We start from the raw sequence: 144,179 nt of genomic DNA on the forward strand, positions 1-144,179 counted from the left end.
TACACAAATTTAGATAACTGTTCACTGTGAGACAGATCGAGTAGCAGTTTGACTGTAACCTTAAATTGTCCCCTGATGTGCACAGAGCCTGTTAGGTAGTGTTGTGAGTTATTGACATTTTATATGTAGGCTTTTGGTAAATAAAGCCTTTTGTTGGACATGTTACAGCTATTTCAAGTAGAGGATGCTGTGAAAGCAGCTGGCTCTCTAGGGAACATCATGTCTTAACTAGGGACCAGCATGAGGATGGGAAGAAGTGTGAATCTGGGCTTGTTTGGCCAGAGTTGCAGTAGGTGTTGGAGCTACTGGATAGCCAATGCTCTGATGATGTATACAGGACAGTAGACCCAGTATTTTCTGAGAAGCAAGTCTGAGCTGGGTCTTGAGAAGAAAAAAATTGCTTGAGAAACTAAAGAGGGAACATATGAATGAACTAGAAATAGGTTCATTGTAAGTAACGGACTGGAGACAATCAGTTTTGGAGTGGAGTTGTAGTTTCACAGACAGCTGATTTGCTGTTGCCATTTTTGAAGACGGGGTTTCCCCTGGTCCCCTGCCCTCAACCTGCCATCCCTTTCCATCTTCTCATCTATGTGGGCTTGTGACCTCTCTTGGTCTGGATCTGGAGCTCATCACGCCCTTCTGTGGGTCAAATTAACTCAGCAAAACAATGGAAAACCAAGCCTGGGTATGCTTTCTGCTTTTTATGTGACTTGAATTGGCTCACAGGAGGATCTGATGTCTCTGTAGACAGCATAAGGTAAGCAGTGGGAGCCAGTGGCTGATGCGGGAAGGCAGAGCAAGAAGAGGTGGGGAGTATTCCCTTTGTGATAGTAGTGAGCTGTTAAACCTACTTGCCCCATCTCAAGAGCAATCCTGTGAGCATTGATTTGCCTTAAAAAATCACCTACACCATTGTGAGCAGTCACTGTCTCTCTGAGGATGGTGTTCTTGTAAAACAGTGGGCATAGTGGGAGTTGCCCAATGGGAAATTTCTGAATCAAAAAACCTGTTAATAACTGAGTTTGAGGCATGAGAAACCAGAGGTTGTGGGGGCTTGCTTGAAGCCAGCGTGGTCTTCATGTAGATGCAGGCTGAAGAAAGGAGCTTCTGTGTAATTTTACTGGGTAGCTGGATTTCATATTTATTATAAGTCTTAATGCTTAACGTATTTAGCACGCATAATTTTTTTCTGAGGGTCAACCACTTTATTAGTTCCTTCCAAACTTTTGCTGGCATGCACATCATGGCAAGTCATCACTGTTTCCAACTCAGCACTTCTCCCATTTCCTGGTGATACACCATATGATACTGCAACATCTTCCTATCACATGCAGTATAACTGCACCTTGTCCCTTCTCTGTACGCTAAAATGGCATGCTTGTGTTGAGTTGATTCTTCTTTTTCAGAAGTCCATATATGATGCGCATCACCATGTTGTCTGAGCAGCTATATTGATGAGGTGCTAAATTATCAAAAGATTTGCTAAATGTTTTAAGCATTTCTGTAGATATTATTCATAAACTGCCAAAAAGAAAACGTTCTGCATTCTATATTTAGGAGGGATTTATTTCTTTCAGATATAAACAAGTCACACACATGCACTTATTTTGTCTTTAAATATCAAGGTATTTTTCTAAAAAAGAACAGCAGGAGTTTTGTTTTTTAAAAGAGAATTAGGTTGATCAAAATGTTTACTTCTGTCTCTTTGCTTTTTGTAGATTCTTTTTTGTTAAGAAATAGCAAATTAGGTAGATTCTGAAATCAGTACAAAACTGCAGTTTTGATATGAGGAGATCAAATGGCTTCAGAGCTCGCTGTTTTCTTCTTCATAGCAGTGATAGCATTAAATTGTTAAATTGTTATTTGAGAGTGAAGTTCCATTGAATAGTGTTGTGTTACAATAAAAATAAGATAAAATAGTAAATGGTCTTCATTTTTAGATCTCATTTAAAATTGTTTTTTTACTTTAAAATCAGATCTGCAAATTGTAGAACCTTGATAACACCTTTTGTTTTTAAATAAGGCCATTTTTAGCATAAGGAAGGGATCTTTAAAAAGCCATTGACTTATTTAATTATAGATATTTAATAATAATATCACTAAAATAGTATTACTGATATATAGATTGATTCTACCTTTGTGGTCTGTTCTTGGAAAGGAGTCGAGGATATTCCTCAGTGTGCAGGACTTGCCCTGACAAGGGGAGCAAAACCGCCTTCGTGATGTCTGATTTTGATTTAGGGCATTTATTGGGGGGGGGGGAAGGTAAAAACCAGAACAATCAATGGATATAGGTAAATATTTTCTTCTAGTATTTCCAAGTTTGGCAAAGTGTTGTGCAGCACCTGTCTTTTTCCTGCATTGTGGAAACTGCTTGACTACCCTGCAGAGTTTAGTGTCGCTGAATGATGCAGAGGGAGATGCCAAGGCTGGTTCTTCCCGTGAGGAGGCATGAGGATGTGATTTGTATTTCTAAGGTTTGCTTGGGGCTAAATGATGTTTCGTGCACCTCTGTGGGAAAAACAGTGTTTGTCTAGATAACGGCATCATCGCTGCTGTGAAGTCAAAATTTTCTTTGGGAGTCACCTGTTGCGGTTAGTCCATTTATTCAGAGGGAGTAGGATAAAGGTACATGTAGGTAGACACCAGCCATATATTTAAAATGATGTTTTGTTTTGTAGAGTTTGAGTATAATTGAAAATTTATGTATTATTTCAGACTATTACTTCCTTGACTTTGTCATCTCTGTTTTCATCTTGCTCTCAGTCCTTAACAGTACACATGCAGGTCATTAATTGTGTTCCTCTGTGAGTTCGGAGGATAGCAGAGAAACACATTCAAAAACAATTTTGTTGGTGCTAGTAAGAGCACTTCCATGTACTGATGTGCAATGAAATATAAAGGAATATTGCTTGAATGCTCAAAAATGTGGAGATTTTTCCTTCACAGGTGTTCACTGTCCCAGTCACAGAAGAGCGGATGTTAGGATCTGCTCACCTGCAAATACCGTGCTTACCATGCAAAGGAGGGAGAATTCTTGAAACACAAAGAAAACCTGTGTTGTCAGGCATTATAAAGTATATTGGGATACTGTGTAATGTTTCAGTGAGCTAAAAATCTGCTTGGGTAACTGTTGTTTACTATCAAGGATGGGGTGTTGCTTTTTAAACTTTCAATAGAAACCAGAATTTCTGGGGGGCTGTTGGAAAGGAGAATATCCTCACTTTGAAGCTTCTTCCTGGTAGGTGCCACGCTGTTGTAAATTTAACTGACCCTAGGAGTATTGGTCTTTGAGAGCATATAAGAATAGGATTTATGGTTCTGAGTTAATAAAATATGCTGATGCCACTGTAAGCCCTATTTAGATAGACAGCAGTAATCTCTGTTGAGCAGTATGAAACCGTCTGTCTCTAAGTAGCGGAAACCTAATAGTTCACAGCAAGGTTGTACCACATCCAGAGATGAGAAAAATGTGTCTGAAGTCAGAGGAGTTTTAGCTGCATGGTTTTATTTTCTTGTGTAATTGCGTTCTTTCTCCTGTGCTAATGTCATACATCATGTCAAGTAAACAAGACACCCAAAGTGCACAAAGGGAAAGGTGCTTTATAAAGTTCATACCATACCTTATTTTTGCTAGCTTCAGCACAAGGAGCAAGATTCTTCTGAATCTACAAGGTGAATCTGAAGTATGTGGAATTGGTGTCAAAGGTGGAGTATGCTGTATGTTCATAAAAAAACCCCATTCAGTTCAATAATGAGATACATTAAGAAGGCTAAGTTAACGTATCGCCACATTGTGCGTTTTGTGCGGTATATAAATGCTGTTTCCAAGTTTTTATCTTTCATGGAAGGAGTTGATAGAATTATATGTTTGGAAAGATAACTTTGAATTTGTAATTTTTCAATTGTGTTTGAAATATTTGACATTTAAATACGTGGTTGTATTTACATATGTTGCATTTTCATTACAGCTAATCCTCTTGAAACTTGGTTGGCAAATGCCTTAAGCAGTTCTGTAAAATTGGGACAGATACAGTATTCTGCAACCTTGGAATCTAATTGCAAATAAAGAACATTTTATAATTGTATTTTTCAAGTTTTTAAGATTCCCGCTTTTAAAATTCAAGAGAATTGCTGTGTGTAAACAATAAGGAAATAGACTTTAGTAGGAGATTAATATCTGAAAAGTCACTAGTTGGCACCTTATTTTAGTATAAAATATTATATAAATTTTATATGTTGCAAGCATAAAGATTACCTACGCATGCTACTTAATATATTAAGTAAACAAGTCTGTGTGAAGAAACTATTCTGTGTGCATTGTGAGGCATATGTCTTTTTACAAAAGGCAACAGTTTTCAATAAGTCTAAATGGTTGATTTATAATTTGAAAGGAGAGTAGAATAAGAAATAATTTCTTTGACAAGTATTATGTTTTTATAGTACACAAATGCATGGTGCCCATATGTGCTGGGGTTTTGCTTTTTTGTTTTGGGGCTTTTTAAAGCAAATATTCTCATAATTTTCTCACCACTGTTTCCTAGCTTTTGATTTATTCCAACGGTGAAAATTATAGCTAAGCATAACTAAACGTGTTTTGTTCTGTGAGTCGAAGAGCTAACTTAACAAATGCACTTAACTTCACAGAATTTAACATTAATAGTCAGTGAATTTAAACAGTCCAAAATACAAGAAAAAAAAAGATCTGTGTAACTGTTAATCTGTGCTTTCTGACACATTCAGTGTAAAACTTGACCACAATCTGGAGTTGAATTTTTTTGTTAGCTCAGATCGCATTATGTTTAGAAGAACATTCAACAATTCCTTCTCTCTTAAAAAAAAATTTGTTCTTACAGTCTCCTCTCTCTGGTGATTCATCATAACAGTGGCTGGGTTTGTCTATTCAAACATCAGGTACTGCACTGGTACTCCTTAACCAGGACAGTACTCTTGCTGGCTTCCCATACAGGGAGAGCCACAGGCTCTGCTGTGAGCTCTGTGTTAGGTAGCAATTACATCCTATTTAGATGTTTAAAGTTAGGTAGGATGAATCTGATTTTAGTATTGCCAAACAGTGAGTAAAGATGGTCCAAACCTAATTTCTTTCACTGGGTGTTTCCAGTTTACTGTTTGGCTCTGGGTCTGCTCCTTGTTAATCCCTTGTGTCTTTGCTTTTGCATCTTCTTTTGATGTAAATAGTTCCCTTGAAGTACCTGCTTTCCCTGGCAAGAGTGTAAATGGTCCTCCAAGTCACTCACATGATAGCTTTTCAATACGTGTATTCTTGCACACCTTTCACGCCTTTTTTTTTGTCAAGTTGCTGCTTAGTGGCAGCGATTCACGTGGAAGTGTCCGATGACTGCGTTGAGTTGGCTCTATTTTCCTTACAAAACTTGTCTCCCTTTTGAAAAGCACAGAATACAGTGGGAGTTCATGCCTGTAAGTTAATTTACCAGATTTTTCCGTACACATGTTTCGCATGCATTGGCAGATTGTTTCAGCCGCATTGAGGTCCCAAGTCTCCCACTCTTCATGGTTTCCTGAAGGAGGGAGGATTCCCTTGACAGTCATGGTAGTGTTTTAAAATTGGGCTTGGTGAACGTGCTTGTTCCTGCTTTGTAAGCCAAACCCCAAGACACAGTATCTGATCCCAAAATATGTAGTTCGTTTAAGTACTGCTAAGATAAAGAGCAGTAGGTCATGGAGGGGTAAATGAGCTCTCAGCTCCCACAGCGACCGTGTTGGGGAGAGATGGGCTGGGCTTCAGGGAGGTGATGGGAGCCCACCCTCGCCCCTAGGTGCCAACAAAGCTTATTTCCACCTTTTTCCCATCTCTGCCACTCTTGGACATCACCTCGGCAGTGTTACACAGGGAGCCGGCTTCCAGCTTTCTACCTGGCAGCAGAGGGCTGGTTTCCTGCCCCAGCCTCTGGCCATCCCCATGGCGGCCGGGTGGGACGGGCATCCCCGCCATGCCGAGGCGGCCCTGCCCGCTCGAGACATGACACCTGCGGGAGCAGAGGGCAGCAGATAAAGAGCAGGCCATTAAACGGCTTAGTAAAAGAAGACACAGAGTTAATGCCGTATGCTGCTCATCTTCGATTTTCATAAACTCATACATAGGATCCAGTGAATCGGGAAGTAGGATGAAGGTTATCGCAATTTTGACGCAAACACTTAAATGGCTAATCTGTTTCTAAATGGTTATGTTTTTAATCTCAAGCCTCTTTACATGGCTGAGCTGCCTTTTTTTTTTCTTAACTTGACTTTGTTTTATAGGGGAAATATTGCTGATCAGATTGCTTAAGCTCTGAGCTGTCATGTAAATACGTTCTGTCAAGTATAGAATACACATTTTAAAATTTGTCTAAATATTTATGCTCTTGAGGGAATCACTGTAGCTTTCAACAGACAGTTACAACCTAGCAAGTAAATAAATTGTAGTTCTTTTTTTTCAAGTCTGCATTGTTTTTTTTCACAAAATTATAACTGAAGGATCACTTGAATCTCACAAAATTCTGCAAGATAGTTTTATTATTCACTTGAGAAAAAAGTACTTCCTGTCTTTCAGCAGTGCCTGCAAATATATACGTATATATATATATAAATAAAATTATTCTCTTTGTTCTAAAAGCTAAAGAACAAAACATGAAGTGAATGAATTTACATATCCTGCCACATCTAAAATTATTATTCGAAGTGTTGCGAAGCACATTTTCTGTTAAGTTTGCTTCCAATATGTACTGCATGAATTATTTTTTTCTTATTTTAGTAATTATCTTGCCTGGATTTCAGTGATAAAATCTGTGGTGTTCTGAATATTTTTTTTCTAATTTTAAAAAGTTCAGTGAAATTCAGTGGAATAAAGAACAGTAGTTTTCATTCATTTTCAGGTAGTGAGCTGTATTTTTCCAGACTTGCATGAGGAGGAAAATTATTAATTCTAAAGTTCAGAATGTAGTTAGTTTGTAATCAATAAGAGTTATAATAGCTGTGATTGGTACCAGACATAAGATTGCTGCAGTGTTAAACACCTCAGAAACTGTTCACTGATAAAAAAAGACCTCCCGGTTTAAACCAGTGGAAGTATGTTTTGGATGCTGACCTATGTAAGACATAAAAAATTGTATTATCCCTTCTTTTTACTTTGTACAATACTAAAGTATATCCAGAGAAAGTAAATCTGTGATTTTAACATCTTTTGACAAGCACATTAGACTGTAGAAAGAGCATCCAAGTTGGGGCTCGGGGCATATGGTGCTACCTTCTGCTAGCATAGCTCCAGAACAAGTCACTGTGTTCACCAAGGGGTCATGTTCAGAGTCTCAGGTTCCTTCCTCTGGTCTGGGGGAAAAACACAGTTCCTCTTCATATGGAAAAATCAGAAAATAAACTGCAAACCTCACTTCCGTGCGATACCTTCATTGTGCAGAGAACACAGAGATGCTCTGAAAGGTTTTGCTATCAATCAGGTTTTTTGCCAGGGCGGTCAAGAAGGGCTTCAGAGAAATTAAGCTAAACAAAAATTGTGTTGGTTAATAATCCACAAGCTAAACAATGCTGTGGCACTGTAAATCCTCAAATTAGTCTGGGTAAATAGTTATTTTTTAATTCTGAAAAGAGGTATAATGCTATTTTAAAAGAATAGATGTTTATATCATGAGGTGAAATTGTTGAAGCATTTCAAACTTATGTACGTTCAAAGTATTATTTAAATGCTTGTTTTGCGAATAAGTAGCAACTCCCACAGACTTACTTTTCACATCTTCCTAGATTGTCTTATTTTATTTAGATTTAAAGACTGGTATTTGTAATAGATAATCCAAGTGTTGTGTATCTTGGGAATTCAGCATATGGATGGGGATACGGAAGGCATTAGTTATACGAGATTTGTTGACCAGCTTTTAATTCAGATTGTCATTTTTAACACACGGCGGTGCAGATGGTAAAGTTTTGCCTGTCCATCAGAGCCCCAGTACCTTAGGGACAGCTGTTGCTGATAAATCTTTTTTACGTGCTTTAGGTCAAGAGTAGTGAAACCTGTTACAGCACCTGCTTCTACATATGCAAATCTGTTGTTTTGTCATTTCATTAAACAAGGAAAGGTAGTGGTCTCTTGTGGCCATAAGTAAGCCTGGAACATAGCCCGTACGAAATGAAATCTAGCAAAAAGACAACTGTGGTTTCTGCAGTATAGCCATGGGACGCTGCTTCTGTTTGGGGGCTTTGTTTCTGGAAGACTGCCTGTAATTTGGAAGGAGAGTAGAAAGACAAGTATATGTTTGGAGGCGAGAAGAAAAGGGAAGGTGTTTGCTGTCATTGACTGTAGGGTAGTTGTGAAGTTTGACATGCCCAGAAGCTAGCGGGTGCCATGTGGGGCTCCCCTACACTGCATACCTCCGTTTTCATCATCTGGTAAGCCTGCAGCATGATTTCCGGGCACTGGAGCATACAACATGTCTACTTCGGTTTGGAGCTGATTGATCCACGGTACGGAACATGCTTGTGGGATCTTCCCTTGCTATAGAAGAACATAAATGATTGAAATGCTTTCTTAAGAAAGAAAAGTATCATTTGTTTATGTACTTCGGTGCCTAGCAAAAAAAATTCCTGTCAAATGGCAGCATGCTGTGAGAGCTGACAGTTTACCACACAAGGTCACGCGTGGGTTGTGGAAACTTTTAAGCTGTTTATATTTGTTTAATCTGTCAGATATAGAAAGAGTTTAAATTAAGAGGAGGAGACTTCTTCATTTATTGCACTTTGCAAGTAGGGCTGTGGCATGTAATAGAAATGGCACTTAAGGATTGTTTTTTTTTAAGCAAACTGACAGAAGATTTTATCCTGCACTGCCATGGATTGCTGTGGGGGAGAAAGGGAAATAGTAAAATTGATGAACAAATGTTGCATGCTGTCATTTTAGATTATGTTGTTTTGCCATGAAGTTGTTGCTAATTTTTTTAAAGATACCGTAAAATTCTGCTGTTGCGGAAAGTATCGTAGTAGTGCTGTCGACTGTGTTAATTATTTCATTCCAAGTCTAGTTTGTCAACAGTATCTTAATCAAGCCACCAGCAAAAATGCTTTTTGAACATTTTGTGGAGAAAAAAAATACCATCCTGACCGTTCGACCTTGTCAGCTGAGTTTTCCCCTTCTGACATTAGGCATTATTTTTGCAAAGGTTGGAAGTTTAACTCTTCAAGGAACCAGATATCATTTTTATTGGGATATTAATTCTGGTAGGTGCTAATCTCATCAAGATTTGCAGACATTTTCCTTCATAGGCCATTCTGATTTGTAGCTTTTTCTTTTCACAGCAGTATTAAATACCAAACCTTCTCTGATATGGAAGTTCATTAGAGATATGTCTTTGATGGCAGCCCTTTCAGGGCTTCAGTTTCAAATACCTTGATGTAAAGCTTAAGAAGCCATTGTGTTGTAAGCCCTCCTTGATGTGTCTTATTTAGATCTGCATAGTAAATCAAGGAAAGTAAATAACAAGGCAGCAGATGGAAGCATGGAGATAAGGCCAGTGAACAATTGTATTTGTATTTTGTTATGATGTTGACAGGAGCTAAAATTCACTAATCTAGTTCAACTGATCTGCATTTCAAAGAAATCTCATTTAGCAGCAACTTGAAGGTTTGGAGGATAAAGTTCTTTTATTGCAGCTTTTATTGCATTCTTTGCTAATTTATCTGGTCAAGATTTAGCCTTGCTTACTTAAAGCAGCAAGCATGTTACAAGGAGTCTTAAATACTACGAAAGCATTAATGTCTAGACTATGAACTGAAGGTAATTACATATCCAGCAGTGAATAGGCTACGTTTAGGAAATACTGTTGTCCAAATGGAATTGCAAGAGAAATGCAGATAAGGTATTTTACCCTGTTTTCTCTAAGAGGTTTTTTTAATTTTATTTTTTTTATAGTGGGGAAAATGAATATTTTTTTAAAAAATTAAATATAAACCCCAAAATTTCGTGAACTGTGAATTCAGTTGTACCGTACTTTGCTGTTCTGTTTAGAAACTGATCGCTCATATTAAGGTTTCATTTAATGATTACCCTCTTGTATCTATTAAACAAAACTGTTAAAAGGTGGACTATAGTTTACTAGAATGGTGGACCACAATTATGCTTATGTGCGCTTTAAATGATGTGGGCAATGTATATTTAAGTTAGGTACTTTGTATTAGCTGAAGTACAGCCATGTCATCTGGAAACAATGTGATAAATATATTGTACGTATCAAATATGATTAAAATGAAAAGTGATATAAAGTAGAATTCCTGGTCTCCTGTTGGAATTTTTAAAAAAGTTACTTGATCTTCAGGCCAAACCCCATCCTTTTACTTTGATGTAGTTTTCACTTTATAATATAAATATAATATTAATACTAACAATGGGCTATTTAGAGAATCAGTCACAAGTGTGTGCTTACCTATGTACGGATAGAACAATAACACAGCAAAGCATGCCAGACTGGTGTACATCCACTCTAATAATGGGGCCCTGTTCTCTAAAACGTGTAAATCAAAACCAGCAGCTGCTGCATTTTAATACTATAGTCCTTGCTGCCCTTCTGCAGCCTGTCCTTGTCGTAAAGCCCACACCTGTGCCCTGAGGACTGCGCTTCCATCTCGTCCATCTGCAGGGCTGTGTCCAGTTCAAGAGGGACAGGGAACTACTGGAGGGAGTCTGGCAGAGGGCTATGAAGATGGTGAGGGGACTGGAGCATCTCTCTTAGGAGGAAAGGCTGAGAGACCTGGGGCTCTTTAGCCTGGAGAAAAGAAGACTAAGAGGGGACCTTATCAATGCTTATAAATATCTAAAGGGTGGGTGTCAAGGGGATGGGACCAGGCCCTTTTCAGTGGTGCCCAGTGACAGGACAAGGGACAATGGGCACAAACTGGAGCACAGGAAGTTCCGTCTGAACATGAGGAAAAAATTCCTTACTCTGTGGGTGGCCGAGCACTGGAACAGGCTGCCCAGAGAGGTTGTGGAGTCTCCTTCTTTGGAGAGATTCAAAACCCGCCTGGATGCGATCCTATGTGACCTGCTGTAGGTGAACCTGCTTTAGCAGGGGGGTGGGACTAGATGATTGCCAGAGGTCCCTTCCAGCCTCTACCAGTCTGTGATTCCTTGGTCTCATTTGTAGTGTGGGTCTTTGCACTTCTTTGTAGTGCATCTTTGTAGGCTAGAGAGGGGCAGAGCGGGAGGCAGCTGGGGATGATTGCACTTGGTAGGCTGCAGCGATACGTGATAGCTTTTGACCGCTGGAGTCTGTAGGCCAATCAGACCATGGGGTGGGAAATGCTTTAGTAGGAGTAGTACTGGCTTAAGCACCTTTTGGTTCCTTCTCCTCTCTGCTATACCTCTGAAGATGCTCATACAGTGGTTTGCAGGTCTGCAAGGTGGAACCAGCTTTTATTTTGCCAGGTTACTTTTAATCTAGACTAGTTCCCCAGCATGGCTGACCGTGTAGCTCCATGCACAGTTGCCTTGGCATAGCTCAGTGGCCAGTGCTGTGAAGGGGGAGGTGGTGCTGCAGCTGCCTCTGCCAGTGGAAGAAGTCTTCATGAATGTACACCCCAAGACACACAGGGTGAGCCTTCTCAGCAGTGCAAGCCAAGCCTCATCGTGACTGTGTAGCCCCAGCTTTATCCAGGCCACATCTCCCTGCTCCTCTCTTGCCCTGACAGGGATGTCCCTGTTTTGGTCAAAAGTTGATCACTTGTTTTGCAGGACTGTCTTCAAATGATTGAACTCCTTGATATGTCACACCTTGCAATTGCACAAATGTCCAAGTCAGCACAAGGAAGGAGTGTGAGCCTACAGCTGCAGCTGAAGAGGAAGGTGAGGGAAGTTAGGGCTGCTTCAGCCCCAGTTTAGAGTGGCTTGAGTCATTGTGCAGCTGCATCCGCTCTGGAAATCTTGCCTTTACCCCCCAGACCACGGTATGCTCTGCATGTGTGAAGTGAAGTAGACAGTACAAAGAGCAGTTATTCAAAAAGGTGACTTGCACTGCTTTGTGAAATAAATATATGCCAGCCGGTATAATGATGACAATAAAATAAATCAAACTCTTGTAGAAGACTCCACAGTGTATCTGAACGTTTAATTACATCCCGGTCTGCCAAAGTTCAGAAGGGAAATTTTGGATTTGAAGATGTCCCAAGGATGTCATACCACTTACAGCACCTGGGGCAAACGGGTCCACAAGAGGAAGTTGCTTCAGGCACAGTCGTGTTCGCATTTTAGACCAGGTATTCCTTCTTTTGTATAACAGTTTAAATCATCCCCTCAAATAAACATACACTCCTACTGTCTGGCCTGCCATGGTCTCCAGAGTTTTATCAATTGTAGTTTGTTTTTCAAACCTAATGCCCTTGTACCTTTGGCATCAGCATCACTGACCGTCGCTCCATCCCATCTAAGCCCTCCCTGTGTCCCAGCGTTGCCTAAGGTGACAAGGAGGCATGCCGGCTGTCACTGAATGCTCGCCTCTTGTGGTCCTGTCCCTGCTGGCTCCATGCATGTGTTGTGTTCCTCACAGGGCTGCGAGAGGGGAGAGAGTTTTCAGCAAAAGGGAGAGTGGGAGATAAAGAGGAAAACGAGAAACAGAGAGAAAAAAATGCTGAATGAAGTTTTACTGTTTCTCACATCTCTCCCATCTGTAGAAACCTTTTGCACCGCCCCCAGTCTAGAAGTGTCACAGCACTGTAACAGTGCTGTATGTTAATGAGTGGTCTTCTCTCAGGTGATAGAGATCAAAACCATTTAGAAATGAGGTGGATTAAAAAACAAAACTTGAATTCCTGCTATTATCATGTCAGTGCCTGTCGACTGCAGAGCCCTGACTTACTGAATTGTATGATGCTGCGTGTGTGGAATCACCAAACTGCTCAGCATTTATCTCCTCAGATCCCGCTGTGTGTCCCTGTGTTGAATGGCAGCCTAACATTGGAAAGAGAAGGACAGATAGAGCTGGAAGGAATATCAGAGAAGGGAGGTGGTGCTCTTCCCACTGGGGTTTGCTGGAGAAAAATATACCCGGACACATTTGCCACAAGGACTACTATGCAAGTTTACCACTATCTGTTTAACCTGCCCAAGCTTGGATGTTGTTTTAACAGCAGTGTACCAACTATTCCATCTTATTGTCTCAAATCCGGCATTATAACTTTGTTGACGAGATTACCCAATTGAACTAGTTAGCTTGTGTCTTCTATCTTCTTTCTTGTATATAGCATTTACTTGGGGCTGGTAGACAGCTAGCCATGCAAGGAATTATTTAGACACAGGTCTTACCTTTGTTTTCATGCCAGTCCATCCTCTTACAATTCAGTTTAAGGTGGTATTTCTGATCAATATATTTTAAATAAATGTTGAGTAAATCTGCAAGAGAAACGAGGAATAATTCTCTAACTCTTAATGTCAGTCTAAATCCAGAAGATTTGAAGAGTTTGGTATACAACGGATGCAAGGACTAGATTTCAAAATATTACAAATTTCAGTGGGTGTTTTCAGGTCCTGCAAGAGGTTTGTATCAAAGTATAGGGAAGATTATTGGTTATCTTAATGGCACCGATGCATGGGCTTTAGTAGTAGAAAGACCATTTTGCCTGTAGGTAGGTAGTTTCTTCTGCCTTTCTCTTTTTATTACATAAGAGAAGGGAAGTTGTGCCAACTCTGATCATCATTTTCTGAAGTACTGTTTTTTTGATTATAGAATAATAAACTTCCCTACATTGCAGACAAACCAAACAGCTTTGTTCAGCTTAACAGTGCAACATTTAGGGAAGTTTGTAGTGTAACACCTTTACTTCTTTAATTGTTTACATCATGATTGATCTCTTGTTTAGTCATTACGTTGTTTCCAGATTAGGACAATTATACAGGAGATCAGCTGGAAGGGACTTTTGCACAGATATATTTGGTCTTTTGTTCCTGTATTTTAATACATCTTTCTTAACAGAGGTTTCAGTGTTTACTAGCAAAGCAGTGATTGTTTTTGTGAGTTTGTGTTTTTGTGAGATAAGATTTCTAGGTAAAGGCTTTTAGATAAACACGGTACTAAAGACACGTGATTATAATACTGCATTAGGCTGGCTATACAATTACATATGAGAGTAAATATCATTCAATCTTAAACCAAAACTCCAATCCAGTCCTTGATTGTTTATATGCTATGATTTCAGGCCAAATCCTGCACTAGTCTTTTACTTCGTTTCACCCAATAGGCTATAGATATTGAAAGTAAAATTAATAAGATTATTATTTTCAAAAAATGGGATTTTATAGTATATTTAGTCAAGGACCTGAGCAGCAGATTTTTTGTAAATAAGATACATAATCCTGAAACAATTGAGAAACTTGCTTGTGTAGTCCTCAAATACTTTTTCTCTAATGTATTTTTCTGTAATGTGCTCTGAAAATATGTGGCAGTCATGAGATAAAGTATTTTATCAATGCTTATAAGGGATGGCTTTGTAATGCAGCTGTGGCTTTATGAATTGCCAAAAAGGTCCTATAACACTAATGCTAATAAGATCACATTACCACATATAGCTTTTACTTTGTGTCTTACATAACTTACAGAAATGGTGTGAGCTTGCACACAAGCGTAGCTTTTCATGCCCTGAATTTATATATGTGTGCTCTGGAACATGTTTGTGTTTTTAATCTTATAGGTTACTTGTATCACTGTGCTGTTTCAGAAATCAAAAACATACCTAAGAATTTCTTCATGTAAAAATTTCTTTGTATATCTTTGATATAAGAGGCTTTCCACCAGGGGTATAATTGAGGTAGGGAATATATGGAAAAAAATTTAAAGCAGGTGTGAATGCTCCTTTAAGCTTTAGATGAGATTATGTAACAAGTGGTTGAAAAGAAGATGTTCTTAGTTTACACAATTTTTTGGGTAGCTGTTGATTCCCAGCACTTGCAACTGAGGTAATTGCATATCAATGTTTCCCCCTTTACCTGCACTTGTGTGAGAGAGCGAAGATTATATTCACGGGAAGATTTTGTAAACTTTTTAGTTGTAGCTTGAAGCCACATATGGAAAGAGTGAGAATCACAGCTTTTCTTTGGCAACCAGTAGGTAGCCGTCTTCTAATACCTGTTCTCGTGGTTTTCTTTCTCAACATTGAAGTAGTGGCAATGATAATTCTGAATGGTTGTTATTACAACTATCAAATTGTTTTTAAAGGGTTTATCCTGCAATAGTATTTTACCTTCTCTAGCATACCTGGAGTCCACTTCTCTACATTTTGCAATTTTGCGAGAAGCTTGTCTTTGCTCATATATCAATTCTAAGACGTTCGGTTCTTGTTTGCTACAGCTTGCTCTTATTTATAGTTAGTGTCACAGTGACTTGCAGTATATCAAACAGAACTTGGATTCCTTTTGAGCTAGATAGGTTATATTTCTACCCTTAAGATTTTACATTCTAAACAGAGAAGCTGGAGAAATGGTAGAAGGGAGAGGTGGCCTAAAATGTTGCTATGGGCCAGTAGTACATGGCTCTTTGATCATTAGCATGCTGTACAGTGAATTTTCTTTCATCCTCAGTGTGGCCGTTTGAGCTGCAGAAGCAAGCAGAACAGCAAACATCGTAGCAGCTTCTACTTTTGCAGATTGTAGAAGTGATGAGGGGGAATAGATAGAACAGTAAACGTACTTTGATCTGATATATCAAGCTGACCAGAAAAAGTATCAGTAATTCAAATTCCTCACTGTAGGGTCTAAAAAGAATGTTAATAAATAGGTCTGTGTGTAGATGTAGTAGAAACTTTCTGGTTTTTTGGGTGAAGTGTTAGGGTATTAATTCGTGCATCTTGCGAAAGGGACTTTGGTTGCATACTGATGTCTGAACAAAGTTATTTTTGTCCCGCTATGTTTTTTTGTGCTAGTACAGGCTGCTTCTTCATATAATGTGCCAATGCATAAGTCTCCATATAGGGATACTCAGTTCACAGACAAAAAGATCTATATCTAGCAAGACAGCAGAAAGGACTGGTTGTATTCCTTTGGTACACCTGGTAGGTATGGATAGAATTAATTAACATAGTTTTTCCTCAACAGTGACATGCCAGTCCATGACAGCAAAAAGTGTTTGTTCCTGATGACAGTCATTCACTTTCTGCTGGTTCAGAAGGCTTCCCTGAAGGAATTTTAATTGATCTGCACTTACCCAAAATAAATCAGAAACACTGCTGTATCCTAGAGATTAAAGCAAAGGAGAAGATACTGGAATACAGAGTATATGATTTTTAAGCTTTGCTTTGAGATGAAACTTGGGACACGGAGATGCTGACCTGCATTTATATAAGTGTTGAACTGAGTGGGAACACGGATGAAGTTACAGACTCAAACACATGAGACCAGTGAACAACTTGAGAAGCAGAACCTTGCTTTGTAGCCCTCTGCCCTGGCTGCTTTGGGACTGTGGACTGGGGAGAGGAAGGCTACTGCTGCTTTACAGTAAGACCTTTCTACCTCATTTGATTTTTTTTTTTTCTGGTGGTGATGCTATTTTGGAAAAGTCAAATTTATTAAGCATGTAGTAAAATACAGAAAACCATGGGAATTCGCTTTGCAGTTCAAAAGGATCTAGCCTATACTTCAAATGCAAGTAAGACTAGACTCCCTGTGTACCTAATGCAGTAACTCTCATTCTTGTGTAGTGGATATATCAGTGCGACATGGATTATAAGAATTTGTTGAATTAGCGCTAGCATAAATGAATATACAAGGAGATAGGACTGGTCATCTTGGTTCAGACCAATAGTTCACTTAGGCCATCCTCTGTCTCCAGTGAAGGCTGTCTTCCAAGGGTACCTCCACTCTCACTTTTGGCTTATGAAAACTCCTTGCATCAACAGCATCCTTGGGAAGTCCACATTCTGTTACCCATTTTGTGGAGAAAAAACTTCCGCTTTTTCTTTTGAACTTGAGTGTTACTAGGCAATTCCTGAGTTCAAGGAATAGGGAAGAGATAATGTCTGTGCAACCTCTCCATCTTCTTCAGGCTTTTGTGGTCTTCTAGCATGCCCTCCCTTATGTTGTCTCTTTTCCAGTGTGGATAGTTACGGCATGCTGAATTGTTCCTCATATGGAAACCATTCTAAGCCTTTGATCATGTATGTTTTCTTCTCTGAACCTTTGCAGTTAGTTCTGTTGTGTTGTGTTCTGTGGACACCAAAGCGGAGCATGCTTTACAATATGGGGACTAATACAGTGGCAAATGATGGGTTATTCTTTGTTATTTATTCCTTTACCAATAATTTTTAACATTGAATTTATGGTTTTGACTGTGATAGAGTTGTGAGTTTTAAGTTTTCGTGGAGCTAGCAGTCGTAAATCCCAGGTCTTACTTTCTAAGCTGTAAGATGAGGTGCAATAGAGGGCTGTTTTGTTTAACCAAAGATTCAGATTAGAATATTAATCAAAAATGCGTATCCAAGATGGTTTCCAGTGAACCTGTGTTCAGCAAATGTGATTGCCTGCTTGAATCCTGCCAGAAGTATTCAAAATTTCTTGGTGGTGCAAAATAAATAATCAATAATAGGAAATTATGTTTAATCTTGTTGTTATGAATCTCAGGAGTGGAGTAGGTGATTACTTTAGAAGTAGTGACTACTTCACATGTTTTATACAAAGAAAGATAGATTAAAAATATGTGCGATTTCTTCCAAGGTATGCAGCACATGTGTGTAAGAATGGCCTTGAAGTGTATTTTAAAGAAGTGATTGTGATACCTTGCTATGAAACACAATATGAATGCTTGCACTTACTGTGTTCCTTTCCCTTTTTACCCTTAGATAATTTCAAGTCAAAGTTAAGGACCTCTTGACCTTATCTGCCATAGAGGTGACAGACACTTCTAGAAGGAGGACCAGTTTGAGCGAAAAGGAAAAGATTGTCCCTTCAGACAGCACAGCAAGGTGACTAAGTGACTCCAAAGAAATGTAAGTGATGTATAATGGAGCTGTGGCTGTGGCTGTTTCTGCTGTGGATTTATATGCTCTGTGGGAGGAAGTACCACGTCACTGAAACGTATTGCTTATAGATGTAAAATATGGTTTAGGAAGAAATTTGTGGAGCGTACAGAAAATACGTGCTCCTCCTATGTTTGTGTGATGGTAAGCTGTACTAAATTTTTTTTTTTCTAGATGGAAATGGTTAATGGAAATGAAGTGCTATAAGAGTCATAAACCTGTTTTTCTACCATTTTCTACTCATCTAGATCTGAGTTAATTTAGATACGTAGAAATTGAGCAGCTAAGTCTCAGTTAGTCATCCTAGGTTCTGCTTACCCTCAGGAGACAAGCAGGCATCTCCAGAGACTGATCCAGCTCATCCTAAATGTAATGCCTAGGGAATTCAGTATTACTCCTTGAGTAGCTTGTGTGTTTCCATTGACTGCTTAGCTTTAGCCTAAGTGTTGAATGAACAGTGTAACCTGGAACATCTGTGTAAGAAGCAGTGCCAGCCTCTTTTCCCCTCTCCATATTGTCATTCTCCCTCAGCATGTGTAGCTGTTCATAATTTTGGAGAATGGATCTGGCTGAAAACAACCAATTATTTGTACTGTTTTGTTTTCAGCTAGGTTGATCCCAGCCTTCTCCCATATGGCTGTCCAAGGGCCATGGCTGGTACAAAGGGTGATTGGGGTGGGAATTAGCAGCCGAAAGTGTGGGCGAGTGCACGATAGCTTCTTTTGGCAGCTGTGCTAGTTTCTGCAGCTTAAATTCCTTGGTGAGCTATAGTTTCGGACCTTGTAGATGTTTTTAATGCTCTGCCATTTATAAGAGTGGAAAAACTTGAGTGAGGCACCCTTACTTATTATCTAATGGGGAACTACTGTTTTGTTGTGCATTTCACACTGTGGTAGTGCAGAGTCTTTTGTATCCTTAAATTAAAATTCATATCTCCAAACCCAGGAAATGGTCACAAGTGGCTAGCCAGTAAGCAGGTGCCTTATAGTAATTTATAGTGTAGGCATGATACTGTATAATTCATATATACATACATAATTTCTGAATCTTAAAAATGCTAGCCTGATTTCATGTAGCACCAAGCATGATGTGTGGGTCGGGTGATATCGTATGATTAGCAGTTGGACTAATTTAGGCACAAGATCCTTGCCTCTCCTGAACAGTAAAATACTGAATAACATTTCATTCTCACATTAAATATCTGATGGGAGGGAGTAAAGAAGACAGAACCAGACTTTTCTCATTGGCTCTTAGTGACAGGATGAGAGGCAACAGGTACAAATTGAATACAGAAAATTCCGTGTGAACTTCCTTACCTTGAGGATGGTCAAACACCGGAGCAGATTGCCCAGAAAGGCTGTAGAATCTGCATCCGTGGAGATACTCAAAACCCAGGGGGACACGCTGACAAGCAGCCTGCTCCATCTGACCCTGCTTCGACAGATGATCTCCCAAGGTTCCTTCCAACCTCAGCTATTCTGTGATTCTGGGAATATTTATAGGTAAGCAAAATCATACAAGATTCTGCTATTTTAAATTTTTTTTTTCTTATTTTAAGGTATGTAGCTATTTAGTTTAGGCTTTTACTTAAGTTTTGGCTAAAGAAGAGAGATGGCAGAAGTTGCAAACTTTCTAAAATGTGTTAAATTATATTTAAAGACTTGTGAATATAGCTATGAAAATCACATCGAGGTCTGTGAAAATATTTTTTAGCTATGAATTAGCACCATAATTCGCGTGATGTAGACAGTCACATGATGGGGATTTTAGATACTTAAAATTAGTATCTTTTTCACTTGAACCATGGAAAGGAAGATACATTTTTAGTATCATTTTGTGTTTGAAAAGAAAAAGCCAAAGCCTTGGAGGAGAGATCCATTAATCCACAACAGAAATAACTTTCTTCCTGAAGTCTTGTCAGAGGTCAATGAGACACATGAAGCAGCCTAATGATTTCATTATAAGCTGTTTTCAGGTACTTGCAAGTGACCATTCTGGGACAGTGCATAATTCAAGTGGATGCCAATGTAAACATGTAAAAACTGGGCAAATGTACAGTGAATCTTCACAATATAGTCTTCTACAAATGTGTGATTCAAGGGCTTCCTTGTGTTTTAAAAAAACTCATGAAAAAGGAGCTCTCCTCAAATGCCAGTTTTCTTGAATTTCAGCTTTGATTAGTTTGGCAGACATTTTCTGTCCACAGTTTTGCTATAGGCTGAATGTCTTTGCAAAAGCTTCTGTGAGATGGGTGTATCATTTCTGAAAATGGAAAAAAAAAATGTTGTAAAAAAAGGTCTAGGAACTGTCTGCTTTGCTGTTGAGCAAGGACTTGAAATTTGAAAGTGAAGCTTTAATGGGTTATAAGATGTGCCTTTTGCCATGCTTCTGAACGTCTATCCTTATTGCACTGAATTATAAGCTTTTGAAAATTGCTGCTTACTCATAATCAGAAGAGGCATATTACTTTGTCAGCATATTCTGAAAATATTCTCTGTGTATTCTTAAGCTCCTAGGAATGATTGAGTCTGTCCTGGCTTGGAGATCAAACACTGTGTGACATTTAAAATGTACAGATCCCCTGTTATTTTCACAAAAGGGTCTTGTTTTTTTAATTTTTCTGGGACAGTGTATTTTGATTTTTATGCTTGTTGAGAATTCTGTTTTTCTGCATCTCACGCTTACTTTTTGTTTGTACTCTTTGAGAAGGATGTAAAGAGTGGGATTAATTTCCCCTGATGTTAGCTGTCTGAAACATAGGCATTGTAAATATGAGCTGGTCACTATAGAATCACAGAATCATACGATAGTTTGGGTTGGAAGGGAACTTTAAAGCTCATCTAGTCCAACCCCCCTGCAGTGAGCAGGGACATCTTCAGCTCAGGTTGCTCAGAGCCCCGTCCATCCTGACCTTGAATGTTTCCAGGGATGGCGCTTCTACCACCTCTCTGGGCAGCCTGTTCCACCCTCGTTTTAAAAAATTTCTTCCTTATATCTGGCCTAAATCTACCCTCTTTTAGTTTAAAACCATTACTTAATTGTCCTGTCGCAAAAGCCATGCTAAAATGATTGCCCCCATCTTTCTTGTAGGCCGCCTTTAATTATTGAAAGGCTGCCATAAGGTCTCCCTGGAGCCTTCTCTTCTCCAGGCTGAACAACCCCAACTCTCTCAGCCTGTCCTCATAGGGGAGGTGCTTCAGCCCCCTGATAATCTTTGTGGCCCTCCTCTGGACCTGCTTGAGGAGGTCCATGTCTTTCCTGTGCTGGGGGCTGCAGAACTGGGTGCAGCACTGCAGGTGGGGTCTCACCAGAGTGGAGTAGAGGGGGAAGATCATCTCCCTCGACCTGCTGGCCACACTTCTATTGTTGCAGCCCAGGATACAGGTGGCCTTCTGAGCTATGAGCGCACGTTGCCAGCTCATGTCCAGCTTTTTTTCCACTAGTACCTCCCAAGTCCTTCTCGGCAGGGCTGCTCTCAATCCCTTCATCCCCCAGCCTGTATTGATACTGAGTATTGCTCCGACCCAGGTGCGGGACCTTGCATGAGGTTCACACAGGCCCACCTCTCAAGCTTGTCCAGGTCCCTCTGGATGGCATCCCGTCCCTCAGCTGTGTCAGCTGCACCACTCAGCTTGGTGTTGTCGGCAAACTTGCTGAGGATGCACTCGATCCCACCATCTATGTCATTGATGAAGATACTAAACAGCACTGGTCCCAGTATGGACCCCTGAGGGACTTCTTTAGTCAGTGAAGAGAGATGGAGGCTTGCAGGGGAGGATTCCCGTAGCCTCTTTATGCCTATCTTAAGATGAGATGATTCATCCTTTGGAGATGCCTGTTTCTTGTCACTGACAAGAAGAGAAGTATAAAGTGACCTGTATAAATTTAGACGTCTAACTTTTCTATTAAATGTTAAGGCAGATAAATTCCATCTCATGTGACATAATGTGAGACTTAAGAGGCAGGAATGTTACCATTGACATTGACAAAAACATCCTGCTTTCACAGGAGTAAACAAAAATTATTTTAAAAATTACTTCTTTGTGGCTATGTTGATATATACAAGCTTATTAAAAGGACATTTTCCATATTGCTTAGACATTGTATGTAACCATTTAAAATGCTCTTCAAATGCCATTTTAATATTAGCTAGAAATATCAATAGATTTTGATTTTTTTCTTCTTATGTATTGTCGCTAGGTTGAGAAATGCAGTTGTTTTAATTCTATGTCATTACATACTTTCTAGTAAAATAAGAAAAGGTATGTATCATGAGATTCTGGCATTGTTACTTTAGTATAGCTAGCAATAAAAGACTGAAAAAAATCTGGTGCTAATATAACAGACGAAAATGTGCTTTTTCCTAATTTTTAAAAGCAAGTAATGAGGTGACCTTCCAGTTTGAAGAAGATTGCTCTACTATCAACTAATATTGATAATGAGTTCTATTAAATGAGATTGTGATGAAATGCCATTTTCCATTTGTATTTAAGTATTGTAGGTACCTTTAGAAATCTAAACTGCTGTCTACATTTGAGTAATGGCAACTGCATCACCTAACATTGGATGATAACATAGCACCTTGCTCAGTTCCAGTGTTTATGGATAAGGGTTGTATGTGAGGAGCACTTTCTTGCCATGGAATAGTTGAACAGGTCTAAAAGGCATTAGAAGAAATGTACATTGTTTCTATTTTTTTTTTAAGTTAAAATATAGGCATATGACAAAGAAATTATAGTGTAACTTATTAGATGTCTTTTTGTGGCTAATTATCATGTATTTGAATTATTACTTTGGATGGCTAGGCTTGCCTAGACTTGCTTCATACGTGTTCTTAACATCACTGTGATGAAACTGTGGACAAGAGTAGAATATGCTTCAAAGATGTTCTCAGTATTATACTTGTCCTGTTTTAGGAGAAACGCACATGATTACTTGTAGTAAGCAGTATTTCTGTGCTTCCACTTACGGCTTCCACTTCCACAGTCAGCTGACTGATTAACCTCACTGGGGTGTATCAAATTTTTCTTTCTATTTTAATTTTGTTTTGAGTATTATGTTTTGTAGCTGGGATGCATCTTTCATTTTGTTTCTGTCTTTTCATTGTTACTTAAAATGTGGTACATTTAGTTCAGTATTGCATAGTAGTAGAATGCATGTTTAACAGCGTAAAACTACAGGGAATACCTGACTCCTGGAATCTACATTCAACCGGAGGAAGGGGTTTCTTTTTTTTTAAAAGAGTACTTACAAATTGGCCTAAAGGAAGTGCTTAGAGAAGGAAAGCTATCTTATATTAATAATTTTTAGGATTTTTCTCTTTGTCCCTCTCTATATACAATATTTGCACAAAATAGCATTCACCAGTGTTTGTATCTCAGTATCAGTAAGCCATGTAAACTGGCTGTAAACATGAACAAAATATTTCCATTAGAAATACTGTCATATCAGTAATTGCTGGCCAAGATTCTCACTGGTAAATACGCAGAACTTCACTGAAGCTGACAAGCTGGCTCTTCATGTAGCTGATACATGTTTTATAGGCTTATTTTTTTTCATGATTGTCTGGCTTTATTTGAGTTGGATTTGTAATATTCGTATCCTTCTGCTACTTTAAGAATGTTTAGTTTTGAATGGGATTTTGTGCCTTATCACAAAAATCCACCAAAAAGATCCTAGTTCTGAGAAAATGAAAAGGGCAGTTCAGCCAAGGTGCCACTAAACAGAGGATGTTTGAGTAGTGAAGGACTGTGCGTATTTGTGCTGAACTATAGATTTTATGATTGACGTTTTCTCCTGACCCTGTTAGAGGGTTCAAACTGAGTAGATCCAACAGGCTGAGAATGTCTGGGTCCCGTGAATGAATATGAGTATAGAAAGCTGAGGAGTATCTGTTAAATAAACTCATTAATGACTGCATCAAAATTAACAGAGCAGATATTGTCCACAGCACAGGCATCTAAATCAGCAGGGTTATTTTAATAACAGAAAATTCCACATGGGGTCAATCCCATTCCACATAGGTAGTGAATCAAGTTCCCATTGCGCTGTTGATCTGACTCAAAATTTAAAGACAACCTTAAGTTTCAAATGCGAAAGATGTTTTGATTGTTGCAGGCATTTTTACAAGGTATAAATATGTATTGATAGTTTTTCTAAAACTACCTGTGTGCATCTTGTCTTAAGTTGCAAAGCAGACAAGAGAGGAAGGAAAATCTTTTACCAGCATGTCTTCATTTCTTTAGCCTATATAAGCTCTCTTGTCTCCAGTGGGTTTTGGACGGTTAGATGCTTGAATTACTTGGCTGAGAGCATTGATTAATTGGACCTTATGCCCATTCCGACTGTCAATTTTTTCGTTTTCTACTTTGTGAGAGATGGAGTTGTATGAGTTTAATTTGAGGTATCTTTCTTGTGGTATAAGGGAGTAAAAAATGGGTGATAGACTAAATAAGGGTGCGAGCTAAGCAGGTGCTGATTTTATAGACTCTGGTATTCTCCTGCATGCAGTTACAGTTCCCTAGCATTGAGCCTTTCAGGAATTGGAGATGGTATAAAACATGCATTTGTAATGGAACACAGTATTCTTCGTATAAGATCAGTAAATGTTTTTATAGGATTACTGTCTGTTGGTAAACAGCTGCGGTGTTATGCTTCAGAGGTAGGAGCATTTGAATGGTAATGAAGGGATTCTTGTATACAGTTAACAAAGCATGGTGAGACCCTTTGGGGCATAAGCCATGACATATATAATAATAGTAATAATACACTGCATTTCATCTGAGGATTTCAAAGAATGTTATAGAAACATTAATGAATTAAGTATCACCCTGACCCCCTGTGGAGTACTGCTAAGACTACTTAAATCATTAAATGGGCTGAATGCAGAAATACGGTATCATTTTTAATGTGTGTTGGTTACCATGCCTTTGCTGCACACAGGTCATTGAGGAGGCTTCAGTCATATATATCCTGATCAGTATTTTCGACGCAGAGGTGTTAATGCACAGAGAAATGGATTGACTTGGTACAGGCAAACAGTAACTCCAGCATAAGCATCCCAACCCCAAAATCATCTGAAATTGTCTGGCTGCTTGCAGTGATAGTTGGCTTTGGCAGCTGGGTCTCTTTGTATTCTGCCATTGAGTTACATCTGCCATTCCCCTGAGCCATGTGGGGATCGTGCCCAGACCTTGACTGTGCTCTGTGATGAAGGTGATGTTTTTGACTGCTTCACATTGAAAAGAGTTAATTTCAGATCCCTGAAACAAATACTGTCGTCACTTGCTATTGTACAATTTGAAGCGCTGTGTAATATTACAGCAGATAACACTGTGCAAACACAGTGCAGTTGGAACCTGGCCATTTAGAGTAACAATTTCATGAGTTCTGGTATGCTGATACATGTATATGTCAGAAAACCAGTGTATTTATATGTGTTAAAATCTTCGGTATGAGATACATTAAACACAAACAGCTTTTCAAGGGCAAGACAGTAGTTGCACAAACACTATAGTTGCAAAGTATAAGAGCAGAAACCATCTGTTCTGTAGCATATTTTGATGAAAACATCCATGATGGAAACCAAAACTAATTAAACAGTTATTCCACAATGCAATTTAGGGCTTTTTGAATAATCGTCTTAATTCGTTTGGAGAGACAACTGTAAAAGACATTTTGGTGTTTTGCCCCATCAGCACTGCTGCCTGTTTAAGGCCTTCTTTTCTACACCATTGCTAAGGACCATTCACTTACCTCTTGGCCCTTTTGTTGAATGAAATATCAATAGTATCCTAAATGTATTCTTTAATGTTTTTGCTATTCTAGACCTCATATTTTGCTGTAATGAAATATAAAATGGCTTCTCTCCTTCATCTGTGGCAACAAATGAAAACATGTAGGTTCTCAACTGACACAATTTTGGCTAAAATCGTATTTTTAAATAGAAACCAAGTACGGGTTATGCTAATAGAACCTCATTTGTAATTTAAACTGCAGCTGTTAACATTCAATAATGGAGCCATACATCAAGGAGTTTTCTGCAAAAACAGAAAAATACTAATTCTTCATCCTCAGATCTGCAAATCCAGACTGATGGGATTTCAGCCCTTCATCTTTTAGTGACAGGCAGCAGCATCAGTGGAATAAAACTAAAATGTGATCCCCTTTCTCTCCACCTCCTTTCCCTAATTTTACTCTGACAGAGAAAGAATCACAGTTTTAGCTGGTATCTTTGCTCAGGGGAAAAAATGGTCTGTCACAAGGTCTTTCAGGGAGAAAGAGCTCTTCAGTGGAGCAGTTAAATGGTATTTTGATTCTCAAGGTGCATCTTATACCTGTATTTTTGTGAGATATGATAAATGATTTCTGAGACAGTTACTAAGAGCAGAATCAAGGTCATCAGCCTTCCCCAAGAGGTCATTATCTCTTAGTTCTTGTTTCTGATGAAAATGTTGAACATGGGGGAGATGGGCTCCAGATGAACTATCTGAAACTGTACAGTCTCACATGAGCAATCCCTAGCCATATGTTAGTAAAAGATGTACTTGTACTTTTTCAACTGCAAAAATCAGTGACTCTGATCAAACTTTTCTGGATGAATTTTAATTGATTTTGCAATAATTTAGTGCATGTATGTTGAAGTTTACCATTTTAAATCCCCTAACATGCATACATTACTGTAAAGTCCTCTAAAATTCGTGATGAAATAGAGGCCTTTGGGTATTTTGAAGTTGAGACCTTCTGTGTCTTTGGAGAAATTTGGTTTGAAGCCCTACAGCTAAATTCCAAAGCTCTTCATTGTCTGCAAATGAGTTGCTCCTATGCTGGAGTTGGCTTATGAAGCAGAGTCCCTGCATGTGGCTGGAAATACTCAGTTGTCTGAAGAGATAAAAGATACAAATCTGCCACAGAAAAAAAAAAAGGTATCTTTACAAACTGCCATACAAACCAAAATTAACATGGTCTTATGCCTAGAATAGAAAATGGTTATCATGTTAGTAGTAATAGGCTTTGGTAGCATCTCTGTTAGTATTTCAAGTTCAGATCAGGACTGCACTTCAGAAGTATCAGGATAACCAGCTTCACAGAATCACAGAATGTTAGGGGTTAGAAGGGACCGTGAAAGATCATCTAGTCCAACCCCCCTGCCAGAGCAGAACCACCTAGGGTAGATCACACAGGATCACATCCAGGCGGGTTTTGAATGTCTCCAGAGAAGGAGACTCCACAACCTCTCTGGGCAGCCTGTTCCCTTTGAGTGTTCCTGATGATGAAGCGAAACACTAGCAAGTACTCCAAAAATGGACCAAATGTATGCAGTAGTACAAAATAAGTGTCTTGAAGCACATGTTACATGGGTGTGAAGTGCTTGGCTCTAGCTGTTCTGCTGTACAAGACCAATCTTGTAGGGCTCCGCTGTTTCCTAATATAGGAGTTTTCTTGGTTAAATAAGACCACAGGGATCGTTGCATAAGAAATCTGTAAAAAACCCCCTTTCTTATCTGTAAGTAATGTAATATTTCCAATTTTTGCTTAGATAGTGGATTAGAGTCTGTAACTATAGAGGTCTCTTCTGAAATTAAAATGTTTTCAAATATTACCGTGTACTTATATGTCCAGAGGGCCACATATATTATTCTGTATGTTTAAAACTGTACTGAAGCAGGAGTTGTTTTTTTCTAGTCTTATTTCCATTAAAGCTGTCATTTAAAGGGTGGTGGTGTGAATTTTTGGTCTTACCTTCTCTATTCACATTTCTAAGGGACTTTAAACGGGTATCTTAAAGAGGAGAACTGTATGACCTGTAGGGGGCTATCCTTTTCAACTGCCTTTTTTATGGTTATATGATAAATAAAGCGTTATCGAAGTTGCATTGTTAGGAAAAAAATGGAAGCTAATACTGAAAGCCAAAAATTGAGTATCTTTTCATAGTAATCTATCATCTTCTGGATTGTAATAAATTGTGGGGTGTGTATGTATGTGTATATATATATATACACACACATGCGCACACACACACACGCACAAGTATATGTGTATTATGCTGAATTTAATATGGCACATAGTAAAGAGTACTGCTCGTAACAGCGACATTGATGAGGTAGTTCATTGGACAGGACATCGATTGTAGTATGTACTGCTGTCCTCATTGCTTGTAAGATGAAGCATTTAGTCTGCTTTTCTAAATAGAGTCTCACTGCTTTGTGCTCAGGTTTCTAATCTTGTGTGCAGTTCTGGTGTGTTTCTATCCTAGTCAGTGTTTGTAAATGAGATTGCTATATGCTGGTATCTGTAGTTCTTCATTGGACACTTAACCATGATTCATGAGCTCTGAGTTCTCAAAGTCTTTGCTTTTGGTCCATCAGCCAATATTCTGTTTCCATGACACTATGCATAGCACTGAGTTAATGACTTACCAGTTCCTGTGCTGTTCAAACTGAGTTAGTAGGTAGTTACTCTGGTAGTATACTGTGAAACAGTAAGATTATATTTCTGAAACACCAAAGGTAAAAATCCAAATACTATGTTTAGAGCTTACTCAAAAGCCAATATTTTTGTCCACTGTAGCTTGTTTTATAATTTAAAATTTGACACATTTTTGCATTATTTTTTAAATAGTCACACTGACTCAAATAGCTGAACATTTTGTACCTTTTTGTGCTCAAGGTGAATCTGAGTATCATGGATGTAAGAAAGTAGGCAGTTTGTCAATATGTATAAAAAAGACCAAAGACAAGGAGAAAAAGAAGAGTTGGAACACAATTTGAGACTAGTTGAACGGCAGAAAGGCATTAGTTATGAAATGGCCATTAACTGTCAGTAGTATTAGACCAGCCACTGTGCGATGGTAGTCAACTATTTGAACATCAACTGATTTCATTGGTAAGACGGTAAAGGTACAAAGAAGATGGAAAAATTAATAAAATGGACTTTATAGTGTTTTGCACAATGTTGTATTTGCTCACCAGGCTCACAATAAACACAGACTCTTCAAACATTGAGATTTTTGAGATGTTGAGACATCAACATAATGGTAAATTTTTTAATACTGAGCTGTATGTTTCAAGTGGTTTATTCGTTGATGCACTTTTATTGACATGGTTTATGGTTCATGTAAAAATAATTTTTAAAAAATTGCATATATTCAGTGGCTTTACTTATCACTCAGAAGTCTTGCAAATGTGGATTTTTAAGTATGCTCTGAAGATAGACAGCTTTGCCTTTATTTACTTCCTGAGGGTGAGCAACATGACTCTGACCTCCCATTTACTACCTGTCATATGAATTTCAAAATTAAAAAAACCTGAAGTATTTGTAATTTTTCTCAGTTGCTTGAGACCATATATGGCAGTAATGTTTCACTTACTTAATGCTCCACTCATTCTTGGAATCAAGAATGGAATATCCTTTAGAGTGAGACATGAACAATTCCCTTCCTAGGCTATAGGAAACATTGAAAGCCCAAACCAGCAAATTCAGGAAGGGGAAGGTCCTTTGCTTCTCAAACTTGTGTGTGTAAGATTCTTTTACTCTGAAAGGCTTTTCTGTTCACTCCAGACCTATCTGAAAGGTTATGGAGGAAGGAAATAGTGACTTAAGTTCACCACCCAGTTGATAAAAAGATAAATCAGGTTAGAAAATGGACAGAGGCGGGGGCAACACCATCCTGAAGAGTTAAGGTCCTGAAGCAGTGTGTGGTTTTGTGCGTGTTAGCTGAGTACTTCTTAAATGTGGCTTGTATACTGGCTCTATTCTTAATACTTACTGCTGCACCAGAGATCATGTCTGCTGCTTTTGTTGCAGGTGTCAGTTGTGTAATTTCTTGATTGCTACCGTAAGTGATGGTGAAATATTATGAACTTGTCATGATTCATTGTCAGATATTGCTTAAAGGAATGAACAAAGTGCTGTGAAGGCTTCAGTGTCTGTCTTGTGTTTCTGTTACTTCTCTTTCTGTGAAGCTGAATGCTGGCCAGGTTTAGGACCAAGGAAATCCTTTCCATTACTTGTGTTGACTTTCCCAGTGTGGCAGGGTGCTCCACGTCTTTTCCATGCATATGTCTTCCATCAGATGAAAGTATTGTGTCAAGGGAAGCATATGAATAGTACTTAAATAGCTACTTGATTTGTGGACAAAACCAGGCAGAATTGTGCCTGAAGAAACAAAAATATTCCTTAAAATTAGACCTTGAACGTTGGTTTAAAGGTTGTGTCCTTTGGAAGGATTTGAAGCAGTTTAGGTGCTTATGTTGCTCTAGGGACTTTGAGTACTGCGAGGTTTTAAGGAAGGCTAAGTATTCCAGGAAGTTTAAGAGCTTATGGCATCGTAAATATTTAAGATGATTTAAAAGGTTATGTCCTCTTTAGTATTTGAGTTGGATTAAGTGCTTATATTGCCTTAAGGACTTTTTCCTTTTTTTGCCCTAAAAGGAACCTAAGAAATTAAATGCAAAAAACCCTGTAGATGCAACATTTGGGCTGCCTTTGAGAAATGCAAAATTCTAGGTTTCAGTAGCAGCATTGACTTGATCACACTACATATGCATCAAAGATGGACAGAAGAACGGAGGGTGTCTAGGAAACATCTGGATATGAAATCCAGAAGCACTAGTTTTTAATACCTTGACAGCCAATGCCTTGGGAAATGTTTTTTTTTCTTCTGCTTGTTCTGTATGATCTGGTAAAGAAGATCAAATAGATGATCAGGATAGAATCAGATCGTGGAAATGCGAGGAAACAATTTCATCTCGGAAGGTAAAGAGCATCTTTCATTCAATATGCACAAAAATAGGAAGCCATTTAGTTTCGTTTTATAGTTTTGCTAATATTTTACCTCAATGATAAGGAATAACAAATATTATATATCTAGGTCTCCGTAGCTTGTGTTTTCAAAATGTAATCAATTCATGTATTTATTCTTGTCTTCTGAGATGTCTTGCCTAAATTCTTCACTAAAATGTATTCGCATAACATATTTTTGAAGTTTCTGTGCTTCCATAATTGTAGGCATATTTCTAAAAGTATATTTTATATTTGTTACTTTATTAACCAAACACCTACATCTCTCAGTACATACAAAGCAAATTGCCGCCATTCATCCAATGTATTCTATGTTGCCTCAAATAAATAGGCATCAGTCCAAACTCACATTTTCCTCATGGGCCTCTAGTACAGCATTGCTGTAGCTCGGTTAATATAGCACAGTTATGGTAGCTGTATCTGCTTTTGCAGGCTGCTGTTGCACAGCACTCGCAACAGCCATCTGGGCCGTGTCCAGTGGTCCCATGGGGAAGACATTAAATTATCTCTGGATCATAGAATCATTCAGGTTGGAAAAGACCTTTGAGATCATCAAGTTGAACCATCAACCCTACTCTACCAAGTACACTCCTAAATCGTATCACCAAGCACCACATCTAAATGACCTTTAAACATATTAGAGGATGGTGACTCAACCACCTCCCTGGGCAGCCTATCCCAATGACTATTGTCAGACGATCCTCTGGGATGGTCCTATGACATGGATACTGCATTCTGGCAGGGAGAATGTCAGCAGAGCATCCCTGCTTTTCTGTGGTGACACACCTGCCAAAATGTTGGCTGTGCAACATGAGGTGCATGAGTTGACATGCCCCTTGGTAGCAGCTCCTTACTGATCATGCTGCCTAGACAAAAAATCAGCTTGCCAGTTGAGGCAGAAGAGTGGCATCTGCAGGAACAGGAGTTGAGGGTGAGGGTAATCTGAAGCCTTTGTGGCTGGGCAGGCAATGTACAGCCTGCATTCAGCTACACAGGTAGGATGAGTGAGGTGTTTTCCACGTGTCCACATGCCCCCCGAAAATTCACTGGTAATATCCCAGCAAGCTGGAATCTGCTGTCAGTTATGCCTTTAGTATCCTAATACTGATGGAAGTTCTGACTCGCTCTGTTCCAGCAGTTACGACCAAGAATCACCAACAGTTGGTAGTACAATGTGTTCAAAGGGTGGGGTGGTCAGAACTGAGTATCTGACATCTTCCAGGCTATGTCTGTGGCCCTCTGTTATGTATCACTTAATGCACAGTTGAGAAAAATCTGCTGGAGAAAGACAGTTAAGACCAAAATAAGATATAATTTGAAACATAGGTGTAAGTGCAGTGCTCTGATTGAGCTGTTGTTGCTATGTGTTGATGCCATACAATTGAATGATTATGTGTTCTAAACTGGGTTTGGTGTAAGCATGAGTTCAGCTGCTTCAGAACTGACCTGTGGTTCTTAATAACTCTTTAAAATTATTAAAATACATTTTTATGTGTGTACATCTTTAATTAAATGACATTTCCTGTTACTTTTGGTGAACCCCATAGAGGAAGGACAAATGTTTTCCTGTCTTTCTTTCAAACTTAGCATCATCTGAGAGTTTTAAAAGTACAGTTTCTATATGGATGATCATTTCACCATCTCAAGTTATGAGAGAAAATGCCCAGTTCACCAGACGATGCACCCCTGTTGAACCCCATTCATAATATCCTTCTTTCATTACTAGTCTCTACATCAAATTTTTGAACACATTTTCTATTTGCCTTAAGATAGTTTAATTAATTTAGTCTTTGTTTCCTTAGCTCTTTTCGTGAGTCATCCACTTCTTTTTATATGTCATCCACTGCTTCTTTCTCATTCACAAACTATTTCTCTGTTGAAGGAGAAATTTAATTGGATTGCCAGATTTTGCTCATGACAAGACTATATTGGCAGGTATTTATTTTCTTGTTGTAAAAATGAAAAAAAAAAAAATCTTGTTGGTCTTGTTTTTCTCAAGACTATTCCAGGAACTGAAACTAATTGGACAAGTCTGTCATTCCTTACCTCCTCTTTTTTTCACCTTTTTAAGACAGGCACTGTTTTTTTCCCTTCTCATTGTTCTGGAACTTCATCCATTCTCTAATAAAAGTTCTGAAAATTCACTAATGATATTGGGAGAATTTCAGTTAATTCTCCTAGAGCCCCTTGCACTGCAGTTGAATGGCCAAAGGCCATTGAGGCAATGCAGCTGTTTATAGGAATAAGGGTAGAAACCTTAGTCACTGGATTGATTTGAGTTAAAAATAAATTTCAAAAATAAAGATTATTTTAATGTCTTATATTTTCACTGGTTTGGTTTAAGTATCTATAAATGACAGGTTAGCAAAGTTTCAGTGCAGTCAGGCATTGGTTTGGCATTCTTCAGCCGGCTTCTCAGCCCGAACCAACATCATGTGCTTACCTATCCTAAGTATGAGCTTGATTAGACTGAGCTGAGCTGACGGCATCTAATTTACTGAAGTGTCTCTTCATATGTTTTCTTTGTTCTACTCTTAATTTTTTATCCTCTTTGTCACTGGTTTTAGCTATCAAATTGTACTTGTCTTTTATATAAAAGGCTAAGCACAGTATATTTGTCTTTGTATCTTCTGCAAGTAGCCTGATCAACTCTTTCTTGAATTTTCATATTACTATTAAGGAATGTTAAAAATGCTTTCTTGCTACTAATTCAATCTCTTTGGAAGTTATATTTCACCTTCTGTTTTTACCCTTCTGACTTTGTCCCTGTATTTTCATGGTTTCCTCTCTTGCCTACTTGCATTCGTGGATCTGTACTCTCCTTAAGTTGCAGGACCTTGATGAGTTTGTGATTTAGCCTTTTTCAGCATTTACTTAGTTTGCTCTGATGCCTTAAATGTTATTCCTTTATGGAACTGCCAACTCTCTTGAACTCTTTCTTGTTCCCTTCGAGTTACCTTTCACAGGATCTTGGCCACCGGTGCGTTTATCCAAGTCCTCTACTGTAATCGCTGTTGGCTTTGTTCTCCTATTTTCTCTTCTCCTTCCCTTCCTTAGAAATGGGAATTCTCTGTGTTACAATTTCTTTAAACCAAGCTGCCCTCAGTTTTCACGTTTCCAGTGAGTTGAAGGTTGATGGTTGAAGTAGAATCTAAAACGGTTTTTGCTTTAAGTGTTTTCCTTGGTTTCTTTACTGAAAAATGGTTGCCAATGCATTTCTGGATAGCCTGTGTCCTGCTGTCTCCTTTCTAAAAAGATGACCAGATAGTTAAGTTTACTTATTATTGCCAAGTTCTGCTGATACTTGCTTGCACAGTGTCACAAAAAAATCTCACTTGCGTAATCTTTTTTTCTGAGGAGAGAAAACACAGTATGCTATGCAACAGGGAAGGAACTGTGCTGGATGTACAGGCAACCAAATGTCAGCAAAGATGTGAATTTATCTTTTTATACTGCATTGATAAACAGACTGAATTTCAGCTTATGGTTCTTGTGGCCACATCTAAAACGAAAAAACCTTTTGGAAAATTAGAGGTGGTGCCACAAACAATTATGAAACGGATTTAAGAGCTTGAAAATTGCCTTGCAGTGAAATATTTAAGGAGATCAGTCTGTTTACCTTATCAAAAAGATGTTTGAGAAGTGACTTAATTACAGCATACCTTCACAGAGAGAAAATATCTGGTGCTGTAAAGAGCTCTTTAATCTAGTACAGAAAAAGCATGACATGAAACAATTGTTTTAGCTAAAACAGAATTCATTCTTTAATCAACTCTAAGTGTTTGGGCTCAATAATAAGGTAACTGCCTGAAATTTTATATTCTGTGATATTATAGGAAGTCAGACTTGATGATCTAGTGGTCCTTTCTGACCTTAAATTCTCTTTAGTCCATGAATCTTCTCAACTTTGGCCATTCTTCTGCAAAACACATGGCCCTCTTCTTGACAACCTTGACAGCCCGCAGAAGAGAAATACATTTGGACTGGGAGGAACTTACAGGATAAGATAAAAAATGAGCAGAGGACGGGAGATTTCCTTTTGAACTAACTATGGCTCATTATGGGGGATCTGTTTTCTAAAGGCATTTTCTACATTTGTAACTGGTTTCCACGTTCATATTCTAGTTGGAGGGCCCCTTCCAGAAACTGTTAGTCTTGGTGGTTCATTTATTCTTTGATTTTATAGTTAACTTCCTTCTGGCTGAGATATGTTGCTCATTTGGCCAGCTTCTAGTGGGCTTTGTTGACTTTTTTTCTTTAAGAAAAATTCAGAAATATGATACAAGGCTTGATATCTGGAATGCAGAGACCATTAGTGAATTCTTGTATCATAGCTCTTAGTGAAAGTTGGGAGTTCTCTCTTTCTGGTTATTGTCTTTCACAGTATTAAAATTTTAACTTACTTCAATCAGAACTATGTCCACTGGCCTTTACCCGTACCAAAGCTATGGGCTAACCACTGGGTTATTTTTATTTACTGACAGGAATCCTGGAATTTGATTAAAGAAGATATTCTGGTTAGGAGGTTAGAGACACTTGTGGCACAAATGTTCTAATTGAAAAACCATCATAAGCCCTTTTTGCCCGCCCCTCAAGGATTAACATTTGGTTTTTGAAATGTGCTTTAGGCTAAAGTTTGGCATTAAAACCCTCTACTCAAGAGCAGAATTTTTTTGGTCAGATTTCTTTTAATCAGTCATGTTTTAGGAAGTGCAAAAGATAGTGTTACACTAATGCTTCCACATGGATCCACAGGTTTGAAATGTTTGTTTGAAGAGAGGAATGGCTTATTTCTATAAGTTTGAGGAAACCTTCATGAGGAACAGGTTACCTTCCCATGTTTTCTTTCACATACCTTTCTTACACTTCCCACTTAAACAATATATGGAAGAATTGTTAGGTGTAAACAGTTTCTACCTTTGTGGCATCTGGGTATCTAGAGTGGCCTCAGCAGTGCTATGTTTAAGAAATTTAGAAACAAATTACATCTTGAAAATGAGGCATCACTTCTGTTATGCAAATCACTATTAAAGTTCTTTTCTTTACAACAGTTGAATTTATCATGCCTTTTTTGTTTTCAACAAACCTTTCTACTGCTTTTGCTCTTGTAAAACCTGGCCTTTGCTGGCCTGATAGGTGAAAGAGTAGTAAGACTAAGAGGTGTTCTACTTCATTTATTTGAAAAAAACTTTAGAATATCAAAGGTAAATTAATGATTTTTAGATTATTTTTTTTACTGATGTTAGAAACTGATGGAAAAATACAGTATGCTTTTATTTATTTTGTGGTGTTTGTAAGCATCTGCTTTGATGCCAGACTTTTTTTTATTTTTCAGCTTATTTTCTAACTTTTTAAAAGGAACAACTGTGTCTCTTTTGCAGCATCAACTGCCTAGCTCTTGTGCCTCCCAGAGTGTAGTCTTCTTAAAAAGCAGCAAACGTGAAGTACACTCATACGTGGAATGATTTTAAAAAATCGTGAACATATTTATTATCTTGCTCTTTACTGTCCTGCTAAGAAGATCAACAAGAAGAAACAGTGCCACTGCACCCTTTAATTCAATATTCATTGCAGTTTCTCCATTACAAATTTTGCTTGCATTGGCTTGATTTACCATGAACTTGGAGACCACATCCTTCTTAATGTCATTATGTTCATCACTGGCAGTTCTGTGGTCTGCTCTTTGGTGTTTGTATAAGCCATGTTAACACTGAAGCTTGACCAAGATTCACTTACCACAAAGACAGTTTAAAAAAAAAATTATATATTCTATTTTAAAAATAGCAGACACGACCATGCTTGACGCAAACAAGTGAATATCATCCAGGGGACTGCAAAGTATTCAGTGGGGTGTTGCCTGTCCTGAAGCAGAACACTTTGTCTCTCTTCTAATTCTGTAATGAAAGTAAAGTGTCACAGTTTCGGGCACCCCTTTTATAGTACCTGTAGAAACTCAGTGATAGCATATTACACAGCGCACCGCTGACCAACTTCCTTGGTGAATCCGTGGCTTACAGCATGTTCATCTCGCACTGCTGGAAGTTGCTGCTGAAGAGCTGTGTCTTGCTGCAGTTGAAAGTGAGTGTGTCCTGTCACCTACAGGGGTTCAGTGAGGCTGGGGCTGCTGCCTGGCAGTGGCCTGTGCCTTGGTCACATTTTGCTTGTGTGCAAGACAGTCCTATTGTCCTTCTGAATGCAGATGTTTGCCTAATATATGACAATATGGTGCTATTAAAAAAAAAAAAGTAGCAGTACATGATGCTGTGTGCTGCTTTACTTTCAGCAGTGGCACTAAATACGTATGAATAGCATAAGAATTTGATCTTCCTTGGTGCCGTTGCAGCATATCCTTTTTATTTTTTTCTTAATGCATGAATTAAATGGCTTTGCTCCCCAGCTGTCTCATGAGAACATCTCTTTGGGGCTCTGGCTTTTAATTTCCTTTGCTTTGCATAGCTCTTTAGCAGCTTGGAGGTGCTGTGCCTAGCTTACTCTGGTCCAGATTCTGTTGGGGTTTTTGTGCCAGAGGACATGATTCAGAATGTCCTTTTGCCTGTGAAGCTTAAGTGTGGCTAAAGCAGAGATGTGGTACAAGCAAGGTGATGCAGGTATTTAGCCTCCTTCTGTACTTGAAAAAAATGTCATTGCTTCTACTGACTGGATTCGCTATAGATACAGCAACCAACTGGAAATGCTAGACTCAGGGGTTTATTCTAATTCTTGGCCCTCACTGAATCCGAAGGAGCTGTAAGCATATTAAATGCCTTCATCTGGTCCACCCTGTCCACGTGAACAAGCTAAAGAGTCAGGTTCCTTTTCCTTTGATCTCCTTCTGGATCTTGTATTTCATTTGTTCTTCTTTTTTTGTCACGCAGTGGTTCATCTTCAATTGATATCAGTTAAGGATTACATTTGGAGGGTACATGCATCTGCATATCACAGCTTGGGTCTTCAGAGACTTTCATGGGCTATGACTGAATCTGCTCAGGCTGAGGGGGAGAGTCCAGAAGGCAGAGCTTGGTCTCCTTGGATCAGGCTGTGTGCAGGTCCCTTCTTCAGCTTTGAAACAGGATATTGTGGCTGACTGAACGTGTGGGTGTGGGCAAGGGATCCTGGACGAGACCTAGGAGCTTAGGTCTGCTTTGGGAATTAGTTGGCATGTAGACAGTGCTCCACCTCATGTTTGAATTGTAATGAAGTTTACACTGGAACTAAATAGCTTGCTCTCTGCAATCCAAACAAAAATGACTGTTTTGAATTTGGGCGTCTTCATGGTTGGGTAACGTTTATTTCAGATATGGAAACTTTTATTTAAGGGCAGTTGGTTTCACCTCAATGTCGTCTTTAGCTTAAAAATCTCAGATATAGCTGAAGTCAGTAATAAAAGTCGTATTACTGAGTATGTCTGTGTTCAGTGAGTAAAGTTCAAATGCTTTCAGTTCAGCAAGTTGAATACATCTGTGTTCAAAACCAAGGCGGTTCTTATTAGAACTACAGATGCATACAAGATCATCTAGACTGCTGTGCTTGTGTTTTGTAATATATCTACCAAGTTACCTTTTAGTGTGTGGATGTTTGTAGGAATGCTAGATACAGCAGTGTAGGATAAGAAAAAAGTGGGAAGTGAACTATGAATTTTCAAGCTTCTGTTGTTCTCTCATAGCTGTTTGGTTCTTCTGATATAAGTGGTGGGTTGGTTTTTTTTCTTAAAAGGAAGGCTAAAGGATAAAAAACCATTCTTGGGAGGACTCCTTCCACTTACTCCTTTGATTTTTTTCTATAGACATATAATTGTCAGAGCACCAAAAAAAAAGTGACAGTCTGAGATTTGACTGGTGTTCATTTGTATCAGTTGTTTACAAAAGGTGATAAATGCAGTGTCTAACTTCCGTGGGGAAATACTCCTGTAAATTTTATTTTTCTGCAGCTGTTCTCAGAGCTGTGAAAAAAATGATGCAACACTTCCATAACATTAAATTTGAGAAATAATTACACTTGGCAGTTTTTGTTTGCAGCAATGCACGAAAGGCTGAAGGCTTTTGTACAGTTCAAAGAGCACATTCCACAGATCTAGCAGTTGTCGGTTGCCTGCAGGGATCATTTGAATTTTCAAGGAAAAAAAAGCATCAGAGTAATGCCCAGAACATTTGGTTGTATACTCTCAGCTCTCTCTTTTTAAATTTCACCTGTGTGAAAAGTTACTCAGAAATAAGCCATATACAAATGTGGCACACCTTAGTGTCAATTAAAAGATTTTATGTCAAATTTCATTGCTTCTGTTTCTTTCTTATTGATGCTTAATAACGTGGAGATTAATAAGAAAAGTAAGATAACAAAAAATGAGGAATGACATTGTTCAAACATGTGGGAATGGTGAAAGTAGATAACAGCAAAGGGAAATCCCTTTACACGTTGGGATCCTGTAGTTATTTGTCAGCTTATTGCATTAGCCAAATTGTACAAGATACTCTGTGTTGCTTCGCTGTAGGAGAGCCCCGGTCAAAAAGGTAAACCCACTCATCTGGTGTGCCAAGCCTGGAAAACTTGCCAGCTCCTATATCACACTTGCAGCTTCGGCACTCCATGAATGTGTTGACTGTCACTGTGTGTCTGTCTAAAGCTTCTGCTTATCTAACAGGAGGCGATGTGAATATTTTTACGCTATGTACCCTAATAGGATTTTTGGTGAAATATTCCATGGTATTTCTTGGAGAGAAAATCTTTTTTTCTATTGCTAGGTGATTATCTTTATTTGTTCTGACTGTGTGTTTTTGCACAGCTTCAAAACTCCAGAGACTTTCCGTTTCCAGTCATGTACAGACACAGAAAGTTTGAAGCTAAGAAGCCTTGCTCTGGAGCACAGATAGTTTTTTCCCATCATTTGTGCTAGCTGCTTGGTTTGTATTGCTGAAAACTCTCTCATCTCCCTCCTTACAAAGTGCAGTGACTTGAGCTGAACCCATGCCACAGCCTGATGGGAGTGGTGTTGGAGTGGACCTCCTCAGGCTTGGCATCCTCCTGCCACTGTGCCTCACCTGAAACTACATAGCTCTTCAAGGTCACTTAATCAGTGCCACTTCAATAATTTTTTAATGGTTAAAAAATCCCCTAAAATACTCATTTTAGCTTTAAGAAATTAGGGCATATCTTCTGTTTACTGCCATCACTTGCACAGTGTCGTGTCATGATAGCCGTGATAGGCAATTCTTCCTGGAATGTGTTCATATCATCTGTTATTAAGAAGTGGTATAAAATACGTGTAGAAAAGGAAGAAGAGAATGAAGAAATAAAAACAGTTGAGGTTGTAAATGAGTTAAGTAACTGTAAATTAGATTATTGAGTAAAATTAAAACACTTGTTATGACATTTCTGTCCCCTCGCTTTGGATGGAAGTATTACAGTTGTTGATTTAGTTATTTTCCTATATGATTAATATTAACATTTCCTTATGTAATAATAGATCTTACTGAAAATCAGTGAGGGAAGTTTGGGGTAAAATTACTATGCTGAAAATTTTCCATTCTTTACTACAACATTACAGAAACATTTTTTGGATTGTGTGAGAATGTGCACTTTTTCTTGATAAAGATGGTTTTGTTTTAACGCCACTTATAGCTCTTAGTTTAACTAATGAAGAATAATCTTGTAATGAAGTTGAAAGAACAGAAGGGCAGAAGGGACTGGATCATCTTAACATCACTGTAATCTGCAGATTGTTGGATTCATAAACAGAGGTGACCACTGCAATTTTGAGGTAGACGCTCAAACTGCTACACTGTGGGATGTAGCCTCCACCTGCCTCATGAGATGTGGTTGGATACAAAAGGTCCAGCTCCTAGAATAACAACTGCCCAGAGTAGAAGCCCTGATTCCAGCCAGCTGAGATCTTAAGAGCACTGTAGGGCACTGTTGCCGCATGGAAATATCTATATGAATCCCGATAGTCTGTCCTCAGCTCTGCAGAAGCAAAAATACCTGGTTTTGTGAAATCAAAAGTGGGCCAAAATCACTAGACTAAGAATGACTTCATAACATTCTTCTAAATGAGAGGTACTTTAAACAGTCAAAAGCAGTCTTTGTATTTACAAAAGAAAAGTGAAGCAATTAGTCATGTCTAAATAGGGAAGTGGTTTGTATTTCATTACTAAGAAAACCCGTAGTCTTTGCTAATATAATTCTTTTAATTAATACTTCCTTCTTCAAAAGTATGCTCACATGAGTATCTCTCAGTATCAAGAAACAAAACCAATAAAATAAGAATGATTTCAAAAAGAAAGTAGTTTATCAATATTCCATCTTCTGAACTCAAACTCATCCCTTTCTTTTTGGGAAAAGACAAATGGGAAGTCCTTAACCAAGTGCATTTTGAAGTGAGGAAGCTCAGTCAGGTAGAACATTTCATAAAACCAGCATCTGAGTAGGGCTTCTTGCGTGAATGTTAGGAGCAGGATTTTGTCTTGTATAGCTGTTTGAGGTCATATAATGTAAATGTTACTGGAACTTGGGATAGGACGGTAGGGCAATGAGGGAGCCCTTATGCAAGCACTAACTGCTTTTTCTTATGCAAATACCAGTTCCTTTTACCGGCCTGTCTAATGCCGTGCTTTTCTCCTGGGACAAACAAATAGATAAATAATAGTAATCGTTAATGTATGTCATCTCTTCAAATAGTTTTGTTAACTGCCCTGTGTTTTCCATAGCCATTTCTATGTTGTTGTCCTCAGCTCCTCACTGCTTGCTTGTTCTTCTTGCCTCCTCTTCATTTCTTATTTGCTGTACCTGAGAAACACACTGTTCTAAGTTCTCTTCTCTTTGATCCTTCTCCTACTTTTGTCTCACCCCCAGCTGGAAACTGGAGCAGCATTACTCTGCTCTCTCTTTCCCTGGGATGGAGTTTCTCATTTCTCCGGCTTGCTTCTGGCAATTTGCATTAGCTTCTGTAGGATGCAAGCTTTCAATTTAGAAAATAAATGTGTTTTGCTTTCTGTACCTTAGGTACAGAAAACGTTACAAATATGGAATGTGAAGAAGAAGTATTGCTATCTGCCTGGGCTTGCTAAAGATAGTCGCATTGCCCCTAACACGGATTTTATGCAATACCTCTGAACCCTGCAGCTGTCCCACTACGCATATGTACTTGCTTTCTAGTCTCATGTTTCCACTTTCTCACATCATCCCTCAACTTCTCATTCCTCCCCAGTCCATTGTGTGCACAGATTATGTTCACAGAAACTGTCCTGGGCTGTACCTGCTGCTGCAGTTACCCTCTCATTTCTCCTCTTCCCTTTACCTCTGAACCCATAATTTCTTGAGTACAGCTTCTCTGAGTTTTCTTCTCACAAAGCTATTGCAGATCTTTTGCTGCATTCCTTTCTCTCAGCTGCAGTTAGGATGCTTTAAAAATAAAGTTCTGGACCACATATTTCTATTCATATGCATCTTAGGCACCTTCTCTAAAATTTGCCCTGTTTTGTTTTGTGAAATTTTACGCGTTCCAGAGCATTTTCCAGCTTTTTAATGTGTTTTGTGTCTCTGTGATGGATCTTCCATGACTTTTAATTAATGTAAAAAGTTTTGATTTAAGGGTTTCTGCAATGTCCTTCAGTCAATGCTGTCTATTTAAATTGTACATTGTTAGAAGAAAAACTGAAAAATGTGAGAAACAAACTTCTCTGTGACCTGTTTGTTCCCGAAAGGGACAGTCTGTTGGCATTTGCGTTATTGCAACATTTTGTACACTAGTAAAAGATAATTTTGGATTCCCATATATGTATAAAATACATACATCGAGAAAACTGCAGAAATTTAAAACCAGAATGATGCATAGCCATAATTGGAAAGATATTTGCTAAGATATAACATGCTCATACCAGTCCCCTAGCTAAATGTATATGAAAAATTAATTTCCAATCCTGTGTAAGTTTTAACTGTGCACAGTCCTAATATGTGTAATCCAGTGAATGTTTTAGTATGTGTGTCAATGCTTTTTTTAGTTTATTTGCTGTATTAGTTGACAAAAGCATGCTGAAATTAGTTGCTAGAAAACTTTTAGCTTATTGCTCTGATTCAGGGCAATCCACCCTAAGTATATTCTATAAAGTTAGACTGATCTTAAAATCAGAGTCACTTCTTCAGAAAGAATCCTATTGGGAATATGCTTCACATATTGTTTTACTGTAAGCACATCTCTTCCTTTGTTTTATTCTGGGGACTAAGCAAAGGAACATGTGAGATTAGCTATGTGAAGAATGAAGAATTAGTTTTTGTACAGCTGACGAAGTCATTCATGTGCCGTATTTGGATTAATCTCCCCACTCACCTGAAATAAAAAACACTTGTTCGTTAGGCTTGCAAAAAAACCTCCCAGCATGTTGCAACACAGAGTTGCTGTACAATCAACTGTATGTGTGCAAACAGTGTTCCACACAGGACTACTGATTGCGCTGCATCGGACATCTCTGTTTCCGATGGGTTCATGTGATTCAATTTCATGTTTTACAGCACTGCCTTCTATCAGGGCTGAAGTTTTAAGATCAAAGTTACTGTTTATGGAAAAGTTACCAATCAAATGGAAAGATGTGCTGTTATCTGTCTAGATGTCCTGCTTTGCAAATCTTTTGTGTAAGGAGAAGGTAGATGGGGATGTAAGTTCGGGAACAAAAATCATTCCGAGGAATCTCTGGTGGCACGGATGGTAATAGGTGTGGTCTTCAGCTTGAAGATTTTTGTTGTGGTTGGAGGTGGTTTGTTCTTTTTTTTCTTTAATTGATAATGCAGCTTAGTTTCTTCATCATTATTTTCATAACAGTGGACAAAACTGACCAAAGCAATGTGTACAACTTAAAAATAAATATTTAAGTAATGAGGTAGAGAAATGAGCAAAACAGGTGAAAATACTGCATTGAATAAACAATTTCAAGCCTTATTTTAGTGGTAGATTTGTTTAAAGCGTGGTTAATTCTTACAAATTAAAAAGCTTGAAAAAATATGATTGAGGAAATCCAGTGTGCCTTCTGTAAATGATTTCTGTGCTCCTCCAGTCTTTCAGAATATATGACATTTCAGTAAAACAAGGACAACTGGTTCATTTTACATCCTTCAGATTTGAAAAGAAAATTTTATAATTAGGGGAAGAGGTTATGTTACCTGCCTGGTTTACCGAGTGCTATGGAATGCATAAACAAAAAGTTGAATTAATGATCAGTTTTCAGCACAGTAGGCAATTAACAATGGGTGGTGCAAAATGGCAACACATGCTGAGAGGGAACTTGGACTACTTCTCATTACACATTCGAAATTTTTCCACCAAGTACTGACACATAGGTGTTATTTTGTTCTGTTCGCATAGAATGTTTTTTCAATATATAGTGTCATGTCCAAAAAGAAAAACTAAAGTGCCATTGTGAGTGGTCTGAAGACCCACAAGCATTAGCATGCATTTAAATAAAGTGATGTTATGTCTTCAGTTTGAGTAATCTGTGTAGTCTGGTTACTTCATCTCAGAAAAATATTGCAGGAACAGAAAAGGTCCAGAAAAGGCCACTGAAAATGGCTGCAGGCATGAAAATGATTTCATGTGAATAGAGATTAAAAAGATTAGTACTGAGAGTAGAGAAAAAAGAGGTGACGTGTTAAGAGTGGTATATAAAATACTAAACAGTATAGAGAGGTAAAATTTGAAGATCTGTTTACTTTTTCTAATAAAACCAGGGAGCAGGGAGATAGTTGATGAGATTTAAAAAAAAAAAAAAAAGAGAGAGAGAGATGGAAAAAAATCGGTACCTTTAAATGCAGCCTATGTGTGTGACAAAACTTACCGACTTTGGGATGCTGCTGGCTTGGAGAGAAAGTTGGGGTACATGGAGTAAATATTGAAATGAATAGCTAACAATCTCCTAAATTACAAAATATAAATAAAAAGCCCTCCACAATGTATATAATGTTCAAAAGAGAATGCCACCCTTGAACTGTCTTTGCCCTTCCTGTCTTCCGAGTTACATTTCTTTCAGCTTTTCTCTATCCTGTCTGTCTTTGCTGAGGTAAAAAGTCTTATTGCCACTATAGCAAGAGCACATTTATTAGAAGTTTTTAAAGGGATGCTAACGATAGTAGTAAATTAATTATAAGTTTTACAAAGTCTAGTTGATCTGTTGGTTGCTATAGTTTTTCTTTAACCATTTGCCGTACAGTAATTCTGACTGTAAAATAAGCAGCTGTAAGCTTTATTAACCCTTTAGAAACTCTTAATCATAATGATCTTTATAATGAAGTTGAAACCCTGTATAAATTGACAGATGTATTCCTTGAATTTTAATACTGTTATGAATAAAAGTAAAGGGATTTGATATTTTAGATAGGGACACATTCTGTTCTCAGCTTTGCACATACTGCATATAAATAGCTGCATAGGAAGTAATTGGCATTGTATTGCTTTGTATTTTATCTTCAAATCATTAAAATGACTAAACCAGGACAATTCATGAAAGAAGTTGTATATAATAGAAACAGGTTTTTAAAATTTCACTGGATCATGTGTATTTTTTTCCTGTATTTCATGGAGAAAAAGAAAGTTTTCTAACTTTCTATCTGCTTTTTAATTAATTTCTAACTTTTTGGTTACATTTTTTGATTCATTATATTCAAGTATTTTTCCGCTAGTAGTTGCTATTCCTTTCTCATAACTGAATGTCTTTTCTTTATACTGGCTTCTTAAATCCTTTTGCATTGCCTTTTGCCATTCTTTCTTTAATCTTTTTCCTTCTGTTTAATTTTTAAATCCTTTGCCCTTTATCTTTTTTCAGTCTTTTTAGCTGCTCTCCTCTCCTTTGATTCTCTCTTAAACATTACTGCTTCTTAACATTGTGTTCTTTCATTGATTTTTTTTCTTTTTGTTTTTGTCCTTTTAAATTTTTAAAAAAGTTTTTCTTTATTATGCCATCACACAAGGAAAAATTGATACAAATGTTACCAGTGGAATTAGAAACAAATAAACACAGGAAGGATTCAGGTATGTTCAAGGGAAAGATGAAACGTTTCTCTGTTTACTGAAAAGAAAAACCCTGTTTACTTTTTAGCGGGCATTGAAACATTTACCTGAGTCTTTTTTCCCTGATACTACATCCTGTGTTTCAAACCAAAAGCAATTATGATTTCAGTATTTCATGGTACTATGCAGCTAGATTTGTTTTTTTCTTTCTCCATCCTGAGAGATACCTTTCATGTGTAGAAGTCTCCACAAGCTCTGTCTTGTGCTTTACAATTCTTCTTTGAATCTGAAATTTTTTTTGAATGCATTATTTAGAAAACAGCAGATCTCTATGTAGTCTTTTATGGACTTTTTTTAATTGATTACTTTGGAGAAAAAAGATTAAATAATGAAGTACAAGCATTCACTTAAATTAATTTAAAAGACTAATGTAGACATAGTTCAGAGTAGCCAGTAAATAGGTAATTATTTACTCTGTAGTTAGAAGTTACTGAATAAATTCTGCATTTTTAAAAAGGACACTTTTCATTTGATGTAAATAATAATGGTCTTCACCAGGTCTGATACAAACTTTTTTTTTTTTTCTATTAAATGTTTAATTTATAATTTACTCTGAATTACCTGTGATGTGAATGGAAAATGAAGCCTGTATCTAGGAATGTTATGAGAATCTAGGAAAATTAAGTAATATATATTATTCTGCAGTTTAAATATGGTTTTGTAACATTGTCCTTTGCAGGTTTTTGTATAGATTAGTGTATTGGGATGGTAGTCTCAGAATTATGTAAGCTTCTAAATAAAATTTTTGGGTTGCTGTGAGACCTGAACAAAAGTCCACAACAAAGAAGGTGTAACTACTATCTCCGTATTTCCCAGTGCACTAAATTTGTACACCTAAGAGCAGGACTCACTGGGCCACTCTGCAAATCTGCGAGGAGCTGGGCCATTAGAAGGAATTTAAATATTGGTGAAAAAGGTATTTGGATTTCACCAGAAGCTTGTAAAAGCCACCGAGAACAAGAAACCAGATCTGTGTCATAGAAACTTCTATGCATGTGCATTTGGAGGTTTTCTCTATAATAAAATATTGCCAATTGGAAAAGAAAGTATTCAAAAAAGAAAATAGGGAGTTTCAAGTACAAAACAGTCAAAACTGAAACATTTTTGGAAATGTTAAATTTTCAGTACTCTTGTACTGAAAGTGTGGCTGAGAAGCCCATGGGAGAGTTGTCTGCCTGGGACTGGCGTCAGTGTCTACGTCTTTTCCCTAAGTATTGAGCTGTATGTAGGCTGTCTTCATCTGACAGGGGAGCATGTTGCTGGCATGTCTGAAGTACTGCTGAACTAACAGGGCTATTGGTTTGGCGTGGTGCAGTGTCTGTATGGTGGCATGTGAGTATGGTGTTCTGCTTCCAGCTTCCACAGGGGAGAACCGCACTGAGCGTCCCTCTGGCAGTGGTGCGTGTCTCCTTGGACACAGGGTTTTCGTCCAGCCTAAACAACATTTGACTCAAATCCAGTAGCAGAAGTGGTGATCCGAGGATGACTGGTTTTAATATGAAAATATTTCTATACCTGAGATTTTGTCATCCTAGCTGATTTTAAAACATTACATGAAATAATGAAGAAGGAAGCAGAGATGCTAAAGGTCTGCCCATGAAAGTTCCTGAAACTCTTCAGTTATTTTTGGAATTTTTTTTCTGTCCAGGTTGTGACTGCTACAATCATTTTTCTGTAGTGAGAACACTACAGAATTTACAAAGATGTTGTGGCAGACGCTGCAGTTGTTGCGGCTTCTTCAGTGGAAAATAATGAAAATTTATTTTACTTGGTGGAGAGGAATGTAGCGTTTGTTGCTGACTTGTAAACCAGAACTTTTTCTCTGGAGAATGGTCAACCAATCTAAAATAACTTGACAGAGAGTTTAAAACTTCACATAACAGGTTACTAGGCAACAAAGCATGCTTCTGTTTTGCTTTAAACCTGTTTTTAAGGAAACAGAAAGCAATCGTGGCTGTAAGCAAAGGATTTTTATGAGCAAAATTTCAATTGTGAATGACTTAAAAACCAGTCAGAATTGCCTGGTGATACTTACTAACTGGCAGATTGAGACATTCTGTATTGCCAACGTTTGGACACTTGAAAAAGTGTATGTATAGGCAGTAGAGAAGAATTTGTCATTCAGCAGCAGTAGGTGTTTCAGCAAGCAGAGGTGTGCCTTCTTTGCTGTGCTACGTTACTGTGGGTCGTGCCTCATTTGTTTGGAGTGTTGGTTCCACCAGAGCCAGTAGTCAGTGGTGCTTATTTTATGTTCTTAGCGTGATGGACAGAAGCAAATCATTCTAAAAGCTTCATGGCACAAAAGAGACCAACGAAAAAACTGTTTTATAATGCTCTCTGAGCTGTGCATCAGATTTTTTCCCAGAGATGATTTTCCTTTGCAGTATTTCTGTCCTATATGAAGAAAACCCATCCTAGATGTTAAGAGAATGGGTTTCCTAGCAGATGAGAATGGAGATTGACTGGTCACATATAAACGCAACATTGGCCGTTCCATGCCAATGGAGAGAGGCAGAAATGTTCCCTTTCTGCTCTGGAGTTGGTTATGGAGGGAGAGGAGCAGGGAGGATGGAAAGAGCATCTGTGCTATGCAAAGGGAAAGGAGCATGCTCTGCCCTGTGTTGAGAAAAGTCCCTGCCCGTACATTTTCCTTTAGTATTACCTGCATTTGAGTACAAAGTACACTGCTCGCTCAGCCAAAATGTGTCAGCCTGTAGTCAGCATATGAAACTGGACACTACATTTGATAATGTAAAATGTTTAGGAAGGACGATCTTTTATATAAGTTTGCACTTTTAATGTGTCAGGCATTTATGATGGAAGATCTTAGGTTTTGGGGACTTTTTTGTGTGTTCCATAGAGGCATAGAACTTGTTCTTTGTTTCACATCCCACGTATAAATGACACTGCAGAAAGTGCTAGTTGGTTTGCTACTGCAAATTTTTCCTTGTGCATTTTCATGTTCTTCCTTTATTCAAGTGTATTTGCTACTACTGATTATTTGATGAGAAGAAGAAAATATTTCCTGTCTCTAACCAGGTGAACAGATACATCTTTTTCTGAAGTGAGTTGTTTCTCATTTGAGTGATAGGCTATTTGGATTTAATGAGTTTATTCTTATTTCCAGACCTGGAGGTTGATGGGAAATCTTTTCACAGGTTTCAAATACAACAGGTTTTTTTTCTTTTTTTCCTCCAATCAGCACTGTAGCACTGACTCTTGGAGAATTTAATTTCCCTTTCTGAAGCTATTTTAAATTGAAAGAAGACTGAAAAAATTTAGGTTTATTGATGATTTGAGTTCTTTCAATGGAGTCTTATATATGGAAATGCAAATGTACATGTTTGTGAGCACGTAGCTTGCAATTGCTGATCCCTGAACTGTTTTCAGACTGTGCTATGTGATATTCTGAGAACAGTGAAGAAGGAAGAATAATATTATGTGATAGAGAAGAAAAAATGCAGAGTTTTGGTACATGCTTGTCTTTGGGGCACAGGCCACACTTTTCTTGGATCCTTTGCAGCTTTATTTTGTTCTACAGGAAAAAGTTTACTCCACAGAATTCTGCATGAAAACTAGTTTTTAAAATGTGTTTCTCTGATCAGATGATATAATATAAATTGGTTCAAATGATCATACGCTACTTTTAAAGATGGAAATTGAGATCTAGTTTGGCTGGGCATTGACGGCATAAGTTCAGGTCTCACAGACCACCATGACAGAACCAAGTGACAGGGTGGATATTTTACTTTGGTAGTGCTCCCTAGTGATAATTTATTAATGTCCTTTTACTCCATCTGATTTTTTTCTCTCGCTGTTTAATATGGTAAACATATGTAATTCACTTCTCCACATGAATAGAATTTTATCTTGTAGCATAAAATCCTGTCATTGCTTTTTCAAAAGCACTTAGAAAATATTAAGTAATCATGAGGGTTATTGCTAATTGCATTGGCTTTAATTTGTCACTTTAAATGTTCTAATTATTTCTTCATGAGGTTATCAGCAAACTCTTAAATAGGACCTCACTGCAAATTAGGCCCTTGGGCCAGGTTATTTATTTTGACCTAAACTTCAATTGAATATTATGATTAAAAATAACTGAAGAATAAATACATTTTAATAATGGTCTTTAAAAGTGGAAAAGTTAAAATCTAAGCAAAATTTGAGCAACAACCACATCTTGTTATACTAATGAAAGCCCTGTCACATTTTCTTGAAGCTGTGGATGCTACAGCTATACACATACAGTAATTTGAATATTGAAAATAGCCCTTCCCTACATTTTGAAAAGTTTATGCTAAGTCAAATGAAACTAACTGACCTTACTTGAAGTTAGTACTGAAATACTGATACAAGTTTGTCTGAAGTTCAGTTTGTTCAGTAAAAACATTGTAGAGGGAGGAGAATTGAAAACAGTTACAAAATATTTATGTTCTTAGTGTGGCTTGGCAGGTCTTTCTTTCTTTGGCATACCAGGGTGAACTTGGGTTACCCAGCATCCCACTTGTTATTTATACCAAAAATGATCTTTATAAAATATATCAGTCTGCATCAGACACTGCTCAGCTGAGAACTTCCAGTTTTTAATACTTTCAACATGCAGTAAATATGACTAAAACCATGTGTTAGAACCAATTGAAAATGGATTTAGTAGTGATCAGTGGCTTCACTGAACATATGAACAAGACATAAGATAGCATCCAACCAGTGCTACCTCACTGCAGTCTTCAAGCAAATGAGTAAAACAGGGATGCATCCAGGAAAATGCGAAAAAAAATGGAATATTCCTGACTGAGTGTACTGGGTCTTAGTTGTAGCCCAGGAAAATTTTCCAGATTCTACTTGCATAATTTGTTGTGGTCACAGAAGTACTCACTTAGCCAGTCAAAGAGGTTGATTATCCTGCTGTATTCAGTGTTGGTGTGGCCTCACTTTGAGTACTATGTGCAGTCCTGGACCCCACAATTTAAGAAGGATGTGAAGGTACTCCAGTTTGTCTAGAGAAGGGCAATATGCTGGTGAAAGGGCTGGAAAGAATGTCCTGTGAGGAGCAGCTGAGGGCTTTGGGCTTGTCTAGTTTGGAGAAAAGGTGGCTGAGGGGTGACCTCATTGCTCTCTACAGCTTCCTGAGGAGGGGAAGGGGAGAAGGAGGTGCTGGTCTCTTCTCCCTGGTATCCAGAGATAGGACGTGTGGGAATGGTTCAGAGCTGCACCAGAGGAGGTTTAGACTAGACATGCGTAAGCATTTAATTACTGAGAGGGTGGTCAAACACTGGAACAGGCTTCTTAGAGAGATGGTCGATGGCCCAAGCCTGTCAGTGTGTTAAAGAGGCACTTGGATAATATCCTTAATAAAATTCTTTAGCTTTTGGTCAGACCTGAATTGGTCAGGCAGTTGGACTAGATGATCGTTGTAGGTCCCTGCCAACTGAAATCTTCTCTTCTCTTCTCTTCTCTTCTCTTCTCTTCTCTTCTCTTCTCTTCTCTTCTCTTCTCTTCTCTTCTCTTCTCTTCTCTTCTCTTCTCTTCTCTTCTCTTCTCTTCTCACTTCTATTATTTCTATTCTGTATCTAATATAAAATTATTTTACAGACTGGACAAGCATTTTGTGTGACATTTGACATGGAATAGCTACCACCTATCAATTTAAGTTTCTTGCCTGCTAATGTATTTCACATTCTAACTTACTACTGGGAAAGAATAACCCTTTCATAGGAACACTTTGTGTGTATGTCAACATTTGTTGTTCAGGATTGATTTATCATATCTTCACTGACCACAAGCTGTGGTGGATGGTCTGTTTCCCGTTTATATGAACAAGGGGCAGAGTCTTATCCATTCCTGGAGAAGGAGAAAGTTGTTTTTGGAAGACATGTAGCGTAGCATGTCCTGGAATGTCTTTAGGCAGGATGTCTTTAGGCAAGGGTGGGTCCCTGGCACAGGCACTACATCTGTGGCACTGGAGACCAATAAGGGGATAGCCATGCTGCGTGACCCCTGTGAAGCTGCTGTTGGGTGAGAGCATGGGGTCTGAGCGCTGCAGGCATATCTACCCATGGTGCCCATGTCTTGGAATCACTGGGATGGTTCTGAGGAGGTCTACGAAGTACTGAAGGTCAGCCTGGGTTTACAGATGAGTTTTATGAAAAAGGGTTATATACCACCCGGAAGGAAAAGCAGCTGTAGTCATGTGAGTCCATTCTTCCCCAACACCCTGTGTAAAATATGATGTTTGTGTGCTTGACTTCAGTCTGATTTTATACAGGATCTGTGATTTGGCAGTTATTTCCTTTACAGTCTCAGGGGAGGGAGTGGTGTATTAGGTTGATCTGCTGAAAACTGAAAAAAGGGACCTTTACCAAGACTTCATTTACACTGTCAGGTTTCTGATGTGACAGGATAGTTTCTGATGTCTGTGTTCTGATTTTGCTGAGCGAAGCAATATTGAGGTTTAAAGTAAGCTGTTAAAAACTTGGATAACCAAAAAGCTGTAATTGGTGCCTTCTGAATTCTGTTCAGCACTAGCGTCACTTCAATGGGCTTTTTTCCTCCCACAGTAGTTACAGTGCCCACTTCCAACAGTCCTGACTCTCCTTGGTTTGCCAGCAGAAGGGCCATATCCATGTAGGTGCCTTGTAGTCTGCATACACTGCTACAAATACTGTGCCCTGCTCAAATTCATCTGCGAGCCATGAGTCTTGCTCGTGGAAATGAGGTCCTTGACTCTGGGGCATTTACCCACCTTTCCTGAAATGTGTAAGTTCTTGTAAAGGGGAGACAGTTTGACATATAGGTTTTGCTAAGAAAGATACTTTCTGAATTGTTTCTGTGTGCCATTTATAAGCTATATAAATATACACAGATGTTTCTCAAATTTGTAGACACAGATAAAAGCCTGTGGTTCTTACGACATTATTTTTTTAAAAAACTTAGGTTCTAAGTTGAGCAAGTAGGTTTTGTGTAATTTCTCAAGCATGCTGGCTAAGAAGGCGTAAAATAAATCCCATCTGATGCTGGAGCGTCAGGGCCAAAACCATCCTCTGATCCTATAGTCCGCTGCATGGGCCAGATTTGAAGGCTTGCTGCAGGAGGATTGACTTCAAATAAGAATTATGCTGTCTTTTGCCACAGCTCTGATTTATTTACTTGCTTGCTTAAATATATGTACTGTTAATCTGCAATCCTTTTTGTCACACCCACTTGTGTTGTAGCACCTGCCCATTCTTCATTTGTAGAAATTTTAACTTTAAAATAGCTTCTGTCTCACTTAAGGTTAGTTTTATTAGAATAGATCCATTTTGCTAAGTAATTGGCTCAGTGACTCCTTTTGATTTGACTTTTCAGCACAACCAACTGTATATTGTTTGTGCCAGTGCTGGGTTTCTGATGGATGGATGGTTCACATTTTGTTTGCTCTTTGCACCATCTCTCTGGCAACGCATGTGGCAGGGACTGAGAAGTGCTGCCTTGTCTGACTGTCTTACCAACATCTGTTTTTGTCATTCTACCTTACTTGTCTGTCCCACATGTTTTTCCTCTGTAGCTTTGTACTTGCTTTCAAGTCATTAATAAAAATACTGAAAGGCAAGCCTAAAGTCAGATTCTGTACAAGATCCTAATTTGATCTTCTTTGTCCTTGTTGAGGAATATTATTTGAGTTCTGTTGTAACCAGAGGATTTTAAAGCAAATTTGAGAGGGAACTTGATAAACAGTTTTAAGAATTTGTAAATTCCTGATGCAGAATGTTCTGTTTTCCCTGAAAACTCCTCCTAAAAGCTTTTCACTTTCAGATTTGCTCAAAGCTATAGAGAGCCCACCTATAAGAGAAGTTATGGTTATTCCAACAGTTGCTTCTCTTGAGATCTTAGCTTGAAACTATTTGCTAATCAGCTCATCCTTTATGCAGTTCTCAAGAACAACTGAAAGCGGAAAGTGTCAGATTCTTAAAGTTTCATCAGTGTGTCCACATAACAGTAATCTGCTGTTAATTCACTTGGTTGTTACCTCTTTTAGCAGGGAAGCCAAGGTGCGAACTGGCTTAGCCAGCCATAAATGAGACAAATTGCCAGTGTAGTTAACGGAGCTTCTATTGCTTCAGCCCTGCTGCACATACTTCATGGATAAGTAATAGATTATTTAATTTACTAGTGTTCTTACTCTGAGAACTTTCACATAGACCAAGCTCATTCCAACGGTATAAACAACAGATTATTTCCGTTGCACATGGACACTGTGTCTTACCTGGGTCTCTGAGAATTACATTGCACTCTGACTGTGGGTCATTAGCATAGCACCTGTGGTGTAACTCCTGAGGAATTTTTGTTTGGTAATCTTCATGTTTTGAAGAGATAGGTGACTTAGGTTGCTAAATAGCATTTTTTAAAGATGACAGACCCCTATAGCTTCTTCAAGTACAGGGTAAAATCAGTCATAGGTTAAAATATTGCAGGTTATTTAAGTTTTGCAAGTTTTCTCTGCAAATCTTTAACAGTTTTTAAGGGCAGGTAGAAGGAGTAAATAGCATTTTATTATGCTTGTTCCAAGTAATAAATTCAGAATATTTGTACATTTAGGGACAAGGCAGTATATTCTGAAGACTGTTTAAATTAGTTTTCCCTGTGTTGTGTCTTTGGGATCCCACAGTTGAGCTGGAACATTAATCTTAGTAATTTCTCTTTGTTCTGTGTCTTCTGTCTCAACTGGTTCACTGCACTGAAACATTTTATAGTAATTCCACAGATAAGTTGTGTACTGTTTGAAGGTGGATTCAGTTTTGATGCTTAAGGTTTATGCGAGTGTCGCATCTACCATGTGCAGCACCAAGTAATGCTAGCAGCTAGATGCAAACATCCTTTATCTCCTCTGTTTCTGGTATCAATCTTACCCAAATTGTTCGCTGTGCAGTCGCATGGCTGCAAGAGAAAGACTTAAGAGGATTGTGATTTATTGTATGATTTCTATATTTCTTAAATTTTGTTTTAGTAAGGAGTGACCTAATGTAAAGATCATGAGAAGTTGGAGGAGGTATTTATATGTAGTAAGAACCTCTTCAGTAGATTCCTTTACCCAGTTCCGTCCATTGATAGTTGTCTGGGAGGGTTATTTCTTGATATCAGTTGTGGAACCACAAAAGTGTTTCTGGTATTTTGGATTTGTTTTTTATAAAGTCAAGTAGTAGTGGATGGCAGACTAGCTTCTTCCTTATTTCTTTTTTGTATGTATATGTAAATGTGTGTATATGTGTAAATGATAGCAAGCTTGGTGGGGGACAGCAACAATAGAAGACGGCATTATAACTTGAAATGATGATAGAAATTGGAAATACATTCTCAAAAGAAAATTTTGTGCTTAGCATTAGTCAAGACTAATGCACTGAAGGAATACAGAGTGGGGAATAATTATCTAGATAGCAGTTCCTTAGAAAAAGATTTTAGGATTGCAGGTGATCCCAAGCAAAGATGAGTCACTGATGTGATACTGTTGTAAAAAGTGCAAACATTGGATAATGAAAACTGAAGTATGTTATAGAAGATGTATGAAACTATATTTCAGCACTGTCCAGGTTTCATCTGGATTAATATATTCAGTGCTGGGCACTTCAGAAAACATGTGGATGAACTAAAGAGTCTGTAGAAGAGCAATGGCAGTTACTGTAAGTAGAAAATTTTGATAGCTTAGAAAAGAGTGAGAGAGGCAAGATAAATCTTCAAATGCATTAGAAATTTGCTGCAAGGTTGTTCACCTTACTTCAGGTGTCTAGAACAAGAAATAATGGATTTAAATTAGAGCAACATAGGTTAAGGCTAGACATTAGGATTACTTTGGAGTGGGAGGATAGCAAAACATTGAATAAATGCTCTGGTGAGACTGTGGGCTCTTCATAACCATAAGCCTTTAAGAACTCCCTGGCACGGGTGGCTGATCGCCTTCTGGAATAGTTCAAGCGAACTAGGTGACTTCCTACAGTCCCTTTCAGCCTTATGGCTCTTTGTCAATAATCGTGAACTGGTCTTACCCACCTGAGTGGAGGTCCACTGGTCAGCCTCTTCTGTGCATGGTATGTCTTAAGCCTTTTAATGCTGTCAGCCTTGTAATGGGACAGTTCCTCCAAAGAAGTTACAAAATGGTACAAAACCTATGTCAGAGTTGAGTAATCTGCTGTGAATCCTTACGTACTGAGCACTTTAATAAACCAATTGCTATCTAGGGTGATAACTGCTGGGGTAATCTCCGTATTTCAGTATATGATGAATCAGTTGCTTTGTGTGAGGACATCTCATTCATTAGCCATGAGATGGGGCTAATACTAATTTCCCTGAGTTGGTCTAGAAAGGTCTTAAACATCAGGGAGCCCAGCTCCACACTGCAGCTAACAGAAAATCCAGCTTCCCATCACTTGATCCAGAAGGCAGAATGAGGTAAGAAAGCAGCGTTAGGAAACTATCACATCTTAAGGAGTCAACATCAGCAATTTTACATCTTAAGGAGTCAACATCAGCAATTTTACATCTTAAGGAGTCAACATCAGCAATTTTACCTGTGCTATCCTCTGATTATGGCATTGAATCTAGTGTCAATAATTCTGTTGACTAGCAAGTGGGGCAACTCCAAACTCCAACATGCATCATCATGCTCTATGCAAATTCCATCATAAAACAGAAAATAAGAATTGAAGGAGCAGAAATAATCTTTGATTCTTACAGTCATCTACTGATATTGGTGCTCAGTGCAGCATTTGAGTCTAGAGGAGTATCGCCACGACCATCGGTATTAAGACTACTCTTCTACCAGTCATAGTTCAGCTCCTTGTTTACAATGGAGTTGTATTTGGATGATGTCTGATGTTTCTTTATCTATATGTGCATACTGCTTTACTGTGTCATGAGAAAACTGCTAGTAATCTCAATGGCTTTACTTGTGTTCAGTTCTTAGTGCAGTTCTAGCCTCTGAACATGTCATGTTGTTAGTTCCATTATTTAATTGTATTTTAATACTGTCATGATCACTTTGTGTCTGCATTTAGCCCGTATCCAAGGCTAAACTATCACAGTTGCTCCATCACCTAGTGACCCCTTACCAGCTAGGAAGGCAAATCAGGAAAAAGAGAGCAGACCCACGGGTTGAAGTGAAAACAGATTTTATGAAACAACACTAATACCAACAAAGGTATGCAGAGTTATACTCAGCCAAACAAACATGCAGCAGTCACAATCAACAAGAGAGCAGTCCTCAGAGAAGCCAAAGGAGGAGTAGAAAATGAAGAAATTCCAGCAGGAACCTCACAGGAGCTCCCCTTCCTCAGCAAACCTCCTCCCTTTATAACGACCATGACATTGTGGTATGGTCTACACCTGTAGCTAACTCGGGTCAGCTGCCCTGGCTGAATCGAAACTGCTAACGGCCTGCCTAGCATGGCTGGGCTAGGATTCTGTCCCAGCCAAACCAGGAAACTTGGAGATAATCCTCTGTTGTCTTACCTATGACTTCTTCGATGCCTTTTACAGTGTATCTGCTTTCTCTCTTGCATACTTCATCCTGGAATTTGCCGAGACTCTGTCCTTGGAATTTTGTTGGTTGTTTTTTTTCATTTTGTGGTCTGTTTCCGGGTGAGGCAGCCACTTGTGTTGCTTTTACTGTTATGGCTATACAGATGACTTGTAAATCTGTCCTTCCACCAATGTTATTGCTTCTTCCATCTAATGCTGTGTCTCAGGCTGCATCTCTAACATGATGTCTTTTAATTATCTTATCATTTCAAAACAGAACTCTATCCACTACTCTTCTATCACAAATGACAGGAACATTATCTTTCTTGTCACTCAGATTCAGTGACTCAGGGTTATTTTTTACTCTTTCTTTCCTCATGCTTCATACATCCTGACCAGAACCTGCTTTTGCACCTTCTTCTTTTTAATACTGTTCAGATCCATTTTTTTCCTTCCATCCTCCTGTTGAATTTCTTATTCAGACCTTCTTGGCTCTGTCTTAGCTTTTGCAATTTCATTCGTTCTTTCTTTTTTGGCTGGTTTGCAAATTAGATGTTGCCTCCCTTAAAGCAAAATGTAGCCAGTGAATTCCTTCTTTTAGTCTACTTGTATTTTCATATCCCTTCCTATTTTATATTCTTCTCGAGGCCTCTTGCCTCAAATTTAAGCTACTTGCAAAGCTTTAAATGTGTGCTTTCCAAATGTGGTGAGCAGTCCAGTAATAGATTGTGAGGGGGTGGAAAATGTCGATGGAACCAAATGAAGTATCAGTGCTACATTGTTTTTCTTTGAGAAAGTTTGTTTGTTAGGTCCAAAAACTCAGGAAATTGATCTTTGAACTTTGTCATTTGTGGGTTGGATTTTTTTTTTTTTTTTAATGTCAAGTTTTATGTCATGACTGTTCATTCTGCTTTGCCAGTACTTCCAGACTTGTCCACGTATTTGGAGACAGTTTCTCTCACAGTTATATTTCGTTGTCTACAGCTTTGCAGCCATGAGGGAACCTCATGAGCTCATCAAAAAAGCTACTGCTGCATTTGCTTGTGCATCTTTCCCATAAGCCCACTTCTGCCTTCTTGCATGCATCAATCAAAAGTTTCCGTACACAGAATTTGCTTCTATTGTCTTTTTTACTTTTCTGTAGCAGTTCTGTAGGGGTGTGTCATTAGATTATAGGCTTATTTAGGCACAAACTATATTTTAAAGCATCCTGCAGTAGTGAGACTGAAGTACCCAAAACTGAAATAAATTAATTTTGCAAGGTAGCAGTCATCTTTTCTGCATTCTGAGTCTTCTTTCTTCCATTCTAGCTTCCATTAAGGCATGAATTTTTCTGTTGAAAGGCAAAATATACAGCCTGCCTGTGAGGCCACTATTAATTCCACACTATCTCTCTTTTATAGTGCAGCTGGCACCCTACCCTCGGGAGAACAAGCTCATCACTTCTACCACATGCTTGTTCTCTACCAGTTCAGGCAGCAGGAATCCTAAGTTAGCTATCAAATATTGGTCTTGCCCATGGCAGCGCATAGCATTCGACGATGCCTCTGGGCCAGCTGAAAATAATTTCTAGCACAGTTGGAGTGAAGCTACAGAGGTGTAACATTCAAAGACATGCGAGTCCTGAGGAGGGTGGGATTCAGTGTTCTCTCCAGCAATAAACAAAGATTTGCAAAATCAGTAAAACAAAATAAAAATATTACAGGTTTAATTAAGGTTTTTAAAATATAGCATCTTGTCCTGAGTGTGAGAAGTAACAAAACTGTCTATGGCTGTAGATTAAATTACATTTCTGACTTTTCAGACATGTTGTGTCTTCCAATATCTAATGGTTTTCACTTATTTTGGTTTTAATAAAATTTTTTCATATATGTGTACGTATTCTTACCATAGTGCTTTCATACACTTCATCTGCTTACTGCAAATACTCACAAAGATTTCCAGTCAGGTGCTTATTGAAAAGACAAAAAAAATAGCCATAAGCAGATAGACTGAGGCATATAATTTAAGGGAGAAATTTCCTATGAGTATAGATCATTCTCTTATTTGTATGATGTTACTTTGCATTTGCTTTAACCGTGTGAGAGATGTCACCTGCAGAAAAGGAATACTTCTCAAGAGATTTCTTTGTCCTTAGAACAGTTAATGCTGTCCAAGAGCAATGTGTCTACCTATGCTTATACCCACCTTTGCTGCACTTTCGTGTCCTTAAGCTTAGACAGAAGTACTGAAATGGTTCCTTTGCCTTCTCAGTATAACTCTGAATGTTTTCAAAGCATGGGCTTTTAAAAGCATGGGCTTTTAAACTTTGCTGCAGTTTTGTTCAACTGAGTGTATGTCATTGGCAGTTCTTGTTCTTCAAATTTCTTTACCTTACTAAAACTTGCTCTCTGCTTTTGAGGAATTTTGAAGAGTGAGAAAGCTGCCTTCTCTTTAGTGTTAGTCTGCTGCCATGCAGTACTTTCAACTTCCCTGTAATCCTATTACCATAATAATTGGTGCTATTTTCTACATATTGTCTAGAGCATGATTTCATAAAAAGAAAGAAATTTGCTCTCATTAGGTCTCCAGTTGAGGGGCAACTGTGTTGTGCTCATTGTATTGAATCTTTGTTCTGTAAACATCCAGCAGTGATAGACAGTGGCACTAGATTTTTTTATAACACTATAGAATCAGGTGCTGTAATACAGAAGAGTAACAGTTTTGGGCCTGTGGTTGGATGTGAAGGTCTCCTTTTCCTTTCTTAAAACTCCTTCTTCTCCCCAGCTGAGTGGTCTTACTGGAGGACCAGAATTTGTCCAGACAGGAAGGGCTGGAGGCAGAGGGACAGAAGAACCAAACAGCATGGTGCTGGCTTGGGCAAGGCCACTAAAGGCAATGCAGGGTAGTGCTCATGACTATTATTGGCCTGTATCAGGCTGGTTTTGCTATTCAGTGTTTTTTGATGTATAAGGACATAATCTGAATGAGTGGATCTGGATATGTTTAGGGTCAAGATACTTCTGTGTAGCTAGTATGTTGCCTGTTACTGACATCTGTCTGGTACAAATGGAAACACAATCTGCTCGTTTCATGGAGGTCACCACATATTCATGAACTAAGAGCTTCTGGACATTTCTGATTCTACATTTGACTGTGGTTGGAGGTTAAATGTTGAGAATTCTATCATGTGTTGATCCAGCTGGTTCTCAGTTGTTTTTATGACAAGGCAATATGTGATAATTACATATTATTATTGTTTGATAATATTTTTAAAGTATTTTGTCAAAATACTTTAAAATGAAATCTCTGGAAAGTGTGTTTCACATGAAGAACTGTCTTTCTTTAAAAATTACAGATTAGGTATATTTTATGAAGTAAACCTGTTCTGACTATATCCACGTTTGTTTCTGTGGCCTGCAGTATGCATTTTGTAGCTCAGTAAATGTTCTTTTCCTCATCCATGGAGCTTAAATCTACCAACTGGGGGCTCTTGGGTTTCATTACTGGCATTTCTTCCTTTTTTTGCCTTAGTAATTTAGTGGCTGTACTTCTGCATTTTTGCAACATTCAACAGGAGGAAACTTGCTCTGAAGAATCCTTGTTCTAGGAGTCTAAGAAGCTGAGTGTCTCAGGCTTCCATTAAATATATATTTTTGGAAGGGTCTTTTGTTTAGCTACTTAAGTTTTAAACTCTAAGTATATTCAACTTCATTACCTTTCACTCTCATTAATCTTTTAAATTAAGATGTTGTAGATGTTTGTCTTACCTCAGACATATTCTTTGTTTCTGGCAATGCTTGGTCTTATTTTTGTAAAGTATCACTTGTGTCTGACTTGTTCTTTTGAATATTATTTTTGATGAGTTTTATTTTCTTTATTAATCTTTACCTGCACACTAGTAAAGTCATCCCAGCAGTCATTACTTAATTTGTTACTCTGTTATGCTTTGTCCAGAAACATGCAAGGTTTCTGCAGTCATTACTTGTTGTAATAAACATATTGATTAAATAAAAATTCCAGCTAAGAGTCTGTGAAATATATCCAAATCTTTTTGGTTTGTGTAAAGGGAGAAATTTGAAGTTCCCTGCTGAAAACTTATTGAATGTACTAAAAATATCAAATGGTATATTTAGAAGATTTGTCGTAAAATATGTTGTTACGGATGTGCTTAGCAGTGAGAAAACTTTTTGAGCTCATTTGGTAACGAAGAATATACGGAGATCTAAGTAAAACAGCTGTGGTACAGATTTACAGTGAGATTGCAGGATTAGTAACTGTAGACTGAAGGTCAGTCCTTTCTGAAATTGTGTATGTGAGAGAGTGAATATGTGTGTGTGAATGTTTGTGTGTGTGTGTGCTTAAAACTGGAAGGCTTTATTTATTTATTTCAGTTTCTTTTCTTTTCTGCTTTTCATACAGAAAATAAAAAAAGACCCTTTGGACTTGAAGCAAAGACCCCAAGCAGCATTCTGATTTTCCTTACTCTGAGTCCCTACTGTATTTATTTTCCTGAAGCTTTTTTCCTTCCTTTCTTTTTTTAATAAACACTTATAAAACTATATTGCTTGAAGTTGCTATCCAGCCGAAATACCTGCGAAAAGCTTACCTGCCTTGAGTACCTATGTTCCCCTGCTCCTCTGTTCATTTCTTCCCTGCTTGTTTTGTGGTGTTGTATTTTCCCTTTCCTATAATCTTTTCTGTATTTCTAGAAACACATTGTCTTGAAGGCTCTGATCAGCTTCATTTATTATGCAGTTATACATGATGTGGAGACTCAGTATGAGATAGTAGCTGATAGTAGTGTGAGCCAAGTTCAGTGTGGAATACTAAGGCTCTTGCCAGGAACAGTAAGATGTCACCAGGAAGTCGTACTCTGGAAAAGTGACGAAATAGCTTATCTAGGACTTTATCAGTTTTGATACTGTGTGAATTGGCTACTGATAACTACAAAAAAGAAGATGGAAAAGGAGATCAGATCAAAGGCAGCGATAGGTGGAGTGTGCGATAGTAAGTCTACTGTCTTCCATATAAAAGCAGTTGAAAGGTATGTGGGAGGATGAGATTGCACCTTCCAGGGTTGAAGGTTTATAGGGGTGTAGGTTTAAAGTGTCAGTTACAGGGGAAGTGTTACAGGGGCAGACAAGATTTAATCCTGAAAAAGGCCATCAGCTAGGGAGCAGCTGTTCTGCATAGGAAAGCTTTGGATTGCTCCTCCGCCAATATTGTCTGAATAGCTACAAGCAACTAAGACCAAACATTGCACTGGTGTTTTGAAGCAGGAGTATAAATAGATGTAGATACATGCCGACAATTTAGATGTTTTTATCAGGTATTTTGCACATAGTTTTTGCTGGTGATTTGTTTGATTGTGGGTATTTGCTGATGTTACTGAAGTTGGTAGCCTCAACCAGCTGGGCTTTACCTAACTGAAGTCTTACATAGCCATGGGGATGTCTTTCAGTTCCCTGGCCAGGTATGGCATGAGAGCAGGAGGAAGGGTTAGAAGCTGTACTTCTATCATCTGTAATACTTAGGGAGTAATTACCACCCTCTGTTTTATTCCGTTTTTCAAGTCTGAAAATATGACCTCCTTGTAATACCTCTGATTACTGAAAAATCACAAAACGATTAGAAAAAAATGTAGCAAATGTCCATTTAGTCCTCATTTTTCATATTTTTGGTTTTTAAAATGCTTTTAGTTCTCAGTCTGTTCTCCATACATTGATACCCTTGAAAATGCTTTTATACCATTAGTCTTTCTCTCTAGCTCTGTTTTCCCCAGCAAGCCATGCTAATACTGCCTTTTGCATCTTCACCTCTTTCTTTATTCTCTTTGAAGAGAAAGTGATTGTCATTCGGATGACAAGTGATCTGTGCCATCAGTCAGTTTTCAGTTGTGTGTTTTCCTGTCTTCGTTAAGCTCAACTCCTTTTTGTTATTTTTTTTTGGTAATTGCTGCAGTCTGTTTTTTTGCCAGATCTCTAAAGATGTCTGATTTGATCAGCGTTCAAAATCTTTTAAAACATTGATACATAATTTTGCCATAGAACCTTTGTTCCTTTAGCCCTAAGAAGAGTTTGTAGCAGCACTGTTGACAACAGGACTCTACTTCCTCCCATCTATATTTCGTGTTACCTTTTTGAATGGCTCGTTTTTCTGTAAAACTTGAAAAGTAAATTTAAGTACTTTTAGTTCCATTTTGAAGTTTTTACAGGTTATTTTAATATCTTTTCTGTAGTTATTTGTAGCTTTGTATGTTCTCTCTAGAATAATATTTTTAAATGTCTTGAATTTAAACAAAACCCCCAAGGAATCTAAGATACCTATGCACACCTGTATGTTGTCTATTTAAAACCGATTGAAAAAATTTCCGTACTCTTAGAAGACTATCAAACAAATTTCCATTCTAACTTAAAGCTGTATGTCAGTGCAGTGATCAGAAGTGACTAATGCATTGGGGAAAGCGAACATTTTTGAAGAGCTGTAAAACTGTAAATATTTCATATTGTTCTTTACCAGATATTATTTGAAAAGCTAGCATCTGCATTTTTAATGTGTTTGGTTAGAGTCTAATGGTACGTCAGGTACTGATTAATTAAACTGACTTTGTAGGTATCTGTTGCAGGTCCATAAAGATTAAGACTATGGCGATTCAAACCCAAAATTTTACAGGAGGCATTTTTAGTCAGGTACTGTTTAAGCTAGGCTGTTGAAAGCATTACTGGATACCCAAACACATTTGGTTATGTACCAGATGTGAGGTTTGTAATGCAGATGCAAAACATGTTTTAACTGTTTTGATGCTGAATACCAGAACATCTGTTTAAGTAGCTGAATTATCAATGTGCATGGAAACCCTGCATTTTTAATATTTCTGCTTTTATGGAGGTATTTGACAGGGAGGACATGTCCTAATGGAGATCCTTGATTACTGCAACAGTCTTTCAGAGCAGCACTACTAAATAAAGTCAGCAATGAAGCTAGGAAGCAGCGTATTTGCAACTGCTGGGCAAACTGTGCAAAAAGTGTAGATTCTAATCTTTCAGCCTTGCTTCTGCTCCACATCACCACTTGTTGGAAAGTATTCTAAAGGTGGCACTGATAGAGTGTAAAATTCGTTCTGTGTTATCGTGTGCTGTTCTGGGTACACCTATGAGCAGCATTGCTGACACTGTGTTGTGGTAGCCTAGCAGAGAATAAAGCAAACGCTCATACTAGCAGAGATAATAAGCAGATGGTTTTCTGTGCTGGAAGCAGTAAACACATTGCTTGTTATGTGAAGATCATTTTCTGTGTGGGGTTTTTTTGCTGTTTTTTGTTTTTTTTTCTTTAATTAAAGATGCCACTGGACAGAAGCGTAAAGATCAAAAGTCTCATATTAACAGAGATGTGCAGGAAGTATTTTATTGCCTTCTCAACTTCTTAGAAGAAAAGACAACTTCAGTAGTTTCTGTTATGAAGTGTCTGTTTTCAAGGAAAAATAGAGTATTCTCACAGCCTTATTCTAGGTGCCTATGCTAGCAGGCTGGTATACATAATATCTGTTAATAGTCCCTGGAGAGAGACAGGGTCATTCAGCAAGCGCTTCAGACAGTTGTAGGTTTCTGTGGTAAATCTTCAGACTCTTAGAAACATCTTTTTCTTTTCCCTCCACTGACTATTTAGAGGCTTCTGTTGCTTAATGTCATTGGGGGACCTAAATTGGGCTGAACTGTTCAAGATATGTTGCAGATGCTTTAAGATTAGGATGACAGAGATTCGGCACAAGATTACTAGAGCCATCAGAGCCACTTCTAGTCAGATGTCATTTTAAACTGGGCTGATGATCCTAGTTCATGCTGATCAATATTCGTTAATATATGTGACGCTTTGAGTATCTTGAAAAGAATTGGAAACCAGCTTTGCATATCTTGATTTCAACATGATTTTAGCTATGCTGGGATTATTGCTTGAAAGCGAGCACTTGATATTTTTGCAAACTTAGCTAATGAAATATTTGTACCAATACAGTTACAAAGCAGCAATTTTCCATAGGAATTTATAGAATTTCTCCCTGGCTGTACTTCGAACAATAGGAAGTGATGTGTAGGACTAAACTGCTGTCCCCCCATGCCCCAGGGTATGGAGACCTCCCTGTACTATTTTTATCAGATGCTGACACCTATTTAAATACAAGTATTTCAGAAGTGTGAACCTATAATTTCTATTTAAATTTTATATTAGTTCCAATGCTGCACATGTCCATAAATATTCTGCTGAGCCATACCTGGACAGTGTTGAACAGTGAGTTTGATTATTACTGAAAAAAGAGCTGCTGTGCTGAGGTTCTGAGCAGTCTTTGCTAGGTTTTGATTGAAGGTTAGCCTTTCTTTTTTCCACCCAAATTAATGTTCTTAGTGTGTAAATGTGCACCAAGTCTAATGCCCAGCTGAGACTGAGTACTTGCGTCTTATGTACCTCTGATCCTACATGTGCTGCGTACTGCTTTCACGATACAAGAACCAAAGAAAGTGTAATGTAGTCACCACTATTTGAATAGCACTAGGGAGTGACTGGATGTGATTCTGGCATCTGGCTTTTCAGTGTAATTTACAAAAGTTTTTAGTTGATGTAAAAATTTTCAAATATTGATAAATACCATTAGTGTTTATGAACTGTTGATATCTATGGTAAAAGGAAGACTTTAATTCAACTCTCTTTATTTAAATTAAAATAAAGTGAGCACCAGAATTCTGATAAAAGCTTTAAAAATTAAACAGATTTTTTGCCATTTTATGCCAATAAAGGATCTTGGTCTGAGGTCCAACATAATCCTCCAAACACAACTGCTTTCCAGACCATGATGCCCTTAGGTGCCTCGCTCTCACACCTTTTTTTTGTTGTTTTTTCTCCACTGCAGTGCTCAGATACGGTTTATTATGCCCTTTACCTAACTGCTCTCTATATTGTTCAGACTGCATCTTAGTACTTGTACTATTTCCCTTCTATTTTTACATCCTGCATGCTCATACTGTAGCATAAGGAGATAATTGAACTCATGTTGCACCACGTTTTGTGTGCAGCTTTTTCTAAATGCTTTGTGTGCCTCTTCTGTTGAGATAAGTCTCAATTTTCTTCCTCCCTAATGACTACATTGAGGATTTGCGAAGAGTGCGGTGACAATGCACGTGAAAGAGCTCTCAGTATCTGACTGATGACACTTCAGCAGCTAATTGCTCAGAGAATTTTACTTCATGAAACGGTTCGTACACCTGTTTCACTCAGTACATTACTTTGAAAATCTACATGGTGAGTGAAGCTTTGCCAAAATGTGAGATATATTCCAAAAACCACAAGTGTAATTGGAATTTCTAAGGATCTTCTCTGAATGGTCCCTTTATCTCCCACTGTGAACTCTACCAGTAGTAGATATTACTGACAGAAAGTGTTTATGAAATTTCTTAATTTTTTACATTATTTTACTTCATTTGTCATTCTGAAAGATAGTTTTTGCTTTCACTGAAAATGACAGACAAAATTACTTACAAAAAATCATCTGATTATTGTGAAAACCTGTGGAATTATGAAATATGTTCAGTTCAGTTTTTGAAAGGATCCTGAGAATCACCATGGTGAGACATTTCATGAGAGAAGAAAGGAAAGGATAAGGCAAAAAGTCCAATGAAAGTTTAGATCATACCATGCATCTGAGAGATACCTTTTTCTGATAATTTGAAATTGATCTTGTATAATTTTAGCATTGCTTGGATATGAAAAGATATTGCAGTAGCCACGCTTGTTCAAGAATGGCTTTATGTAGCTCAGTGGATACTCTGGTCCATGTAATCAATGTGCAACACAATATGATGACCTCAGGGATACAGAGATTTGTGCGGCAGTAGCGTTTGGCATAACTGTATTTTTTGCTTCATCAGAGGGATTTATGAGAGGTCTTTATATTTTGGTCCTGTTGCTGCCACTCTTCCCACTCTCCTTAGTCTATCATATTGTTGCTGGTTTCAACTAGAGACACCAGCTGCGGAAGTGAGAACGCTGAATTTTTGGGTGTAGTGGGAGAAATACAGTAGACTTATTTTGCTACTGTAAGGAAGGAATGGAAGAAAATGGGAAGGAAATATTCAGGCAGGAGTGTGTGATTAGAGTACCCAGCCTATTCCCATCAGAGTCCTAGATTAAACTTGTGAGCTCTACTGGCTCTTACAAAATGTGCAGAGTGATAGTCCCAGGAATAAATCAGATCACAGAAAAAAAAAAAAAAGGGAGCCTAAAAGCTGATGTAATTATGGTTTATCTGCTGGAAGCTTTAGTGTTTTGGAAAACCTCAGTTTAGGCACCTCTACTAACGATGCATCAAAGTACATAAACAAATGTTGCATGAAACATGTGAAAGAGAATGTTTTTCTTGCACGGTGACTGTTAAATCTACCAGTTTCTGTACAAATGCATCATGTAACCTCCAGAAATTCGTATGGTTTCTCCCTGAATGTCCCGTTAGCTCCCTCTGTGTCAGCCCTCTCCTTCTTCCACCACAGTAGCTTACAGATTTTGAAGTTTCTGTTCTTGCTTCCCAGGTGTAGGAAGAACAGTAGGTGCTTCAAAAGACGTGATGTGGACAGACAGAGACAATATTAGTAGTAGTAACTTGAAACCTGTAATTCTTTCCAAACCAGTGAAAATGTGAACTATTTCAAAAATTGAGAGGGGTTTGTTCTGGCACAAAAACTATGACGGGAGAAAACTGAAGTTTAGGAAGTGTCCAACCAGTATGCACTTCAGTAGTGCCATTTTGGATGCTGAATCCTTAAGGAGTTCTGTTGCCAGATGAAGCTATTTTGTAATGGACTGAGGGAAAATGTCTTCATCCCGCTGTATTTGGTGAAGGTTGTATCAGACTTAGACTGTAGCAAAGATTTAAGTGAGCTAAAACAGATGAGGTAGGTATATTTGTATCTCTCCTCCCCCACCCCTTCCTTCCCTTCTCTTCTTCCTCTCTTATCTTCCTCCCACCCCACTCTCTTTCCTTCCCACTCTTTTTTTCACCAGCCTAGAAAGACTGTGTTGGGATAAGAATATCAGAAATCCTTTGACATTTCTAGCTAGTCTGATCTAAAAGACTTTTTGGAGTGTCTCAAGAAAAGTTACTGAAGACCATGAAGTTCTTGAGTATCTCAATACTTTCTGTAGTAGAAAACAAAGACTGCTGTCTTGCCAGTGAATAGACTACATGACTTAGTAGGTCTTCTCCCTGTTTATGTGCTGCAATTTTATTTACTGCTGGGCAAATAGATACTGTTTTCCTTCTTGTGGAATCATTTTCTTTAAAAGGAACATGCTTATATGTAGTATATTTCTTTTTTTCACAAATGTAATTTCTTATTCTTTTGTGTTGTCCTCTTTATTGAGTTTCTGTTGTCCTCTTTATTAAGGACTCAGAGCAATTAAGAGATTAAATAGGTTTTGTAGAACTTTTAATATACTTTAATAATGCATATTTCTCTTTCCTACTGTAAGGAGTGAAGCATAGGTAATGACAAATAAAAGGTCTTTGTATATGAAACGTTATTAGGCAATGTTATATTATTTATTCTCATTGTAGTTGTATTGTCTGTCATTTCACTATACAAGCTAATACTCAACCTGAATTTGTGTGAATTTTTGTATTGGCCTCAGAATTTAGGACTGGAAGGATTCTCCTGCATCACTAAGGTTGACTTTTACTATCACAGCTGTAATAACATATTTTTCTTTGCAATTCCTTTTAAAAAAATTAAGATCATAACTGGATTTAACTTTCATAACCCTTTCTTTATGGTCAAAAGTCCTGTGGCAGTTTGCATGAACCGGTGAGAGAGAAGTACATCCTGAACCTTCACACTGATTTCTCTAAGTTCAAGAACAGTCATAGTTGGCAGTACATTGTAATTTTTCTGTTAAGGCTTTTACAAATGTTACTGTCCTTCAAAATAAGTTAAACTGAATACTAGATTCCTTTCAAATATGGATGTGGGAATTTCTGATGTGATTGCCAGTTTTTCATATAAGGGCATTGGTTGTCCAGTAGCTTGTCCTCTGGTATTCACATGAGGCATACATATTTTTTTATGGGTATGGCTTAGTTTTACTCTTTAATGTCTTTGAGTTTGTATGGGCAAAACTAAGCAGAATTTATCCAAAAGATGTGTTCAGCATAGTCTGACCACATTGCAAAGTAAGCATTCCTGCTTTTTGAGAAACCTCTTTTTTTTTTTTTCTGGAGTTAGAAATGAACATAACACAGTACTTTTTAAATGTTCTTACTGATCCCATTATTCTTTCTGTGCATTTTACAAATAGGATGTGATGTTTTGAGTATGCTTCAGGCTTCAGTAGTTTGTATAATGTTCTATTTTCTGCAGCAAAAGCATGTCAAGGTGATCTCTGTGGGTGGTTAATATTTTCTGGAGTTTATTCTTCAACCATGAAAATATGCAAAACTGGAGAACTTGGTGGTATGTCATATATTTAGGTATAACATATATATTTTTCAATTTTATCTTCATTAAGAATAACAGAAAAAAATCACAAGTGTAGTAGTATATACTGTTTGCTCCTGGGTGAGCGCAGCGTTTGTCACTGCTGACTTGTGTTTGTGGTTATGCTGGTGAGCAATTCTTGTGGTAACTTAGATTGTGATTTTGTGACAGTATAGTGTAAAAGTGGCATAGAAATGGAATATTTTAAAACATCTTGTTCAAAATCATAGAATGTGGGGGGAATTTTTTTTCAAAATTATTGAATGTTTGCATTTTAGCAGAAATAATCTTGATTTGTTTGACAGGCTTTAGGTGTTATTTTGCTTGTTTTCGAATATAAGGACTTTTAAAAACTATTATGGAAAGCAACAATAACATCTCTATAAAAGAAATCTATAAACAAAATGTATAACAATATTTTTATAGAGAAAAATTATTAGAAATCTGGTTATTAAAGAACTGAAAGAGGCAAAAGCTGAAGATAAGTAATGAATGCTTTCACTACTGTTACAGTAGTAACAAGAAAAAAATGGAAGTGAAAATGCCAAATATAGCAATATACGTAAAATGCATTTGATTTATAAAAAAAGAATATTGAAAAAGCTACTGAGCATTTCAATTAAATGCATACTCCTTTTTTCTTCCAAGACTAAAGCAAACATGTAAGGAAATTAACTGTTACTAAGAAATAATAATGTGCCTGCATGCTGATTGCCTTCTGATAGCATGTTTAATCATTGCTTCTGTCTTTCCTCTGTTTTTGTTTCCTTTAGCCTTTGTCTCTTGGAAGTTGTATTTCTGCTGTTTATATAGTGTATAGGAGAAGTGAGTGTTAAGTTATAAACGGGAACTCTGAATGTTTTCCAGTTATGTCTTACTAAGGTTATTTTCTCTGGTACAGTGAAAAGATCCAAAAGCTATCTGCAGCAGAGATCTTTTCGTATTTTCCTATCAATTCCTGGCAGTTTGATTTGCTTCATTGAAAGGCTGGAAAAGCCACTCGGGGTACCTCCAAGCTCAGGGTCTTTATTCTGGATGAGAAATTTGTTCTTTTGGAGCTCAGGCAATTTGCAGAATCTGTGAATCACTTTGGTGCACACCTCTGGGCATCATAAGGAGTATCACACTAATGTTCTCCATCAAGAGGCAAAGCAAAGCAAGATCTTTACCTTCCAGAAAGAGTTAATCTGTAGAAAAGCTGCAAATACATCAAAACCAGGGAATATGTCTATGTTCAGTTTTTTGGAGCTCATGTCTGAGAACATGGCCTTTTTAAGGACACAGTTTTCAGAATCAGAAAGAGGAAGCTAAGGACTAGGCCCAGTGTGATACCTTTTTTTTTTCTTTTTTCGTGATCACTCTCTGCACAACTCTTCAACTTCTCAAGGTAGCAGGACAGCTACATCTTGTATCTTAAAAGAAGTTTGTGTTGAGCATTCTTGTCTCATCCCTTTCTCATACCGTAGGTGGAATGGGAAATTTGCTGTAAGCCCACCTACCAGCCGCTTTGCTGATATCAGCGCTAGGCAGAGTTGGGTGAGGTGCTTGTAGTCTTATGTTGCTAGTCCTGGAATGACAGTGGTAGTTCTCGTTCCTTACATACATTTATCTGTCATAGATCCCTCATCTCATACTGCTGCTCTTTGATCTGCACTGTAGGAAAGTCACTGTAACAGCATAGTTAATGCTACAGGAGTCCACAAACCAAATATGCTGTGGGAAGCAGCTTAAGCTGTTGGTGTTACAGAGAATGAGCTTTCTGGATACCCTATTCTTGCAGTCTTGTGTTCCCAAGGTGAGGCAGGGTGATCTGCGTCTGACTGGGGGCAGCAACCATTTGGCTTTGAATGTCTATTCAAAGGGTTAATTGGTCTTTCTCCATTCTTTGTGACTAAAGTTTATAAAGATATTTAAAAAGAAAAGCAAAGTTTTGATCTTTCTGTCGAATCTTGACTTATTTCATGCATCTGGTGTGTTGATGTCCTCACATTCTCTTAGCCACAATGACAGCTTTTATTGATAGCTGTTTCCTTTTTGTGAGAGGATTGGAAATATCTCTTACTGACAGGAAATACATCCTCCCCTCTCTGTTAGTGGTGGATTCCTGAGCCAAGGGTGTTATTGTGGACTCATCCTGAAGTACTGTTTGTAGTTGTGTGCTGCCCAGAAACCACTTGTTGATTCACTATAGAATACTCCAGCAGAAAACATGACTTAAGAAATTCTAATTATACTAGATTAGTTGCCTCTGTGCCACAGCAACTTTATTATTTCTTCTAGTATACAGTAAATGGTCTTGTACATCGCCTCCATGTATCTCTAAACTGCCTTTTGTTCAGAGAGACTACACACAGTCCCATCTGATGATGATGGATATTTCAATGTATAGCAAAGTATTTCTGTCATGGAGAGCATAATGGAAGTTGCAGATTTTTGTCAGTATATTATTTGATTGCTTTTCTAATTGCGGAATTCTGATGACAGTCAAAAATGGAAAAATATTATGAGTCAATCCAACAACACAACGTATTTCAGAAATTTCTATGTGCAAACATTTCTGGTTTGTGTTGGGGGTTGTAAAATTTGGGTGCATGAACAAGTTAATGGAAACATACTTTAGAATTCAATAAATGTGATATATGGTAAAGTTACTAATCTGTAAATGGCGATGAGTAGTCCGTTATTTCTACTGGCCATCTGAAGTTTTTACATTGTCTGCAGCTGGTGGGTATTTCTGTTCCGTCTAAGTGGTGATGATAAAATAGGGTGAATGGAGAGGAGAAATACAGAAACAGTAGAAAACATATCTTCCACTTGGCTGATTTTTTTTTTTTTTAAAGAAAAGTATCTTTGAAAAAAATTTGTATACCTGACTTCTATGGAAATTTTTAAATTGATAACTTTAGCTGCTAAATGAAACTGCAGTACGCTGCTTTCACTTCATGCAATAACCAGAATCAGTCAAACAATTCAAGTCACCTGTTGCTTTATGTATTTCTTCTATAACGACATAGAGGTGCACTAGGATCACTGAATTTAAACTTGTGTTGGAATTAAGACATAATACCAACCAAAATCCCTCTATTTTACACTTCAGTGATTGAAAAAGTAAAATTAGCCATAGTAATTTTGGTCAGAGCTTATTGAGTTCAGCAATGAAAGAGATTAAAAAATATATTGCAAATATATTTTTTTGTTGTGTGTCAGAGAACACTGTTTCAATATCTGTCTGGCATATGAGAAAATAAAGATGGATTTGTCAGCAAAATTTGTGTGTTTGCTTTGCTATTAGTGTAGATGTATTAGCATGTATGAGTTAGTTGGGCTAAAGTTTTAATAGATCGTATAGAGATTTTTGGCATCAGGAAAGTGATTTATAAATTCATGTTAAAATAAGTGGATAAGATGCAAAAAAAGCAAGGGTAAGTATGGAATTCTTTTTGGTTAAGCCTCAGATGAGCTTCCAAATGTAAGAATTTATCTGAGCAGATTTACATGGTTTTTTTACATTTACGACTGAATCCTTGTAAAAAATAATGTAAAATCTGCTGAATGTAGCCTAGTTGTTTTATACTTGGCATGGTGGGCTTGATTCTGTGTCCTGCAAATTTGAGATACCCTGAAAGGGCTGGCGGATATGACACAGGAGACCTGTGCCCTTCTGAAGTGACAGCTGGAGACCAGGTGGGATTACCTTGGACGCTTCATGGGCAACTGAGGAGAGCATACCATGTTTGCAGAGTTACTGAGAGGAAGGCTGTTTTCTATTCTTTGCAATGGAATCTATAACTTGTTTTTTAATGAATGTCTTGAATCTTTAGAAGGGCTTCTACAGAGTGTTTTGAATATTATGAACACAAGGGCCAGATCTTGTTTGCTTGTCTCGGGCAAAGATTTTTATTACAATTGGTAGAGTCAACAGAATGCTGATGCAGAGAAGCTGAAATGATCCCAGTTTTGTAGTTATTTCTCCTTATAACTTATCTACCAAAAGGCGTGCAGCGGAGATGGAATTATAGATATAACGGCAGTGCGTGAAATCCCAGTTGTGGAATTCACAAATAAAGGAATTTCAGAAGCTCTCAGTTCTGGCTTTAAGTCTGTTCTGCTGAAATCAGTGAGAATTTCACTATTGAAGGGTAGGTAGCGTAGTTACATCAGTCCTGAGCTACCCTGGAAATATCTTCCATCTAGTAACATTTCAGAAAGCATCTCTTATAGAATCATGTTTAATGGTAACATCACATGAAATTAAATTCACTTTTTGTATTTCATCGAAAAGTTTGAATTGCGTTAAATCAAGGACAGTTTTAATTTCCTACAGGCAGTATGCAACACAAGGCCTTTCTGAGACTGCTGACAGGCAGTTTTCAAAAGGGTCCTTTTTACATTACAGTTCAGGGCAGCATGATCTTATTTAAATAAATGCTTCATGACATCAGTAACCCATGACTTTAATCTCTTTTACTTTACCTTTGACACCAGCATATTAGTGCTTGTATTTACCCGCCTTTCAGCATCTTTACTGTTTATTCTTTCATTATTCCCTTTAATTTCTTCTCCTTATTCTTCTTCTCCATCATCTCTTTTCTTCTTTTTCGTCTCTCCTTCTTCCATTACTTAACTCTTCAGCTGCTTGTGTTTTTCCTGTTACCACTGCACAAGACTACGGATAAGGGCAGGTGGAAAAGCTACTGCTGAGTAACATCCGGAGTGCATCTGCTGTGGTGTGACAGACCATCTGTGTGAATTAAGTACCAACTTGATCTTTTTCATTTGCTGTACTAGAATTATATGTTTGTCCTTGTGCTTACTTGGCCACATGTGCACCCAGAGCTATCCCAAACCAGTTGAAGTCTACAGACCAGGACACCCAGCAGTAACACGCTTGTCTGCCAGTCCTCTTGTGCTATCCTTCTATTCCCCTTCCACCAAGCACATACCTTGGCTTCCACAGCTTGCTTTTAATGTCCTCTTTTGCTTTTGGCACTTGACTTCTGTTACTGTTTATCATGTTTTTATCTCTCAGTTTTGAACACAGATATTTTCCATTTCTTTTGTTAAATTTGCTTATGAAAGGCGAAAAGTCTGCTTGTTTTACTGAGGTGGTTTACTGCATGTGTCAATAGTTGTTGCAATGGGATCAAGATAAATTCTGTGTAAAGTAGCCTTTTTTTGTAGAGAGGTTTCAGCCATTGTGATGATATTTGTGTTCCTTGCAGAAACAAGCTGTGAGTATGACAGCTAAGAATTTGTGATTTCTGACATTTTAAATGAGCTAGAAGTTTAAAAAAAAATCTTTATAGTTAGGATGCTGTAATGTACATTGCAGTAATGTAGGAAAGACTTTTAAAGCATGTTATATTGGGAACCATATATATAGCAGTAGGAGGTTTTTATATTAAAGTGCTGCTTTCTTAATTTCACACTTTTAGGGCTACCAGTCTTCAGCATATATGCAGTGAGTTTTCACAGTGTTACAATATATAAATATCCTTCATGTTATTAGCAAAATGTCCAGTATTGTGATATCATAGAATCATAGAATGGGTTGGGTTGGGAGGGACCTCAAAGATGATCTGGTTCCAACCCCCCTGCCATGGCAGAGACACTTCCCACTAGACCAGGTTGCTCAAGGTTCCATCCAACTTGGTCTTGAACACTGCCGGGGATGGAGCATCCACAACTTCCTTAGGCAACCTGTTTCAGTGTCTCACCACCCTCAGGTGGTGATAGCTCCTTTGAGCTCTGCTTGCACTAATGAGTGCTGTTGGGGGGAGATGCACGACAGGGGGTTTGAGAGTAGGTGGGGATTGACCTACTTGGTCTAAAAAACCCAAACCTAAATAGTTAAAGCATGTTGTTTCCATAGCTAAATTACTGTTTTTATAGAACAGTAAAAAACATGAACTACTTTTGTGCAAGGGAAAGATCTGGAAGCTAAAAGCTGAAGTTCAGTTATTATGTAGTAATTCTGTTTGAAATGTAAGTTTTTTTTCTTTCGTAGTCCTGATTTTATAGGGGAGGGTGCTTATTTTTTCGGAGTTAGAGACTATATATTTGTGCCACTGATTATAAATAAATATGAAATCAGTTTAGGAACAGAGTCTGTATGTTACCTGACAGGTTTTAAGAAGTCCAAGTGGGTCAGTGGAAAGATTTGCCTTCTGGGGCTTTGGATCAGACTCATATCCCTGACAGGAATTTCCACAGGATCGTATTCAGTCAATTGTCTTAAATTAAAATGTGTTGGCTCTGCAATGATGTTACTGGCAAAATTAATCACATTGTACTTTTTTGAAGTTCTTAACCTGCCAGGATTCTCTTGCCATACACATTTCGATCATCCCTCATTAAAAGAAAAGATATGTTAATATTTTGGAAAGCAAAAATACGTAGTTTAGCTTGTTAATATTTTGCTGTGTTTATTTTATATTGAGTTTGTACTGTGCCTGGATATGTTTGTATGAGGGCCATTTTATTCATCTAAAATTGATTGATTGAAGAAAGTCTCAAGATGAGCATAAAATGAGAAAAATGTCTGTCCAGGAAAATTTATTACTTTTAAAATATAGAAGCTGTCCACATTCCTGTTATGTTTTGATTCGTATGTTTCAGATAGAAGATGTTTTGTGTTTCACGAGCAACGTGTGCATCATACAGTGCAGGAGGTTGCTTTGGGAATTGTTTTACTCATGTATTAGGAAAGTTGATGCAGAAATGACAATTTTTTATAAATGCTTAAATTAACTTGTGCCCTTCATTTTTTTTTTAAATTATTGGTTTTTTTAATACATTATATAGGTTAAACTCATTCCTGCACACTTATTTCTTTATGAACAAATACATTTTCTTATCTTATGAAAATCAAAAGATTTGATCGCTCTTTCTTTGGCTTTTACCTTTGGTTTAAGTCACTAGGGTGAGAGGCTTTGCTGCTGTGACAGTATTGTCCAAAAGGTAATTAAAAATAGTCGTGGAAGATATTACACCTATATTTATTGTGGGATCACATAGAGAAACCTACTGAGTGTGAAGAATTGTGCTGCAGTTCTGTAGGTATGTGAGACAGTTTCCAAAAGTTGCAGGCAACATTTGAACCCTGCCTACAGGTATTTTCAAAAGCTGAGTGCACATTTCTTCATACAATTTAGAGTACCTATCCCAAAAGTCACACTGGATTTGAAAAAAGTGTGGCTAGAGCACAACTAGGGTATTGCAGAGTAACTACTTATAGCAGCCAAGTAAAAAATATTTTAAAAAGCATGTAATTGCTTTTTCTACCTGAGGTCCAACTTAGAAACTAATCACTCATGCAAGTTTTTCTTCATAAAAGATGACGTTATTATCTGCAAGCTACTCTATACTTCATTTTGGTAATGAGTGATATGGGAGACCAGCAGGGCTAGATTTACATTCATGTGTCCTTACTGATGTTCTTATCATGCTCTGTAGCGATAAGCTGTTAATATAATACCAGTGACTTGAGTTATAATTACAATTGACATGAGCATTTATAGTGGTTTTGAGCAGAAGGGTGGATAAAAACTTATTTGTGAAGTGTTCTGTTTTCTTAACTGAAGATCCTGCTTTGTGATGAGAGTTTCTGCTAACAAAAATTCTTCAACTTCTTTGGGGTACATCTATGTACGCATGTCATGTAGGCTGTACATGTATCTTTCAGGAAGAAGAAAGGGCAATTTATGAAAAATCCATATGCTGTTAAGGACATAAAACTCTCTTCTTTGCAAAAGATGAAATAATTGAAGTCATACCAAATGCTGGTTTTAGGGCAGGGACCTCTGCAAGGATCCAGTCGTCTTAGGGACATTTAGTTTGTGACAGTTATCTGTAGCTAACCATGGTCGTCATATCAGTATTGAACCAACCTTGTAAGCAGTGTAGGCAGTCCTAGAGGTGCCCAAACTGAGGATGTCATAGGGCCATGGAAGCCACATGGAAGCCTGATGCTGAGGAGGGAGTAACCCACTGTTCAGTGGAAGTAGGAAACACCAACTTAGCAGATGCTGCTAACAGTCAGCTAGCTAATGGAGAAGACAGCAATTGGCGGGACAATTGCTTGCCTTTATTTTCCTGGTGGTTTTTTTGGCAGGAGATTGTGGTTGCTCAAGCAGGTTATCTTAGAACCTTTTCTTGTTTGGTTGGTTTTGGGGTTTTTTTCCTCTTCCATTTATCCCACAGTTTGTTTGGCTTATATATCTTCTCTTTTTTCCCCATTTTCCTTCTGTCTTTAGAAGCTTAAGGGGTGCGTGTGTCATGGGTTCTGGCAGTTTGTGGATTTTTTGGTGTATTTTGATTGATTAGGTGAGTTCTGCACTGTTTGGGGCGGTGTGGAGTTTAACTGTTCTGTGTTTCTTTTCCCCTGGGAGTTGTTGTGGGGCTGTTTAATGTTTTATAATTTGTTGTGGTTTTTGTTGAGTTTGCGATATATTTATTTAGATGGGATTTTTGTGGTTGCGGAAGAAACAGGAGCTAGGGCTCCACATGCAGATGCAGAACTATGGCATCATTGGAATAAGCTGCCAAGTGGCAGAACAACTTGAATGGTGGGAGTTCAGTGATGGATGGATGCATCTACAGAAGAGTCAGGCAGAGAAGAGTGGGAGGGTTGCCCTTATTTGGAGCTCTTACATGTGAAGGTTTTGTTTCAATATAAGGGAAAAGATTTTCAATGAAAGAAGAATTATGCAGCAGAACAGGTTGCCTTGAGAAGCCAAGTTGTGGAACTGCCTTTTTTGAAAGTTTTGAAGGTGCATCTGGCTGATATCCTAAGCGACCCAGTCTAAATTCAGGTTCTGCTTTATGCAGTTCGGACTAGACAGCCTCCTAGTATGAGTGAATGTATCTGTGGTATGGTGCATGCATCTTGACAGAAGGGTCAGGTGCTCTTTGGCTTGATGCATTACTGATTTATAAATCTCTATGTAGGTATCCTTATAAGAACAAACTAGGTATGTAAGACAACCCAGGATAATTACCATATATATGCTGTTAGGAGATAATACTTTGTTGTAGAAGTTGTTACTTCTGCATTCCCATCTGATAGTATTCCTGAATCCCTTCTAATCATGTCGTAGAAGAAAATAGGAGAAATAAATTGTAATTATGGAAATAATTCACAAAATTCCAGTGCCATTGTGTTTGTGGTATTGTAGATCAAACTATTTAGGAATAGTTAATTGCTTTCGTTTTTGTTTATATTCTTCTTCCTCAACTACTATAGGCTGCTGCAGTTTATTATGATAAGAAAAGTCAAGAAGTGGAAAGTGTTTCTCCTCTGAGCTGTCTTACAATAAATTATGTGTTTTCAGAAGACAGACAGACATACCTGAAGATAAAGTAGGGCATAGTATCTGTACATGTTGGATAAATTGTTCAGAAATCTCCATGAATATGGTATTGGTATCGTGCATCCTTATAAGATTAGTGTCAACACAGGTTAACTATCATGTAAGGGCAAGTCAAGCAAGGTAGACCTGTCTCAGGGGTAGTTTAGTCTCTATACCCGTTATTCAGACAATGCTGCTGTGGAGGTTTTGGAAGAGAAGGCTGAGGAGGGGTGATTTTTCCTTTGCTTCGGGCTTCCTGTTTATTTGTACCGTCTCCATTTTCTCCAGTGTGCCTTGATAAGTACAGGTAATCAGTGTCCTATTAATCTTTAGGATAAATAAGACCTAAATGGAACACCCCTCTGCCCCTGCCCCTCGCCTACAAGAGGAGTTGCATGTAACCTGTACATCAGTTACACAGTGAATGGGACATACTGGAAGTAGGTGACATATTTAGTCCATATAATTTTTTTTCTGCCACGAGGCAATTTTGGAGGCTTTAAATACTAAAATTTTAACATGTTTCTGTAAATTGTATTGTTTTCCTTGACCTGTTTCTTTGCATAGTTGCGTGTTGTCTTGACTAATCGAGTATAGATGTTTTGATTAACAAATTCCATGTTGTGAAAATTCAAGATTAATTTTAGTGGTATAGAATAGAATTTTGTAAGTATATAGCATTTGTTAACAATTTTGGAAAGGATATAGTTGTGGAAGGTTGACAGCTCAAGAAGCATTCAAGAATTCATTATTTTCTCTGCACCACGTAAAAAACTGATTGCTTCTTGCACCACCTCAGTTCTTATGTTTGGACCCACTGATAATGTAACAAAATCCAGCCTTCATTTGTCTTAAGTAGTAATGTAGAGTAGCATGTAAAAATTGGCTAATGAGATCACAGTAGTATGAAGGTCTTTTCATAGGCCCATTTAACTTTTGAATTAAACATAACTACTAATTTATTTTGGATGTTCTTGTTAATTATAATGGTATTCAGTAGTGCTCATCTGGTTATGAGCTTCTGAGGATTTCTCTGTCACAGAAATTGTCTAACTCAATACTTGGATTCAGGAAGAAAAAGGGTATTTTTTTTTCCCTATTTGCAGTTCTGTAATTTACATAATATTCTTTAAAAATGCATTTTTTGTAGTGTAAATTAATGCCTTGAAGTAGCATAAATATAGCTAAAAATACATAGTCTGACTATTAAGTAACTTTATACATTTTTATTTTATACTTTTAGAAGATAATACTTTATAGATTGTAAATTATGTATTTTGAGATAAAATTCAGGATGTCCCATTGACGTAGTGCAATTTAAGACTTGCTCAGAAGTCCTACTATGAATTAAGACTTCTTTTGTTTTTAGTTGCATAGGAGGGCTCTACAATGGAAGGATAGAAGCTATGGATACCTGTGATGTATATACCTTTAAAATAACAGTCTCTCTAGCAAGTGATTCTTGCTTTACTGAAACCGGTTGTGCCTTTGGCCCAATCTATCTGATTCAAAACAAGTATATTTAAAGATACCTTATATAGATGGCCCTCAGCCATGTTCTAAAATGTTGCTGAATGTTTCAGTGAGTAGTGCTTCATTGGAATATTTTATACAAATACCCACTTAAAGCAGTAATGCACAGTTCAAACCATTTTTACTATGGAAAAAAAAAAGTGAACAAGTAGGTGTTATGTGAAATAGAGACACCAGAATGGCTGTTGATCTATCAAGTGGTAGAACCTGTGTAAGAGCTGTAGTGCACTTTGGTGGGGTTATTTACATTTTAAAAAATACCAAAGGCCACCAACAAGGCAGGGTAGTGAATAAGAGCATGTAGTCTTAAAATGTTGTCATAGATGCAATATTCAAACATATAACAGGTAAGCATATCCTAATCATTTGTGATGTAAACATAAAATGAGCTAAGAGATGAATACAACAAATAAACAAATGAGTTAAAGGGAATGGTTTGCAGCACATGGGCATTGTATTCCGTTAATTAAGTCATTTCAAAGGAATGTCTTCATCTAGGAATGAATTTGGCTTTCATTTTGTATAAAATTATTTTTATATTCTAGTGATTTCTGAAACAACCATGACGATTTACATAAATAAGAGCCAAATTCTGTTAGTTGTGCTCATAATGAATAATACTTTATTATGTAAGAAGTCTAGTGCAGTGTGTCTTATGACAAACTGCGTAACATTGTCAGTGTTCAAAATGCATCTGTCACCTAACTAGCTTCTGTGCTTCATAGTTGTTACACATTTTATCATTTGCAGAAAAATTTTATTAGAATTCCTCTAAGTCTGCATTTTAATGGGCATCTGCATATCAAATTAATTCAGTCATTGACCAGTGCACTTTTTTCAGATATTACAGAAGTTTGGGGTGTTTGCTTGTTTGAGCCAAATTTTAGGGACCTGAATGGGAAGTCAAAGATGAGTGGCATGCAGGTGACTTCCAATTCAGTTGTTTTCTGCTTTTCACATGATGAGAGTGTTCCTGCCTGAGTAAACAATACTACACTGAGCTGCCAGAATTGCTTGAACTTTCATCCACTGCAACTGTATTTAAAAAAGAAATTCTGTCAGGATGCTTTTAAGGCTTTGCTTGACGAGTTCTGTGAATTTGATTGTAAACTTTTAAGGTTCAGATGGAATTCAAATGGAATTGTTAGATATTGAAGAATAAACTATTGCTGTAAGCACTGTCAATATGTGGTAGCTAAACAGTGGCATTAAAGATCTACCTGCTATGGTCCAAGGGATGGAACAGGCTGACTCAGTTGGAGGGAAGGTAGAGAAATGTTATTAAACTGGAATAACTGGAATGATTCAGATCCAGGTTTTAGGATGCAAACAAAAATTAAAACAAATCAATGTTTATAATGAAAGTAGTATTATTTTTAAGAGGTAGCTGCCTCCATCAGGTAAACCACACTGGAATGCAGCATAAATGAAACACAGGTCAAAAGGTAAGTTTCTTAAGGTGAAGATTTGTACAGGTGAAAAGAAAGTTGATAGGTAAGGCCTGTCATCTGTCTTGGACATGTCTGTCAGAACTATTGTGTGTGATCCTGGCCACTTTAGTTATTCCTTACTGACTTCTGAAAAATTGTAGAAATCGTGATAATTCAAAAAGACTGAAGATAAAAAACCTTAATAATCAAGACTAACGATTGTTATTGATTTCATGTTAAGGATAATTACGATAAAGTGTTGTCATCAAAAATGTCTTCTGAAGTGTCTGTATCTTGCCTAAATAGGTCATGTTTTGATGTAAGATTTCATATATCATAGCTATCTTGTCTTTCTTTCCGAACTGAAGCAAAATGTGATGTATTCCTTTATGCCAAAAAAAATTCAAATAACCAGTTTTCTTAGCTTGGATCGTATTAAACAAGAAAAAAAGAGAAAAACAGATTATTGATCTGATATAGGCTTACGTATTAACATCTGTCAACAACATGTGTTGTTAAAGAAATAAGCATAAGGTGTATTTCTGTCTAGACTTCAGGTGCACAAGACACTTCAAAGATTTAGAGACGTAGCTATACCTGCAGTCTTTTAAAGGGAAATAGGAGAGCAAGGTGAATGTTTCTCTCTCAGTCAGTTGGACATTTCCATTCTGGATTCAGGGTGACCGTATGACCATCAAGCAAAGTTTCATTGACACATATTTTTACTTTTCAACAACTTTTAAGAATTGCCACCCACCTTCACCTCCTCATGCTTGCCTTAGGATCCTTACCTGTTTTTAACATTTTCTTCTTTTTTCTCTTTGTATTAAGAGCTCATAAGATTTTCTTCTCATTTCCCAGTGCTGTCCTACTGTGCAGGGGTTTCATGTAGTGTTTATTCCTCCAGCCTGTCATTCTTTGCTCTTCCTTCTTCACTTGCTCTACTACAGAGGCTGCCAGGTAGCTTTCAGTTTTCTAGGAACTTCGACCTTCCCAGCAGGTTTTGTTACACTCTACAAACAAAGGAAGAAGTTAGAACTGCAGCTCTTTTAAATGTCCAAACATCTTGTAACAATGTGTGTATTAATAATGCCAGTTGGAACACAGATTTTTTTTTTTTTTTTTTTTTTAAACTGTGGGAAAGCGGACTTTTCTTTATAAAATTCTACATTCATTTTACTCTTCAGTCTGCTTCTGTCTGACCTTGTCGGCAAGGGAGAATTGCCAGGAGGCACCATTGAGAGGCTGGTAGGATCAACTTCAGAAGTAGCAGAGTTTCAGGCATTAAGGCTATGTCTATATTAGTAAATTAAACAATGCTTGGAAATATTTCCAGGTCTCTGCCCCAGTTTTGGTCTTTGCAAACTAACATTGTTCCAGAAAATTCACAGACGTTTATTCGATCACCTCCGTTGGACAGTTAGCATGCAGCTCCTCTGTTTCAGAGTGTGTGTGTGAGTATACTAGCATAGATGTAGGGTTATCTGTGCCAGTTGATTTCAGCAAAGTGAAATGTGCTCAGGCATAGAGATAATCTAAATATACATTCTATGGACCTGCACGGTCTTTATTTCTTCTGCCTTGTCCAGCCTTCTCCCTTGAATGCAGTCTTGCAGTTTCAGCTTCAGAGCTGGTTTTTTCTTTTTACTTGTCCTTTTGTCCTTCCTAAAATGCATATAGATTTAAATTTCATTGTCATGCTGTCTCCCAGCTTCTGTTCCTACCTCCAGATGACCCTGTGAACTTACTGGTACTGATACTGCGTGCAGTTCTCTGTCTGGAACGAACTACTTCAGGGGGGCCTCCCTCTTGTTTGCCTTTAGGTACTTTAATAATAAAAATAGAATAAAAAAATAAGATTAGACTTTGAGTGATGCCTTCTCTGTCCCTCTACTGCAAGGCAGAAACTTCTTGAACAATTACATTTCTTTGTGGAGTACATGTAAGCTGACTAGTTAAGAGAATCTTTCTCTTTCAACTTGCTGGTCTTTCAACCAAAATGTTCATGTCACAAAAATCAAAGACTATAACTCCTTCCTTTTTGTTTCATAATACTTATGAATCAGCCTATGCACATCTGGAACTAATTGGAGGGTGTGATGAAGCCAAATTTATTTTTTTTTTTTTTGTTAAATGATGTCTAAATAGCTGTAAACATTTCTCTTTGTCTTGTCAGGATGGTGGTACTGGAATTGATTTTGGACATCACTTCAGTTCAAGGTTGAAGCTAAAAGGTCTTTTTTGAGACTTAGAAGAAGCAGGTGAGTACAGGTCAAGCATCATAAAACTTTGAGTATTATTTTTTGGAACTTTATTTTGTTCTGGAATTGCTGTTCTTGCTTACCAGTCTATACTCAAATAGCTGATCTCTGCTTCTGATTCACCGAGGTGTATGACTGCTTGTATTACGGCTAGATAGCAGAGTGCATTTAAGTCATGTAGGCATTCCCTATGTGCTTTTTTAGTGCCTGCCACAAAAATAGGTGAAAATATGGTTCTCTTACCAAGGTCTCTGGAGTTAAGTTTAACTGTATGGTTCCATTACATCAGCTGCATTAGGAGTATGATAATTAGGCTGATTTGGTTCGAAAATGCTTTTAGACTGTATTTGTATAAGAATTTTCCGTAATAAATAAAAATTTTAAAAGGCAAGATTAAATAGTAATGAATCACTGAGTTTTGGTATTACTAGTTTCCTGAAACCAGGATGATCTCTGTTCCATTGGTAACCAGGAATAGTCCACGATGTTAAGGACCTTAAGTTCAAATCTTGTTTGAACTGCTTTGTGTGTTAACAGTCTGAACCTGCCCGTGAATAAACAGTGTTAGTGGGTATAGTACCACCCTGGGAGTTGTCATGCCTGCACTGAATACCTTGCTGTGCTCTAGACCTTCACAGCTGTCTTGAGTGAATCATGTAACACTGGGTATCAGTTTTCTCACCTAAGAGAGATCTGGAAAAGGACGTGAAGGAAATAGTGTAAGGCGAGAGCTTAGCAAGCCACTCGCGTGTATTTCAAATTTTTCGTACTGGCTATTGCGACAAAGAATTAACCTACATGTTGAGTGTTGCAATTGTTCACGTTTTGCTTTTCCTACGGAGGTGGAAAATTTCTTGAGGATATTTCCAGAATTTTTGGCAATATTTTAATGTATAAATTGTGAAATAGGCTCAACTGGTGCCTGATACTAAACCTTATAGATGCAGATTTCAACAGGGCACGACAAACTAATTCACCATAAGAGGAACCAGGCCCAACTGCTTGTATGTACGCCACTGTTTCTGAAGTAAATACATATTATTTCTCTGTATGCTGTGTGCAGTAACTGCTAAGGTATTATGAAATATTCAGATACACCTGTATACTCTGTAATATTGATATACACATCTTCATGAATTGATGGCTCAGAAGGGCAAGAAAAAGAAGTAGTTCCAGAGGAGTTAACTATGGTGACAGTAATTAGTGCTGAAACTATGTTTAAAACAAGTTTTCTAAAGTTTCGCCCTCTGGGAGGAAGCACAGACCTTTTTAACCTAATTCAAAGCAGTGCAAAACAAGACTGTCCTGGTATGTGTTTCACTGTGACTGTCTTTACCCACTGGGTAATAAGAAAGTTTCTTCTGATTTAACTTCACCTTTTTCCAAGGGATTGAGGCACTGGCCTGAGGGGTACAGTATGAGTATGGTCATACCATGAAAAGAAGAAAAGATACAATATTAGCTTTAGCAATGTTGTAAATCAAAGGATATATACAGCACTCACTATCCAGGGAAACTATAGATGTTACTGGCATCACATATGAATTGTTGTATGGCTTTATGTTATTATGTAATAATATATAATAATATATTTGCAAAACAATGTTTTTTCTTACATTATCCAATGGATAAAACAGTAAAAAAGGTCAGATTCTTTGCTTTCTAGGTAGCAATGGAAATATGACTGGATTTCTCTATGCATGTCTGATGGTGTAACTTGTCTGTAGTAGTACTAGATAATTTCTTCAGTGTCAGTGTTTTGAAGAACTGTTTGGTTTGATGGAAACTGTGTAGTAATTGAAATCTGGTAAGCCAACAAGAGATTTTTGTTTTTTAAAGGATTTTATTTTTCTGGACATATACCATGTTCTATACCAAATAATGTCAGAAACACAGTAATACTGACTTGTGCATCTATAATGATTTGGCAGTGTCATTTTATTGAATTCCAGTATGTCTGGAACTTATGGGATATAGAGAAAAGTAACTGTTACTCTGTTTCCTCCATTATTTTCTTCCGTAACTTTAAGTTAAATACGATCTATAAAAATGCTTTCTGTAAAGAAAGCCAAAATCTCTTTGGCCTTTTTAGCACTGGTCTCTATTTCTTGCAGGATGTGAAAGTGCAGAGGGAATGTTTTTGTAGTCTGTGAGGAATTAGTAGTAAACTCTGAATGCTAGCTTTTCAGTATGTCATTTAGGGTTGGTAGTTTTTTGTGGCAGGACATGGTGTCTTTCCACTGATTGAAAACTTACATTCAGTGATAAAAGTAGTGATAGAAATACATAAAAATAAAATTGCCTTCATGAGTACATTTTTAATTAACAGCGAGAAAAAGTCTGTTTGCTTTCTGTCCTGCCTTTTAATAGACTACTTAACTGTTTAGCAGTAAGTTTTAGAAAACTGAGGTAGGGTTGGAAAAACTGAAACAGAGACAAAAATCCATATTGGAAAAGTGCGAAAGTAGAGAAGAAATGTTTAATATTTGGACTGATGGCTTAAATGGACACTTTTGGGGACTATTAGTGGTACAGTTACATCTGGATTTTCTGAGTTACTTAGGCTTTGAGAAAAAGCTAAGGAAGTTTTCTAAATATGATTATTTTCTGTGTTAGTGAACTGAATTGTAGTTGCAGTATTAATTATTGTTAAATTGATCTAGCTCTTCCGTCCTGTATTGTATTGGCAATTTGTGGAAATGGAGACAATGTGCTCATTCCTATTTCTTCCTGGTACCACAGGACTTTAAACAACATTGTAATCTATGTGCACATTGTATACCTACCAAATATTCAGTCTGTATCGGTATGTTTATTTTGCATAGGACAAATATAATCATATTGTTGGATTAGTACAAAAGTACATCTCGTGTAGTTTATCTTGCAGCTGAACTGGAACTCTCTCAAGAGTTATGTAAGCACTTGTTGGGATCGTGTTGATGACCGACATGTGAAACATTTGATTTACAAGTCATTCCATTGGCTGTGTAATGGATTGGCATTAACTTCGTCCACGAAGAGGGCTGCCTCTTCCACGTGTCTGGTCAGAAGGCAGATAAGTTTTGATACTGCCATAGGTGAAGGGGAGGAAGATGTACAGCATAATGCTGAAAGGAAAAGGTGGTGTCTTCTTTCCAAGAAGTAATTGCATGGGGACTGATGGGCTTTGTCTTCAGTCTGGTTTCCACCACGAAGTGTCTGAAACATAAACAGTACTTTACATTTTAATGGAATTGTATTAGAACAGAGACACTGTTAATTGTAGAATTCTGAATTACCTTTCCAGGGTGATTATGAATAGCTGTAAATTACTGATTTGGGGGAACCTGAAGGCAACTTTTATCAAAAAATAGTTTACATCTATTGAACCAAATTTGTGGCCTGGAACTATGAGGTAGTAAATTTTTGCTGTGATGATACAAAGTATCAAACTATGGATTTAAACTGGCCAGCTTTTCAATTCAGCTGAGCATTAAGTACAGTCTTAATGGTGCGATTTGCTGGGAAGAGCACTATTACAATAATCTGCTTTTTACAGCCCATATCAAATACGAACTTGCATCACTTATTACAAAGTTTGTGCTTTGGGAGATATTTTCATGGCATCTAGGAGTGATGCCCCACATATGTTGGAATTAGTCCTTAATGATACTGTCTTCAGGAATGAGTTATTGCTCAAATACGCTGATTGTTTTGTGGTTTCTAGCATAGAAATTTTTAAGGAAAAGCTAGTTGAAATCTGATATTTTTTCAAGTAATGAAATAAGGAGAGATGGTGTGCATCTTAGTAATCTTGTGATTCTTTTTTCTATGTGATATGAGTGAGAGAGGTGAGAACTCTTAATTTTTAACTGAACTGAATACAGGTTTCTAAATGTGGCCTGCTTGAGAACAGAGGACCATTACTGTAGTTGTCATGTAGAATAAAGCTGGGAGTCTGAAGCTCCTTTTTAGCTGTCAGCTTTATTAAGGAGCTACTGGTGTGTTGAACTAGGCACACACGTTACATAAGCAGTGTATGGTAGTGTCTAGGGAGAATTTTCTCTCTTCACTGCTGCTTTATTAGGTCTCGCTCACTCACTCGCTGTTGCCCTGTCTTACTCCAGCTTTCTGGCTGCAGCTCACAGCACAGTAGGTCTAATGTAGATTGACGCCTTTGCCAAAGGACTGATTGAAACTTGTGTCTCATAGTTGCTAATGCTCACTCAACCATTTTATTGAAGATAAAGTAAATAAAATAGATTGCCATATGAGAATTCTGAAAGCAAATGGAATAATTTGACAGGTTTAAGCCCATGAAAAAGCCAAAGAATTGAAACAGATGGGAATACTCTTTATGCACACTACACCAGGAAAAGGTGTCTGCTGGCTTGATGTTAAACTGTTAATGGCTTTTACCAAAATGATAATTGTTGAGAATATTATCATAATTTCCAGTGGAATTTCCATTGGTGTTTAAATTGTTATTTATATGTCTCAAACAGAGGGATTTTTTTTTTAAATTTAAGGGTAGCAGATATACTGATTTTATTTTCTTACTCCTTCTGATTCTTCAAGAGACTGGTGGTGGATAACCAGTCTCTTAAAATCTAATTTAAAAAAAAAAAAAAAGAGATTAACTGAGGGTGAGTTTATTATTTGATAAAATAATTCTGTTAAATAATGCAAAATAGGTTATTGCTTTTAGAGGTTTTAAATAATCACTAGGTGACATAATTTTGAATATTACCAGTAAAGTTGCTGAAATAAGTACTGACATTTCTAAAACTGTGTGTGTGATACAGCACATGAAAAATATGAACTGCTGTTGTGACAAATTGTTAGAATAATGCTCAACAAACCCGAAATATTCTTCACAACATATTATTTTATAAATAATTTATAAATTTATCTGAGTAACAATGAGTATTGGTCTTTTTAGTCACGCTAGTGGGTTCCTTCTTACTAGCTGGATCATAGACACCTGTGTTTTAGCATAGTACAATAAATTACGTCAAACTCACTTAGACTGAATAAAGGAAATAAATATAAAAGATGTTAAAAATATATGAACAAAGTTTTCAGCTGCAGCTTTGGTTTTCCACCTTGAAAACACAGTCATTTAAATAGCAAATATGCTCATTTTGCTCTTTTCTTTATGTTTAAACAAAATCTGCTCCTTTTTTTTTGGTGTTAGATCTATCAATATTTTATTTTTTAAAGTTAAGATTGTGCTGTTGGTGCTTAATGATGGGATGCTTGTGAGATTTCACAAATATTGGGCTTGAAATCAATTATGAATGAGCTATTTGAAAAGGACTTGCAGGAGTGAGTTGACAGATGGGGAAAACATAGTAAGGATGGATTTCCAGATTAACTGTTAGCCAGAATACACAGCTAGTTGTGCTGCTGTGTGTGCAGTGGCAGGGACGGTGCTGGTTGAAATCGTATTTCCAATATGATTGTGAATAAATTTAAGAAATGTGCATGATATTCTCATTTTTTTCCATCCTGGTCATATTTTTAAGAGGGAAAATTACTCTATTGTGCTTACAATTCAGAGCACTGGCACCAGCTGTGGAGAGGTCTTTTCTCTTTTATGTTGTTGCCATGCTGATGACTGTGGGTGTCTGGCCAAACCCTTAATGCTCTCACAACAGTTCCAGACTTAAAATTTCAGCACTTAAAAACAAAATTTAGTGACTGTGATGCCAGCAAGATAGGGCTTCCCACGCTCCTGAAGGAAGTCTCTTCTCATTCATCCTGTGGCCTCTTTCTGTTCATGCAGTAGGATAAAAGGGTCATCAACAGCTTTGTGTTTTTGTGGGAGGGACTAGAGGAAGACACAACTCTGCCAGAACCCCCTGGTTTAATGCTTTTGTTTTCCTTTTCTGCTTTCTATGAAATGTAGTTCTTAGAAAGTGGTGTCTTTGGGAGGAGACAACAGAGAACATTACTTTAATTGGATTTTAATTATATACATAGGATTGCCTTTTTTTTTTTCCCTGGTAGGAGATCCAAGACAAAGAATCACTGCTCATTTCTGTGTTGTGAAGTCTTTTCTATGTCTTAGAGGTTTTTCTAGTTAAATTGAAAAGCCATTAAGCATTACCACAATTTTTGGAAGAAAATGCTAAGACCTGTGAGTGCTCCAACATAGATTGATTTAGACAGAATAAAAGCTGATTTTATCAAGAAAAATAGAAACCTCAAATGAAATTTACTTTGGATTTCTGTAAAACTGAAGGAAACCAAATGTGGTTTCCCATATTTCTCAGAACAACTTATTTGTGGTGGGTTTTTTTCAGCATGGTCTCTTATTTGACCATACCTGAAGTAATTCTGAAAGGCTGATTTTCATGTTATTGTTTCCTGTGTTTTCCAGTAACGCAGTGAAATAAATTATCTATATTTTTGGAATGCTTTCGAAGTTACCTTATCCAGAAATCAGTCCATGGTAAATGTGATGGACTGGCTATTTAAAATCTTTATTTAAAAAAAAAATAAATAAAAATGTAGGCAGTAAAGCCACACAGTACAAATAACTGCATATGGAAGAAATAACAGCAGATCTAATTCCTAAAAATAAATGGGATCTTGAAAATTGAATAGATTTTATTTCATTGCTTTGAGAGTTAACCTCCCTAAAAAGCTGATTTTAGATGAGTTTTGTGTTTGTATTTGCAAGTGGTGCTTGTGAACTGTCTTGGGGAGTGATTTCTTCTCTCCTCTGGAAAATGCATTAAGGGAACTAGCAAAGAAAAAGGTAATGATTTTTTTATATGTGGGCACTGTCGTCTAGGAACTGGACAAAGATCACTGTCCCTTAGGAACTAGGCCTCAGAGTTTTTAATGTAGTCTGTAAAACAGCTATTTAGTGGTAATTGTTGTCAGTCACAGCCTACAGGAGATAGGTTTTTACTGGTAATTTGACAGGGAAAACTGTGGAACTACATCAGGTTTTTTTTTTCAAAATTCAAATGTTCACAGTTTAATTTGTGAAGGAACATTTACTGTTTTTTTCTGAGCTTGAGTCTTCTAGAGAAGCAAAATAGGTCATGTTTTGGTTCATATGGTGATTCTGGTCCTACATGGAAACATACGTGTATACATCCGAGTACCTATATGAAGTAAATTATGACAGATCCAGTGAAGGTTTTGCAAAAGAAAATATTAGGCATGTAATCTTAGGCTGAAAAGATACAACTGCCTTCTATAGTTTAAACAATATCTAGTGGCTTCTCAGGAATGAGGTGTATGATGTGGTACATTAGAATGTACAAAATAGAAATTTAATTCTAGAATCTATATACTTCAGTTAAGTATAGTTTTATAGGTAACTACACTAATGGGAAATGGATTGTAATTTTAATTCAGTGTTGTTATACTTGAAGGAGAAACTGAATTAATTTTTTTTTTTTTAGAGCTATGGAAATACATATAGATATTGCTGTGCTTCTGTAATTGAATTTGCAGCCTAATATTCTGTATTATTTTGTGAAGTCAACTTCTCAACATTTCAGTTAGAGCAGATGGGTAGTGTGATATGACAAAGACATGTGACCTCATGTCTTAAGTGTTTTTAACTAATTTGAAGTTAGTACTTATTATCTGAACGGTACATACTACAATCAAGTTGGTGAATATTTAGCTTTCTTCCTTTCAGGATGGAAGTGTTCTTACATGGCCACTTGCCATTAGTTTTTACTTTGTTTTCTGTTTCCTGTAAGATACAGTTTCATGACACAGTACGAATCCAGTTCTGTCTTTCCATTGAATCACATACAAAAATTCTGCTCAACCCACTCAAAGGCATTTACTTTAGTTTTGGGTAGGTGTAATTTTTCTCAGATTTGATTGTTACTACTCATTTTAAAAAATAAGTTCAGGATTTTGTATTCTTCGCATCCTCATCCTATCAGAACTTCTAAACTGGAATTTTGCCTTAGACCTTTTTTTTTTTTCTACTGGTTAAGCAGACTAAATGAATGACAGCATTATTATTTATTTTATTTTTACCAACAAGGCTGATAGGTTAAACTGAATTACTGAAATGAATGGAAAAATATTTTGTCATATCTCTTATGACAGAATCATTTTGCATTTGCCTTTTTGAGCAGTAGTATTATAAGAAATGTGGAAGGTAAGCATGCCTATTTGTAAATCATTCTTCTTTGCTGCAGAAGTATTAGACATCATTATCAATAATCCTTTTAATAACTAAACCACATTATTATTTAATGAATAGGTGCTTCAGTTCTAGGTATCTTTGCCCTCTCTCAGAAGTTCATTGCCCCTACAACCAGAACTGGTGTTTGCTTTCTTCTTTCTCTTCAGCCTGTCACTTTCAAAATGGAAGGTGGAAATTAATGTGGAAAGAATCCCCAGCTGATGCATGGGGAAAATCCATAAGAGTTGAAACCATGCTACTTGGCTTTACAGGAAAGTTACTTAGGAGTGCTCATATGGTTGTTTTGCTGGCCCCTGAGTGGCAGCAGGCAGCTCTGGCATTGGGAAGGTAACAAACAGCAGGGGAAGGAGGGAGAGGGCAGGAATATGCTTAACTGCTGCAGCTGTTTGCTAGGTGAGCATATGTTGAAGCTCTTGAGCCTCCGCAGAACATCTTTTCATAGTTCAGTGCTTAAATCACCTGCATAATACTCTCCTAAAATAAGTTTGATCTGAGTACCTGTTTATTTGCTTTTCTAAGGGAAGGTGTTATATTCTGGAAGTCCTGCAGTTACTTGCTTTCAAATATAAAAGATAATGGAATATTGCAGTTAGTTAAGTAAAGTAACATTTTTTTCCCTAAAATTTTGCATGTTGAACTTTTGGAAGAATGACTATTTGCTCTTTCTCTGTCTCTTGAAGATTTGCTGAATGCTGCACTCTTGGACTATATGAGAAATAGAGATCTGAGGAAGTGCTAATGCTACTGCAATCTTACTATTTATGCTCTTCTATTTTTGCAATTCAGAAATATTTTTAGTTCGAGGTGTTTTAAATTTGTTTGACTTATTAGGCATGAAAAAACTAAATATTGGATTGATTTAATGTATTTGATAGGACAGTGTTTTGAAGTTACTACGTTATGAACTTGAATACCCTGTCCAATACTTAAAAGATCCCAGAAGATATAGCATGTGATTTAATTACCTTTTTTTCATTTTGTGAACTTGACCTCTGTTCCCAGCCTTGAGACAAAGAAAGACGAAGTACTGTGAGCAGTTGGTATTAAGAAGGTATCATCTCCCTCAACTCTCTCACATCCCGTAGTAACAGCTAGTCCTCAGCATGGGTGTGGGACTTCCCCAGAAAAATTCTGTCCTTTGGCTGGCAAATTCATCTGCTACCTTACTTCTTTAGATGCTGTGTAAAAATCCTCTCTCTTTCTCTCGTCTTTCACCCTAGAAACCTCTCTTTTCTGGGTTAGCTCTAGCTGTGCAGAATACCTGGGGCAACACCGGTATACTGGCATCAGTAGACTGAGGATGGTTTTTGAGAGTGGCCAGTTTGCTCTTCTACAAGACAGAACTATAATATGCATATTACAGTTACAACCTGACAGCTTTCTATGATGGCATGACTGGCTGAGTGGATGAGGACTAGTAGTGGATGTTGTTTACCTTGACTTCAGCAAGGCTTTTGGCACTGTCTCTCACCACATACTTATAGGTAAGCTTAGGAGGTGTGCGATAGCCGAGTGGACAGTGAGGTGGATTGAGAACTGGCTGAAGGACAGAGCTCAGAGAGTTATGATCAGTGGTGCTGAGTCCAGCAGGAGGCCTGTAGCTAGTGGTGTTCCCCAGGGGTCAGTACCAGGTCCGGCCTTGTTCAACATGCTCATCAACGAGCTGGATGAAGGGACAGAGTGCACCCTCAGCAAGTTTGCTGATGACACAAAACTGGGGGGAGTGGCTGACACACCAGAAGGCTGTGCTGCCATTCAGCGAGACCTGGACAGGCCAGAGAGCTGGGCGGAGAGGAACCTAATGAGGTTCAACAAAGGCAAGTGTAGGGTCCTGCACCTGGGGAGGAATAACTCCATGCACCAGTACAGATTGGGAGTCAACCTGCTGGAGTGCAGCTCTGTGGGGAAGGACCTGGAAGTCCTGACGGACAGCAAGTTAACCATGAGCCAGGCATGTGCCCTTGTGGTCAAGAAGGCCAGTGATATCCTGGAGTGCATTAAGAAGAGTGTGGCCAGCAGGTTGAGGGACGTTCTCCTCCCCCTCTACTCTGCCCTGGTGAGGCCACGTCTGGAGTACTGTGTCCTGATCTCGGGCCTCCAGTTCAAGAGGGACAGGGAACTACTGGAAGAGTCCAGCGCAGGGCTACGAAGATGAGGGTTCTGGAGCATCTCCCCTACGAGGAAAGGCTGAGAGACCTGGGTCTCTTTAGCCTGGAGAAGAGAAGACTGAGAGGGGACCTTATCAATGCTTATAAATATCTCAGTGGTGGGTGTCAAGTGGATGAGGGCAGACTCTTTTCAGTGGTGCCCAGTGACAGGACAGGAGGCAACAGGCACAAATTGGAGCACAGGAGTTCCATCTGAGCATGAGGAAAAATGTCTTTACTTTGAGGGTGACAGAGCACTGGAACAGGCTGCCCAGGGAGGCTGTGGAGTCTCCTTCCCTGGAGATATTCAAAACTCGCCTGGACGTAGTCCTTGGCAACGTGCTCTAGGCAAATCTGTTTTAGCAGGGGGCTTGGACTAGATGATCTCCAGAGGTCTTTTCCAACCCCTACCATTCTGCGATTCTGTGATATAGACTGCTACTGGTTGTTTTGTTAGTTATTTCAGATTTTGATTGTGTTTGTGAGATTGTATGTTTGTGAAAGTTGACAGAATCTGTCCCAGTTTGTTTTTGAGAATGACATTGGGTGTTTTCTTCACAAGCTAATAAACATTTCTTTGTTTTCTACGAAAATAACTAGAGAAGAATCCTGATAGATTCTTTAGTATTTGGGATCTGAATCTATGTGGGCAGTGAAGGCTGATGATGGTTTGCATGAAGACGGAGGGATTTATTCTTTTTGACAATGAAAGCCTTGATTCATGACAACCCATAAGTGTATGCCAAAGTCATATGGGAAGAGACACTGTCCTTTTTAGGAACCCCATGTTTAACAGAGGTGTTGAAGAGAAACTTCTAGCCATTGAGGCAAGTGATTTTCACAGTATTGGCATTCTTCAGTAAAAACCATCTTTGCTGAATCTTTTGATTGCCATTGCAGCTGCCACATGTACGGGCAAAATACGAAACTGTTCATGAAGTGACAGTTGTAGGTGACTACTTTATTAAATATTTTGGATTTGTTTCTAGTGTTATTTAAGTTATTACTGTGTGTGAATACATAAAATGCCCAAATTAATCTGTAAATTGATGAATGCTGATAGCGTCTTCAAACTGTTGAAATGACCTGTATTCATCTTATAATAAAAAGTCAGATTCTTACAACTATGCAGGAAGTTTTCAAAGATATTTATTTTATTTGCTAAGAGCATAGATTTACTCTATGTGCTGTTCATTCCCCTTAATCCAATAACGTTACTAGTTATTTGCACTGTACTGGTGAGTGGCTACTTCTCTGAAAACTTAACAATTAAGATTATAATAGAAATATAAGATGAAAGAACAATTTCTCCGTGTATTCAAACCATGTAATAATACAGGAATGAAAAGTATGTTGTTCAGTTATTTGGTTTTGCCATGTAGTATTACAGTTACTGTTAAATACGACTTTTTTATTGCTAATATAAGAAAAGAATTCAAAACAACAAAAAAATAGGTTTGATCTCATTTGACCTTTCTGACGTTCAGTCAGTTAAAAGGTTTGTAAGACGTTTAATTACCAATTGGTATGATCATTATTCATCTCATCATTTGATATATAATGTCAAGTGAATTGCCTCCCTGGAGTGCACTGTGTTTCACAGATCAATAGATTTAGTAAGAGCTTGAAGGAGAGCTTTATACATTCATAGAAAAGAAGAAAAAGTATATCCTCCTCATAAAATGGCTTATGTAGTTATTCTGTGAGCGTTACAGAGTTATTGTTTTATTTACATCTCAGGAATACAAAATCCTCTAACATAAAGGCATTTATTAATATATTTTAAACTTTATTATTGAAATTGAAGAATATTGCTTCTATCTTACTCTGTGTAATAAAGTAGCTTTAAAAGTCTGTCCTGAACAACGTCATTTAAATCTATTAAAATAATTACACTACTACAACAGATTTTTTGCTTTGACACAGCACAACAAGCATAGTATGACAAAAGGCTGTCTAAATACACTACACATGATTGCTTAAACTATTCTTATGCTTAAACAAAAAAAGTTTGTTTTTTTTTATTTTTTTAATAACTGTGGTTAGTTTTTTGTTGCTTTTATCTTCTTAGTTCGTTGTGTCAAGGATATTTATGCACGCGTCGAGAGAAAAAGATAAAGCTTGTCCCTAATTGGCTAATTTAATACCTATGCATTTATAAAAAAAACTCTTATGAGTTTTTTTAATTAATTGCATAATGAATATTTACATATAGGATACTTCATGTTTACTTAGTTATTTCTGGGTGTATTAAATTGCTCTTATCCAATATAGATGAACCATCATATAACACCAGCTATTTAAGCACACCTGTCTGCTCTTTTACTGTTGATAGAAGGATTTTCCAAATGAAGGAGACTTCTAGGAGAGTTCAGACACTAGCATTTGTTGCTCTTTTTTTCTGTAAGTTTTACATACTTGATTCGCTTTCTTGACTTATCAGCTCTCTGCTTAAAAAGTAAGAAAATAAAAACATGTATCTTCTTTTAACTCTTTTATTCATGACGATAAGCTTTTTAGCTTAAATTTACGCCTTCTTGTTGGTCCTTGCATCAGTCAGGCAATGAGGAAACTTAATTCAGCTAAGCAAATCCTTCTGGCTGTGGGACAGAAGCAACATTTACTTGAAAATTTTCCTTCCTTATTCATCTGTCACTTATAACCCATCATCTACTCAAAGATTAATTTGAATTGTGAACAATATCTAAGCTTCCTTAATCCCTTGCTCTTGTCCTTTTTCTTGAGCTGCTGTACTGCAATGGAAAGGCCGTAACTCTGAAGCTTCTTATTCCTGAGGCCTACCTAAAGTAACTCCCATCGGGAGCCGATTGATGTTTTAGCAAGGAAATTCTTACCTGTTTTTGAGAACAACCTGGAAAAATTGTCAGGAGGCTTTCGCACTCTTAGATGTTCACTGTGTGGAATTCTTGTAAATGTAAAATCTAATTTGTCTGAGCTTTTTGCACTAGCGTTGTTCAAGGTCAGATGAAGTTGTGTGAAGTACGGAAGGTGTTTCTGAGATTTAATTCCTTTCTTTGTACTTGCAGCATTTTTCACCAAATTAGCAAATCGAATAATACCATTTTCATTAATAATTAAGAGAGCTGGGAAATATACCACATTCTTCTTTTTATTTACTTTGTGAATGACTGCTGCTGCCACTCTTCCTTTACTACTTCCTTGATTTTTTTTTTTTCTGAAAAAATACTAATTTAGTAGTTTCCCCTCTGCTAATGATGCAAATACTACTTATTTAGACTGTCTCAGTAAGGGGCTAGAATTTAAAAAGAAATGCAGGAAATCTGCGTATTTTTCTGCTGAAGTTGAACATCCAAAGACCTTTTTATTAATGGGAACACCTAAGCATGATTAGAATAATTAATGTTGGAGTTCTGTAGACGCATCAATTGTTTTGATGGTACATTCATCTATGGCTTTACTTGACGAAGTTTGAGACATCAAGACTCAGTCTAGAAATATGTACTTTTAATTTTAAGACTGTGAATAGCTCTTTGACTGAATTATGAGATATACTTAGTATCTTTTAGGACTATATATATCAATAACCATCTCTTCCAAGACATTCTTAAAGTTGGAGGACTATTCATTTGTTGGCATATGCATTTATTTGCCTATATGTTTACTACTTAGCAGTAAATAGCTTAATGTAATATGTATTTGAAGTGTGAAGTCCATTTTGAATGAAAGATAATAAAACTATTTAACTTCGGCATCGTCTCTGTCATTGTTTGGTAGGTGCTGTAGATGTTAGGGTAAAAGGTTGATAGTGACAAAGTACAGCAGTGCTCTTAAATATTTCAAGAAGGATGTGAAGGTCCTTGAGTGCGTCCAGAGGAGGGCAACAAAGCTGGTGAAAGGGCTGGAACATAGTATCCAGAATCCTCTGCCAAATGTGATTGCAAGTTTATTCTGTATGATGCCATTCTGAGATGAGAAGCAGAGTTCAGGAAATTTTATGTATTTGTTTAGACGAATTGCAGTATCACCATCATTAATCTGGAGTAGTACACATTGATACCTATTTTTTGTAGCTGAAGCACCAAGTAATGGAGTTTGCAAGACGTGATTTGCATAATTGGAGTCAAGGACAGTGAAGGTCCCTGAGTAAAAAACATTTAGAACTCTATTCCTTCACGTTTCAGGGAGAAAATAATCTTGAGACATAAAATTTTTGAACAAGTTCCTTCAGAAATAAAGCTGAAGACAGAGTAAAATCATTATATTTTGTATCGTGAAACATAAAAACTTCCATAAAAAGTCAGTTAATGGAGCCAACGTTGTACAGAAAAGGTAACTGTACACTTTCAAAGCTCATGAAGTAGGAAGTCTTGATTATTTCCCCTTCAGAACATTCATGTGCATTCATTGACAGCCATAGCTAGTATGTACCGCAATACAAGATGTAGATGAAGCTTGCATAGTGAGTGAACTTTGCAATTAAATCTGCTCAGTTTTTGCCTTTGTGGAGGAAAGGATAACAGACTGTGGAACCATTGATCTTCTCCAAATTGTATCCACCTGCTAGAGGTAGATGTATTCTCACTGTTTTGGAAGGCAATTAAGTCTGTAGTAGCTATAGTGCAGTCCTTATGAGGGCTTTGTAACATTTGTAACTTTGTGACAGTGAGTGTGCTTATCTGCTGAAATGCATGTTACTGTGTTTTATGGGTGTCTGTACAACAGATTAACTCATGATATGATACACTTGTATGTCCTGAAAATGTATCCTGATTTTGCAGAAAGCCATACACAATATCTCTGAAATTTGGCATCCTTCATTCGTTTCATATCGGAGATTTGAGACCTCGTTTGTTACCTTCTGTTTATCTTTATTGTGATTACCTGAATAGCCTAGGAGCACTACTAAGAAAAATGTTGTGTCTCTTGTTATCAGAGACAATGTCTACAGGTGCTGATATGATATATACCTTAACCCATAAAAGGGGACTGGGATACCATGAGTCAGCTTTGAACTACTTTCTGTATACAGAAACCCCCTAAAGATCAACACTGTTATTTCACTGCTGGTCCAGCTGTGAGAGAAAGCAGACGTGATCGTCGTATCATGAAAACCTTCTTGCCGTGGCTCTCTTTTTTGATTCTCATCTATGGGATGTGGAACCCACCCACTGGGAAGCACAGGTTTATTGAAGTAATTTGTGGAAAGATGTTTTCTTGTTCATTGAACAATTAGATAAAAAACTGCCAGATAATAATTTTCTTCTTTTGTTGTTCCACCATGCCCCCTGCCCCCCCTTTCCTTCAGCCAAATGAAACAAGCAAATAAACAAAGCAGAAAAATTCTGGCAATTCAAGTAAACTGTAGATGATGGATATCTATGCAAACAAGAATTACCATCTGGAATTTCCAGTTATGTGATACACTAATCTTCTGAGGCTCCCAACCTGGAGCTATGCACCAATTCACAGTTCCTCTCCCATCACTTTGAAAGTGTTTGGAGGGGAGTTTGCAGAGTACTTTTATTTTAAAATGTAGTGCTTAATCAGTGTTTGTGATTAGTATTTTAGAACATGATTTACTAAAATGCCATTGTGAGGTATAGTGTTCCTCTCAGGTAAGAGTTCTGTGTGTCAATCTGTTGTAACCATTTGGTGGAAAAAGTTCATTTTTTTTCTGTCCTGAAGCAAGTATTTCTGTCCCAAAATGTCAATAAATTTTAACTGGAAACACATAAAATGGAGAAGATACTGTAAATAGTCAGATCTTCTCGTAAGTGAAATAATTTTTTCAGTCAGAGTTGTATGTGTGAAAATATAAAAAAGTAACTAAAATAATAATACCAAATACTAAAAATACTTTTCCAAAAGTATTGGATTGTATTGGATTTTTGTACATCATAGTCATGTTAGGGTCTGTTTTCTCTGTTCATCTTTAAATTAGCTGGTCTCACTACAAGGCAAAGTTGTTTCCTGCTTTTCTTCTGATTCTGTGCTTGGAAGTATTCCAAGGGCACTCAGGGGTGTCATTCAACAGCAGTCACTCTCCCCTTTATAGTGATCTGGGATTTCTGCAGAGTATGTCTACGTCTGTGGGACTGGAGGTACAGAGACAATTAAGTAATTGCATATTTATCTGGTTCTCAGGCAGATTTTGCAGCCTGTGCTGAGTTCATCAGAGCTGTGGCTACATGGGTCACAGCCTTAGGCTGGCTAGTTTCAGGGTAACTCCAACGTGTGCAGAAAATATAGTCACAACAGTTGCTGCAGTGTACCTAAACCTCAAGTTTAGATCTTTTAAGGAACATGAAAAACTAGCCTGAGCTTAATGTACCTCTCCTCCTGTCTAGGATCTATCATGTTGCTTTGAGGAGGTCTCTTGTATCTCACTTTCTGCCTTACTCAAAGTGCATAAGAAGTGCATGCAGAATAAACACAGCTAGTCTACTGTTTGACTTTTCATAACTTACTTAAACTGAATTTGATATGAAAATGTTTACATTTTATTGCCATTCAGTTTTTTCACTGAATTTTCTACTGTTAATTAGCCAGATTAATGACAGCTTTTCTAGGATGGACTGAGTCATCTATATTGTGTTATGTTGTTTTTTGATTAAGAAGTAGGTAAAATGGTGTTGTAAGGAAAACTGGACTAAAGTTTTTGGACTTTGTAAGAAGCTATTAACATATGAAATGATGAGTCCAGTGGTGGTAATTGGGATAAGTCATAATTATTGACCATTAAAAGGTAAAAGGTTTGTTTTATGGTGCTAGGCAGCCATGCTGAGTCATCAGATGTGGTCTCCGAACTGTTTTGATCTTTCTATGTTCTGATCCCAAAGAACTGAGGAAAAAATAGCAGTGAGGGGAAAATGTACATGGGAAGGAACAATTCTGAAGTAAGTATAAAAAGAATCATGTGTTTATATAGCGGAGAAAGGGGAATAACTATTATCCCTGTAATAGAAAAGATGTTGTTTAGGACAGCGACATAGTACGAGAGGTTCAGGACCCGGAAAAGGTCGGATAGAAGTTGTTGATGGTGACATTGTAGGTGATGTTGTTGGTCGGACTACACTGATTCCTTTCCATGTTGTTGGTTTAAGATAGTTCCTTGTTGGAACAAAGTCAGCTATAGGCAGGAAGGCAAGATGTGTGAAGATGTTACAGCTATATAAATATATAGATAGATATATTAAAAATATGTAGTAATTAAAGTGTAAGAGTTCTAGAGCAGTACATAATGATGTCACAAAGGATTAATATTCTTCTGTGATTTTATTACATATTATTCATATTAATAACATCCATAATAATGTCATACAGTTAGAACAAATATAGGGCAACTATGAGTTAGCAGGCTGTAATAACGTTGAGGAGCTTCTCAGGAGGTCATAAAGCATGAAAGCAAAGCTAGCCTACTTTGCGTACTCCCTAGGACATCAAGGAGGAAATGTAGTCCCATAATTCAACATTTGTGTTTTATTTGTTTTATTTTTGAACACATACACCCATGTCTCGAATTCTTGTCTCCCTCAAACAGATGTTTCATATTTATCTCTACATTTCTACTTCAGCAACTTCCTTTTTTCTCCCCTGTTATTTTCTTTTGATTTTGTCTCTGAAGACCTCCATTTTAAGTCCTCAAGATGGTACTAGGAAAAATGGAAGGAAGGTTTTCCATCTTGCAGTGCTGTCATATTGTGATACATGAAACACATGCATAGGTGTGGGTCATGTTACAGTGCTAGGTATGATTAGTATATGTGTAATTAAATTTTACAGTTTCTAATTCGTGGCTTATTCTTCAGTGCGTTGATATGTGTCTTTAAGTGGACAGTTTGATGAATGTGGTCTCATTCCAAATTTTTATCTGTAACTGAGCATTTCTTTTTTTAAATAATAAAAGATCTTGAATATCGAACTGTTTAAATTGGATGTTAAGGATTGCTTTAACTTTTTTTTTTTTTCCCTTTCTCCTCCTTTTTTCTCTAATTTTGAGTTGAAAAATCTTTTGTGAAAACAGTGTTTACTTGAACGTATAGCAACTGTGAAATTTAATTCATGGTTTCACCATTTCTCATGTGATTATTGTATTTTCTACCTTTTATAATTGTGTTGTGGCTCTTCTTACAATTCAATTCTACTACTGTATTTTAGATATGAAGCCATTCTCATTAGTTAAGTGTACACCATAATTTGTGTTCAATTGCTTTAGCTTAAAATTGGCAAAGCTATACATCTCTTTTGTGATGCCATTGAAGATTGTGTAAATTCCTGTAGCTGTAACTTTATGTTTGGAGAAACTAATTCGTTAACCAAATTAAGTAGATATGAATTCCATGTCTATTACATAAGAGCGAAAGAAAGTTAGGATACATATCTAGCTTATACATGACATTTGTTCACTGAATGAATGAGTTCCTCAGCAGCTGGCTTATCAATAAGGTAAATGCACCAAATGCAGGTGTAGCTTCTGATGCTTGTTTACCAGAGGTACTACTTACTGACTTGAGGGGGGAAAAAAGGCACTCCGTGCTTCTGAATGTGTTGAATGCGTTACATTATGTCATGGATCCACCTGTATGTGGAACAAGATTCAATGAATGAATGAATACTGCTGTCCCTTGTAAGCCTGTTGTTTAGGATAATTTTGGCAGTAATGCTAGGTGAGGTATTTGCTGTCTTCTATGACCTAATCTTGATTTCTTACTAAACAACACAACGAATGAAATAAAGACATTGTATTATATTGGTTGTCCTGTAACAAAACCCTGCCATTTACAAGCAGCTTTTCTTCTGATGAATAAATTAGTGGGTGCACTGGAGTATTCAAAGCATGACTGAATTACTAGCAGGGGAGTTACTGCACCTGAGCTGATGACCGTGTACTGCTGACAGTTGGAAGTACTGTGGTGTATTAATCCTTGATAAAGCTCCATTTGAAGTATTGCAGTTAATTTGGTCTATCATGTTCTGTTGGTGAACCAATACCAGGCTATAGTTTGAAATCAGAGGAGCAAACTATTCTTTATGTTAAGACCTATTTGAGATTTTCTTACAAAATTAACCAAAAGTTGCTAACAACAGGTAATTATGTTGTATTAAAAGATGATGTTTCCTTTTGCTTTAAGCATGCTACTTAATATATTCTAATTGTTTAATCTTATTTTTAATACTGAATGTAGTACATATTTTTACCTTTTCTCTTTCTTTTTATCATGTTACGACAGTTTCTCAGCTTATCAGAGAATTCTTACTGCTAGACATGAACACTGAATTCCTGTGTTCTTCTGTCTTGGCCTTCCCTACAGAAAGTGCCCTGCTGTGGAATTGTCGATCTCCTAGGCTACCATAGCCTAGATTTGCTATTTTTATTGTACTTCTGTAAGGAAACAGAAGTTTTGTAAGTTGATACAATCACACTATCTGTCTGTCAGTCCCCCACAATAATTCTTGAACCTGTTGGCCAACTTCAAACAAATTTGATGGAGAAGTGGAGACCTCAGAGATACTAATATCTATTAAAACAGACGGACTATGTAACAGAAACATGCAAACCAGTGCATCTGCTGAGGAAAAAAAGGCTGCAGTATTAAGTATGTCCATGCTGTTATTCATAAGTTCTGTTGCTCACAGAACTGCCTGGTTTTCTTGTTACTTTACTTCCACCCGTAATAATTTATTTATTTATTCATCCCATGTCCAACTGAAGTTACGAGTGTAGAAGTACTATTCAAATGTTATTTAAGAGTTTTATTTTAAAATTTCTTCATGGGATTAATCCTGTGTAATTTGGTAAGAATCCCTGCTCCTTCAAATACAGTTAATTTGTGTTTTAAAAAGAATGACTGCTGTCTTTTTTTTTTTTACTCTGACAATAAATCATTAAGAGATGATATTTTTTCACTTAAGAGAAAGAAAAATTAGTAGGAAGATAATTGTGGACTATTTCTTTTCCAAATTTTGGCTTATATTGGCCAGAGGAGTAAAACATTTGTGAAAGTAGGTTACTTTATGAGACTTCATAGGAGAACATATGTGCAACAGGGAATGTGCATGAACTTTTGAGGAGGTTTTGCATTTATTAACATCTAACTACCATAATGGTAGATGTGTATGACAGCCTAGGGAGGGAAAAATTAGTATTGAATAGCAAAGTGTTGTTCTTTTCTCATTTTATGGAGCTTGGTGAAAAATTATTTATGGCAGAAATCCGTTTCTTTGGAATAGTATTCTGCTTCCTGAAAAAGTTCCTCCAGTTCCCAAAGTTTGCAGACGTCGGCCACCGCCCTTCCAATTTCAGCAAAAAAGGGAACACAGGACAGAGACAACAGTCTCTGTACTAAATAACACTAAAAGTATTTTGAAATAATGCAGTTAATCTTCAAAACTTAGTCTATCCGATGCAGTGATGAAACATAGGTCCTGGGGAAACAAATAATGTGGCACATAGTAACAAAGAATGGAGGAAAGGTCATGCAGAGGAGGTTGAAATAATGCCATATGAACAGCTTTACTTCAGGCATGTTCTGTTTTTTAAATGCTTTGCTTTTGCAATCTCAGCATTTTTTTAATGTGGAAGATTAAACAAAAATTTCCTTTTAAAAAAGTAATCACGATAGCAATTCCATTACACAGATTTACTGACTTCATATTTATTATGATGTTGTGAAATTTAGGTCTGCTTCTCAAACTTCACTGCTGCATCCAACTAGTTGCAGCGTGATGCTGGTGTTCATTGTGGCGCGTGAGGAACTACAGAAAAATGAGACAAACTTTACAGGTAGAATTAATAATTATTTGTTATGAATTATTTAATATATTTTAAATATAATATATGTATGTGTTACGTGTCATTCAAAAAAACCCCTAAGCACTTGAAGCTGTGTGTAAAAGAAAATTGCCTTTTTCCACTTGCTTAAATGCACCCTCTGCTGGGGTAAAACACAACAGCTGTGAAGTGCAATGTGATCTGTAAGCACAAGTGTTCAGAAATTCTGTTTTATGGCTCATCTGAAGTACTGCGAACAGCCAAAATCCGAGTACGTTCCTCTTAAGACAAGACTGGAAATTGGTTTAGCGTTGAGCCACAGTGAAAAATGTATAATCTTGAGCCAGTGCTGGTTTTCCTGTCTCAAAACCTGATTCGACTTATATATTTGCAGGCTGAAGAGATACAATTTCTGGTAGTTTCATTTGACTTTCAGAACTTCCATGTTTGGCAGCCTGATTTATTTCTGGTAAATGAAGTTGAAAATAACACCAAGAAACTGCTTGATGTTGTCTTTATGTTGTTCCTGCGTTGCAGCTGAAAATTCTTGGTTTCTTTTCAGAGGAACTGCATTCATTGCGGTGTTCCTATTTTAAAGAAATGACAAGAGAAGACAACTTAAACTTATCTTGAGCTTCTTGTTGCTTTGGAGAGTTGTATTAATTTCCTAGGAATCTTGCCTCGGGTGGCAATGAGTGACTAATTACGGGGACCAGCATCAGAGGCTTCTTTAGAAATAGAACATAGTATTGTGTGTTCTTTCTGATGAAGTATTATTAGAAGCCCTTCAGAAACACTGCAGGTAACATAAAGGAATTTAAAAAGAAAGTGGTTTCCCTCTTTCTGTAAAACGGGAGTCCAAATAGAAGAAATGTTGGCAGTAGGTATCCATTCAACAGAGGCAGGTTTTGCAGAACATAGATAAGTGTGGTCAGAAAAAAGTCTTAAGGTAAGAGTGGAAGGAGTGGTCTGCTCCAAAATGAGCGACTTAGGGATTAAGCTTTTTTTTTTCTTTTTGTTTCAGATCTTTTGCCTTTCTTTTAGTCTTTTTTCTTCCAGCAGGTTTCCAGTAGTAGATACCATTCTAGAAACCAGTGTGTCCTACTGAAGGCCATGTGTCACTTAATCATAATACTTTATCTGAAAGACCAGTGAAATAAAAGACTTTACAAGCAAATAGAATTTTTACTATATATTCTCTAACCATAAGGGGATTACTTGACCTCCTGTGTCTTTTGCACACATCAAACTCTGTACTAAAGCTGTCTTGAAGCTTGCAGGAGTTCATCCTCTAGGGATTTTCCTTTTGTCTGTCAGTCCACAGATAGAAAAATATGTCCAGTCATATTTAGCTATAAGTTGACCATCTCTGCCTTTTGATTGTGAATATTCTTATCAAATACAAAGATATTTTCAGTTGCACTGACTAATGGCACTCGTTTGGTATTTTCTGATTAACAGTTTCTGCAACTTCCTACTTCGCTTAATACGAATTCATTTAGGTGTTCTTGGATCTCAGTGGAGTTTTTACTAAAGTAGTATTTATTTTCCTCCACAAAACTTTAGAGTTCCCTATGAAAGTCTGTTTCACGAAGACTGAAAGTTTGCATGGTTTTGAGCGTCAGTTGTTCAGTGAAACATTCCCATGTCTCATACGTCCCAATATACACTGCTTTGTAACCTGTAACTAGAGATCGCATGGGCATATGTGTGCTGCTCCCACTCAGGGCCTTGTTTCAGCTGTCCCTACACAAAAGAACATTTAGCTGTTCCTTCCATTTAACTTGCGTGACAAGGGCTGAGTAAACTTCTGGTTTCTAACCATGTCAGTGAATGATGGCAGCCTTTATCACCTTACAGTGTACCTCTCTTTATAAGGCAACCTGTGGCTCTAAGGTGATGGAATATGGTGCTGCAGCTATTAGTGAACCTGTTTGTAAACTACCACTTGTGGCTTATTTTTCTTTTCTGACAGTATATCTTATTTCATCTGACATTTTGTTTGGGTTGGAAAGTTAACGTGAATAACAATATTTCTTTCTGAGAAGGCCTTACACACTAGCTAAAGTTGTTTATTGTTCAAGTCTGCCTTGATAAGTATGGGGAAGTCTTCTTTCTGTTTTCAGACTCTTCTCAAATTAAGGAGACTGTGTAACTATGCACAGAACCTGGTCAAAACTGTGCTTTCTAGAATTTCCAAAATTATAGAGAATGTCTAATAATTTTCTTGAAGTTCTACATTATATGTTTTGTCCCAGTTAATCTTCATCCATCTGAGCTGAGAGATCCTGTGTTGGGATAATTAAATTAGTAGTTTGGGAATCTACTTGCAGATTTTGTGGCTGATGCAAATAGGGGGGTGCTACATGGTTAGATAAATATTAGCCTTCTGGGTTAGCCAACTACAAGTCTGCCATCTGATCCCCAGTGAACACATTTATCTAAAGGTCTCAGCACTAAAAAAATAAATTACTTTTCTGTTTTTTACAATTTAAAAATAAAGTACCCTTTGCCTTGGTCTCAGTATATTACAAAACTAAAATCCATTATCATTAGAAAAATTGCAGAACATATTGCAGATTGGAAGAGGAAAAAACCAAGATATTCTGTAATATGGCCAGTACAAGTTGAGTTTAACTTGGAGTTTTCCTCCATTTTCCTCCAAATCAGAATGATCTGAGAAGAAATTAATTTTTTAGTGGGATGAGATGCCTTGTGGGCATTTGTAGGTTGATACATATAAATGTTTGCATTCTTTCATTTCAGTTAGCAATGTTGTCTCTCATTTCATATCTTCTCAATTAGGAATGTGAGATATTAGAGCTTCCCCATCAAATATTTGCTGTTTGTTCTGCTGTTTTGACTTCTATCTAGAACACTGGATTTCTGAGATAAATAGGAATATGGATAAGAAATGTAATTTTGTCTTTCCACCCAGAGGGTAATGCAGCCTCTCCCTTGGTTCAAAATTGTAGAAATACTTCTGCCAATATTTCCATAGTTCACTTATGTTCAGAGTATTAATCTGTAGCACAGTTTATCTCAGTCTTAAATGAGCATCTATTTTGGGCACCACAGGAAATAGTGCAACACAAATAACATCCAAATTCCCTTTCTGCTAGCTGTTGAAGGGCTTACTGGGAAGGGATCTGAATGTGAGCAAAGTTTTGGCTCCTTTTCTGGGTTTCTCAAATGTCAGCTGATCAACCAGCAAGTGCTCCACCAGGTTATGATTCCCTTTCCTCAGCGCTTAATGTAGTTAGTGTTATGATTTTATCTCATTTATAATCTTGTTTCTGGACTTTGTGAGTATCCTGACAGTATTTTGTAAGGTCATATTGTTAATACTCATCATCCAGTTCATAATCAACATAATAAAACTACGTAGTGAGGGCTGATGTGGGTTCTATGTGTCTAGTGCTGACAGGAAATAGTTATTGATTGTTCCACTCTTAGGGAGGGACCAAGTCTAAACCCTAACCATAGAAAAAGAGAATTATGACCCTCAAGGATGATAATTACCAACAAGAACAAAAAAGCTTTGGAAAGCCCTATGATTGGTATTAAACAGCCTGCTACAGATTGTCTTTACCATGCAAAGAGTTCCATGTATCACTTGTGGTGGTAAAATACCAGTCAGATTAGTTTTCTAACCAGCTTGTCAAGGTAGAAGTATCAGGTGGGGAGCCAGGGCAATTATTGCTGGCCGTAATGAAAAATCAGGCTTTTGAGGAATAAATAACAATAGTGCTCTCGCTTTTTCTTTTTAGCCTGTTCCTCAAAAACTTGCTTGCTGGGTTGCAAACATAAAAATTAAACTTCCCTGTACTAGGTGTACAAATCAGTATTTATGCAGTGCTCAATTGGCCTGCCTTACAACCTGCTAAATGCGATTTGCTTTAGTTTGAGCAATTTATAAAATGTTATCTGTAAGTAGTACACATTAAATTTAAGTAAGAACATAACGTGATTTCTCTGCGTTCTTTTCTTACTGCAGAATTTTTCTTACATTTAGTATTTCTGGTCTTGAATCCTGCTCCCTGAAGTTCCTCAAGGGTGGAGGGGTTTGTTTTGTTACCTTTCAGCAAAAGCAGATAACAATCACCAGCTGTAATGCTGACCCATAAATGGAGTTCTGGATATATGAAATATACTAACTTTTATAAAAAACCCTTGTGTTTATTTCACAATCAAAACACACTTGAGCATAACTCATATATGTGGCTTGAATGCATATACCATGAATTTTTGAGTCCAATATAAAGAAATCTAAACGTCTTTAAATGGCTGTACATGCCCATATGCAGAGAAATAATCAACTAATAGTAACAGTTTTCATGTGGAACAGTAGGCAGTTAAATTTTGTGAGGACTTTTAATCTTGGAGAATTCATTGTTCATATTCTATAAATTCTAAAACTCCATAAGCAATATCTGGCATCTATGCTCGCTTTTAAAAGTTACACTTCCTGTGTTTTTTCATCAACTTTCACCCATCCATCAACAAATTCACTATAAGGGTTTAATTTTGTATAAAGACATATCTTTAAAAAAACCACTACTGTAAAGTAGTTTGAGATTTGGCAGCTGTGAGTTGTGCAGTAAAATGGGATTTCAGATTTAATAGATTACTTGCGTTTCTAGATTCCAAGTGGTTGTCAAATGGTTGTCTTGATCTCTGGAAGAAGGAAGGGATAAGTGAAAATACGTATCTTTCGCATCAGGTCTGGATTTTTCTAGTTTATTGTGACCACTGGGGAGAAGAATGCCTTTATTTTAATATGAAAGTAATACAAAAGAAAAAGACCATGTGTCAGATTTCATTAAAAATATCTTATATAGCAAATATGACATGAGTTGGATTTGGCTTTGATATTGTACGCCTGTGACAATTTCATGTACTAGGTTTTTTTCCAAGTAGCCTGCCCAGTACTAATTAAAAGCAGCGAATTTACCTTCTATGTTCTTTTGTGAAAATGAAGCTGTTCGGATTAATATCTTGACTGTAAACTGAAAGGAATTTCACGAGACTGTGTTGGGTAATTTGTGAACTCTTAATAAAAGGAGCTAGGTAACATTTTTACTGATCATATGCTTGTTTACCTTTGCAGATTTAGAAGGTGTTTGCAATACTTGATGCATAAAAATATCTAAAATGTTCTAGTTACAACATGGCATATAATAAATTATACTGCCGTTGCGTGCTTTTCTAGGAACTCTTATTTGTATAGCAGCAACACTGAGTCCTTGGAAATAAAAGAAGTGAAGTAGCCTGAGAAGTATCACATGATGGCACTGTTTCCATTTCCACCTCCAATATTATGAAATAAAGCTATAATAAACTGGTATTAAAATGGTATGTAATGCCAATGTACTTTGTATAATTTATGTAAAAGAAAAATCTAACCACCGTGGTTATTAATATAGGTATTAAAATGGATGTATAGATTTCTCAGAAAAGTGTTTTGTAAAACTTTGCATATTTATAATATTCCTTATTTTGATTAAGGAGCAAGAATTCTGCAAAATATATAATGTTTATGAATGCTGAACTGTACAGATTCATTTAGCATTGTGTTAGGAAAAAAACTGTTAATTGTTGTGTAAATGAGATGTTTTATTTTTTGTTTTGATTTTATTGTGGAAAGAAAGCTAATGGCTGTCCTTTTTGTATTTAATATAAAGCCTTTTTGTGGTAAATTAGATCATTAATACAGACACATTTTTAAAAAATGTAAATTAGCTTTCCATGAGCAGAAAAGAGCTTAAAGTGTAGTAAGGTCAGAGGCAGGATCAGACATATTTGTAAAATGAATTATATTCAAGTAGGAATATGAGGGAAAATATAAATGTAAAAAAAAAAAATCAGTGATTTGTGGTATATAGATGTTAGATGTCATATTGTTGCATTTCTAGATGTTCTGACTGAATACCTGTAAATGTTCGTATTCTTTTTAGTAATATAAATTAATAATCACCTCTAAATTAATATTTTCTATTTGTAGAATTAATTTTTAGCAAGAGAACACACATTGTTGATTGTAAAAAAAAAAAAAGAAAAAGAAAAAAGGTGGTGGGTGCAATTCTACCATGCTGTAGTGTATTTTAGAGTGAGGTAAATATCCAGTCCCACCATTCTCTCATACAAAAATTAGGCTATTTTATACATTTTGCTATTGTGGGGATCATTGCAAAAACAATACAAACCAAAAACTCTGCAAGAGGAAGTATGAAAAATACCCGTTGGTGATGCAGAGCTAATAGCTGGGGCTTGGATATATGCCAGATAGGGTGCTTGCACTCCAGGAATGTCCTCTGACAGTATAAACTTCTGTTCTGAGCAGTGCAAGGCTCTTCTGAGTCTTTTTTTGGTGTGAAATTAGGGGCAACAGAAAATACATGTTAAAAAACCCTGTCATATAAAATTCCACTTCTATGTAGTGAATTATCAAATGTAACTAAATAGAAGAGGGTATAATAAATTTTTCTGAACTTCATCAGTAGACTGGTTTTAAATAATAACAAAAAAGTGGTTTTGGAAGACCTTAAAAGGAATATATTATCTACAGTATGTCACTGTATTTAATCCCTAAAGAAAATTGCTCCTGTTGCTAAAATCAGTGGTAGAAGATCACTGTACTGATCTATTAAAATGTTTTAAAAATCATTTAGCATCTTTAATTTGCTTGCTTTAGTCAGTAAACAACATTTCCATAATTTCAACCGGACATACTAAAATGTTTCCTAGAAATCCTGGTTGGAAGCACTGTTTTACACAAGTATTTCTGTGTCACGCTACCTCTCTCTCAGTATCTTATGGTCCACCCTATTGTATTATTTTAGAGCAAGAGATAAAAAATATTACTATTATTTTGAATGTTTTTGCAAAGTTTTTAAAAGATCTAGTGACATATCTGGACTAACATAATAAATTACAATATAGAGGAAAAAGCATTCATTACTCACAGCTATTCATTTATATATCCCATTTGTTCATGTATGAGGTGAAGAATTTCAGAATACAGTAAGTGAAGACTTCTCAGTGTATTTCACCATTCAAATTACTTGCAATTTCAAAATGCCAGTGTTACTTTTCAGGACAAATTTCATACAATAGTAATTCTGTGATTATTCATCCAGTTTAATTAATTCAATTAAGTAAGTCTGCTGTCAGGTGTTCTTTTAATAATTGAATCAACATGCAGATACATAATAAGCATAAAAGCATTTCTATGGCTGCAGTAAATTTAGATCCAAAAGAATCTGCTATTCCACTACATTTGATATAGATTATTCTATAATATTTCAGTAATGGGTTGCACAAAGGCTGCCTTTTAATTCTTTGCTTTCTCAAATGTCTTTATATATAATGGTTTAAAACAGAAGGTGTTCAAAAGAGGGTGACCTTTTTCCATTACCATAGTTCCTGTCATTAATGCATTGTAATTTTCTTTAGAAGTCTGGAAAAAATGTGTATATGTGCACTCTGTAGCAGGTATGAATCAAAGTGTGTTAGTGAAAGTTAAGAATTGTCTGTTATTACTAAAAAAAGGGGGGGCGGGGGGGGAAGAAAAACGGGAGGAAGTAATTTTATTGTTATTTTTACTGTGAAAGTTTAAACAAACCTTACACTTTATACAAAGCAGTTACAGACTTGAGAGTTTTGGCATCTGTAATCTGAATGAACAGCACTTGACTTACTCAGATACTAAAAATAATATGCCCCTTAACTAAATTTAAAGCCAATAGAATGTTGTATTAGTCTGTATTCTGTATAAAGGCCAATAATGTATCTCCGTCCTCTGCAATGTATTACTATAGATGTTATTTTAATAACATATATATTAAAAAATATGGTAAATGATTCACTTGATATGCTCTCAATGGTGCTTGATGTCATAATTATTGTAAATATTAATTGCTGTGCTAAAAATGTAAGCAGGATGACTTTGTATTAGATGAAAAATGAAAATAGTCTGTGTACGGGTAAATAGATAATCATACAAAAGTAATTGGGGTTTTAAAACCCCAATCTATTCTGCCAGCATGAGCTCGTTTGCATGTTAATCACAAGAGTGATTTCCTACTTCACAAGGAAGTCCACACTCTTTCATAACCACTTTTAATTGCATTTAAAATGTTGCAGGGTTGGGATATTAGAAATGGAGGCGTATCAGTGTCAAATTAATAAAAAATGTTTCTGAAAATCTTTATGGGCTACAGATTATAATATTACGGGCTTTTTTGTTAGAAAATAGAAAATGTGTATTAGGATGTGTTTTAAGTGAGGCGTGTTAAATGATAAAAACAGATTAATTTGTACATGTGTTTGTTGTTTAGAAATTTGATAAATGGAAACCTAATTGTAGCTGCAAATTATAGAATGCATTTTTATTAGTAACTTGTTTTATAGATTGACTGGTACTTTTATTAATTTCCCATTTATTGATAAAATAGTAAATTAGCAACAGTTAAAAATGTGGGATTTTTAATAAACCATAAGGCAGTGTGACAATAGAAAGGTGTATGCTGAATTCCTTTCAGTATGGCCTTTTAACTGTATTTATATTCAGAGGAAACCAGTTAATGATATTAATGGAAAATAATTGCTCTGCTTTCATGTATAGATTTTTACTAGTTATTTTAAAATTGTATACTAAACATCGTAGACACCAAGAAAGCAATTACAGACCAGAATTCATATAATTTATGTATGCTGTATGCTGTCAGCTGAAATTGGTACTAGAATAAATTGTGACAAATGTTATGTATTTATTATTATTTATAGCTAACTCTAGCATTAGAGATAGGAATTAAGAACAGTAGAAATCTATTTAACAGTTCTTTTTTCCCTAAATGTTCGAAGCTGTGCAGTAATAAACGGACAACATTTTAAGTGATTTTGTGATATTCATATAAGATTCAACAGAGCTTCCTCTGTAATCTGTAAAAGGCCAATGTCAAAGTAAAGACAAAATGACTTGTTCTCTGAAGACAGGAATGAAGAAATGTAGCTCTCTAATAAAATAGTGTAAGTTCACAATGGTTACAATGTGATCAGTCTCAAAGATACAAAAACTAATTTTTAGTCAAGCTGTTAAAAATTATATATTTAAGAAGATGAAAAGTTTGAGGATTAAAGAAAAATCACTCACAATTTTAAAGAGGGTATATTTGCTTTCATCACCAGGTGTTCTTTCTAATATAAATTACCAAGATGATGTTTCCATAACATAGCTTGGGGTGCTCTGGAGATTAAAACTACCAAAACAGACCTATTAAATTTTTCATAGGGAGGGTCCACCAGGGATAATAAGCCAATATTCCTTGTCCCATATTCCAGATGTTTTATGTAATTCTGCATCTTTCTAAACCTAAATCGTAGCTTTTCCAGAAAAAATGTACTACGGAGACTGAGATGAAAGGCAAGAACTGTTGAAATGTTAATTTTACTATCTGCTGTTGAGGTCTGTTACCTTTTTTGTATTTTTTTTTTCTTACTCCCAGTAGCTCAGTTCTGTTTTATGAATGTTGTGGTATTTCAGTTGTTTGAAGTTTTGAAACTTGGAGCATGACTTTGACTTAGCAAAACACAATGCTGCATGGTGTGTGACACACTGATGGATAGTCTTTGATCCATATGATTCACACTCTACTTTCAACTTGTTTCTGGATGGGAAAAATAAAGTTTAACAGTAAAATGTTCATAACAATAATCGTTGTATAATAAACCCAGAATAATTATAAATAAAATAATGCTCTTTAGTAATTTTCCAAATAATAATGTAATAAACAATAATATGTTTATTGAGGTTTTTTTCACATAGACCGTGGACACTTAAAACTGATACTGGGGTTATTGCACAGTTACAAGAATATTTCTGCATTGCTCTGAAACAGTTAACGCTTTAAAATAAAGTACTGCTATGCTTCACAGATCAGTCAGCAAACATGGTGAAATAAATACACCAAGCCACTCCTCAGATTCCCATTCCTTGGTCTCCTGTTGTGCTCTGGCAAGAAGTGACCATCAGAAAAGCTCATGGACCATTATTCCTGCTGTAGTTTGGAACAGACATAGATCTGGTCTCAGCGAAGTGATGTCTAATACTTTTTTTGATCCAACACAAGATACAGGTGGTAGATAGGGATTGTACCAGGGGAAAGAATGAATGCATTGTAAAGGGAGATTCTTTTACCTCCCATTCAATAACTGTTCTAGGAACAGTAGATACACCTGGCTGCTGACTGGTCCATGGGGTTTTTTCCAGTGATTGACTGTTTTCAACATAGTTGTTCAAATGCATTCTTCCAAGATAGTTGCCTCTTTCCACGACTTGTTTTATTAATTGAGTTTCCTAAAACTGTTACTTTTATTCTTTATAATTTATTATTCTGCAGTTTCTGAAAGTAAGACTTGTATGCAGACTTGTGCTATTAAAGGCTAATGCCCTGATATAAATACTTAATGAATGCTTATCATTGTCTCACATTTGATGTTCCTGATCCATTAGCAATTTAGTTCTTAATCAGTTTTCTTTCTCTCTCTCTCTCTTTCTTCCCTTGCTTTTTTTTTTTTTTTGGTGGGGAGAATCTCACTTCTGTTTTTTCTAGAAGACTGGAAAATTAGTAAGATTTGACTGCCCAGGAAGGTGGTTGAGTCACCATCCCTTAATGTGTTTAAAGGTTGTTTAGATGTGGTGCTTGGCAATATGGTTTAGGGGTGTACTCGGTAGAGTAGGGTTGATGGTTGGACTTGATGATCTCAAAGGTCTTTTTTCCAACCTGAATGTTTCTAACCTGAATGGTTCTGTGATTCTAAGATGATGGTATCATGTCTACTAGGGAATGCAGAAAGTTACAGGACAGAGGTTATCTGCTAAAATTTCACTATTCATTTAAATTAACCTAATTTGATTTAACTTGCTTTCCTGTCAAAAACAAAGTCAGGTTTTATAAAAAAAAAATCATGACAATATTTTCGTCCCTCCAACTGGAAAGTTCCTATTCCAGTTCATTTGACCTCCAGCTCTTTTAGAAAAAAAAGACAGGGAGAGGTGTGATTATCCTCCTGAGTCTAAACTAAGAAACCAGGTAACCTCTGTCTCTGTTCCATATGTTTTTGGGAGAGAAATCTGGGGAAATTTCTTTCTGGCCTATTTCTACATCATAAAGAGTGAAAGAAGTGAAAAACATAAACTCTTTTATGTAGGTGTTTTTCACCTTTGGTAAGAAACAAGTGAGAAAACATGCAGTTAACTCCTAAATAGATTTCCTTCTTTACCATATGATGGCTACACTGCCTTAGGATATACTATACATAATGCACATGAAACACTTTGGAGAACTGCATCAGTTCCCAAATATACACTGAACCTTTCTAAACCTGTCATGTTTGGCCATGACTTTAAACCAAATCTGTTTTACAAGTCTTTGTAAAACAAATTTTTAAGAGGACTTCAGTAATCTAATTGTTTTGCTGGTTCTGTAACTTTAGAGGAAAAGATCTTCCTGGGAAAAATAGGGGCAGTTCGAATTTTTTTTTTCTTGTCACTGCTTGGCAGATTATTAAATCTCTGAAAATGAAATGTATTTGATTTTATTCTAGCTCTTATAGGCAATATTAATAAGATTGCTGTTCTTTTACACACTCAAGATTTTTTTATTTTCTTCTGCCATAGTTTAAGTATTAGGGCTGAAAAGTGGGGCAAAATGATCCTTTTATCTTTTAAACATGTACAGTCAGTGATTGTAACCATTTTCCCTAATCTGTTTCCGTAGTTTGTTTCTACTTATTTCCTAGAGGCAGTATGGTGTGATTGTTCTGCCACAGTTCGTATTAGTTATTATGAATTTTGCACAGTTTTCAGCTCAAGTCCTTTAATGTCTATTGTTAATAAAAGCAGCAGAGTTCCCCAGTTTGGGTAGAAGTTTTATAAGTGTGTGGCAATGTAATGGAGAGTATTTGCGTTGGATGGCTGATCACTCATGATTTTCAGTTGGGAGCAGTATCTTCCAGTTTGCAGATGAAAAAAAATTCCTCCAAAAGCGCTTACATCTACACTCGATTTCTTTTTTCTTTTTATTTTCTTTTTTTTTTTTTTTTTTTTTTAATTTGTTTTAAAGTGGTGAAGACTTTGGAGTGTAAATTTGCAGAGTTAGTTCATTTTCTAAGGGAGCAGCACTCAGAGATACTCTTCTTACTACAGGAACAAATAGGAGTCACTTGTGGGACAAAAGGAGATTTGCCCATTCAGGATGTCATTGTGCAGAATAAGAGGCCAATAAGCTGCCTTATGTGAAGGACAAGTGGGATTGCCAGCTCATACTGCTACTCCATATGATGGGAGACAACAGCAGCAGGAAGTCTCCCTATGAGAAGCCACTGAATTTAGGAAGCAGGATCTTTCTTATCAGATTTCTTCAATTTCTTGTAAAAAGCCCAAACCTTTCTGGTAAAGATGTACATGGGGGGAGTAGTATAGTGCTACGAATAAATGTGTATATGTGCTTTTGTTGTTTTGTACACACTGCTTGTGAACATTGGTATGTTTTCCCCTCTCCTGCCTGTGTTTCACAGTTTTGAATCAGGTATGCTACCACTGTGGCATAATGCAGAGTCTAGTTTTGGGGGAATTGGTGGTTCAGAGTGCCTGAAACAATGTGGCCGTTGTCTTGCAGCACGTGGGATTCTTGGAGAAGGATGCTGCAAGCTCCAGGTTTAGGGCACCAAGGATGACATGGTTCAGTTCCATGCTGTTGACCTGGAGCAGGCCCAGGAATCAGTTGTCCTTTTAATAGTTCTGGATTTCTGCTTGAAAACAACTGGTTACCTTGCTCACCTTCTTCCAGAAGGAAGAGTAGAAATGAATTAAAATACATGAAATGTGATGATCAAAGAAAGGACGTGAGAGGGTGCCAGCTATTTTCTCATGTGAAGGTGTCTTACGATTTTTATTGTATTAGTTCCTTTTTTTTTTTTTTTCCTGTTTCTCTTGCTTTGCTGAAATTTAAGGGAGGGCCAGGGAGAAGAGGTATGAACTTAAGTTTTGTGGGAAGAAATTGTGAGGGATGTAAGAGAGAGTTGGGCCGAATGTCCAGCCAAAATAGGACAGAGTGGTTCCTGTAAAACCTACTGAAATTTCTCTCAGGGAGCTGATGTTGCAGCTGCTTCTGCTTCTACAGATTATTCTAACCATGTAGACCATGTCTGGATTCCCCCTGCGTGTTTTGTATTTTTTCCTGCTAAAGATCTTCTAAGGGATCTCTCCTCTTTAATTCTGAGCTGGGAGAAGGAAAGACCTGGAGGTTTGATTTGACTTCCTTTGCCTCATCCTGCAAGAGCCCCTGCTCACCTAGTGCCACCTCTCCAGCAGCCCCTACTGCCTTGCAGCTCAGGGACACGCTCTCCGTGGTGGGCTGGAAGCAGAAACACCTGGCGAAGCTACAGAGACTGTGGTATTTGCTGAGGCCAGTTCTTGTCGTGTTGTTTCAGTTATTTTGTGAAATGTGACTTTTACTTTTAGGAATTATTTTTGTCTATATTTGTAATTTGATATAGTCTCCTATCAGTGAAATGAGGATCATACATATTCATTTCCTCTTTGAAACTATGGAAACAGTCTGGCTTTCAGGCATATGTGCCATGTTATTTAGTTTGCCCAGCTCAGAAAATGTCTGTTGGGGTGTTTGTTTTATTTTGTTTTCAAGAAATGAAGACGATGTCCTCATCTGTGCTTATGGAGGGAATGAACCTGGTTGACATATGAGTTTATTAAAATGTCTTTTTAATTGAGCAACGTGCTCATTGGATTGAGCATTTAGTAACTGGACCATAATTTGACATCAGTAATCATCTCTAAATACGGTAATTAAAGAAGAGCCTTTTTTTTTGTGAAAGTCAGGTAGGAAGAGAAATTCTTTTTATGACTAAACATACATTTGTGTTGGGAGTAGTCACTCAGGCTCACTGTAAATGGCTCGATGCTAGGACCCTCAGCTGCTGCTGCCATCTAGAGATGGCATGGAGGAAAATCAAGCAGGTTGGGTTCTTCATGGGTGTTGTGTAGGTACAGAGTTTTAAACCATCCTCTTTACATTTTGGGTTAGATTTTTACAGGTTCACACAACATCAATGCAGCCGATCATTGCCTTGCTATGAATTCTGATGTTGGAATTGAGAAGAAGTCAAAAGAAGGTCTCAGTAGCCATGGTTATGTATGTGAAGAGCTGTTGTATGCGGAGCTAGTAGGGAAAAAAAAACCCTCATTAGTCTGTTTTTTTTATATATACTTGCAGGCTTTTTGCATGGTTCTCCTGTTCCGTACAAGATAGATGCAATTAGATCAGTGCATCTTGTATGATTGTTATTAAGCAAAGAATTTAAGTAGATGTAATTAATGATTACTGATTATTACAAACAGTTGAAAAATTGTGATTATTGATTATTACAAACAGTTGAAATACTTACTCATTGTTATTTAGGCGAACTACTTTTCTGTAGTTTATTTTAAGTCGAACATTTCTGGTCAGATCCAGAGCTTGTATATTCCTTAACTGAATATAACGTTTTGTCTGAAAGCCTAATCTTTCACTGTCCTCATTTTTACTCTATCTTTCTTCTGGTCATTGGTCTACTGTTTGCTTGGCCTGCTATGGCTATTTGCTGGGATAGGAATCCAAGTAGTAGCTTTGATTAGCATGTGTTCTCCTGTGCTGTGTGCTGTAGAAAAGCAGAGATTCATCTCTTCCTTTAAGAAGATTTACGGCCCTTTGGGACTCCAGCTTCCCTAGGGCTTTACAGTACACTGGGACTCCAGCTAAGCGTAAGTGATGTCTTACCGAATGTGTATGAAGCTACAGGAGACCAGACGATGATGCTTCTTTATGATTTTCTGTTTCTGTGTTGGATTCTATCCTCTGCCGTGTTGCAATATTTTGTTCATTTTCATATCCAATTTGCTATCCAGGAGCACTCTTAGGGATGTTTGAATATTATTATGAAGGTTATTCCATCCCATTGAATCCAAGATTTTAATAAGTTTTGTTCTAGTTGAAAAAGGTGGTGTTGTGCTGCTGAACTGGTGTTTTTAATCTTTCCTAAGGCCTTTCTTTAAACCAATAATTTCTGTTTACATTGCCGGTTTCCAGCATTTTCCAGTTTTTTACAAACTGCCAATATTGGTGCTGGTATTCATATTAATTTCCAGATCATTAAGGATCTCAGATAAGACTATTACTAGCTGGATGTTGTGACATATCAGTGAACTTCTTTTCCATCCTCTGCTTTCTATCATGTATCATTAGTCTGTTTGTCCATATCCAGTCATATTGTGAACAATGTTAGTGTCATGATAAGCATAAAATTTTGCACTAGTTTAAGATGCTACAAAAGTAATATTTCAGTATATGAGCACTTTTGAATAGTCATAGATTTATTCCTTATCATGTACTTAATTGTTCTACATTATTTTAAGTTCAATCATGCATTGAACATTCTGGGTTTGTTTATGAGAGAGAAAGGTTCTCTGGGATTTTTTACTACTGGAATACAAGCTTGTGTTCTGCATAAGCCATGGCATTTTGTGGTGAGATTTTGTCACCCAGCAGATATTTGGGTAAATGAAGGTGTCCTGTGAATACAATCCCTTCAGTTTCAATGAAGTATTAATATTCTTGGAAGATTTTTAGTTTTCCTACTCAGTCTTTTGATCTTCAGTAGACACTCATTTTCATTTCCAAATCATTGTATTTCCTTACTCAGAGGAGATCACTGCTACAAAATTTTACTATGCCTACTTCTTTTTTTATTATGTATGGTTAAATTTTCAAATTACATTCTTTTGCAATGTAAATATGGTACTTTTAGTGAGTAACATTACAGACTGCACCTCCTCTTGTGCTTTATGAAACAGAAGGGTACAATTCTGTCAGTAACTGTATTGTGTGATCTGGTATTGAATTCCTTGTGACCAGATATCTACAATGGCTTTAACATCAGTATGAACAGTAGGTGGGTCATCATGCATTCCCATAGCCGCCATAAAATAGCTGCACCTTTGTCTTAAAACGTAATGGTCGCTGTACCCTGGAGCTGCTTTTGGAGTGGGATTGCAGGAGACTGTAATAGGCAATCACATTTCATATGGAAAGGCAGTTATTTCATCCAAGCTAAAGCCATTGCTTACAGGTTTTCTTCATCTGTCTGGCAGGTCAGTTAAGGTAGTTCACTGGAGATTAAGGTGACTGCTGAAGTTTTAAAATAGTCCTCTATCCATAGACATTTTGTAATTATTTTCAGTGCTAAAGAAGGGAGTAGATTTTGTCATCTGTGTCTCTCTAGGTTCAAACAACAGTCATTGGATCTTCATGTGATGAAGTGAAGAACTTCCTATTTGTCACATGCTTTTAACCTTCCTTTTGAGAACCTGAATAGAGGAATACTTTTGCAGTTCAATATATAAGAAATGTTTTCATGTTATCTGGATTGTCTTTTAAACTCTTCCAATTTATGGGGAACATTAGAACTGGTCACACCACTTTGCAATAGTTATGTTACCTTGGGATTTAAAAAAGCATAACCTTCGTTTTCCTATTCTTTATACTGCAAGGGTCTTTACCCATTTGACCAGCATGCCATGGGACTTAGATACGCATCATAACTCCAAGTCTGTAATTTTTCTAAGATACCATGTTTCATCCTCTGAATATGAACTTCTTTCTTTGTAGCTAGAAGTACAGCTTTACGCATGTGGTGGTAGGAAAAGTATGCCTTTTAAGTAGTGCACTTTCAGAGATTCAGATCATTTTATTCTAGTACCTGGCTCTCCTCATTATCATTTGCTGTGTTGTCAGCAAACATCATCAGTAAGGAATTTGCATTTTCTTGAAGGTTGTTGATAAAAGTATGAAATAGTACGGGACCGGTAACCTATCACAACAGATCTCTTACAAATGCCCTTAATATAACTCCCTGTTTGCAATTACATTCTGAGACTTACTGATTTGCCTGCTTCTAATCCATTCTAATCCATAACATATTTTTGATGTTAATTTTGTATCATTCTTGCTTTGAAGTCCTGGAGTGGTGCTCTGCAAGCTAACGCACAGAAAGTATTTTTCACTGAAGTCAAGTGGGATAGTTTGCTTGAAACCAGGTGTAAGTAAAAGATGGCTGTAGATTATGTGCCTGAATATTTTGTTTGAAAACACAGTGATGAGTTTTTATTGCTATAAGCAAATTTACTCTAAAAATTCCCAAATTTATATTTTAGAAGCATGATACTGTATTGATACGTGTTATAAAAACATGGAGACAGTTGATATTTAGAGAAAATTGGTTCCAATTTTACTTTATATAATTTTCTCATTGAAAACGGACATTTTTTCTAGATTTAAGCTAGTTGTAGAAGAATTTGATTTGAGAAGACCTGTTATTGAAGGTTTGAAATGAACTCGGCATATTTACTATGCGATTTTACAAATAAACAATATATAAAAGCATTGTGATCACAGTGTGTAATACAATTTCTTATGAGGTACTTATAGTAAGACATATTGGAGAATGTTATATACACTGTTAATATTCTGTTGTTGTCTGAAGTTCACAGTAAAGTTCAGCTTCTGGTTTTTATTATTACTATTAATAGCAATTAGTAATAATTACTAATTAATAGTAATAGTAATATTAATAGTCTGCGAGTTGGACTTTGATGATCTTTATGGGTCTCTTCCAACTTACAGAATCATAGAACCGTAGAACAGTTTTGGTATATTCTGTGATTCTATTGCTTTATAATATAGTTGTGTTTTGTTGTTTGTTTGTTTTTTTTTTTCTTAAACAAGTGGGTTGTAATTGTGAAAACTTGTGGCAAAATGTGGGACTTGAAAATGTGCAGAATTTTGTTTCCTGGTATATGTGGTATTTATGACTCCTGATAGGCTTTTGCATTAGTACTGATACCGGATTAATACGAAAGCGGCTCTATTCTTAGCTCATATTTAATTCTCTGTATTGAGCTGTGGTACTATGGATTATTTAAACTCTGTGTAGTGTTTCAAATGTAAGCTAGAGTTTATTGCCAGGTGCCAGGAGTGAGGTGTATATGCAGATAAATGGAGGAATTTGTCTCAATCACTGTATGCTTGTTTGGCTAAGAGATACAGCCTTTAGTAATTCCTCTGTGCTGGCTGATATTGGACAATTAAAAGCATATGAATTACTACAAGAGTGGTTACTCTAAAGAAAGAATAATCATAACTTCATGTGCATATAATACAAGTTGCTTCTCAGAAGCATTGCAGTGAAAATTTTTTTTATACATTGTAGAAGAAAAGCATAGAAGAGTGAGGAGTAGCAGGAAAAAACCTCTTGAGTCTCCTGGTCTCCAATTACTAAATTATGTGTAGTCCATTTTATTTCTATTTATGTTTATAAAGGGCTATCCCAATTGCATGAGATTTTCAGGATGCTATCATTTTAGAAGTGAAATAAATATGTAATAGAGATACAAATACAGTTGGGTATTTGTTACTATTATATCCTCATTGGCTGTTGAGGGAAAGATAGAAGCTATAACCTATTTTACTTGGTTATGCTTTCCCCGCAGATATTCCCCCCAGATAAAACAAACTTGCTATAATCCTTAGATTTATAAAGTAGTTGCACAGACGCTGGCACTTAGCTCAGTTACAGCTATCATATTCAGGTATTCAGGACAGAAGTCCACAGAGTTGTATTAGAGAATCAAGTCCGTAAAGTACCTTGGCTGTATTGTCTGGTGTTTATTTCTGCGCTGATGCTTATCTTAGTTAAAGCTTTTAGATTGAGGAAAACAGATGGGGTATCATTTGGAAAAGATAGAAATGAAATAATATATTCTGATACATTTTACTGAAATAAAATGTCATGACATACATTGCAAAGTCGTGGTCATTCTTTTAATGAATAGTACTAGTAATAGAGTTTAAAAATTCTGCCTAAGAATACATTTTCTGTGTAAGTGGGCTTAATATAATATTTTTGCAACTAGATTGCCATACTTTTTTTTTTTTTTTGAGTTTTGTAAAAACAAACTAAAGTGAAATTCGATAAACCTCAGCCCTGAAATTATTTTTATACAAAATTCTGCTGGTGACAGCTTATTTTCTTAAGTAAGCAGATTCCATATGTGGTATTAAGTAAATAATTTTGTGATTTGATAGTGGCGTATTGGGGTGAGACATCCTGTAATGTAACTATGTCTGAAGTTATTTACTGTTTTTCCTCTGCCAAATTGTGATTGTTTAGTCTGCTAACACTTGTACTAAAGGTTTTTCTGGGTAGTGGTTTGCAGTTGTTTTCAAAGCAAATGTTAAATCTAAGAAGACATTCCTTTTAAAAAAATCCTGTTCTGGCAGAGGAACTTGATTTGTGTTCTTGTTCAGTGTTCCTTTACTGTTTTTAGTATGGCTGTTGAAATCTATACCTTATATGATCTCATTGTACTGCCTGCATTTCATTAATGGGTGACTCTGTTTAGGGCTTGGGGAGTGAAATATTTTTCATATGACACTACCCAATATGAGTGCAATGCACCAGCTGCAAAAACCACAGACCATCTGATTTTGCGGCTTTCGAGGGTGTGAAAAGTTCAGTTGCTTATACTAGGGCTTATATCTGTATATTATTCCATCTGGAAACGGAACTACTGTAGACTTGGAATAAAAAAGAGAAAACCAAAGTTTTTAGCCATGGTTCAAATAAAGATAAAAAGTATAGATCTTGCAATGTGGATGAATTAATATTACTGTATGGCATTAAAATATTTTTGAAAGGATATAGTAACGTATATTACAAATCTTGCCACATAATACTATTTTTAAAGAAAGATGGCAAATGTGGAAATTGTAAGTTTGTCGGTTTGGTGGTTGAAGGTTAATGTGCTCCTGAAAGTAGTGGCTTCATAACTGCTTCATCAAGATAACATGATATTGATACTTAAATACACTTACCTTTCTGTGTTGAGATTCCTCCTGTCCTTCCCTTGTCTAGAAAGAGAGAAAGCAGTCCTTTAGAGTTTGGGTGGGCAGTATCCAGATTATTCAGAATGCAAGTTAAAAAGACTTTAAGAAATTTTATTTCACAGAATCACAGAATGGTTTGGGTTGGAAGGGACCTTAAAGATCACCTAGTTCCAACCCCCCTGCCATGGGCAGGGACATCTTCCACTAGACCACGTTGCTCAAAGCCGCATCCAACCTGGCCTGGTATTTCAGTCATAACTTGAGAAGTTTTCAAGTAGTTTTGAATTTACTAAGTCAAAACATGAGCAGTCATACTAGTTGTTGCTGTTCTGTGGTTCGTCATTCTGTAGAATCAAAGTACAAGCAACTATCTGTGGTTCTGTGGAGTAGTGTGTCAGACACATTTGCAAATAGTTTAAGGTTGCTCTTTTAAATGACCAAATAAAAGAAACCGAAAGGTTTTTACCAGTCTTAAATCAATTTTCTATGTTTTCTTTAATACAGTGAGATTTATAGACAATAGAATGGGTTTCAAAAATAAATCCTTTGCTTTTGCATAAAGCCATAACGAGAATAAACACTAATATTCTGGTTAGGAATTGATCAGCTGGTAGTCACTATTACTATTTCAAGTTACATATGAGGTTAGCGTGGTAGTCAGCAGTTTCACATTAAATGGAGGAGTGTGTATTTGTGTTTTCTGCAATAGCTATGCCTGAGATTTCAGAAGGGGAAAAGTTAAGAAGCATTTGGGTGTTTCTGATGAAAAAGTACCAATCTTTGCTCATAAGCACATCAGCAACATTTTATTCTCAGTGTGTCATCAATTTTGAGACATTTTGAACTGTTCTATGAAAGCAACAGAGAAGCCAACAGTAAAATCTGTAACCTGTTGATGACAAACATCCGTCCCCAACTTTTGCTGTTTGGGTCAGTCAAGTAACACAGTACATTTCGTGATTTATATCCTGAAGCAGATAGTACTGAATAAGAAGTACGAAATAGCAAAAATAATAGCAACCAGCATGGGACCAAGTCCTAATCTGAATTTTGTTTGAACGGATAGATCCAAATCATGAAGAGTTTGTAAAATGTCATTCCTTTCTGTGAATAAAGGATAAACACAAAGTAGTGCTAAATTTGTCGTACACTTCATTCACTGTGACTCATCCTTCCAACCTCTATATATAGGTTCTGCCATCACTGAGAAAGTGCTTTTTGTTGACAATAAGCCTCAACAACAGGTTTCTCTGAACTGCTTTTGAATACCACTTAACTGCTAGCGGTGGAGCAGCTATTGAGAGTGTGGTTATGAAAACCATGACTGAGAATTGATTCCACTCATAATGAGGATCAGATGTAACAGTAAGTATAGAGGATTGCAGCAATACATATTGCCAACAGAGAAAGAAAGAAAACAGAAAAGAAAGCTTTTAGCCCTTGCGGTGTCAGTTAAAAAATTTTGTGATATTTAAATAGTTTCATGAAATCACAAGTTGTCTACCTCGAATTTTGATATTTAGCTTTTATGTGTTAGGAGGGCTTTAAAATATATACTCTTCATTCCTTTTATCTGATTTTGAGCTCTGAACATTTTAGGGTTTAGGCTTTTAAACTTTTAATTTGTACCCATGAGAACGGTAAATTTATATTAAAAAGAAAAAAAGAGGAATTCTTATTAAATTTCTAGAGTCCAACAGCTGAAGCTTTAAGGAAAATACCAGATATTGTGAGATTTCAAATAAAGCCCTAAGTATCACATCCAAAGTTATGCTATGAAAAAAAATCAGTTTGTGTACATCAGTGGATTAAATGGTCTGGCTATTGAAATTGATTGGAGTCTTTATCCACCGAATTCACTGAAGCCTGAGTTTTATTCTCCTCTTAATCCTTTTACTTTTAGTGTCATATCCATAGGTCATCTGCTTGTCCCATGTCTCTGAGTCTGCACCTCTAAATAGGAATGCTTCCTCCATTTGATCAGTGGTGAGTCAGTTTAGGGGAGAGAGAATCTGGGCTATCAAGCTGATCCTCAAAGACACAGCACAGTTGTAAAATTAAAATCATTGTTCTTTTCACATATTGGAGCTAAGGAGGTTGAAGTTCATTGATCAGGACTCAAAGCCATCAAAGTTTGTGAGATGTAGAAAGGCTAGAACAAGGTGTTTGTAATAAAAGTAATTATAAATGGTAGTTAAAATGACCGATTATTCCTACCTTGATGAAATCCTGGTCTGATGGTGCTGGGAATTTTGCAGCTAACGATTGCTCTGTTAGTTCCTTAAATGTGTGCTACTGCACCAATGCAATTTTTACCCCGGACTGGATCTCTACAGAGTCAAAAAATATTCTGAAATTTTGATCTATTATATGCTGAGAGAATTGATAAAATACAGAATTTTGAGTTTGGCTGGCCTTTGGAGTAATGTGGAAAACTAAAACGTTCAAATAAGTACTTTTGCAAAAGGGATATAACATCCCCAGAAAACAGTTTATGCCAAAGTTTTGAACTGATATAAGTAATTAATTTTTAAGTTTTCCATGTCATCATTTTCATTAGAAGTTTGAATAATCGAATTATGAATAGTGGTTTTGGGGGTTTGCCTTTTTATAAAATAATGTTTTTATGTACTATACTTAACTTTGTAGATGCTAAATAATAGGAAAACTAGATATGCAAAAAGCTTTTGGACGTTAGGAAAAAATGCATTACAGAAATGTATTTCCATTCTTTTTAAAGCATGAAGAACATCATAATTTTAGAACTACATAGACCTCTTTTAAAATGAATAGCAAATCTTTTTAGCTTTGGTTAAAAAATATCCCTTTCGTTAAAAACACTTGAACATATCTTCATGGTTAGAAAAAGATACAAAGTAAAAAGGCAGTTAGGAACCTCATTTTCAGTGTTAAGATTAACCGTAAATAACATTTTCAGTAACGTAGAGTAGGCAATGCTAATACAATTCCCAAATTCTGGGTTCTGTTTCTGAATGATTAGATGATGTTATTATGAGTCCACAAATAAATGTCAGCAATTTGGTTGCACTTTATTATCCACTTTTCTAAATTAAAACCAAATAAATTGAAATAGCAGGTTCACTAAGTTCAAGTTTAGTATTTCGTAGGTGCAAATCAGACTAAAAAATGTACTTGCTGGATTCATTGCTTTCCCCCAAATAACCTGCTTTATGACATTAATATCACATTAACTTCCTATTAATCTTATTTTTATGAGACATTCACAGATCTTTTCCTCATACATGTCACTAATTTAGCATCACGTTAGTGTAAGTTGTTTTGTTCTGTGATCAGATGCTCTCTACTTTTATTATGCATCCCAACTTCATTCTAGGAGAATAAAACTAAGTAAAGATGAAATGTCAATATCATTGCCTACCTTCTTAAATTTTTTATTTATAATATCCTCTTTGTTATAATTCTAGATAATATTTTAATTAATGTTTTAATTTTAGTTTGTATGAGGAGTGCACATTTGAGGCACATCTCCCAGTCATCTCTGCTACTATGCCTGTGTTTACATTGGAGACCTGTATTGGCTTGTGTAGATTGGATGCATTTAGATAAAAGTAAAATGAAAGATGCTCTTCAAGAGCACATCAAGTGGGCTCCATCATCTAGAGAACATTCAAGACATTGGACCAGACTCAAATAAAATCCACCAAGGGATGTATAAAGTGGATGATGAACCTGCAGTATGGGTCATATTGGTCCCCTTTTGTTGCTTTGTATACTTGTTAGTGTGGACATCATTTATATCTCGGTGATTGCTTGAGACATAGAATCATGGAACAGCTTTGGTTGGAAGAGACCTTCAAGATCATCAAGTTCAACCTTGGTTGTAGCTCTATCAACACCGCTAAACCATGTCCCTAAGTACAACATCTACCCGTCTCTTAAACACCTCCAGGAATGGTGACTCCACCACCTCCCTGGGCAGGCTGTTCCAATGCCTGACAGCCCCTTCAGGAAAGAAATTCTTCCCGATGTCCAGCCTGAGCCTCCCCTGGTGCAGCTTAAGGCCATTTCCCTTTGTTCTATTGCTTGTTACTAGGGAGAACAGACTGACCCCTGACTTGCTACATCTTCCTTTCAGGTAGTTGTAGAGAGCGATAAGGTCTCCCCTCAGCCTTCTCTTCTCCAGGCTAAACAGTCCCAGATCCCTCGGCCATTCCTCACATGAGACACGCTCCAAATCCTTCACTAGCTTGGTAGCCCACCTCTGTACCCTCTCCAGCACCTCAATGTCCATGATTGTTATGAAGTGGAGACTTTTCTCTGGTATATTCATGCAATAACAGAAGCTTCTATTTCAGCAAAAATAATACTTGTATTCCAGGTAACCCTATTTTTAAAGATATTTGTTAACAGGAAAGACATTGAGGTGCTGGACCATGTCCAGAGAAGGGCAGTGAAGCTGGTGAAGGGTCTGGAGAACAGGTCTTATGAGGAGCGGCTGAGGGAACAGGCTGTTTAGTCTGGAGAAGAGGAGGCTGAGGGGAGACCTTATCTCTCTCTACAACTACCTAAGAGGAGGTTGTAGTGAGGTGGGGGTTGGTCTCTTCTCCCAAGTAGCTAGTGATAGGACAAGAGGAAGTGGCCTCAAGTTGCATCAGGGGAGGTTTAGATTGGACATTAGGAAAAATTTGTTCTCTGAGAGAGTGATCAAACATTGGAACAGGCTTCCCAGGGAAGTGGTGGAGTCACCATCCCTGGAGGTGTTAAAAAAACATGTAGATGTGGCACTTCAGGACATGGTTTAATGGTCATGGTGGTGTTAGGCCAATGGTTGGACTTGATGATCTCAGAGGTCTATTCCAACCTAATTGTTCTATGATTCTATGGCAGGGCTACTTGCTTCATTCAGTTCTCACAATGTTTAGTGACCATTTAATAAGAAGCTACCTAGTATCAGAAGCATTTCAGTTTCCATTGTTTATGGCACATCATTCAAGCTGTTCTGATGAGCTTTTCTGTTACTGGTCACTGTAGTTTTTGAATGCTTTCTAAACATTTCCAGAGTCATGTTCACAATGCGTTTGAGGGCTGCATTAGTATAATTTGTGTTCTATGAATGGCATACTAAGGCACGGGGGCATCTGTGATCTAATTTTTTTGGAGTAGTGTTACAAAAACTACGTGTGTCCAGAACACTGCTATCGTTGACGCCCTGTCACATCAAACAAATCAGACTGATGATTAGACCCCTCAGAAAGGGAAGCATAAATTTATGTCAGCCTGAGGGAAAAAAAAGTTGTAACACTTTTTTAGTACCACACAAAAACTCTGTGATAAAGGTGGAGTTAGTCCAGTACTCCAGAAAGCCACTAAACCGACTTCAGTATGTGTGCTCCTCTGTAGGAGTGTGGAGTGTGCAGGGTCAAAGCAGGGATCCATCCTTCCCTGTGGTCTGTCGCCAACAATGCCCAAGAGTATATGCTGGGGAAGAGAAAATGAGCATGTCAAACAGGCAGAATATATTCGCAAGTCACGGACTTCCTGTTCCAGAGGAGATGCTTGATTTCAATTTATATTGATGATTTTTTTACCCCCATAATTTTATCCTAGTTTTTGTTTGTTCTGTGGTTTGTTTTTTTTTCATTCAAGTAACCTCTAGTATCCAAAGCATCTTTCATCAAAGAATTATGTGACTGAATCCATGCTCCACCTGCTTTGATGTGTTTTGAACCCAGCATCAGCATCATTTGATACCATCTTATATTCATATGGAAAGAGACCGTGGACAATCATTTCTTGCTTATGTTTTCCTTGTGACAATTTTATTTACTTCTTTTGTATTTTCTCTCAGTCACCTCTTCCCCAGACTAGGGAGTAATGGTCAAATTAGTCAAAGCTATTGCATTTGATTGCACTTGCTGGCCTTTTTACACATTTTCCAGTTTTATCTTATCTTTGGAACTGGGACAGGGCAGATCTGTGCACAGATACCAAAGGCAGGTGCATCATATCTGGTGTATTAATGATTTCTGTTCTCTTATTTTGTATTCTTTTCTAACATTTGATAATACTAGGTTTGCTTTTTTTGATCACTGTTTTACCATGTTGGTTTTGTTCAATTCTCATTTATAACCCAAGACCTGATTCTTTAGTGGTCATTGGTCATCTGTGGATAAAGTTGGGATAGTTTTTTATATCAACACGTCACCTTATGTTTATGTTGAATATTGCTCCCTATTTTATTGTCCAGTCTTAGTAAGTCCTGCATTTTCTGGCACTGGGCCCTATCGTAAATTCATAAATAACTTCATACCTAATTGTACTCAACTTTTCTTATTTTCCATCTTTTAGCCAATTACTTATCTGTGCCATGATCTTCTCTTTTATCTTACAGAAGACCAATTTTCTTTGTGCCTTGTTGAAGTTTGCTGTTTAATGCTGTTTGAAAGTGTTCAGATGAGTCATACAACTGATGAGTCAATGGGCATTTACTGTAGGCTGAGCTGGGATGCTCTGTTGCCTCCCCTAATTTGAGCTGGGCAGATTCTTCCGTGACTGTAACTGATGGTTCCAGATCTATTGACCCCTCTCGAATATGGGCAGATCCATGCAGATAGCTAAATTTAAGTGTCTTTGTTTTGACTTGTCTTGTACTTTATCTGTTATTTAGGAAGTGTGATGTGGTGATGTACTCTTAATTAAGATAAAAGACTGAAAAATATTTATTTCATGAAACTCATCTGAGTATATGTGGTCTTCAGTTTTTTAGAATTTAATCAACCTTTCGTAGATTTTCCTGTTTGCATAGATTTCCCTTTTAGAAGACCTAACTTGTCTGATAGTATGGGATTATGTGAACTTGATATGTCTATTTCTATAAAATGATGCTTGGAGACACAGCTTTTTGGTGGTTTTGGTGTTGTTTTTTTTTTTTTAGTGGTGTTGGAGCCTGCTTCCTGCGAAATTCTTAGCAGTCATGGATGAACTAAAATTTTATAATGTTCCAGTTGAACTGAAATCAGTTATTTTTCTGACAGAATTAAAATAAATATTGAGTTTGAACTCATTTACAAGTGTTTTTCTTGAACCTCAAATGTCTCATTTGTTTTCTTTCACAATCCTGAAAGATAAATTAATTGCTACACCTCATATTTAGGAGTGAATAGGAATTATTAACTGACTTAACTGAGATACACAGACTTTTGTCTGTCTAGGAATTATATCTTTTTGCCAAATAGCATGACTGAATAGCAAACCTCCTTCTGTCTGTTCCCATTTGAAATGTCAATTAGCTTTAGAACTCTGCTAAGTTCATACATAACTATTTTGATTTATCTTTTCTTTTTAGACAGATAAGGATAGGAAAAATCTGACTTTATATACCTGTTGAACTTCAGCATACAAAGGACAGTTAAAAAAATTAACAAGGAATACATTAATAAAAATCAATTAAATAACAAAAAGAAGGATGAAGAATAAGATACTAGGTCAAATATCATCCAAATGTGTTGCAGAAGAAATTTGTCAGAAACAGGTATCAGAAACTGACTTTATGAACCCTAAGGTGGGATTCATCTCACCTAACTTCAGGTGCCCATAGTGGAGGTGTGTAGATCTGAGAACATCATCTAGACGCTTGTTACAGTCAATGGAAAGAAGTAGGCATTTATAAAAAAGGACTCATCTCAAGCTGAGACAGATAATTTAAATGGTTTTGGTGACTCAGGATGTAAAAGAGTTTATAGTTCTTTGAGCTAGATTATGACCTGGCTGCCTACATTTTGTCTGGAATGATAACTGTCACTCCTTAAAGCACAGAGAACAGAATTACTTTGTTTTAAGGAGATTTCTTTTATCATTCAGTTTTCATCTTGTAACCGTTGTGAACGTATATGGTATTTTGCTGGTATATTCTGATTTGATTCAGAAATTTGTTTAACTTATTGCACAGTTTATCTACACAAAACATTACACTTGCATCATTGCTTTAAAATGAACATATAGGTGCTCAAATAATTTCGCTTTAGATCTTGTGTGTTAGAGCCATGTTTCATATCAAATTAACAGTCAAAATGGGAAAATGTACATAGATTTGTAGTGGCACATAGGTGGAGTATATTAATTGAGCTAATTTGTGTCTGAAATACTAGGTTAATCGTATTGGTTATGCTTGTAATGCTTGTAAATCAGAAAATAATTACTTAATTGTAAATTACATATTGATTAAAGCTCGCATGTGGTTTCCAAAGATGACTATATTTAGGTTTGCATAGTATATCCTTCTTCTGAGAAAATGTTCTGTTCTTCTAGACTTTGGAATGAACGTTTCCAACAGATGCTTACAGCATGCTGACTTAGAACTTTAATGGGTGATTTTTATTTGAAAATGAATTACATATTCTTTTACTATTTTTCCTTCAGATGTTTTCACAAGTTGTTTACAAAATAAGAACAAACGGTATTTTTTAATTCCAGTGCGTGAACTCAAAATAAAAATGAGCCTTTATGAATATCTACTTTTTAGAATGAGCTAGAAACTAAACAAATCACAGCTTTGAAACAAATGTTTTGCTTTCAGGTAGATAAGCAAGAAATTCTATGTCACCGCTCTCTTTTTTTTTAAAGGAGAATCAAAATCACTGTTAAATGCAAATTCCTTTTTCAGCGCTATGCTGGTGGATTACATTAAAAATAGGTTTGTTTTTCAAAGTGTATATTGATCTTAAACAATGACAAATTATATACCCAAAAAATCTGAATGTTGTTGTATTCTTTTTTCATTATGGTTAAGGAAAATCCGAAGTTTTTAACAAATTTCATCTCTTCACAAAGGGATAATTTTTTACTGATTGGCAGTTTCAGTCTGATTGAAGAACAGAATAAAGAATACAAAAAATCCCCTTGTTCATGGAAAGTTTTTACTTAACAGCCAAGAATACAATATCAGTGTTATTGTCAAATAATGTAAATGCAACTATCAGCCCATAAAATGTATCATCTACAAAAAGTAACTTCTGAGCCAAATTCAGTCTTCTAATTTAGTAATGAAGTCTCTGACGGTACGTGATTTCTGATAATTAGTATCATGCTCAGAGTGAGTGACAGTATTTTTTTCAGATGATTGATTAGGAATTCCATTGATTTAATACTGTGGTGTTCCAAATTAATAATTTATGTAATGATACCAGACTAACCAGGGAACTTAATCAGGGAAAATCCATAACAATATTGTCCAAATCAGAATATGTCAGTAGTGGATACCGAATGGAGGCATTGGGATTGTGGTGTCCCAGGGAGTGTGAAAGAGTATGTGTGTTGTCGTTATGCTGGAATAAATAAGCTGTTGGGAGCACAGGATCATGGAAGACATTGCTTGAGAGCAACCAGTAAAACAACAAAACACAGACTAAAATGTAATTTACTCTTTTTGTCTTAGAATTAAAGGAAAATGTTCCTGAAGTCGTTGCTTATAGCTGGCTTAAGATGACACTTAGCTTTGTGCCTGAGTTTTAGCCACTCTTAAGAGTTTGTTTTCCAGTTTCAGAAACATTTGCAGTTACATTCTCATTTTTATTGCTACAATACGATGCAACTTCTGGAAGGACCTGTATGGAAGATGGGGGATCAGTGACAAACAGAAATGTGAACGTCTCCTTAATGGAGTGGTAAAACTGAAGTATGGTAATCTTTATGTATAATGTCTGGATGTTTATTGAGATGTTAGTAAATTAGAATTCTGAGTCACTCTAAAATGGTACTGCCCCAATATATTTACAAGTGTTAGACTTTTGTTAAAGTAACAAATGCATTTTCTTTGATAAATAGTGATCTGGTTCAGTTTAACTTTGTAAGTTATCTTCAAGTGTGTTACTGTTCCTACTTCAGTTGTTTTCCTGACTGTGATACTGCTTTTTCAATCAACCTTTATTATAGTACTTGTAAGTCATCCCTCTGTTTTCATTCTCAGGTATATCTTTTTTAACATTAAATCTTTAAAAATGAAGCATTTTTTATTTATTTTGTATCATTTGATTCCAGAGAAGATTGGAAAAGGATTAGAAATGCACAGAAAATAAATGAAAATATTTTAAGTAAAAAACCCCCTTATCTTTATTAGATATGTAACAAAAGTGTATTACAAATCTGTCTCAAAAATTACTTGCTTGTGAAACTGGCATTTAACAAACAATATTATATATAGTTAGTTGTTTAGACTAACTGATTAGTCTAAACTGATTCTGATACACATCTTTCAATATTTTGGGAAAAAAATAGATCTCCTCCAGTCTCACCGTTCTCAGCTTTTTCATTTAGCTGTTCATACAAACCAAATGAATGAGTAAGGATCTGAACTGGAATGAAATGAAATGAGGAAAGCATTTTGCCCTTCCTGAAAGGTTGCTGGTTTGAAAACCGGGTAGCACTTCAATGAAATCTGGTTCTAATTTTATATTTGGTAATTTCCAATGGATTGCTGGTTTGATTTTTTTTTCCTTTAAAACTTTATTGTTAATACTACTTTTGTTAAATTTATGTAAATGTCATCTAGTGAGTCCATACTTAAAAACAGACTCTTTTTATTCCGATGAAATCTTAAATCTATTTCAAATGCCCCTTATTTAAATTTTAAATTTTAGTAAAATGCGTAATTCTTCTTGTTGTCATTGTTGGATTGCTAATCACTATGGATTTTATTCTTATTAGCAAGATAAATGTACACATAGTTAGAGGTGGTTATAAATAAACATACATTTCCCTTTTGAGAACTGTAGACTCTGAGTTCTGAATGGTTTCTGTAAACCTGTAACACTTGTTATTTAAAACCTTTTGTAATAAAAAGAAAAGAGATTTGAAAAACTCTAAGAGATCTGTAGGGAATTGTTCTCTATTCTTGTATGGAATTTGTAAATGGGGATCTCATAGTGTGCATAATATAATCGGTGAGGAATCTACACTTTTCCGAGAAGAAAGTAGAAGTTCTCGGGTATTTAAAATATATCCTAAAATAATTGCAGATACAAATAATTTTGTGTGGTTAATTTGGCATTATTCAACTTCTCTTCAAGTAAGTGTAACAATTTTTTAAATGTCACAAGTATTAATCTGTAAATGTGCAAGGGTTTAACAAGTTTTCTTACATAGTTCTATCAATATATATCTATCCACAGTAAGGTGAACAGCTATTCACATTTGTCTAGATGGTGTATTTCTGGATAACGTAGAAAGCTATTAGGTTTATAATACCAGTCCATTCTACATTAGTTTACTCACAGAGTTGAATTAAAAGATACATATTAACCCCTCAAATACGTCTTAAAGTTTTCAAGATGCAACTTTTAGTGGAAGACGAGAAGTTGGAGTCAAAAATGTGCAATTGAGGCAGGACCTACACATGTACTTGATACTATTTATCTTCTGGATAAATAACAAGTCTTCTGGAAGTGTCTGTGCAAGCTCCAAGGTATACCACCATGCTTCCCAATAACACAAATGCAGAGTGTTAAATGCACAGGTTTAGAGAGTTTCTGCCCCTCAGCAGAACTTTGTGGGTTAAATGCTGTGAACACTCACCCACCTCCCCCAACCCAACAACAATAAAAGCATTGTTGGTACAAGCTTTCACTCACTACTTTGGGGGTTTATGGCTCATCAGCCCAAAATGAAGCCCTTCTTCATGCTCTGGAAACCCCCAGAACCCATGTCCTGTACCTGCAATATGACTTTCTTCCCAGATCTGTCAGAATAAGATATCCTTCAGCTTGTTGAGTTCTTCTCTATTGAATCCTTACTTAAAGTAGCAGAAGAAAAAGTAGCACTGTAATTTTGTGCAGTGTAATATAAACATAAGGTAAAATGGGTAAAAGATGAAAAGACTTCCTAAAGAAGTGGATTTTGAAAAGGATTTTAAAAAGGAATTTGAAGTACAGGTTTTGCTTGACAGATAAGAAAAAGGAAGGCTTAGTCAGTGAGAATATGAGTGAGGAATGTGTTTGTGCATATTCATTTTCAAATCTGGCTATCCTAATTAGCATCTGCTGCAAATCTAATAATTTACTGGTTTTTATTGTTATTTCTGAGCAGATTCTAGGTACTGGGAAGTGAGACTGAATTGCCAGATTTCATCACAGTTGTATAATAGTGTTCAATGAAGTCGAAACCAAGATTGTGTGTGTGTGTGTGTGATCAGGTTGTGGTATTTGGAGTCAAATATTCAGGAACTGAAAAGTATTTGTACCAGCCTACTAAACCAACTAATCTCCAGCAGAAAAAGAAAAAAGTTATTTTTAGTTATTTTTTATATACAAGCTGAATTTATGCTTAATAACTATTCTTAGCTGTTCTTTTAGACCCGTAGTCAGTACATGGGTATTCAGCAGCAAATCAGCAAGTTTATATGGTAGTCTTCAGAGCACGTGCTGCCTCTTGGCCAGCTGGGAGTTAGTTGAGGTAGAAGAGAGCTAGGAGAATCCTCTTACAGAAAGGGAATGGAAAGGAGAGGAAAAGAGAAGGAATTAGGGAAGAGGGGAGTAACATAACGTAATTACAGTAAAAAGGGAGGAGAAGCTGTACATCTTGTATGAGGAAATTTCAGGACGCTGTTTCTGAAGAAACCTGGGCTTTGGTCCTTCTGCTGCTTACAGACAAGTTTGATTATTTCTGTATCTCTACTAGAATGTTGATCAGATAAATAACAAATGCAGTTTTCCATTTTTGTTCTCAGATCTGTCTGTCTGTCTGTTTATATGCATATATATCCCTAGCATATTCCAGTAAGTATTGGAAATTAAATTGTGCTGCTGCTGAAAGTAGGCTCATTCTTGTGTTTTCTTTAGGTTCTCTTTACCATTTCTCTGTCCCTCCTTCTGAACATATTAAAACTAAGTTTTCTTCTGCATCTCTGTAAAATATGGCCTTTGTAAAATATGGTTGCTTCTGAAGTTGCAGTAAGAAGTGTGTGTGTAAAAATACTTCATAACCTGTCTTGCCTTTCTGAGCCTCAGTAATGCAGCTAGCCAGCCAGTGTCCTTAAGGCACAGCTGGGCTGTAATAAATGGGACAGTCCAATCCTCTTAAGGCTACTGCTCTAAACTACTTTGCTGAAGTAAAAAACCTGCATTCTTAAGTGTAGGGAAACTAGTAATACAGTCTAGATTTGACTACTATCGAACTTTCCAGTTGTGGATTCACTCTCAGTGCTGCCTCTTGTGGCGAAAACCAGAAGAAGGGGTTATTAAGTAGCTATGAATTACTCCATTTATTTAAGTTACTGACTTCTTCCTGTCCTCGAGAACTTCTGGCACATGCATGTCAAGGCCAAATTTTGCTTCTCCTTTGCCTTTTGTGGGTTGCTGTGAGGCAAGACTGATAATCTAGTCCTACTAATTTACTTGGACTCATTGCATAGTGCGGTCTCAGAACCTCCTGAAAGACTGTGTATTCCTTGAGACTGTAACTTCCACCTGAAATGTGACAGCTCTTGTAGAAAGATAGCAAAGCTTTTTGTGAAGATTTGGAAAGGTAGATAATCTACCTTATCTGTCAACAATTGGTGCTAACAAATTACTTATTTTCATTGTTCAGACATAAAGAAATGTAACTTCTGCATGAACACAGACAAGTAATAGCTTTCTACCACTGGATTCCAAAATACTTTTTTTTTTTTTCTGCTAAATTAAACAGCTGTCTACTCTTAGGTACCTCTTGCCTTACAGATACTTAAAGTTGGTATGCAAGTTATCTCTTAACCCTTTTTTGTATAAATGAACTGGATTATAGTTTTAATATTTCTGTTTGGGAGGTACATTTTAGCTGTGTGGTGCTCAGATGAGTTATACTGAGAAAGATGGGCCTATCTGTTTGATTGATATTTCCCTTTGTATCAAGGCTGAGGTCATCTGAAAAAATTAATCTCTGATTTACAATGGAAGTAATAAATTTGGGACAATAAAAGTTCTTCAGAGAACCTACATTGTCTGACAATTTTACACTTACAGTTTTCAAGATCTGTGTATTTAAACAGTTTTAATCCATGTAATGTAGAGTATTGATTTTGTATGGTGCTTGAAAATGTCATGCAAGATTAAATCTTATAGCAATCTAAGTGTGCTACGACAATACAAGTTAATGTTATTAGCCAAACTTGTGCTACGACAATACAAGTTAATGTTATTAGCCAAACTTGTTATAGCATAAAAAATGGTATCGAGTTTAGTTGACAAGACTTACAAGTGAATGAATTATGCTACCATTTCTTAATTATTTACTGCTCAACCTTTCCAGAATTTATACTGGCTTGATGTCAGCCTGCTTGTAGTTTCTCAGGTTTGATCTTCATAAACACGAACACCACAGTTTTTGTGATTCTCTTGATGTCGTAGAGTATTCCAAGATTTGTTAAAACCCCACATTAATGTTTCAGTGAATTCCTTTTGCTTTAATTGCTCTCCAATGGCTTTAATACTTTTGGGGTACAAGTTATCTCTCTGGATTTTAATAAACTGTCCTCCTTTTTCCCGAACAGATTTGCTAAATGCTTATTCTTTCCCAATTACATTTTAAGAATTGATTGTTATTTTCTTAAGCCCTAATGATTGTGGATTTTTTCTCTTACTCGTATCCCTTTCTGTGGTGGGTTGACCCTGGCTGAATGCCAGGTGCCCACCAGAGCTGGTCTTTCACTCCCCTCCTCAGCTGAACACGGCAGAGAAAATATAATGAAAGGCTCGTGGGTTGAGATAAGGACAGGGACAGATCACTCACCAGTTACCATCATGGGCAAAACAGGCTCGACTTGGGGAAAATGAATTTATTACCAATCAAATCAGAGTAGGATAATGAGAAATAAAACCAAATCTAAAACCACATTCCCCCCACCCCTCCCTTCTTCCCAGGCTTAACTTTATTCCGCATTTCTCTACCCTTTCCCCCGCAGTGGTGCAGGGGGACAGGGAATGGGGGTTGTTGGTCAGTTCATCACACGTTGTCTCTGCTGCTCCTTCCTCCTCAGGGGGAGGACTCCTCACACATTTCCCCTGCTCCAGCGTGGTGTCCCTCCCACAGCAGACAGTCCTCCATGAACTTCTCCAGTGTGAGTCCTTCTCACAAGGCTGCAGCTCTTCACAAACTGCTCCAGTGTGGGTCCCTTCCACAGAGTGCAAGTCCTTCAGGAACAGACTGCTCCAGCGTGGGTTCCCCACGAGATGACAAGTCCTGCCAGCAAACATGCTCCAGCATGGGTTCCTCTCTGTCCATGGGTCCGCAGGGTCCTGCCAGGACCCTGCTCCAGCATGGGCTTCCCACAGGGTCACAGCCTCCTTCGAGCATCCTCCTGCTCTGGTGTGGAGTCCTCCACAGGGTGTAGGCAGATATGTGCTCCACCACCCATGGGCTGCAGGGGGACAGCCTCCCTCACCATGGTCTTTACCATGGGCTGCAGGGGAATCTTTGCCCTGGCACCTGGAGCACTTCCTCCCCCTCCTTCACTGACCTTGGTGTCTGCAGAGTTGTTTCTCTCACATAGTCTCACTCCTCTCTTCTAACTGCTGCAGCTGCTGATGCACAGCAACTTTTCCCCCTTCTTAAACACATTACTACAGAAGTGCTGCCACCATTGCTGATGCACTCAGCCTTGGCCACTGGTGGGTCCATCTTGGAGCTAGCTGGTGTTGACTCTATCAGACATGGGGTAAGCTTCTAGCAGCTTCTCACAGAAGCCACCCTGTAGCCCTCCTCGCAACCAAAACCTTGCCACGCAAACCCGATACACTTCCTTTGCTAATAACTTCCAGTTTAGGGATCTGGCTGGCATCTATCACAGAGACTGCACTGTAGTATTACTAATGGACCTTTGTTTTCTGCTTAAGGATCAAGTATCAAGTGTTTGCCGTACATTAATGAGCACATCCAGCTTTAGTATGCTGTCTTGTCTGATCCAGAGACTACAGATACTTCCCTTAAAGCATGGATAGGACTGGACTTCCAGAGAGTAAGTGAAGCAATGCCAGGAAAAGCCATGATTTTCCCAACCTTCTGTTGACGATAACTGAGATTTTGTTAGTAAATTTTCCAGTTTGGGAATGTAGTCATACTTTCATCTGTTTTTTAAGTGCCATGACACAGTAATGCCAAAAAATGACGCTCTCATTCTCCATGCTCATCTCTTGAGGAATTTATGGCCTTCAGGCATGGGTGTCATCAGTATAAGGGTTATCACTATAAACATTGAATTTTGAGCTGGTTAGCTGGGCTATGCTGTAATTCTGCCAGAAGTGGAGCAAATTATGCCTGATTGCTTCATAAGATGAGTGTCCAGCAGTGAGAAAGTAACCTGTGTTCCAGGTTTGCACTGTCTTGATGCTGTCCCACCTTTCTCGCCTGAGAGGCTTATTTTCCTTTATTATTTGGTAATAATTTTTGTAGGCATTTTTTATTTGTCAAAGACTCATAGGGTATTTATTTGTCCAGGATATTGAGTACAATTTATTTAAAATCTGATAAATAAAGAAGAAAGAGAGGCCTCATTTCAACAAAAATAATGTTATTTCTTCAAAGTAGCTGAATATTGTATTTTAAGTGAAATATTCAGTATTTTTCAGCTTGGATTTGTGTGTCTTTATTAGGGAGTTTTTAAATTAAAGTAATTTAAAAATTGATGAATTAGTCTTCTAAGATGGAATAGTGACCATATCATACCATTGAAAAGGCAAGAATATTTTTAAATGTGTAACAGTTTACCTGATGAACTCATGAGGTATTGCCTTACCTAACATGCTTACTGCTAGTGACTGCTTACGTTGTAGGTCTCATGTAATAATTTCCATAATTTTCCACTTGAGAGTAAGGCAAATAATATTCAGTAAGCACTTATTATTCTGAAAGTGGTGAGTTGAATTTATTTTATTATGCAGAGGACAGTTTCAGAGATACGAAATATTAGAAAAAATACTTAATGATTGATATAAAAAGATAATGCTGTTCTAAATCATACACCGTCACAGAATTTGCTTTTCCTTATTTTAGTATTTTAAAATTAAGCATGATACTGTGACATACTGCCTGTAAATGATACTCCAGAGTACCTACAGAGCACCGTGTTGAATATATTTTTAAATAAAGCAGAAGTCTGCTTTAAATTTTCTGCCTAATTAATTTGTGTATATCAAAATGTTATCTTCAGAGTAGGCAAATTAGAAGTATACAATTGATTCCTTAGTTAGAATGTAAATGTTCTTTCAAACATACTCAAGCTTTTCATTCTAATATCAAGTATTTTACGTAAATGTTTAAAACTAACCCTCTGTGTTGAAGATGAGTCCTGAGAGCCAGGCAATATTGAATTCTTTGGGGCTTGTTGGAAATTAAGCTTCTATAATTTTAATTGTGTAAACTTTTACACTAAAATTACTTCCGTGTTTCAAGAAGATGAATCTCTTTAGGCTTTCTTAATGACTGTTTGAGATGATGAGGGACTGACAGTACCTTTTACTGAAAGTTTTAGCTGTTGCAGTCTAATTTTTGCATAGTACAGCAAGCCCAACAAGTTTATTAAGGATCTTGAAAACTGATTATTTTTCTAGAAATTCTGGTTTGGTACTGCATGTTTATAGCTATACAAAATGATCTATGTGCATAGCATTTTTGACTGCACTGTATATCTGGAGCCAAAATTTTTTTCCCATTAACACATCCTTTCTTAGTGAGCTAAATGATGAGACACTGATTATGATGCTGTCATTCCTACTGCAGTATCCTCTGTAAGCACAAAGTATGTGTTACTAATAAAAAAGATACATCATTAGTTTTAGAATTTTTAATTTATTCTTCTAGAAGTGGCAACATTGACAGTGTAAAAAAACTTCAAATCTAATTGCTTTCACCTGTTAAAATAAGTAAAATGCACAGTGGTGGAAAATACGTGTGCCTTAGAATGGAAAATAGTTGTACATACACCCTGAAGTATAGGACTTTGAGGAAAGTGTCTGTTTTGTATTGCTACATCTTCTGAAAAGTCTGTGTGGCTTTTGAAAGCCAACGATTCTGCAAAGTACAGTATTTCAGGCTAGCAGCTACTGCCGAGTAATGAGGCATGGGAGCAGCTGGTATTGGTTTATTTCAGAAGCTTTGTGTCTGATTCTATTAGCCTACCTACAGATGTAAGTGCTCTTTCCACTGTGTGATCTAAACATAGAACAAATAATTCATAATTTTAAAATAGTTAAATGATATTTTTTGCATTTTGTCTGAAGTTTATTGTGTGAGGCTAATCAATGGTGAAGTAAACTGTGAGTTGCTACTAAAACTAAAGCAATTCTTAACTAAGCAAAAGAACAGGAACTTTTATAGAAGGGGAAGATGAATGTTTGTCACTGAACCCTACTGAATCTAAACAAAGAAAAAGATTACCTAATAGTCTTGCAATGCATTTGAAGTACAGTCTGCTATTTGTTTGGGGAGTTGAATGGAATATATGTCTCAAAATATTTCAACAGCAGTAGTGGTGTTTTCCAGTGGGTAGATCTTAACATTACTAAATTACTGTATCTTTTTTTCCTAGTCAAGACTCATTATTATACTGTAAGACAAAAATATTTCAAGCTTTTTTTTTACTTGCCTGTGATGCATTTTAGAGCTAATTTGTACTAATGATGAATTGCATTACAGGGGATTTTATGCTAGTTTTTTATTATTTATTTATTTTCTGTCCAGTTTGT

This window comes from Leptosomus discolor, chromosome 1 (assembly GCF_034619465.1).
Source record: "Leptosomus discolor isolate bLepDis1 chromosome 1, bLepDis1.hap2, whole genome shotgun sequence".
Lineage (NCBI taxonomy): Eukaryota > Metazoa > Chordata > Aves > Leptosomiformes > Leptosomidae > Leptosomus > Leptosomus discolor.